This window comes from Macaca thibetana, chromosome 5 (assembly GCF_024542745.1).
Source record: "Macaca thibetana thibetana isolate TM-01 chromosome 5, ASM2454274v1, whole genome shotgun sequence".
NCBI classification, from domain to species: Eukaryota; Metazoa; Chordata; class Mammalia; order Primates; family Cercopithecidae; genus Macaca; species Macaca thibetana.
This window is the reverse complement of record NC_065582.1, coordinates 44,244,963-44,389,141: the sequence shown is the minus strand read 5'-3', so window position 1 is coordinate 44,389,141 and position 144,179 is coordinate 44,244,963. Positions and strand designations below refer to the sequence as shown.

The 144,179-nt window shown below is 38.5% G+C and overlaps 1 protein-coding gene and 1 pseudogene across 6 annotated transcripts; both read left to right on the top strand.

The window, feature by feature from the left end:
- The first annotated feature begins 35,966 nt into the window (after positions 1–35,966).
- On the top strand, positions 35,967–36,817 carry LOC126954386 (nicotinamide/nicotinic acid mononucleotide adenylyltransferase 1-like; annotated as a pseudogene).
- A 26,769-nt stretch (positions 36,818–63,586) lies between these two features.
- SMAD1 (SMAD family member 1) lies at positions 63,587–138,924 on the top strand. Of its 6 annotated transcripts, none has more exons than XM_050791777.1 (7): positions 63,587–63,681; positions 96,168–96,745; positions 120,765–121,022; positions 123,554–123,670; positions 127,712–127,933; positions 134,636–134,892; positions 138,634–138,924. In XM_050791777.1, the coding sequence occupies exons 2-7, from the start codon at positions 96,346–96,348 to the stop codon at positions 138,775–138,777; spliced, it is 1,398 nt and encodes a 465-aa protein (XP_050647734.1). In that variant the 5' UTR covers positions 63,587–63,681; positions 96,168–96,345; the 3' UTR covers positions 138,778–138,924. The 6 variants fall into 6 exon arrangements, with proteins under 6 accessions (XP_050647734.1, XP_050647730.1, XP_050647729.1 ...); XM_050791773.1 differs by having other exon boundaries at positions 63,678–63,991; XM_050791772.1 differs by lacking the exon at positions 63,587–63,681 and adding an exon at positions 64,494–65,132.
- The last annotated feature ends 5,255 nt before the right edge of the window (positions 138,925–144,179 follow it).

Below are 144,179 nucleotides of genomic sequence, written 5' to 3'. Positions count from 1 at the left end.
ATAACCACCAACTGCAACTTAACTCCCACCCATTTATTATCTCACAGTTCTGTGGGGCTGAAGTCCAGCTACAGTGTGGCTCAACCTGGACCTCTGCTTAGATTTCACAAGACCATAGTCATCAGGCAGCCCTGTGCTCTTTGGTAGAGGCCCTGGGGGAGAAGCTATCCCCAGGTTGCTTCAGGTTGTTGACAGAATTCCACACAGTTGTAGGACTGAGGTCCCCATTTCCTTGCTGGCTGATAGCTGGGGGCCATTCTTAGTTCCTAGAGACCTGTCTCCAGTCCTTGCACAAAGTGATCCTCAGGGATCATTTTGACTTCCCCTTCTGCTGCGTCCCCCTGACTCCAGCTAGAGAAACTGCTGTGCTGTTAAGGGTTCATGTGATTAGATTGGGCCCACCTGCATCACCCAGAATAATCTCCTTACATTAACGTATTTAGCTTTATTGACATCTGCAAAGCCACTTTTACCATTTAATGTAGTATATTCACAAATTCCAGGGGTTGGGGTGTAGACGTCTTTGGGAGGGTATTCTACCTACCACGGAGCTTTCATTTAATATAATTATTTTAAGATTCCTCCATGATGTTGTATGTATCAATAATGCACCTATTTTTACTGCTGAGTGGTATGTCATTATAAGGATATACCACAATTTGTTTCTTCATTACCAGTTAATGGACATTTGAGCTGTTTTCAGTTGTTGTCTAATAGTAATAAAGTTGTTATTATTGGAGGTCAGGAAATGATACCCTAAAGTATGACACTTTGACACCCTGAGTACTTTGAGCTAAGAAGCAGCCTCACAGCCAAGGTCTCTCTGATCTTTTCCAGGTCCCTCACCCAACTCTTGCCCCTTTGCTTCATCTGAAGTGCAGAGAAGTGTTTGCTGTGACATTCTTTTATCTAAGGTGAGTTTCTTGAGAAGATATGCAGTTGCCTTGAGCCCTCTCCTATATCCCAGGCAAATTTTGTCCCAGGCTGTGAATGGTTTTTTGGTTCATTTTTTGGTTTTTTTGCCCATTCATCTCCTCCCAAAATTATCTACTCTTCCCCTGAATGTGCCTACAGGCTTCACATTCCCCCTCTTCCATGAAGAAAGACACAGAAGCTTCTAAACCTCATGGGGTTAATAGGCTTCACTTTCTTGTGATGCACCTGTGCATGTGATAAATTTATATGCCTTGTCTTCTGTTAGTCTATTGTAAGTTCATTTCTCCCTCAAATATCGTATCTCAACACGAAAGAGAGAGGGTTATGTCCCCCCAATGCTATGAAACCTTTTTATACAAATCTTTATGTAAATACCTATTTTAACTTTTCTGTGTGTAAATACCTAAGAATAGAATGGTTGGGTCACATGGTAAGAGTACATTTAACTTCAGAAAAAAGTGCCAAATTATTTTCCAAAGTGACTGTACCATTTTCCTTATCCACCAGCAATATATGAGAATTCTGGTTGTTCTATATCTGCACAATAGTATTGTCAGTCCCAAAAAAAAAAAAAAATCAGCCCCTCTAATAGGTATGGAGTGGTAGTTCATTGTGGTTTCAATTTGCATTTCCCTAATGACTAATGATGTTAAATATCTTTTCATATGTTTATTTGCCACATATCTTTTTTGGTGAAGTCTGTTAAATTTTTTTTTGTCCACTTAAAAAAATGCGCTGTCTTATTGAATTATGTGAGTTCTTTATGTACTCTAGATACAAGTTCTTTCTCAAATATGTATTTAGCATACATTTTACTCAGAGTCTGTGACTTGCATTTTCATTTTCTTAACAGAGTGTTTTGAGGAGTATGTGTCAATAATTTTATTGTGTCAGTGTTTTAATTTTGATGAAGTTCAATTTATTGATTTTTACTTTTATGGTAGTTGCTGTTTTAAAAATCTTTGCCTATCCCAGGATCACCATGATTTTTTTTTTCTGTTTGCTTCTAGAAACGTTAGAGTTTTAGCTCTGATTCATAGATTTGCAATCTATTTTGACAATTTTTGAACATGCTGTGAGATAAGGATTGATTTCATTTTGTTGTTGTTGTTGTTGCCTGTGGATATCTGTAATATTATGAAACCCTTGAACAACACAGGGGTTAGGGGTGCTGACCCCCTCATATAGTTGAAATTTTACGTATAACTTTTGACTCCCAAAAACTTTACAAATACTGTTGACTGGAAGCTTTACTGATAACGTAACAGTTGATTACCACATATTTTGTATATTATGTGTTTTACATACTCCACTCTTACAATAAAGTAAGCCAGAGAAAAGAAAATGTTACTAAGAAAATTACAAGGAAGAGAAAATATATTTACCATTTATTAAGCGGAAGTGGACCATTATAAAGATGTCCATTCTCATTGTCTTCATTTTTAGTAAGCTGAGGAGGAGAAGAAAGGGGAGGGGTTGGTCTTGCTGTCTTAAGAGTGGCAGAGGCAGAAGAAAATCTGCATGTAAATGGACCTGTGACAACTCAAACCCATGTTGTTCAAGGGTCAAGTGTAATCCATCATTATCAATTACCGAGAAAAGAATGTTGAAATCTCCAACTATAATTGTGAAATTGCTCTTTATTTTTTCAGATCTATCAGATTTTGTTTCATGTACACTAAAACCCTGTTATTAGATACATATTGCTATGGTCTAATGTTGGATTCCCCTCAAAATTTGTATGTTGAAACCTAAATCCCAAGGTGATGGTAGTAAGAGGTGGAGCTTTTGGAGAGTGATTAAGTTATGAGGACAGATTCCTCATTAGTTGGATGGGTGCCTTTATAAAAGAGGCCCCAGAGCGTTGCCTTTGCCTTCCCACTATCTGAGGACACATAGAAAGTACCATCTATGAAGAACAAGTCCTCATGTGATACTGAATCTGCTAGTACCTTTATCTTAGACTTCCCAGCCTCCAAAACTGTGGGCAATTTCTTGTTTATAACTTACCCAGTAGATGGCATTTGTGTATAGCAGCTCCAATAGACTAAGACACATAGTGTGTATGTTTCAGATTTTTAAGTCTTTATGAATTTAGTTTTTGTTTTTTTGTGGTTTATTTTGTTTTTTGTTTTTTGTTTTTTTTGAGACAAGGTCTTGCCCTGTTGCCCAGGCTAGAGTATGGCAGTGTGATCACAGCCCACTGCTACCTTGACTATCAGGCTCAGTGATCCTCCCACCTCAGCCTCCTGGGTAGCTGGGACTACAGGTGGGTACCACCATGCCCAGCTAATATTTTGTATTTTTTGTAAGGAAGGGGGTTTGCCAAGTTGCCCAGGCTGGTCTCGAACTCCTGGGCTTTAGCAATCTGCCTGCCTTGGCCTCCCAAAGTGCTGAGATTACAGCCTACTTCTTTATTTCTATGAAATGACCTTTTTATACCTGGTAGGGTTCTTTGTTGTGAAATATATCTTGTCTGATATTAATAACTATTGCCAGCTTTTAAAATTCATTTTAGCATAGTATACTTTCCTATTCTTTATTTTAACTTACATAGCTTTCTATTTAAAGTGGGTTCCTCACAGACAGCATTTAGTTGAGCCTTGTTTTCAACCACGCTGATAATCTCTGCCTTTTAAGTTGGGTGTTTGGCCTGCTATACTTAATGTAATTATCAGCATGGTTGGTTTTAAATCTACCATTTTCTTATTTGTTTTCTGGTGCTTTTTTTCCTCATCTATACTTTATTACCTTTTCTTTCTTTTCCTGTCTTCTTTTGAATTGTGATTTTTTTTAAGATCTCATTTCATTGGCTTTTAATTGGTTCAAGTTTACAGTATGTCATCTTTCACTTGTTAGAGTTTACCTCCAAATAATAATATATCACTACATTTATAGTTTAAGAACCTTATTTGAGTATATGTTCATTCCACTCTCCAACCTTTGTGCTACTGCTTGCTATCTACATTTCACTTTTACATATTTGTAAACCCCACAATACATTATTACTTTTAACAATCAATTATCTTTTAAAGAGATTTAAAAATAAAAAATATATTTTATCTACATATTTACTGTATTTTGTGTTCTTCATTCATTTGTAATATCCACGTTTCCAACTGCATAATCCTTTTTTTCTGCTGTCTAAAGGACTTCTTTTTAAATTTCTCATAGTGCCAGTCTACTGGCAATACATTTTCTCAGTTTTTATGTACATATAAAGTCTTTTTCAGAGTGTCACCCTGCTGTGTTTTGGCTCACACTTTTTAATGAGAAGGCTACTATTATGTTTATCTTTTGGTATAGGCTAAATTTTGCATACACACACACTGTACCCCCAAATAAATATGTTGAAGCCCTAACCCCCAATGTGGCTGTATTTGGAGATAGGGCTTTTAGGAAGTAAATAAGATTAAATGAGGCCATAAGAGTATAGTTTGAATTTTATAGGATTGGTGGCCTTATAAGAAGAAAAACAGAGATACGTCTCTCTCTCTCTCTCTCTCTCTCTCTCTCTCTCTCTCTCTCTCTCTATCTCTGTGTGTGTATGTGTGTGTGTGTGTGTGTGTGTGTATTTGTCTTCAGGTATACACACTAAGGAAGGGCCATTGAGGTCACAGCAAGAAGGCAACCATCTACAAACCAGATAGACAGCTTTCATCAGAACCTGACCAAAATTCCTTTGTTATTATTATTTCTTAAATAAATTGCTGTTGTTTAAGCCACCTATTATGTGGTATTTTATTAGGCAGCCTGAGCTGACTAACACATCTTTACCTTTCCATATGTAATATTTCTGTTTCACTTTTAAGATTTACTCTTTATTACGAGGCTGCAGCATTTTGGTCGTGTTGTGCTTTTGTGTTGTTTCTTTCATGTTTTCTGCTTAGGGTTTGTTGAGCTTCTTGAATCTGTGGGTTTATAATTTTCATCAAATTTAGAAAGTTGTGACCATTAATTTTTTCAAGTAATTTTTCTTCCCTTCCCAACCTACCTTTTCTGGTACTCCAATTATAAATATATTAGGCCCGGCATGGTGGTTTATGCCTGTAAGCCCAGCACGTTGGGAGCTGGAGGCAGGTGGATAGATTGTGTACAAGAGTTTGAGACTAGCCTGGGCAATCCGGTGAAACCCTGTCTCTACAAAAACTGCAAAACTTAGCTGGGTGTAGTGGTTCATGCCTGTGGTCCCAGCTACTTGGGAGGTTAAGGTGGGAGGAGTGCTTGAGCCTGGGAGGTCGAGGCTGCAGTGAGCTATGATTAGACCACTGCACTCCAGCCTTGGCAACAGAGTGAGTCTCAAAAATAAGTAAATAAATTAATTACATAATTAACTTAGATTACTTGACTTTGTTCTACTGCTTTCTGATGTCCTATTTATTTTTTCCCTTTTTTCTCTGTGTATTCTATTTGAATAGTTTCTATTATCACGTCTTCAAGTTCTTTTTTTTTTTTTTTTTTTTTTTTTTTTGCCTTCTGCAGCAGCTAAATCTGCTGTTAATTTTACCCACTATAGTTTTGGCCTTATATATTGCATATTATATCTCTAGCATTTCCATTTGGGTCTTTTTTATATCTTCCATTTCTCCCCTCATCAGGCTCATACTTTCATCCACCATCCCGAATCTACATAGTATATTTGCAGATGGCTTAATGTCCTTTTCTACTAGTTCCACCACCTGTGTAATTATTTTATATTTTGTCCAGCTTTATATTTGTTTAAAGATGGGGAAGTAAATCTGATTCTTATTATTCCATCATGTTAAGGAGGTAGAGACTTTAATGTTGTTGGGACAACTGTTGAAGAGTTGCTTTATGTATCTGAGGTATGAGAAATAATTAACCAACTAGAAAAATATTAGAACTTATTATTAAGTTAATTCCAACTGGGTCAAAACTGTTGTTTGATATAATTAGGCAAAAGATATAATTTTATTATTAGAAAACAAAAATTGACTGTGTCTTAAAGGTTCTAAATTTTTGTCTTAAATACAATAAAATGTTTTTATATCAACCATATTTTTCCTGTTTCTATACCACCACAGTCACTAAATTCACATAAGGTGTTTTGCAATTTCTACGATTGTACTCCTGTGTGCGTCAAAAAGATGCCTGCACTACTGGAAGAAGTTTTGATGTTAGCTGCCAGATGTTTAGATCTTCACTTGCAAATATCTAGCATAGTCTCCCTGCTCAAATCCCACAGGCAGAATTTACTATCTCCAGGCTGGATGCAGTGGTTCATGACTGTAATCCCAACACTTTGGGAGGCTGAGGCAGGCAGATTTTTTGAGGCCAGGAGTTCGAGATCAGCCTGGTAAACGTGGTGAAACCCCATCACTACTTTAAAAAGAAAAAAATTAGCCCGATATAGTGGCACATGCCTGTAATTCCAGCCACTTGGGAGGCGGAGGCATGAGAATTATTTGAATCTGTGAGGTGGAGGTTGCAGTGAGCTGAGATCGTGCCATTGCACTCCAGCCTGGGTGACAGAGCGAGACTCTGTCTCAATTAAAAAAAAAAAAAAAGAATTCCCTATCTTCAGTTAGTATCTAGTAAATGCTCAACACTTCTAAGCATGTCTTCAAACTGATTAGTGAAAACAGAGCTGTAAAAATCTCCTTTTGCACAAAGCACTATTATTTAGTTATTTTAGATGAAAGCATTTGTGTGTTGTTATATGGCAACTTCTTTGGGGAAAGCAGCATGTCTTGTACATATAGCTATATCCACAGAGACTATGCTGAGCATATAGTGAGTGCTGCAAACATTTATAGAAATCAGTGAACAGATTGCTGTTTACACTCAAAAGATACTCAATGATCTTTGATAATAATTTACCAATAAGTCTCAGAGCCTGTTAATTCTTGCATTTTCAGCTGAGCATCCGGAAAATTGAAATAAAAATGATGAAGTACAGCCTGAGGTGTTAAGGATTATCATTCATATCTGTTGTTCAGAAGTCCTTATGCAGTGGTCTATTAAAGTCTGGATACAAAAACTTAAAAAGACTGGATTGCTGACGTCAGACTGAATTCCTAGAAGTGAATTCTTAACCTTAAAGATAAAACTTGATTCTGGCAGCATGTATTTTTATGGTACCATAAGCATTTAACCCATCTTAATTAAGATTATATTCCATAAGCAATAGTTTTTCTTGTACATTTTGTCACTCATTTTGCAATTTCATAGTTAAATATTACCAAAGAAAAGTTGTAAACATTTTGGCTGTCTTTAAATGTTTGCTGAACTTTGCTTGTCAGCAGCTGGTCATTGCTATGTACTGTCTGTCTTTTTAACCAAGCCCAAATTGGAAACAAAATAACAGATGTTCAGTTAATTATTTTTCTGTGTGTATGTGTGTTTGGCTATCTTTCAAAGACATCGACCATAAGCATTGCTTATTGATAGTCATCTTTTTTGGTTGCAAACTAATCAACTGGCAAAAATAAAATGGATCCTACACAAGGGATTTAGAAAATACTTTATAAAAAAGAATGCCAATAGCAATGCTTATAGGAACTAGACCACACATGTAGACCAAAGTATGTACTGTGTACTTTGGGAATAAAAAATGAAGTTGTTAGCTACATGAATCTTAAATGATTACATTAATATGCTGGATGACTTGGGAAGTTGGACAATTGATCTTTCACTTTTTGTGTGTGTGTCTCTCTCTCTTTAATACCTCTATCATTTTCAATGGTTTTTCACTTTTTAAAGCTTAGCTCTGTTATATACTCTAGGTCATAGGTATAAATGAATAGAATAATTTCTGCATTCAATTTATTATAAATTGTCTATAACATATATAGTAGTTTCATAAAGGAAACTTCACATTTTATAACGTTTTATGTTTTACTTAAGGCACACAAGCTTGTTTAACTCGACTTATTTTGTTTTTGCTCTGTTTTGTTTTAGGGTGTTAACAGCCTGAAGCCATAGTTTTCTGTTTCTGTCTCTAGTGATAAGCTTAAAAGAGGGATGAGAAAGGGGATTTACCGGCCCAACCAGAAACACAAACTAAGAATCCATGACTGTATTCTCTCCCTTAGACACCCAATAGCTTCTTTCTCCTAGCAGGATAAATATCTTTGTAAATGCTAAGGTTATCTATGCAAACGTTTCACATTCTTTTTGACCACACTCACTCGATTAATTCCAAGATAGCACCTGTATTTTTTTTTTCCTTATTTCAAATACAGGGTAAAGGAAAAGCCTTCACTATGAAAACATTGTATTATTTTCTCACAGCTCCAGCAATATCTGAGTTAAAAATTAGAAAAGCAGTTTCAGATAGTAGTTTATCAGAAAACAGTGAGGTTCTGCCACCAACAAGATATGTGATGCATAATGTAATTTTTAATGAGAGAAAGATAGAGCAGAGAGTATTACCATTCCTCCATAGTCACACAGCAGCTCTAATTGGAACTAAACCCAGACATCTTGACATTCAGTATCTTTCTTGTAAAATGGCAATAAATATATGAATAGCTTTGTATTTATAAACCCAGATTCTACAGTTATATTACTTGAAATAACTATTAACAAACATTTATTTATTCATTTTCAATGTTAGACAGTTGCATTAGTGAAATAATATCCAAACAAGCATAAATAGTGCCTACATAACAGATTTTTAAATTAGTTTTCAAATTAGCATTCAAAGCAACTAACTATATTGTAACTCAAAAATACACTCAGCTGTGATATTGATGTAGACAAAACTATCTGAGAAGCAGCCTTGATGATTTGCCCCTTGAATCACTACTTGAAAGACAGGTAGGATGAAGGCTAAATGAGCTATGCCTGTAATATAATGAATTTTATGTCTTTTCTAGTAAGCATCAGATCGTACTCCGTTAGTGCTTGTCTCTTTAAAGTGAGTAAAACAAAAGACTACATACTAATTTCAATGGATTCCGTGATCACTTGACAAAACTTTGGCACTCCTCCTTTGAAATTGTCTTTCAAAACTGCAACAAAAGTGGGATCAATATTCTCATCTTGCCTTTACCCCAAATGTAACTATCTAGATTAATCATTCACACATATATTTAATGTTTTTGGCTGTTTTTCTTAATCATATCCATGTTAAAAGTTTCACCACCATTGAGCACATTAAAAATAATGAACTGGAAATTCTGAAGAAATTCCTATTAAAAAATTTGAACCCAGGCAGAGTACTTGTCTTCTATAGAGAAGCTCCCCCCACACACATACACAAACACACGTTGAATATTTATGTTCTAGTATCTTTTAGAGTCATATCTTGAATACTAATTAATTAGCAAATACTTATTGACTATACCAGAAAAACAATATGGCATAGTAAAAAAGAATTTGGCCTTTTGAGTCAGATTAATCTATGTTGCCACCTATTCTATTATCTTGATAAATTATTTGCGATTTTGAGTTTCTGTATCTTAATTTGTAAAATGAGGATGATAATGCTTGTTTTGCAAAGTTATCATGAAGATTAATGAAGATAATTTATCCAAAAGCATTGAGAACTCAAAATGTAGTGTGAGACAGGTACTTTAAGAAGTCATCTCATTTTAGCCTCAAATCAACTCTTTTTAGGAATACTAGACAAATTAAGTAGCTTGTTCAAGTTTCCATAGTCATTAATCAAATAAATCAATTGTGTTTAATCACTACGCTTTACCCCACCATGCTAGCCATGGTAGGCATCACAGAAGTGAAACAAAACAAAACAAAACAAAACAAAAACAAAAACAAAAAGCACTAGTCTTCCTTATGAGGCTTAGAATCTGTAAAAACCATTCCTGAAAATATAGGAGACCCAGTTTACGGCACAAAAACAGGCTGAAAACCTGATTTTCCAAAACTACATTATCTAATTGCCCTTTAATTTTCTCTTTTCAGTTAGGCTGTTTTTTTTTTTCTTTTGTTTCTGATGCTTTTTAAAATCCCTACTGCTATAGTAGAGATGAAACTTGTACAAAGTACTGGGTGTCAGAGCAGAGTACCCAGGATGAAACGTCCTTAGCTTGTTATGCAAAAAAGAGATTGCTGTAATTTATGATGATCACACTGGAATAGTAACTAGCTATAACTTCATAGTAAAGCAGTCCCTCTTGAAGTCCATGTCACTGGACCACTCGACAGGATAGTGAAACTGACATGCAGCAAATTTCTCTTGCTACATTAGTGAGTAAGTATAGCCCATTAAATAGTATACAGGATAGGCCATTTTTATTGCCTGGATTTTTTTTATTTGTAAAAACAGTTTTATTGAAGTATAATTGACATATAATAAATTCATCATTTAAAGTATAAAATATGATCAGTTTCAACATATGTATAACCTGTGGAGCCACTAGCACAATCAAAATAATGATCATATGCATCAGCATCAAAAATTTCGTTTTACTCCCTTTATAGTCCCTTCTCCTTGTCCCTTCCTGCAATCCTCCTTCCCCCAGGCAACCACTAATCTGTTTTCTGTCACTATAGATTAGTGTGCATTTTCTGGAATTTTATATGTATGCAATAAGTATATGGTTGATACTCTTTTTGGTAGGATGGAGTTGAGTCATGTTGCAGCACGCATCGCTAGTTTGTTCCCTTTTTTTGCAGTAGTATTCCTTTGCATGACTACACCATAGTTTATCCTTCTGTTTTCCTTTTGATGGACATTGTGATCTTTTCAGTTTTGGGCTATTACAAATAAAGTGTCTATGAACATTTCTGTACAAGTAAATAGAATGCTTTCATTCCAGAATGTCTACTCATTTCAAAATAGACATATGCTTTCATTTCTCTTGAGTAAAAACCTACAAGTGGAAAAATTAAATTATGTGCTAGGTGTATGTTTTTTAAACTGCTTTCCAAAGTGATTATACAATTTTACATTCTCACCAGCAGCATATCAGAGTTCCAATTATTCCATATCCTAGCCAATAGTTATATGGCAAATATTTATATATCAAACTTCTTAATTTTAGCCATCCTCATAGCTGTAAGACTAATAATGATGAACATCTCTTTACATACTTATTTGCTATTTGTATATCTTTTTTGGTTAAGTGTCTGTTTCAAATATGTTTAAGTATTTTGCCCAGTTTTTAGTTTGGTTGTTTGTTTTATTGTTGAGTTTTGATAGCTCTTTTTATATTCTGGATACAATTCCTTTATCAGATGTGGTGCACTGAAAAACATCTCCACAAAGATGTTCATGACCTAATCCCCAGAACCCGTGAACATGTGTACCCTGTATGGCAAAAGGGACTCTGCAGAAGTGATTAAGTTAGCGATCTTCAGGTGGGGGATTATCCCTGATTATCTGGGGGACCCTATATGTAATCACAAGAGTCTTTATAAGAGAAAGTCAAGAGGGTCAACATGGGAGAAGGCAGGGATGTGACAAAGGAAGCAGACATCAGAGTGCTGTGGCCAGGAGAAAGAAATGCTGGCAGCCTCTAAAATCTGGACAAGGTTTCAACTAGTTCTTCCTTGCAGACTCTGGAAGAAACCAGCCCTGTTGACACTTTGGTTTCAGTCCCTAAAGACTCATTTTGGACTTTTAACCTCCAGAAACGTAGAAGAATATATTTGTATTGTTATAAATCACTAACTTGGTGGTAACTTGTTATAACAGCAATAGGAAACTAATCAATCAAATAACTACTTTGCAAATATTTTTCCCAATCTGTAATTTGTCTTTTCATTCTCTTAATAGTGCGCTTCAAAACTGAAGATGTGTTGAACATTGATGTAGTCCATTTTGTCAATTTTTCAAATAGTACTTTTGGTGTAATAGCTAAGAAATCTATACTTAACCGAAGGACACAGATAATTTTTCTGTATTTTTCTCTAGATACTTTATAGTTCTATATTTTATATTTAAGGGTATGATGTGTTTTGAGCTAATTATTGTGGAAGATGTGAGGAATGGATCGAAGTACATTTGTTTGTTTCAGAACCTTTTATTGAAAATACTGCTCTTTCTTCACTGTATTGCCTTTAAACCTTGTCAAAAATGAGTTATCGACACATACGGGGGTTAACCTCTAGAATCTGTGTTCTCTTGCATTGATCTATGAATCTATCTTTGCCGCAATATCACACTGCCTTAATTATTCTAGTGCTTTAGTAAGTCTTAAAGTTAGGTATTATTCGTCTTCCAACTTTGTTCTTTTTTCAAATTAGTTTTGGCTTTTCTAGGATCTTTTACATTTTCATAAAATTTTAAAGTCAGCCTGTCAATTTCTATAAAAATGTCTGCTGTGATTTTGACTGCGGTTACATTAAATCTACAGATACATTTCCGTGTAATTGATATCTTAACAATATTGAGTCGTTTGATCCCTGAACATGATATGTCTTCCCATTTGTTTAGGTCTTCTTTACTTTTTTCAGCAATCTTTCGTAGTTTTCATTGTATAGGACTTGCATATATTTTGTCAAATTTAACCCTAAGAATTTTGTATTTCTTGATGCTTGTAACTAGTATTTCTTAAATACTTGTATTTCTTAATATTTGTAACTAGTATTTTAAAAAATTTTAATACCTGATTGTTTATTGCTAGTACATAGAAATAAAATTAATTTATGTATACTGATCTTCTATCTTGCAACTTTGCTTAATCACTTATTAGTTCCACAGAAACAATGGTGGCTTCTCCAAATAGGGATAGGTTGACTTCTTCCTTTACAATTTAAATGTCATTTATCCCTTTTTATGGCCATTATTGCATTGGCTAGAACTTCCAATGTAATGTTGAATAGAGATGGTGAAAGCAAATATCTTTGAATTGTTTGTAATCCTAAGAAGAAAGCATTTAGTCTTACCATTTTGAATAATACTATCCATAGTTTTTTTTTATACATGGTCTTTATCAGACTGAGAGAGTTCACTTCCATTTCTAGTTTGCCAAGAGTTTTTATCAGACGCGGAAGTTGGACTTTGTCAAATGCTTTTCTATGTTTATTGAGATGATCATTTTTTGTTGTTGTTAATGTGGTGAATTACCTTAATTAACTTTCTAGTATTAAACCAACTTGCATTACTGGGACAAACCTTATTTTGCCATGATGTATTATCCTTTTTACATATTGTAGTATTCCATTTGCTAACATTTTGTTTAGAATTTTTGCATTAAGTTAATGAGTTATGTTGGTATGTAGTTTTAAAGTTTTTCACTGGTTTTAGTATTAGGGTAAAACTGGCCTCATAGGACTAGTTGGAAGTGTTCCTTCCCCTTTACTTTCCTGGAAGAGTTTGTGTTGATTTCATACTGATCACCCGTTTTCTTTAGAATAGGAGAGAGTTAAATGCAAATTCTATTTATTTCTTTATTAGATATACAATATTTGAGTTATCTATGTCTTTTTGAATGAGGATGAGAGCTCTTGTCTTTTAAGAAATTTTTCCATTTCCTCTAAGTTGGCAAATTTATTGGCATAAAATTGTTCATGTTCATCTCCTATTATCTTTTGAATATCTGTAGAATCTCATGTGATGCCACTCTTATTCCTGATATTGATAATTTATGCCTTCTCTTTGTTGGATGTGCTGGTATAGTTTTCTTCATTTTCCTTGTGCTTAGGGTTTGTTTAATTTATTCCATCTGTGAGTTTATAGTTTTCAACAAGCTTGAGAAGTTTACAATATTATTTTTTCAAATATTTTTTCTGCCTCCTTCCTTTTTAGGAGCTCTTAGTATGACTATATTAGGCCATTTGAAGTTGTTCCACAGGCACTGGTGCTATTTGTTTTCTTTTTGTTCTTTTTCTCTCTGTTTCATTTTGGGTAGTTTCTATGACTATATCCTCAAGTATACTAATCTTTCCTTCTTCAGTGTTCAGTCTACCATTAATCCTATTCAGTGCATTTTCATTTCAGACATTGTAGTTTCCATCTCTAGCAGTTTAATTTTGTTTTTAAATATCTTCCTTGTCTCTAGTTCACTTTTAAAACTACAGAATATGGTTGTAATTGTTGTTTTAATGTCTTTGTCTATTAATCCTAACATCTGTGTCAATTCTGCATTGGTTTTGACTGGTTAATTTTTCTTTTTATTGTGTTTCATATTTTCCAGCCTGTTGTTTATATGCTTGGTAATTTTTGGTTGGATGTCAGACAGTGTTAATTTTACTTTGTTGAGTGTTGGGATATGGATACTTTTTACATTTTCTATAAGTATACATAATCTTTTTCTGGAATGCAGTTCTATTACTTGGGAATAGTTTGGGTTTTGTCTTCCTTTTAAGATTTATCAGGCTGGTCCAGAGCAGTGTTTAGTTCAGGGATAATTTTTTCTCACTACTCAGGTAAGACCGTTCTTCACTATGAATTATGAGTTTTTCCAGTCTGGTTGGTGGGAAAAGGCACTTTCCTATCCCTCTGTGAACACTAGGCAGTGTCTTTCTAATCTTTTCAGGGGATTCCTTTCCTGATTTTCTCTCATGCATTCGTGCAGGTCTCTGAAGTCTTCACTCTATGCTCTTCTCTCTTCTCCAGTTCTCTGTCCTATGAACTCTAGCCATGTCAATCTACTTGGATTCTCAACCCCATCCCCTCAACTCAGGGAATCTGCGGGGATCCTCTTGGATTTGCCCTTTCTGCACTGCAGCCTGGAATTTCTCTCAAGTCAGTAAACTGAGGTAACTGTAAGACCCACTCCACTCTCTTGAAATATCAGTGTCTCATGTATTTTGTCTAGTTTTTTGGTTGTTTCATGTACGAGAGTAACTTTTGATCCTGTTTCTCTATTTTGACCAACAGTAGAAATCCAGTTTCATTGTGTTTTAAAGGTACAGTGTTATAGCAAGACTTCAGGATATTTCACCAAAGTGTGCAAATTTACTTTATTATTCCAAAGTAACAAAGAGGCACATTGGATGTATATGCAAACCCCAGCAATTATGTCTTATTCACCCTTGCATTCTTAACATCTATCACAGTCCCTGACCTCTAGCACATACTGGGTGCTTAATAAATATTTTAAAAATTAATCATGAGTGAAGTAAAGTAAAAAAGTATTGCAAGGACATTACATTCAGATGTTGCCTGTTTGACTTCTGGATTCTCTCTCTCTGTCTGTGTATGTTTTATTTTTATTTTTCCTTACACAGCCAGGCTTTCTCCAGGGAAAAATATATCAGGGATAACATTTCTAAGCAACTTCATTTTTTACATCCTTCTAGCTATGTGACTTCACAGACTCCTTTCTTCTCCCTTTTCCAGCTGCAAATGAAAAAGTCCTAGGGAAGGACTCTAATCAGCCCAGATTAGGTCATATGCCCACCCATATGGTGAGAGAGAACACAATACTGTTATTTTTTAAGAAAGTGTTTTTCCCATTAAAGTATATGTCATTTATAAAAATTGTGGAAAATTTAGACAAGTATAAAAAAGAAAATATAAGTATTACACCATCTATAGAAATCCAGTGTTAACCTTTTGAGACCTATCTTTCCTCTTTATGGAACATTGTCATGGAAAATGGGGGAGGGTCCACAGGGTCTGCATGTTTTGCATGTTATTTCAGTTCCTATTTGTAAACACTTGAATTAATTATTTCTGAGGAAAGTTAGACGGAGATGGAAACCAACTAGATCCTGTAATTTGCCTGTAAACACAACAAGTCTATATGTTTCAGGAAATAAGGAGGGAAAAGAATGATTCTACCTCTTTGATTGTATTGAGAAATTCTGTCTCTTTAAGAGACCCAGAAACTTTTTTTTCTCATTGCCAGTCTTGACTCACCTGTGTTAAGAAACACCTGTGTGCCTTCAGGGCAGTCTCTTTTGAACACTTGTATAAATTAAAATTTGCCTTTAGGGATTCCAAAGTTCTGTGTGAAAAATTACATGCAAGAGGAGTCTCAGCAAAGCAGCTCCAATAGTTCTCATATCGCACAGGTCTTATTACATAGATTTTTAAAACAAACCTCCTATTTTATTCAGATGAGCCATTAAAAATGTTTATTAAATGCCTACTTTGGGCATAACATTATACATGCTATGTTGGGGATCATAAAGATAATGGATGCATGACTCCCATCTTAAAGAGCAAACTAATCATCTAAGTAGGGAGGCAGGTAAAATGAATTTATCAGCTTTAGTGTGAGGGAGAGGACAGGATTTTAAAGCCACAAATCCCAGTTTGACAAACATTCAGTTGAACAAATTTGGATTTTATTGCCCATCCCCACAATTCACTGTGTCACCGAGGCTTAAAATATGAATGGCACAATGTTCCTCCCTGCAGGGCCGCTGATAGAACATGAAGTTCCTTTTAAAGGGAAACAGAAATCTCATTCATATCCCTCTGGATTGGGCTTTGCAAAAATGTGTACTCTTTTGACTGACCCATTAGAAAAAAGTGACCCCCCTCGGCAGGCTAATTAAAAAAATGTACCCCTTCCACAGACCTGGGCTGAGCAGAGATAACATTTGTACCCCAATAGCACAATCTACATGAGGAATCTGCAGTTTATTCTCATTCTTCTGTTCTCACATTTTCTAATAATAACCAATCCTAATTCTTTGAGCCAGGTAAATAAGGGATGTTCTTATAGATATGGAACTCTGCTGCCTCAAGTTGTTACTTTTTTCAAGTTGAGACTTTTTTTAACCTCTTGGCTTACCTACAGATTCCACAGTCTTGGTGCTGTGCTTATTATTTCAAGAGATATATATGTTTTTACACCACATTGTTAGATAGATGGCAGAAGATCTGAAGGGCTTGTCATAAGAAGCCCTGGGCAGCTGGGGTAGTTTTTGCCAATACGTGCATTTCAGTGCTATGACTTATGGGCAGAGACAAGAGGGTTAGAGTACCTTCGAGCAAATACACAATCCTCCAGTGACCCCTCTGGCACTACATCAGAGGTTCTGCAATATAGCTCCAGGCAACAACTTAAAGCCAGCCAGAATTTATGGGGGAGCCTCTGCTGTGCTCAGCTTTTAAAAATACCTGCACTACAGTGCATGACAACTGGCTTCTACTTAAGTGCATCTGATGACTCCAAACTGAGCCTGATTGATATTCAGGCCGGACTGTCCTTGGGAGTGCTTTTGGGAGATGGCTCTCAATTGCAAAACTTTCTTTTCAGTCAGGGTTGTCTCAAGGGTGTAGCTAGGGTGTTCCTATAAGTGGTTCCAAATAAATGGAAGCCTAATGCTAAGAACTTTCAGCCTTTTCACAAGCCTTGCTATAAATTGCCTGGTATTTGTTGGGACTACCATGTGTACTAAAGTTAGTATCATGAAAATAAATATTGTTTTGGATGGTTATCATCCTTGGTTAGAAAATAATTTGATTTCTAGCCATACTTCAGGGTTGGTAGCCAACAGCTGTTTGGAAAGCATGAGATTTGCCTCTCTTTCATCTCTACTTGTTTACTCCACTCAATCTTCACTAAATAAATAATAATCTCATCAAATAAGAAGGATAATCTAGGCTCCCAGAAAAAGAATTAAGTTGTTTGTTGTGTAGTATTTGTAGCACTGGGGAGTTGAAGGTAACCTCAGGATTTACTGGGTATTAAACGCACCCAAGGAGTATTATGCAGTGGTTAGAAACAATGACTTAAATGTACATGTAGCAACATGCATGGATCTAAAACTCATCGTACCTAGTGGAAGAAGTAAGAAACAGAGGTAAATATAGCACATTAACATTCCCACAAGTTAAAAAAACACGTGCATACAAGACAACACTACCCATATTGCAAAAATGCATACAAACAAAAAGATAACACATCACAAATGTTAAAATGGATGCTTGTGAGGGCAGGAGAAGAAAGGGAATGGGGTATTGAGAATGAAAGAGCAAATGGCATAAAAGTGAGACTTACACAAAGCAATGGTTAGCTCTACCCTCTGTTCCTCAGGATCAACAACAACAGCTAGAGATTTCTACTTTCCTCCCCGGAGAGCTTCAGAAGGTCTGTTGGGGTCCCAGGAATCTGTATTTAACAAGCATTCTTTTTAAGTATTCCCAGCAGAAAAGCTGGAGAAACATTGTTCTTAAGTCTAGATAAAAACAGCTTACACATCCACTTTCATTAAATTCACTTCAAAGCAATCGCTGGAGAACTTGATGAGAGCCTCTGATGAGAGGTGCAAAATGGGAGACACCAAAGAAGTGACATCTGTTCCCTGCCTTTAATAAGCTAACACCAACACACCTGGAAAAATAAAATAGAAAGAGTACAGGCATACCTTGGAGATATTGTATGTTCAGTTCCAGACTACTGCAATCACGTGAATATCCTTGTTTACACCAACTGTCAGGGCAATTTGGAGTAGAGATATTGAGTGCACTAGAACATCTAGGGAAAACCTCATCAGGTGCTGGAATGTCTAACTGTTCTTTGTAGGCAGGTAGTATGAAGAGTTAGAAAGGGAAAATGGTGTTGGCATTCTAGGAAAGAGAATGTTGAGCCAAGTTTCAGAATTGGGAATTGGCAGTGTGCACAATATCAGTGTGGCAGATATTCAACATGAAGGGCACATTTTGGACTGGCATGGGGAATGCAGTTGAACAAACAGGCTGAGAAAAGAGTAGGAAAGATTTTTAAACACGGGGAAGTTTTAGATTGATCCCGAAGAACAACACTACTCCCCCAATGAATCTCGTGTACATCTAGTCCCATCTTGACATCTGCTTCCCATTGGACCTGAACTAATGCAAGTGGTACTGACAATGATCCAAAAAAAGTTGAGACAGCAATTTGGGACTGGCTCACCCTGCCCTGCAGGCAAAGAAGACATCACCCTGAATAAAAAGTGGGACATCCTGATACAAGGTGACGATTCAATTGCTAAAGATTTTAGTGGTGATGACCTGAGAAAATGTCCCCAGTAGAGGGAAGCAAACTTGCTAGGCAATGATTCAGACAGGCATGGAATCTCATAGAACATAGCATGCAGCCACGAGACCTCTTCACAGTGAAGGGGGTGTGAGAGTGGGCCCAGGGCCATAGGATCCACTAGTCTTTGCATACTGTGGTCTAGAAGCAACCAGCTTCATGGGACACTGGAATAACCTTTAAAGGTATAGCTTCACTGTCAGTTCTGAAACAGTACTTTGGAAGGATTCGATACCATTTTCCAGAATAGCATATGCATTTAATCAGAGAACCATACTATGTCCCAAATAGGAGAAATACGTGGGCGTAGAAACCAAGGGATGGAAACATAGCGACTTATTCCCATCACTCACTTGGGTTTTGTCTTTCTCATCCCCATAGCTCTGGTCTCTGCAAGGTTAGAGGTCCCAAAGAGAGGCCCCATTCTTTCCAAGGGACACAGCAAGGGTACTATTGAACTACAAGCTTTGGCTGCCCCCAGCACACTCCCTAAGACTCGTTGTGACTAGGGATTGGCAAATGATCAGTCAATAGAATGATGGGGTAATTGACCCTGATTAGCAGGAAGAACTGTTATGAGATCCTGGCCAGCTTGCTCCAAGACTAAAAGTCCCATATTTTGTTTTGCTTATAAACTGTTTCCCAAAAAGTGGACAGTACTTAGATTTTCTGACTGAACATTATATTGACATTGCTGCTCAAAAGTCCTTTGGGTTCCACAGAGCAAAAGAAAGCAAGTTCACCTAGATTACACATAAATCAAATAAAAATGCTCTGGACATGCCAAAACCCCGTCTCTACGAAACACACACACACACACACACACACACACAAACACACACAAATTAGCCGGGAGTGGTGGTGGGCGCCTGCAATCCCAGTTCTCAGGAGGCTGGGGCACGAGAATCACTTGAACCGGGAGGAGGAGGTTTCAGTGAGTCAAGATCATGCCACTGCACTCCAGCCTGGGTGACAGAGTGAGACTCTGTCTCAAAAACAAAAACAAAAACAAAAACAACAACAACAAAAAAGCACTGGACAGATGAGCAGACAGCGAAGAACATCCAGTTTTGTTTTAAAGTAACAAGAGTCAGAGTGGTTATTAAATTTTAAGTGAAAGAAGTTTGCCTTTAAGAGGTCATAATAAAATGTGATATACTTTAAATAATGGAAATTTCATGGACTTCCTCAAACCAATTACTGAACTGGATCTTTTATTTTTTCATGGGCACATGGAAACATTTCAAAGTAAAACACTAAATGTGACTTGTTTATCCAAAACAGCTTATAAAGAATTAATAAAAACAGTGTGAAACTTGCACAAAATGAAACAGCAAATTAAATTAATCCAGAAAACAAATACTGTTCCCTTCCTACAGATTCTCCACACCAGATGTGATAAATACTAATCAGATGGCAATTGTATGACACAGTTATGATGAAAATTCCTAGGAGCTATTTTTAGCTTTTTTGCCAACTGAAAATCATCTTCCAATGACTTCATTCAACAAAGTGAAGGTCTGGACAATCCTAACCTGCTGTTGGACAACTGTCATTGTCAGTCTTAGGACAGCACGTGGTGAAAGTGAAACACAGGGGTGCAAACATGACTTTTAAACATTAACAAATTTGTGTATGTGCCACGTAAGGCTCATTCCTTTAATCTCATTAGTGTTGAGTAAAAGTTTTCTGTCTTTCCAGTTTATCCCATCAATGAACTGTTTTAAATATGCACGCTGTTTGGGACTGAATTGTGTCCCCCTACACACATTTTAATATGTTGAAGCCCTAATCCCAGTATCTCAGAATGTGGTTGTATTTGGAGATAAGGTCTTCATAGAGGTGACCAAGTTAAAATGAGGCTGTTAGCATGGGCCCTAAACTGATCTGACTCGTGTTCTTATAAAAAGAGGGTCATAAAAAGAGACACCAGGCATGTACAGGCATCCTGAGGGAGGGCCATTCCAGAGGAAAGACCAAGTGAGGACACAGAAAGGTGTCCATGCAGAAGGTGACCATCTGCAAGCTCACGGAGAGAGGCCTCAGAAGAAACCAAATTGCTGACATCTTAGTCTAGGACTTACAAACCTATGAGAAAATCAATTTCTATTGTTTAAGCCACCAGGTATGATAGTTTATTATGGCAGTCCTAGCAAACTAATACATAAGCAACTTGGATTTTTCTTTAAAGAAACTCAATGTATCCAGATAGCCTGTCCCCTGTAAGACTATTTAAGCCTTGCATTTTAAGGATTCTAGCCTATATTTTTAAAGATTTGGAAGATAAAACCAAACTCAAATGAGAAGTAAAATGTTTATTTAAAAAAATTGATACAGCCAATTATCCCATTTTAACTATAATCTGTACAGATGTTTTAGAACATTAAAAATACCTGATTTGAACATCTATGAAGGGTATTTTGTCATCTTTAAATTTATATGTTCAAAATTTACAAGAAAAAAACAAATAGCCCCATTAAAAAGTAGGTAAAGGACATGAACAGACACTTCTCCAAAGAAGACATACAATGCAGCAAACAATCATATGAAAAAAAGCTCAGTACCACTGATTATTAGAGAAATGCACATCAAAACCACAATGAGATACCATCTCACACCAGTCAGAATGGCAATCATAAAAAGTAAAAAAATAACAGATGCTTGGCTGGGTGCGGTGACTGATGCCTGTAATCTCAGCACTTTAGGAGGCCGAGACAGGCAGATCACCTGAGGTCAGGAGTTCGAGACAAGCCTGGCCAACATAATGAAACCCTGTCTCTACTAAAAATACAAAATAAATGAATAAATAAATAAATAAATAAAATAATTAGTCGGGCATGGTGGCATGCACTTGTAGTCCCAGCTATTCAGGAGGCTGAAGCAGGAGAATCACTCGAACCTGGGAGGCAGAGTTTGCAGTGAACTGAGATCACACCACTGCACTCCAGCCTGGGCAACAGAGCAAGACTTCATCTCAAATAAATAAATAATAACAGATGCTGGCGAGGTTGTGGAGAAAAAGAACGCTTTTACACTGTTGGTGGGAGTGTAAATTAGTTCAACAATTGTGTATGACAGTGTGGCAATTCCTCAAAGACCTGAAGACAAAAATTCCATTCAACCCAGCAATCCTATTACTGGGTATATACCTAAAGAAATACAAATCATTCTATTATAAAGACATATGGGCTGGTCGTGGTGGCCCATGCCTGTAATCCCAGCACTTTGGGAGGCCAAGGCGGGCAGATCACTGGAGGTCAGGAGTTCGAGACCAGCCTGGCCAACATGGTGAAGCCCTGTCTCTACTAAAAATAGAAAAATTAGTCTGGTGTGGTTATGGGTGCCTGTAATACCAGCTACTCAGGGGGCTGAGTCAGGAGAATCACTTGAACCCAGGAGGCGGAGGTTGCAGTGAGCCAGGATCACGCCATTGCACTCCAGCCTGGGCAACAAGAGCGAAACTCTATCTCAAACAAGCAAACCAAAAACACAGTAAAGACATGCATGCGTATGTTCATTGCAACACTCTTCACAATAGCAAAAACATGGAACCAACCTAAATGCCCACCAATTATAGACTGGATAAAGAAAATGTGATATATACACACCAGGGAATACTATGCAGCCATAAAAAGGAACAAGATCATGTCCTTTGCAGGGACATGGATGGAGCTGGAGGCCATTATCCTTAGCAAACTAATGCAGGAATAGAAAACCAAAAACTTCATGTTCTCACTTATAAGTGGGAGCTAAATGATGAGAACTCATGGACACATAGAGGAGAATAACACACACTGGGACCTACCGGAGGGTGGGGAGTGGGTGGAGGAAAAGGATTAGGAAAAATAATTAATGGATACTTGGCTTAATACCTGGGTGATGAAATAGTCTATACAACAAATCCGCATGACACATGTTTATCTATGTAGCAAACCTGCACATGTACCCTTAAACTTAAAAGTTAAAAAATACATTAAAAATAAATTTATATGTTCAACAACAGAAGAAATCTGTTAAGTTACTAAAATGTGAAAATGATAAAGATGAATTATAAAATCAATAGAAATTGTTTTGACATAAAGCAAATTACAACAAAAGTTTCAAATCATACCAGAAGCCATAATTCATTAAGAAAAATAGATCAATCTTTTCAAACTGAAATAATGAATAGGTTCTTGGACTGTTTGGAAACACAATTAATGAAAAGAATGATGCATAAAGGTACATTAAGAAAACAATAAACTCCAGATTTCACAATATTCTTCTAATATCACTCAAGATAACATACAATTCATAATATTCTTCTAAACAAGTATATCAGTCTGCTATGGCAAGCTAGTTACTGAGTGTTGTCAATTCAACGAGTATTTGAAATTAGTCATTCATTAGAAATCTTGAAATACTTTGAAATTTTATAGCATATGCATAAAAGAATCTGGATTGAGGTTTTCCTAAATTGAATGACAATTCTAAAAATTTATGAGATAGCATCAATAACAAAAAGATGAATAAAACCTGCATATGCTTAGAAATTAAAAATAGGCTACTAAATAATGGTTCAAAGAAAAATACAAATTAAATTTAAAAACATTTAGAAATTAATTAAATTGAATATCAAAACTGGGACATACAAAAACTTGTGGAATGAAGTGAAAATGCACTTTCAGAGGCTATTGTAGAAAATAATGATCGATTGAAAGGTAATGGGATAAGTGTCCAACTAATAGCTTAAAAACAGAACAATATAAGCCTGCAAGAAGAAGAGAATAAAGATGAGAGCAGAAATCAACAAATTGGACAAAATAGAACAGCAATGAAACCAAAGTTGGCTCTTCAAAAACATTTATTTAAAAAATCAGTCTCTGCTAAGATTGATTAAGGAGGAGAGAGAGACAGACAGAGAGAGAACATGCCCAAATGAACAATACTAGGATTGAAAAGGTATATAACTTCTGTTGTATCCATGGTTGTAATACTAAAGAGTGTTATAACCAAGCTTATGCCAATTTAAATTTGAAAATAAAGACAAAATACACAAAATCTTAGAAAAATATATCCCAAAACCAACACAAAAAGAAATGCATGCCTATTACATATGTGTGAATTTTATCAAACTTCATGAAATGAATAATTCCAATTAGAATTATTATCTTACAGAACTTATTATCTTATACAAGCTTATACAGAACTGTCAAAAGGAAAAACTTGGAAAGGAAAAATCTGGAAATGCATTTTATGAGGCAGTTTAACTTTGATCTTAAAACTAAAAATTTGTATAAGAAAAGAAAATTATAGGGCAATCTAATTTAGGAACATGATGAAAAATTCTAAACAAAATATTAGCAAACTGAATCTAGCATATACAGAAAAATGAACTACATCAGGACTAAGTTGGGCATTTATTTCAAAAATGCAAGAGCAGTTTAATATTAGCAAACTCGTGAATATCAGTTATCATATAAATATATTAAGGGAGAAAAACGTGGTAATTTTAACAGATATAGAATAAAAATTTTATGAATGTATAATTCATTTTTTATTTTTAAAACCCATCAAATTAGAAGCAGAAGATATTTTTTTACCCCGATACAGAATACCAAAAGTTTGTTTAATATACCATATTAGCCAGGCACTGTCACATGTGCTGTTGTCCCATCTACTAAGGAGGCTGAGGTAAGGGAATCTTCCTCCCAGGCTTGAGCCTGGTAGTGCGAGTCCAGCTTGTGCAACATAGCAAGATCCCCATCTCTAAAATATAAAATGAAATTATATAATCAGGAAAAGCAGGAAAACATTCACTTTTACTTAACATTGTATTAAACATCATAAGCCAGTACAAAAAGTCAAGAGAAAAGCTAATAGATACAAAGATTGGAAAGGAAGGAACAAAAACTATCATTTTTCATAGATGATATGTATACACAGAAAATCCAAAAGAATCTGTAGAAAAATATTGGAATTATGAGTTTGGCAAAGTGGTTGAGCAAAAGATAAATGCATAAAAATCAATTCATTTATATACACCAGCCACAAAGAGCAAACGGCCTCTAAATATCCATTTACAATTGCAACAACAAAAAAATGTGCTTCAAAGCAATCTCACAAAAATACGCAAGACCTTTATGGAAAAACTATAAAACATTACTGAAAGATGTAAAAGAAGAACTTGATACAGAAAGATTCCATGTTCATGAAAAGGAAGACTCAATGCTCTAAATATGTCAGTACTCCCCAAATTGATCCACAGTTTTAATACAGCACAATTCAAATCCCAACCGTGTTTTTAGTGGAAATTGACAAACAAATTTTAAAAGGTGTACAGAATAGCAATGTGCCAAGAATTATAACACTTCTGATGAAGAGGAATAAGGTAGATGTACTTGCCTACTAAATATTAAAATTTTTAAAACTCTAATAATTAAGGTGGTATTGTCTTGGTGCAGGAAGACAAATTGACAAGTGGAACAGAACAGAGCTCAGGAATCAGACATCTGATGTATGATAGAGATTGTATTGTAGTTCTGTGGGGAAAAGAAAAGATGAGATGGTCAATAAACATGTGAAGATAACTGGTTATCTCTAAAAGAAGTTGGATTCCCACATCATTAGTCCTCTAGGGCTGTCATAACAAAATACCATAGACTGAGCAGCTTAAACAACAGATGTTTATTTTCTCACAGTTCTGGAGGCTGGAAGTCCAATATCAAGGTGCTGGCAGGGTGGGGTTCTCGTAAAACCTTCCTCCTTGACTCACGGACGGCTGCTTTTTTCCTGTGTTTTCACCTGGCCTTTCCTCTATACTCACGCATCCCTGGTATGTGTGCATCTCTCTCTTCTTAAAAGGCCAAAGTCCTGTTGGATCAGGGCCCCACCCTAATAACCTTTAACATTAATTACCTCCTTAAAAGCCCGATCTCCAAATATAATCACATTGAGGGTTAAAGCTTCAATATATAAATTTTGGGGGGACATGATTCTGTCTATAAATCTACAATATACTAGTAGAAATAAAAATTTATTCCAGATTGATCAAAGATTACATATGAAAGACAAAACTGTAAAACTTACTGCAAGTGGATGTAAGACATGAAACAACAGTTTTTGTACATTGGACATCAGGCAGCTCAAGACAGCAATTCCTGAGAAAATAGAAATTTACAAAGTAAGCCCCAGAATTGCTCCCAAATTAATGCTTAAAGGCAGCTTCCAGGCTGCAGTGCAGGAATGAGGATCTCAAACAGCCTGCAGGCTCCCAGTGTTAAGGGGACAGAGCTAAGGATTCGGAGTAGCCAAGGCAGCTAGAATTTGTAGGACTGAGTAGCAGAAAAATTGTTGCACAGAGAAGAGATCTGCACAGACAGAGCTCCAGATATCTGCAGAGGGTTCCCCTTGAATCTTCAGTTAACTATTGATCAGTGAATGTATATGCTGAGAACCAGAGAAAGAATCACCAGAAAGGAACAGGTGTGATAATCCCCAGAGATCACACAAAGGGCTATTGAAGTCAGAATGGAAAAAACTGTATTAGACAGGGCCATAGAGTACTCAGAAAGGCATTGCTTCACTAATGGGGCCAAATTGGCTCTAGACTAAATGCTTCTCTGTTCCCACCTGAATGACCTTAAAAGCAAGCATTGAAAATATCAATTTGTTTTTAAGTAGCTTAACTGCTTCTCAGAACAAAGTTCAAGAATATGTAAAGGAATGAAGAAATGTCCTGCAAGGAACAATATGAAATTCACAATGTCTGACATCCAATCAAAATTGCCAGGCATGCAAAGAAGAAGAATATGATCTATAATGAGGAGAAAAATCAGTCAATAAAAACAGACCTAATTAAATGGACTACAGCATTAGTGGACAAGGATGTTAAGGCAGCTACAAAAAGTATACCTCATATGTTCTGGAAGATAGAGGGCAACATGAGCATTTTAAGAAGAGATATGAAAGAGATTTTTAAAAAATATTTTTAAATTTTAAAAATGTGGGTCTTTTTAGACCCAAATAAAATTACTAGAGATGAAAAATACAGTCATTAACAAGAGTGATGCTGCAGAAGAAAAGGTTAGTAAATTTGAAGACATAGCAGTGGAAACTATTCAAAATGAAACACAGAGAGGAAAAAAGACAAAACAAACCAAAAAGCACAGTGCATCACTGAATATGTGACAATGTGTAATTGGAGTTTCTGAAAGAGAAAAGAAGAAGGAAGGAGGGGCATAAAAAGAATTGAAGAAATAATGGCTGAAAATACTCTAAATTTCATAAAATTTATTGAAATTTTATTCCAAATTTAATTAACAAAGGTCTAGTGGATTCTTTCTTTCTTTTTCTTTTTTTGAGACAGTCTCATTCTGTCATCCAGGCTGGAGTGCAGTGGCACGATCTCAGCTTACTGCATCCTCTGCCTCCTGGGTTCAAAAGATTCTCGTGCCTCAGTCTACCAAGTAGCAGGGATTATAGGCATGTGTCACCACGCCCAGCTAATTTTTTTTATTTTTTAGTAGAGATGGGGTTTCACCATGCTGGCCAATCTGGTCTTGAACTCCTGACTTCAAGTGATCCTCCCACTTCAGCCTCCAAAAGTGCTGGGATTATAGGCATGAGCCACCGGCACCCAGCCAGATTATTTCCTGAAGCCATTCAAGACAGTCATTAGAAACTACAGAAACAAGGAATCTGATTTTTTTATGTACCCACGAAAGACAGTAGTTTGTGATTAACTCAGAAAAAGAAAACGAGAGAGAGAGAAGTATACAAAAGATGGGAAGTGGCAGGTATCTCCTATTTCTTCAGAACAGACTTCGGGTGATTTAATTCCAACTCATTGATGATTTTAGATCTGGAACATCTCTGAGAGATCATCTCATTTAATTTCCTTGGCTTATACATTCAAGAACTGAGAATCAAGATATTAAATGACTTGTCCAAGGTCACATAAAATGTTAGTTACAGAATTGTCACTAGCACTTAAGTTCCTTGATTTCTAGTACTCTAGACTCTAGTACTCTAGAAGCACTCTAGGCTTTCCAGTCAATCAGAGAACAACAACAACAACAAAAATCCCTCTCTCTCTCTCTTTTGTTTTTGTTTTTTTTAACCCTGGGCCAACCATAGGGTACCCCCAATGTACAAGTAAAATTCTCTGATCACATTACTCATTTCAGAGAATAGCTATAAAAATGTGAATTTGCTTAGAGGATGGATAGTCTGGTTTTAACTGGCTGTGAGGTTTGGTTGAGCATCAATGAGAGAAAAGTACCTAGCAGTGGCTCTGGGGACCTGGGACACTATCACAGGACTGAGGGCAAAACTATTTTCTCAATAATGCTAAGACGCTATTTGCCTTTTCATACTCCCTCTTTTGTAAATACACAATGGAATGTTCCAGAGTCTACATGACATGTGATATCATAGCAGATTGAATGTACAAGCAGCTATGACACTATAACCATCTTCTATTGTTAGGCATTAGAAAATTTGCAAAAATGAAAATGCCATTCTTCTCACTATTTTTTTTGGAAAAATAATTTTTTCATAAAATATGTTAACATGTAATCGGTTTGTTATTGCTATTTGAAAATATATAAGAAATAAATATTTTAAAAGTTCCCTCAGTCTTCTAATTTAATAAATACTGATAAGTATAGTCCATATAAATAAGTGTTTCTTGGAGTCCTTGATAATTTTTAAGAGTGAAAAGAGATCCTGGCCAGTCGCATGGCTCACGCTTGTAATCTCAGCTCTTCGGGAGGCCGGAGCTGGCAGATCACGAGGTCAGGAGTTCAAGACCAGCCTGACCAATATGGTGAAACCCCGTCCCTACTAAAAATACAAAAAACTAGTTGGGCGTGGTGGTGCGTACCTGTAGTCTCAGCTACTTGGGAGGCTGAGGCATGAGAATCACTTGAACCCGGGAGATGGAGGTTCCAGTGAGCTGAGATCATACCATTGCACTCCAGCCTGGGCAACAGAGCAAGATTCCATCTCAAAAAAAGTCCTAAAACAAAGAAGTTTGAGAATGGCTATTATACCAGGTTTCCAAAATCATGCCGAAGAATTTATCTTTCACTATCAGGCTCGTTACTGAAGAGTTTTGAGCAGGGAAGTGTCATAATCAGAGTCAGGCTTCAGTGAAGACTTGCCTGGCAATTTATGGATGGATAGATAATGAAGAAGGGAATGAAAAAACAATCAGAAGGCTATAAAAGTGCAGTTGAGAATTGGGGAGATAATGGACTAGATATGAGAAGGAGGCAAAACGATGTAGCAGTGGAACTTATGTGAGAATGAGTGATGAGATTCAAGGGTCACTGGAGAGAAAAATGACCAATATGTTACCTAGATGACCAAAAGAGTGGCAGTGCCATTAACAAAAATAAAAAATCAAGAGGATGAGTTTTAAGTTTTGAGCTGCTAATGTTGAAGTAAAATTGTGACTATCACCTGCAGAGAGTTGGAAGTGTGGGACTAGAATTTAAGAAAGGTTAGTTCATGTTGGACAGATGGAGTTAGATGGTGTTTGAGGTTTGGGAAGCTGAAAAATTCCCCAGGGAGATGAGGGGGTGTGGGCTGGAGAAAGAGAGAGGGAACAAGAGACCCCATAGGGTCAATAGGGGAGGTGCCAATCCTAAAGGTAGAATTAGCACTGTGATTTTGCAATGCCTCTGAAACCAGGAGGAGTGCTTCTAGAAGGAGAAAGACGAGTTAATGGTATCCAGAAGCCCATAGGGGTAGGAACTAAAATAATTTCTGTGATGTCTCAGGAATCTTCAAATATAATTTTATTGGAGTGGGGGATGTGAGTCAAATTTCAGAGGGCGAAGGAATGAGTGTGGGTTGGGAAACTCCAAAAAGAAGTTTGACCATAAGAAAATAGAGTGAGAGAAAATGGTAACCAACCCAGAGAATGGATAAACTCTGAGGATGAAAACATGCAGGGAAAGAAAAAAAAAAATCCTACAAAAACTTACTGTTTGGAGTCAGAAAGAGGAAGCCTGAAAAGGAGGAAGGATTGGTTAGTGCCCAGGAAAACGAGATGGGCTAGAATTGGGGGGCGGGGGGGTGGTGCGAACAGGTAACAATGTCCAAGGCAGCAGAAGTCTAGGAACACCTGGGGAATATCAGGATCAGATATGCCCGGACTCCATTCCTGACAAAAACAAAACATGAAAAGCTTATATGCATAGAAAACTCCTGCAGGTTTTATAACAGTCAACTTTCACAAGTAGTTTCCTCTGAAAAGTAGGACTCATGGAGATTTCCTTTTTGTGTCTATTCTTCTGTATAATTGGAGTTTGGAATTTTTAAGATCACGAATCCATATTTATTTACAATTTAAAATATTCAAATTTTTAGCAATCTGTGTCAAGTTCAAAAATTTAAATAATTTGACCTTGAATGAGAAGGAAAAATTGAAGAAGGTATCTCTTACTATATATGTATAGAATTTCTTCATGTGCATAAACTTCTTTTATAATTTAAAAAATTGTAAGAGAAAATATTGTCATAAGGAAGAAAAATAAATAGTTGGTATTGTGTTCTATAACATTCACCTTTTAGTTCTGGGCAGGAGGATATAATGTCCCTACCCTCAGAGAATAAAGAGACAGGACATGATGCAAAATAGCTTCTAAATCCCAGCCCAGTGTACAGAGTAGAAACATCGTGGGACAAATTAAAAGAATTAACTCTAAAGCTACATCTAAAGCCTTTAAGGTGCTGTCATATGGTAGCCACTCAATAAATACTAGTTATTATGACTTGTCAAGTTATATTTATATTTAGTATATTATAAAATGTAAATGTAGTAGCCTTAGGCCTCTAATAATTCCATTAATATTTACAGAACCCAATGCCTGCACATGTGCCAGAGATGAGAAAATGAATGAGATATTATCCTTTCCTTAGAAGCTAATTGGCAAACAAAATATAAAAAGATATATAATAATGCAGGTCAGGGTATGCTGTGTTCCAAATATGTGATCCAGACAAAAGTGGTTCTGCAATTTGAAGATTAGAAAAATCACAGAGGACAGGAGCAATTAGGAAAAGCACTGCAGAGATAAGACATGAATGGACCTTGGAGAATATTAAAGGAGAGAAAAGGGATTCCTAGGGGGGAAAATGTGATGAACAGAGACTAGAAACAAAAAAGATGTGTGGTCTAAATATAATTTGTTATCCTGGATGGGATTCTGAAACAGCAAAAGGACTGTTGTATGAAAACTGATGTTTAGTCAAAAGTAATATACTGATATTGTTTTCTTAACTTTCACAAATGTATCATGATAATGTAAGATGTTAACATTAGGGGAAACTGGATAAAGAGTACACATATAGGAACTCTCCATACCAACTTTATATTTTTTTCTGTACATCTAAAAATTATTCCAAATTAAAATTTATCTTTAAAACTGTGCATGGTAAGTTCATGAACTAGTGAGTAAATGCATACAGCCAAAGCTCAGAATTTAGTTAGAAAGATGACAAATTAAGACGAACAGGTGGGTAAGTCCTAGATTGCAGAAGACTTTGAATGCCTGGCTAAAGATTTCTGATTTAATTCTGCAGTTCATGCAGTGTCATTGAAAGTAGCAGAGCAATGAGGTGTTTGAAGGATAAAGGAGCCTTGGAATAGGTGGCCCAGAAAGTCTTATGTCACAAGCATCATTGACTTCCATTTGTGCAACATCACGCTTTCTAAAAACCACCACAAATGGCACACTAACATATTCTCATTCATATTTTCCTCAGTTATTAAATGCTAATGTTCAGCAAAACTACCAGGTGATGGGAGAGAAGCAAACAATGTAGCCCTCCCCTCATGAATAATGAAGCCCTAAGTAATGATGATTTGGTCTCACTCAATATCCATAGTGCTAGAAGCAGACCTTTCTCTATGAAAAGTTAGTGTTGTGATGAGCTTCCACTTCTTTTACTGTCAGCCAAAAACAGTTCCTTGAAGGATATTGCTTCACTGTAGGACAAATCATTTAAAAGACCCTCCAAGTTGTGCAGATGTAAGGCAAACAGACAATCTTTGCCTGTGAGGGTTTGTGTGTAGGTGTAGGTGTCCAAAATGAGCATGTGTTTGTTGCTTAACAACATCTGCCTTTCTCCTTTGCATGAAACAGGGAGATTCATTGTTGGGTGTGCCAAGGTAGTCCAGTGGCAGGAAGAGATGCTAAGACAGACCAAACAAGGATTTATGGAGAAGACTTATGTGTCCAGCATGACAAGAGGCTGGGATTGGGTTCTTTTCTAGCCTTGGCCCACCTGGCTTGGTGCTAAGCATTGAAGGGAAAAATAGATGAGTGTGTGAATGTGATCTAAAATAGATGTGATCTCAGAGCTCCAGAGGGACACTGCCGGGGTGATGGGAAGAAGAGAGCTGAATCAGTAGGAGCATCACAGCAGCCACAAACAAATGTCCTGATATCAGAATGTGTGGGACCCATCTTTAACCTCATGTAGCAGAGACCAAGCCAAGGCGTTAGTGGATTGTTCATACTTCCCAGATTTCTCTTTCTTCCTGGCTTTTTGTAGGACTGATCTCCTTTGAACCGAGTAAGTTCCTAGTGTTCTTACCCAAGCAGGCTGGCTGCAGGAGGCCTTAGGAAATAAGTGGACTTCCTGTCACTAAGGGCAGGTGGTGATCAAGCAAGAAATTGAATAAATGTGAGGCAATTGTGTGTGTATTCCAAGCTAGCGAAGTGGATCATTCCAGATACACTATTGATGTGAATTTCTACAAAGTGAGTCATTTCCCCTATGGTCTTTTTTAACATTTCTTAAAGGTATTCCCACAACACCTGCAGTTCAGTGCACTGTTTTTGAGAATGTAAGAAGCAGAGTGCACAACCTACCTATGAGAAAAATGGACTCAGAGGATAGGAATGAGAGAGCTTCACGAAGAGGAAACCTGCATGTACTAGTCTGATTCTTTTTTCTGCTTGTGTAGGACACACTACCGTGCTGCCTGTTTGAAGCCACCTCACAGTATAATTGCAAGAGCCACTGGGACATTGGTCCCATGAAAGGAAGAGTTCTGTGTTGCTTATTGACCTATACCAGGGCCTGGTAGATGCTCAGTAAATATTTACTGAATAAACCAATGAATCTAGTGAACTAAGGGACATCAGAGTATCTAAATACTACAAAGTAGGATTGAAGACTGTTGATAGTTAATGTCTGTCCACTGAAAACACTATTCGGGAGGGAGAAATTTTCTGGGAGAAGATTGTCAGGAGGAAAGAATACATTAATACAAATACACAGGGGAGAAAGCTTATGTAATGGAGGGCTCCAGTCTAAGTCCCTTTAGGCTAAATTGAGCCAAGAGCATTGTCTTACTGATGAATATTCCTTTGTAGAGGAAATAGAGATCTTTGAGAAGTGGAAGTAAACCTCAATTTTCTGGGCCTGATGCCAGATATTCTAGCACATTAAAGATGACAGACAAAGGAGATGACACCTTAAGATTTATTCCAGATTGTATATTTTCCTCCATTTGTGGGTTAGATTGTATATTTTTCTCCTTTTGTGGGTCGAGAAAGTAATAGAAAATGTGGGGAAAGAAAGTTTCTGCTGTTCTCTCTATAATTTTAGGAGCTACACTATCTGGGAAGCTTGGGGTCTAACTAATCCTGTGATATCTAGACTAAGTAAGAAGAAATGGGTGGATGTCCAGGTAAAGGAAGATGGTAAGATGTATCTTGTCCAAGGGTTCTTGTAGCTGAGTATACACTAATAGTTGATTACCTCAAAGAGTAACTGAAAGGGCCAGGGTAGCTCTACTTACTGGGAAAGAGGGACATTTTATATTTGATTTGAAATGTTTGTTATACTGTCAGAAAATGCTATTGTTACAGATTTTCTGGGACTCTATACTACATTTTCCCCATTCTAATGGTGAGAATGACCTAGTAAGTCAACTGTATCTTGCCATTTATAATTTGGGAAGAGTTTTGAAAAGGCACAGGGTAGCTCTGGTCTACAAAGGTTATACCTCATTCAGAAAAAAATTGGAGGCACCCAGGTGCAGTGACTCACACCTGTAATCCCAGCACTTTGGGAGGTCAAGGAGGTGAGGAGTTTGAGCCCAGCCTGGCCAACATGGTGAAACCTCGTCTCTACTAAAAATACAAAAAATTAGCCAGGTGTGTAATCCCAGCTACTTGGGAGGCTGAGGCAGGAGAATTCCTTGAACCCAGGTTCAAGAGGTTACAGTGAGCCGAGATTGCACCCCTGTACTCCAGCCTGGGCAACACAGCAAGACTCCATCTCAAAAAAAGGAAAAGAAAAAGAAAAAATTTGAGGCTTTTCTGCAACAGCAGGCATTTCTTTTCTCTCTCTTTATTTTTTATTTATTTATTTATTTTTGAGACATGGTCTTGCCCTGTCACCCAAGCTAGAGTACAGTGACATGATTATAGCTCACTATAGTCTCAAACTCCTGGACTCAAGTAATCTTCTTGCCTCAGCTTCCCAAAGTGGTTGGGATTATAAGTGTCAGCCACCACTCCTGGTTAACTATAGGAATTTCAAAGCATAGGAGTTTGAAAGACTGAAATAGCTATGGGCTTCAAAAATCATGTGTGGGAAAACAAACACAGTTAGAAAATTTACTTATGCAGGGCTGGGTTCTCACTACTGTAAAAAAGTAGAGGTAAAATTTAACAGATAATAATGTTCTACAGTTTCTGTGCATTTCCTTTTTAATGAAAATACTATTTAGGTGTCTGCAAAGCAATTTTGATAATAGAATAACAGGTAGTGAGATCATTTTATACAATTAGCATAACTGACATTAAGGAAATGTAGATGGCACCAAGTGCAGGGGCTCACACCTGTTATCCTAGCACTTCAAGATTGTCTGAGGCCGGGAGTTCAACACAGTGAGACTCCGCAAAAATAAAGTAAAAAATTAGCTGGGCATGGTGGCACACACCTGTAGCCCTAGCTATTCAGGAGGCTGAGGCAGGAGGATCACTTAAGCCCAGGAGTTGAAGGTTACAGTGAGCTATGATCATGCCAATGCACTCTAGCCTGGGTGACAGAGTGAGATCTTAAAGAAAGGAACACAGAGAAAGACAGAGAGAAAGACAGAAGGAAAGAGGGAAGGGAAGGGAAGGGAAGGGAAGGGGGGAAGGGGGAAGGGGGAAGGGAAGGGGGAAGGGGGAAGGGGGAAGGGGGAAGGGGGAAGGGAAGGGAAAGGGAGGGGAGGGAAGTGAAGGGAGGAAGGGAGGAAGGAGGGAGGGAGGAAAGGAGGGAGGAAGGGAGGAAGAAAAAAGGGAAGGAGGGAGGGAGGGGGGAGGAGGGGAGGGAGGGAGGGAGGGAGGGGAAGGAAGAATGACCCATAGTTATCTTATGCATGTCTTTCTCCAGATGTAGAATCAGTCATTTCTCCAAAATGTTTTAGTTTCTTTAAATGGGGAATGTTATTTAGAGGTCACAATCTGGGTGTGAAAGACGTTCACTGCTATTGCATTGGTAATTGTTTGTAAAACTTTTTCTTCAAAAGAGCCAGGGAATATGTATTTTTAGACAAAGCACATCATGAGTTCATACTGATATTCTCAGTTCAAAATTAAGGTTAAAGTAGTTTTAATTAAACTGTTTAAATTTATATTTCTATTGCTTTTCTTTTATGTGGAAAAGCTTGGTTGATGACAATGTTAAAGTAATTACTTTTTATTACCCCGTCATATGTTGCTAATGATATGGATACATTCTGAGAAATGCATTGTTAGGTGATTTCATTGTTGTGTGAACATCATAGACTGTACTTACACAAACCCAGATGGTATAGCCTACTACACACTTAGGCTATATGCTGTAGCCTATTGTTCCTAGGCTATAAATCTATACAGCATGTTACTGTACTGAATACTGGAAAAGGTCCAGTAAAAATACAATAGGAAAAATATTTCCCTCACTGGCATCCTGGACATGGGTTGTCTCCAGGAGCACTCAGGACAGTGGACAGTGAGGGTGCAAGTTACAATTTGGATACAAAACCATTTTTCTAGCTCACCTTAGAGAAGACTGTTGACACACTAATTGGAATGGTTCCAATAGTCTACCTAGCAAGACACTTCAGATTCAAAGAATTTCCTTTGTAAAAGAAAGGGAGGCATCACAGTTTTCCATTTACATCAACAACTTCAAGTTCTAACCATGGAAAATTCAGAGAAGACTGAAGTGGTTCTCCTAGCTGTAGCTCCATCAGTCCTATCACCAACAGGCACCTCAGGTTGTTTGAGCTGGCCAAGGACTATATGAATGGAACACAAAGATATAGAATTGTCAAAGGCATGATCTTTCCTGTTGGTGATGCTTATAAGAAGAAGGGACTCATTCCTGCCCATCACCGGGTCATCATAGCCGAACTTGCCACCAAGAATTCCAAATGAGTGGAAGTTGATACATGGGAAAGTCTTCAGAAAAAGTGAAAAGAGACTGTTATGGTGCTAAAACACCATTAGGAGAAACTGGAGGCTAGTAACTGTGATCACCAGCAGAACTCACCTATGCCAGAAAGGCTGGATGGAAGAGGAGATGAACTGAACAAAGACAAGGTTCTAGTCAAAAAAAAAAAAAAAAAAATCCCTAGAGCCAAAATCAAAAGGTGCACCAAAGGTCAAGTTGCTGTGTGGGGCAGATTTACTGGAGTGCTTTGGTGTTCCTAATTTGTGGAAAAGTGAAGACATCACCCAAATTGTGGTCGACTATGGGCTCATATGTATTACTCGGGCTGGAAATGATGCTCAGAAATTCATCCATGACTCTAATGTGCTATGGAAACACCAGAGCAACATTAATGTGGTGAATGAATGGATCACTAATGATAGCTCATCCACAAAAATCCGGAGAGCCCTTAGAAGGGGCAGAGGGTTCGCTACTTGCTACCAGATCTTGTTCAAGAATGCATTGAAAAGCATAATTTGTACAGCTCTGAGAGTGAAGACAGGAATGCTATGGTCATCCTGGCCCCTTTGTAGAGAAATACTGCAGAAGCTAAGGCATAGAAATCCTCCAGCATGATGCTTTGCACTTCCCTTTTGAGTATTTGCAACAATCTGGGTGTTAGTGACAGGAAAAAGAAATTGTGATCCTGTTGCTTAAACTAAAGCTTGTAAGTTTAGTAAAAATCAGTGGTAAGGTAAAATCAGCATCTTTTCTTTTTTTAATTTTTACCAGAAGGTGCTAAGATGAATGTTTTCTGTATTTTTTTTTTTTCAGACAGAGTTTCACTCCGTCACCCAGGCTGGAGTACAGTGGCACGATCTTGGCTCACTGCAACCTCCGCCTCCCAGGTTCAAGCAATTCTCGTGCCTCAGCCCCCTGAGTAGCTGGGGCTACAGGCATGCGCCACCATGCCTGGCTAATTTTTTGTATTTTTAGTAGAGATGGGTTTTCACCATGTTGGCCAGGCTGGTCTTGAACTCCTGACCTCAGGTGATCCGCCCACCTCAACCTCCCAAAGTGCTGGGATTATAGGCATGAGCCACCACACCCAGGCTGTTTGGTCTTTTAAAAAATATATATGTATATATAAATCTCTTTATTTTTCAAACAAGAGATTGGCAGCACACTAAAACCAGAAGAATTTTCTGTGAAACTAACTACAAATAAGCAGTCAAAAAGTACATCCTAGCTCTACCACATAAAAGAAGCAAAGTGTGAAAAGCAAAAGTTCATTTAAAATTCTAACTAAGAGATTTTTGGGTTTCTTGATGGCTGAATAGGAACAGCTCCAGTCTACAGCTCCCAGCATGAGCAATGCAGAAGATGGATGATTTCTGCATTTCCAACTGAGGTACCGGGTTCATCTCACTGGGGCTTGTTGGACAGTGGGTGCAGCCCACAAAGTGTGAGCCGAAGGAGGGTGGGGCATCGCCTCACCCGGGAAGCACAAGGGGTCAGGGAATTCCCTTTTCTAGCCAAGAGAAGCTATGACAGATGGTACCTGGAAAATTGGAACACTCCCACACTAATACTGCGCTTTTCCAATGGTCTTAGCAAACGGCGCACCAGGAGATTATGTCCTGCGCCTGGCTCAGAGGGTCCCACACCCACGGAGCCTTGCTCACTGCTAGCACAGCAGTCTGAGATCAAACTGCAAGGTGGCAGTGAGGTCGGGGGAGGAGTGTCCACCATTGCTGAGGTTTGAGTAGGTAAACAAAGCAGCCAGGAAGCTCAAACTGGATGGAGACCACCACAGCCCAAGGAGGCCTGCCTGCCTCTGCAGACTCCACCTCTAGGGGCAGGGCGTAGCTGAACAACAGGCAGCAGAAACTTCTGCAGACTTAAATGTCCCTGTCTGACAGCTTTGAAGAGAGTAGTGGTTCTCTCAGTATGGAGTTTGAGATCTGAGAACAGACAGTCTGCCTCCTCAAGTGGGTCCCTTACCCACGAGTAGCCTAACTGGGAGACACCTCCCAGTAGGGGCCAACTGACACCTCATACATACAGCCAGATGCCCCTCTGAGACGAAGCTTCCAGAGGAAAGATCAGGCAGCAACATTTGCTGTTCTGCAATATTTGCTGTTCTGCAGCCCCCGCTGGTGATACCCAGGCAAAAAGGGTGTGGAGTGGACCTCCAGCAAACTCCAACAGACCTGCAGCAGAGGGTCCTGACTGTTAGAAGGAAAACTAACAAACAGAAAGGACATCCACACCAAAACCCCATCTGTACGTCACCATCATCAAAGACCAAAGGTAGATGAAACCACAAAAATGGGGAGAACCAGAGCAGAAAAGCTGAAAATTCAAAAATCAGAGTGCCTCTTCTCCTTCAAAGGAATGCAGCTCCTCATGAGCAATGGAACAAAGCTGGATGGGGAATGACTTTGATGAGCTGACAGAAGTAGGCTTCAGATGATCGGTAGTAACAAACTTCTCTGAGCTAAAGGAGGATGTTCGAACCCATCACAAAGAAGCTAAAAACCTTGAAAAAAGATTAGAGAAATGGCTAACTAGAATAGCATAAAGAAGACATTAAATGACCTGATGGAGCTGAAAACCATAGCACGAGAACTACGTGACAAATGCACAAGCTTCAGTAGCCGATTTGATCAAGTGGAAGAAAGGGTATCAGTGATTGAAGACCAAATGAATGAAATGAAGTGAGAAGAGAAGTTGAGAGAAAAAAAGAGTAAGAAGAAATGAACAAAGCCTCCAAGAAATATGGGACTATGTGAAAAGACCAAATCTACGTCTGATTGGTGTACCTGAAAGAGACAGGGAGAATGGAACCAACTTGGAACCACTCTTCAGGATATTACTGGAGAACTTCCCCAACCTAGCAAGGCAGGCCAACATTCAAATTCAGGAAATACCAAGAATGCCACAAAGATAGTCCTTGAGAAGAGCAACTCCAAGACACATAATTGTCAGATTCACCAAAGATGAAATGAAGGAAAAAATGTTAAGGGCAGCCAGAGAGAAAGGTCGGGTTATCCACAAAGGGAAGCCCATCAGACTAACAGTGGATCTCTCAGCAGAAACTCTACCAGCCAGAAGAGAGTTGGGGCCAATATTCAACATTCTTAAAGAAAAGAATTTTCAACCCAGAATTTCATATCCAGCCAAACTAAGCTTCATAAGTGAAGGAGAAATAAAATCCTTTACAGATAAGCAAATGCTGAGAGATTTTGTCACCACCGGGTCTGCCTTACAAGAGCTCCTGAAGGAAGCACTAAACATGGAAAGGAAAAACTGGTACCAGTCACTGCAAAAACACGCCAAATTATAAAGACCATCGATGCTAGGAAGAAACTGCATCAACTAATGAGCAAAATAACCAGCTAACATCATAATGACAGGATCAAATTCACATATAACAATATTACCCTTAAATATAAATGGGCAAATGCTCCAATTAAAAGACACAGACTGGCAAATTGGATCAAGAGTCAAGACCCATCCGTGTGTTGTATTCAGTAGACGCATCTCATGTGCCAAGAAACACATATGCTCAAAATAAAGGGATGCAGGTAGATCTACCAAGCAAATGGAAAAAAAAAAAAAAAAAAGAGGGGTCACAATCCTAGTCTCTGATGAAACAGACTTTAAACCAACAAAGATTAAAAGAGACAAAGAAGGCCATTACATAACGGTAAAGGGATCAATTCAACAAGAAGAGCTAACTAGCCTAAATATATATGCACCCAATACAGGAGCACCCAGATTCACAAAGCAAGTCCTTAGAGACCTACAAAGAGACTTAGAATCCCACACAATAATAATGGGAGACTTTAACACCCCACTGTCAACATTAGACAGATCAATGAGACAGAAACTTAACAAGGATATCCAAGACTTCAACTCAACTCTGCACCAAGCGGACCTAATAGACATCTACAGAACTCTCCACCCCAAATCAATAGAAAATACATTCTTCTCAGTATCACATCGCACTTATTCCAAAATTAATCACATAATTGGAAGTAAAGCACTGCTCAGCAAATGTAAAAGAACAGAAATCACAACAAACTGTCTCTCAGACCACAGTGCAATCAAATTAGAACTCCAGATAAAGAAACTCATGCAAAACCACACAACTACATGGAAACTGAACATACTGCTCCTGAGTAACTACTAGGTGCATAACGAAATGAAGGCAGAAATAAAGAAGTTCTTTGAAACCAATGAGAACAAAGACACAATGTACCAGAATCTCTGGGACACATTTAAAGCAGTGTGTAGAGGGAACTTTATAGCACTAAATGCCCACAAGAGAAAGCAGGAAAGATCTAAAATTGACACCCTAACATCACAATTAAAAGAACTAGAGAAGCAAGAGCAAACACATTCAAAAGCTAGTAAAAGGCAAGAAATAACTAAGATCAGAGCAGAACTGAAGGAAATAGAGACACAAAAAACCCTTGAAAACATCAATGAATCCAGGAGCTGTTTTTTTGGAAAAATCAACAAAATTGATAGACCGCTAGCAAGACTAATAAAGAAGAAAAGAGAGAAGAATCAAATAGATGCAATAAAAATGATAAAGGGGATATCACCACCGATCTCCCAGAAATACAAACTACCATCAGAGAATACTATAAACACCTCTATGCAAATAAACTAGAAAATCTAGAAGACATGGATAAATTCCTGGACATATATACCCTCCCAAGACTAAACCAGGAAGACGTTGAATCCCTGAATAGACCAATAACAGGCTCTGAAATTGAGGCAACAATTAATAGCCTACTAACCAAAAAAAGTCCAGGACCAGACGGATTCACAGCCGAATTCTACCAGAGGTACAAGGAGGAGCTGGTACCATTCCTTCTGAAACTATTCCAATCAATAGAAAAAGAGGGAATCCTCCCTAACTCACTTGATGAGGCCAGCATCATCCTGATACCAAAGCCTGGCAGAGACACACACAAAAAAGAGAATTTTACACCAATATCCCTGATGAACATCGATGCAAAAATCCTCAATAAAATAGTGGCAAACCGAATCCAGCAGCACTTCAAAAAGCTAATCCACCACTATCAAGTTGGCTTCATCCCTGGGATGCAAGGCTGCTTCAACATATGCAAATCAATAAATGTAATCCATCATATAAACAGAATCAAATCTGCACAACTACATGGAAACTGAACAACTTGCTCCTGAATGACTACTGGGTAAATAACAAAATGAAGGCAGAAATAAAGAAGTTCTTTGAAACTAATGAGAACAAAGACACAATGTACCAGAATCTCTGGGACACATTTAAAGCAGTGTGTAGAGGGATATTTACAGCACTAAATGCCCACAAGAGAAAGCAGGAAACACCTAAAATTGACACCCTAACATCACAATTAAAAGAACTAGAGAAGCAAGAGCAAACTAATTCAAAAGCTAGCAGAAGGCAAAAAATAACTAAGATCAGAGCAGAACTGAAGGAGACAGAGACACAATAACCCTTCAAAAAAATCAATGAATGCAGAAGCTGGCTTTTTGAAATGATCAACAAAATTAATAGATTGCTAGTAAGACTAATAAAGAAGAAAAGAGAGAAGAATCAAATAGATGCAATAAAAATGATAAAGGGGATATCACCACCAATCCCACAGAAATACAAACTACCACCAGAGAATACTATAAACACTTTTACGCAAATAAACTAGAAAATATGGAAGAAATGGATACATTCCTGGATACATACACCCTCCCAAGACTAAACTGGGAACAAGTTGAATCTCTGAATAGATCAATAAGAGGCTCTGAAATTGAGGCAATAATTAATAGCCTACCAACCAAAAAAAATCCAGGACCAGACGAATTCACAGCGAATTCTACCAGAGGTACAAAGAGGAGCTGGTACCAATCCTTCTGAAACTATTCCAATCAATAGAAAAAGAGGGAATCCTCCCTAACTCATTTGATGAGGCCAGCATCATCCTGATACCAAAACCTGGCAGAGGCACAACAAAAAAAGAGAATTTTAGACCAATATCCCTGATGAACATTAATGTGAAAATCCTCAATAAAATACTGGCAGACTGAATCCAGCAGCACAACAAAAAGCTTATCCACCATGATCAAGTTGGCTTCATCCCTGGGATGCAAGGCTGCTTCAACATATGCAAATCAATAAACATAATCCATCAAATAAACAGAAATAATGACAAAAACCATGATTATCTCAATAGATGCAAAAAAGGCCTTCGACAAAATTCAACAGCCCTTCATGCTAAAAACTCTCAATAAGCTACGTATTGATGGGACGTATCTCAAAATAATAAGAGTTATTTATGACAAACCCACAGCCAATATCATACTGAATGGGAAGAAACTGGAAGCATTCCCTTTGAAAACTGGCACAAGACAGGGATGCCCTCTTGCACCACTCCTATTCAACATAGTGTTGGAAGTTCTGGCTAGGACATCAGGCAGGAGAAAGAAATAAAGGGTATTCATTTAGGAAAAGAGGAAGTCAAATTGTCCCTGTTTGCAGATGACATGATTGTATATTTAGAAAACCCGATCGTCTCAGCCTAAAATCTCCTTAAGCTGATAAGCAACTTCAGCAAAGTCTCAGGATACAAAATCAATGTGCAAAAATCACAAGCATTCCTATACACCAATAAAAGACAAACAGAGAGCCAAATCATGAGTGAACTCCCATTCACAATTGCTTCAAAGAGCATAAAATACCTAGGAATCCAACTTACAAGGGATGTGAAAGACCTCTTCAAGGAGAACTACAAACCACTGCCCAAAGAAATAAAAGGACACAAACAAATGGAAGAACATTCCATGCTCATGGATAGGAAGAATCAATATTGTGAAAATGGTCATACTGCCTAAAGTAATTTATAGATTCAATGCCATCCCCGTCAAGCTACCAATGACTTTCTTCACAGAATTGGAAAAAACTACTTTAAAGTTCATATGGAACCAAAAAAGAGCCCGCATTGCCAAGACAATCCTAAGCCAAAAGAACAAAGCTGGAGGCATTATGCTACTTGACTTCAAACTATACTATAAGGTGACAGTAACCAAAACAGCATGGTACTGGGTACCAAAACAGAGATATAGACCAATGGAACAGAACAGAGCCCTCAGAAATAATACCACACATCTACAACCATCTGACCTTTGACAAACCTGACAAAAACAAGAACTGGGGAAAGGATTCTCTATTTAATAAATGGTACTGGGAAAACTGGCTAGGCATATATAGAAAGCTGAAACTGGATCCCTTCCTTACACCTAATACAAAAATTCATTCAAGATGGATTAAAGACTCAAATGTTAGACATAAAACCATAAAAACCCTAGAAGAAAACCTAGGCAATACCATTCAGGACACAGGCATGGCCAAGTACTTCATGACTAAAACACCAAAAGCAATGGCAACAAAAGCCAAAGTAGACAAATTGGATCTAATTGAACTAAAGAGTTTCTGCACAGCAAAAGAAACCGCCATCAGAATGAACAGGCAACAGACAGAACCACAGAAAACTTTTACCATCTACACATCTGACAAAGGGCTAATATCCAGAATCTACAAAGAACTCAAACAAATTTACAAGAAAAAAATCTAACAACCCCATCAAAAAGTCGGAAAAGGATATGAACAGACACTTCTCAAAAGAAGACAGTTATGCAGCCAACAGACACATGAAAAAACAGTCATCACTGGCCATCAGAGAAATGCAAATCAAAACCACAATGAGATACCATCTCACATCAGTTAGAATGGCAATCATTAAAAAGTCAGGAAACAACAGGTGCTGGAGAGGATGTGGAGAAATAGGAATGCTTTTACACTGTTGGTTGGACTATAAACTAGTTCAACTATTGTGAAAGACAGTGTGGTGATTCCTCAAGGATCTAGAACTAGAAATACCATTTGACACAGCCATCCCATTACAGGGTATATACCCAAAGGATTATAAATCATGCTGCTATAAAGACATGCACATGTATGTTTACTGCAGTACTATTCACAATAGCAAAAACTTGGAACCAACCCAAATGTCCATCAATGATAGACTGGATTAAGAAAATGTGGCACATATACACCATGGAATACTATGTAGCCATAAAAAAGGATGAGTTCATATCCTTTGCAGGGACATGGATGAAGCTGGAAACCATCACTGTGAGCAAACTGTCGCAAGGACGGAAAACCATACACTGCATGTTCTCACTCATAGGTGGGAATTGAACAATGAGAACACTTGGACACAGGGTGGGGAACATCACACACTGGGGTGTGTCGTGGGGTAGGGTTAGCGGGAGGGATAGCATTAGGAGATATACCTAATGTAAATGACGAGTTAATGGGTGCAGCACACCAACATGGCACATATATACCTATGTAACAAACCTGCACGTTGTGCACATGTACCCTAGAACTTAAAGTATAATAATAAATAAAATAAAATAAAATTCTAACTTTGGTTATTAAGTGAATTGACATTTTATGCACGCCTGTTGGTGGGTAATCTGCAGCCAGGTTAGTCAAACGAAGGAATTCTTAACGTGGTGATCTTGTAAAATGCACCATTGATAAATCACCTCTAGTTACACAAAAATAAAGATTGTTCAATCTTGGCAGAAATCAAGGCCTGGCAGAAACATTGTACCAATAGTTAGTTCTCTGTGGCACACATCAGAATTGCCAACTCAACTTTGGCAAGACCTATCTCCCTTGAGCTCCACCTTTGGAGGTTAAGGAGTGAGGTCCAAGCCCTCATATGTTTAGAAACATACACAGGTATTTCTGATGCCCATGAGAGGTAGAGAGCTGCTGCCTTACACTTTATACACATTCACTTAGCCTTGTTGTGGATCATGATCTCACTCTGTCACTCAGGCTGGAGTGCAGTGGCATGATCTTGGCTTACTGCAACCTCTGCCTTCCAGGTTCAAGCAATTCTCATGTCTCAGCCTCCCAAGTAGTTGGGATTACAGGGGCAAGCCACCACACCAGGCTAATTTTTATACTTTTAGTAGAGATGGGATTTCGCCATGTTGGCCAGGCTGGTCTCGAACTCCTGACCTCAAGTGATCCACCCACCTCGGCCTCCCAAAGTGCTGGGATTACAGGCGTGAGCCACCATGCCTGGCCATCATCTGCCCTCTATTTTCAGGAGCAACTTCAGAGATAACATATTGCTACCTCGAATTGAGAGAACCACAGAGAATGAGGGGTCGTATTCAAGGAATTTATAAGTCTGAATGTTCTTAGCCTTTATTGATAGCTGAATCAGCAGACCTGAGTGGACTTCTCTCACACTGTTATGCTTTCCTACTTAGAAGTACCCGTGGCCTGCTCACCTGTGACTCTACTGACCTCAGGACCTCACTGGTCAAGGCATGTAGGGACCCTGGTAGGAGCCTTGGTAATGGTGAAATGATCCTATCGTTACACTATTTATGGAGCAACAACTTTATACAGAGAATGAGCTGCTTGGCTTTTTCTCCCAGTGCCCAGGATGCTGCTGATGCGGCCGTGTAATAGCATAATTTTGGCAGTCCTCAAGGACAGAACTTCCCTTTGGAATAATGGAAATTAGAACAATGAACTTCACAGGGGAATAAATATTAATGACTGCTATGACTTTCCTTAAGGAAGAAGAAAATATGCCATTGTTGGTTCCCTCTCGCATCATTTCCATAATTTGCTTTTGTACTGTGAATTTAGAGGAAATGAGTGATGCTGGTGTTTTGTTTCGCTTGTTTGTTTGATGCTGGGGTTTTATGTGTTGTACACTTTTTACCCCTTACATTGTGTCATTTAAATGCAACAAACCTGCAGTAAAAGTCCTTTATTGGCATCTTCATTCAGATGAAAAATAAAATAAAATAGGAAAGATTTTTAAATGGTACACTTGTATAGGGGCATTTACCATGAATGGAGCTTGTAGGACTGGAAATTGCTCTGTGTGAGTCAGAGAGTAAGTGGTGGGTGAATGTGAAGGCCTAGGACATTACTATACACTACTGTAGACTTATAAACACTGCACACTTAGGCTACACTGAATTTATATAATAAAGGCTATCTTCAATAATAAATTAACCTTAACTTACTATAACTTTTCGATTTTATAAACTTTTAAATGTTTTAACTTTTGAGTTATTTCATAATCACTTAGCTTAAAATACAAGCACATTGTACAATTGTACAAAAATATTTTTTCTTTCTATTATTAGTATTCCACAAAGTTTTTCTATTTTTAAATTTTTTAATATTTTTCTTTTTGCTTTTTAATTGTTTTGTTGTTAAAAACTAAGACACAGACACACACATCAACCTAGGCCTGCACAGGATAAGGATCAATATCACTGCTTCCCACTGTCACATCTTGCCCCACTGGAAAATCTTCTGCGATGACATGCATGGAGCTGTCACCTCCTATGATAACAATACCTTCTTCTGGAATACCTCCTGAAGGACCTGCCTGAGATTGCTTTACAGTTAACTTTTCTTTAATAAGTAGAAGAACTACACTCTAAAATAATGATACAAAATATAATTAGCAAACACATAAACCAGTGACATAGTCATTTATTATCATGTATTATGTACTGTACATAATTGTATGTGCTATACTTTTATGTAACTGGCAGTACAGCCAGTTTGTTAACACCAGCATCACCACAAACAGGAGTAATGAATCATGCTATGACATTATGATGGCAATGTCACTAGGTGACAGGAATTCCTCAGCTCCATTCTAATCTTATGTGGAACCACCATCATACAAGCAGTCCATCAATGACCAAAACATCACTATGTGTTGCATCACTGTATATCTTTATGATAATTTCAAATTTGAAATGCCAAATATTATTAATAATGATACGACTATGAAAGTTTTCTTTTCTTTTTTAGTTATTTTTGCCCTTCAATTATATTCCACCAAGGATTTACAGATTGTGGCTTTTCTTTTTTTTGAGATGTAGTCTCGCTCTGTCGCCCAGTCTGGAGTACAGTGGCACAATCTAGGCTCACTGCAACCTCCGCCCCTCCAGGTTTAAGCAATTCTCTGTCTCAGCCTCCGACGTGGCTGGAATTACAGGCACGTGCCACCACACCCGGCAAATTTTTTGCATTTTTAGTAGAGACAGGGTTTCACCATTTTGACCAGGCTGGTCTTGAACTCCTGACCTCGTGATCCACCTGCCTCAGCCTCCCAAAGTGCTGGGATTACAGGCGTGAGCCATCGTGCCCAGTCTTTTTTTTTTTTTTTTTTTTTTTTTTTTTTGAGATAGAGTCTCACTCTTGCCAGGCTGGAGGGCAGTGGTGCAATCTCAGCTCACTGTAACCTCTGCCTCCTGGGTTCAAGCGATTCTCCTGCTTCAGCCTCCTGAATAGCTGGGACGACAGGTGCGCGCCACCACACCCAACTAATTTTTTTGTGTTTTTGGTAGAAACAGGGTTTCACTGTGTTAACCAGGATGGTCTCGATCTCCTGACCTCGTGATCTGCCTGCATTTTTTAAGTCATTTGAAATAATTCGTTTCTGTATCACAAGCTTGATTAACAGGTTGATTTGTTTTTTTATTTTAGTTTCTATTTATTTTAGTTTTATTCCTATTTTAGTTTCTATTTAGATTCTTTTACAAAATGACTTTCACTTTATAAGTAGGTAAAATATTTCTAGGGTTCAAAGTCAAATCCACAAAACATGGTATATTCAGAGAAATCTAGCTTCCATCCTGTTTTCTCTACCTTTTTTCCCCTCTGCCCTCTATGTAACTGTAAAATATTTTTTTGTTTATCCTTCCATTATTTCTTTTATGATCAAACATGTATATGTTCATATCCCTCACCTTTTAAAAATAAATGATAACTTACAATACATATTTTTCTCTACTCAACTTTTTTCACTTAACAATATATCCTGGCAATTACTCTGTGTAGCATATAGAAAACAGTCCTAACACTTTGTTATAGCTCCAAAGTAACTCCATTGTGTTAATTCAGCTAGACCTGTAGGAACGGACAGTTGTGTTGTTTCCAGCCTTTGACAAAGCCAAGGTTTTTGAGAATGGAAGAATGACTAGCAGTGTTTAATGAATCTGAGCCATGCAATAGAATAAAGACAGAAAAGTATTTATTAGATTTGGCAATACAAAGGTCAATGAAATTTTAACCAGGGAAAGACTGTATATATACAACCTACCCAGCAGTATGCGATGGCCCTGTCTTAGCAAGAATAGTTTCAGTGGCATGGAGCAGACAGAAGTTGGATTTTAGTGGGTTATGGGATGAATGTGACTCACGAAAATGAAGACAGTGGGGGCATAAACTACTCTTTCTGGAAGTGTGAATGAGAAGAGAAAAAGAAAATGGATAAAACTAGATAAATATTTAGGAACAAGAAGGGTTTTATTTTTGTGGCTCTGTTTTGTGTATTTATAAGTTGTGTGCATATGTGTATATTTTTAGGATGTTTACTGTTTGTGGGAAGGAGTCAATGGAGAGAAAGAGTTGAGACTACAGGCAAAGAAAGGTTGTTGCTGGTGAAGAAATTGTGCAATTCTTCATTTTTTGAAGAGAAGACTCCTGAGGTTATTGAGAGTATGGTTGAAAAATATAAAGGTGTCCACCCCCTAACATCATTCTCTGTTACATTACTCTGTTTTATTGTACTCATAGCTTAGATCTTGTGTTCCAGTGTTCATTGTTGCTCTCCTCAATTAAAATATCATTGCCAACTTAAAGTGGAAGCTTCTTGCTCATTGCAGTCATCCAGTGCTTAGAACTGTGCCCAGCACACAGTAGGTACTCATTAAACATTAGCCAACTAAGTTAATATTGTTCTTTAACTGTCATCAGGACTTTCTATAGTAACGTTCCCATGTTTTTACTTACTATTTTGTCTCCTGTGATTTTACACAAAGCATTCCAACTTAGCCGTGGCTTTTGGGGACAATACAACCCATTTGAAATGGATACAATTTGAGCTTAAGCACCTTAAGAAGAAAACACAAACTTGGTTGGATGTGGTGGCCCACCTACATCTGAATCCCTCTGGGTTCTATCCAGCATTCTGGGAAGCCAAGGCTGAAGGATTGTTTGAGGCCAGGAGTTCAAGACCAGGAATATCCTATCTCCATTAAAAAAAAAAAAAAAAAAAGAGCTGATTGTGATGGCATGCACCTGCAGATCTAGAACTACTAGGGAGGCTGAAATGAGAGGATGGGCTCAAACTCAGGAGTTCGAGCCTGTAGTGAGATGTGATTGCACCACTTTACTCCAGCTTGGGAGACAGAGTAAGACCTCAAAATAAACAAACAAGAACAACTTCAGGAAGTCTTATTTAGGCAAAATGGAGCCTCCCTTGGTTAGCTGGGGAAAAAAGTGATCACCTTGTCTCAAATGGAAAAGCACAACATTAGCCTGTCTTTTGAAAGATTAGGTAACTAAGGGTATAAACTGATACAGAGTGGAATAATCTTTCGGGAAACCAGAAGAAGGGCATTTTCTCATGAGAGACAGACCTTTTGTGATCCACAGTTATTGCCAATAAATTGCAGCCTGTGGCTGTTCCACTATGGTAGTATCCGAGACTTTTTAATTTAGAGGTAAAATATTAGCAAGCAAATTTGGCCACAGATCTAAGGCCAAATCTTCCAATCCACGTTTTAGATAATAAAGATCATATTTAGACTTTTATCTCTCTGACTTCTGATTTTTGTTTGTTTGTTTTGTTTTTTTGGGACAGGGTCTGCCACCTTGGCTAGAGTGCCCTGGTGCAATGATAGATCACTGTGGCCCTTAACTCCTGGGCTGAAGCAATCTTCTCGCCTTAGCCTCCCAAAGCGCTGGAATTACAGGCATAAGCCACTGTGCTGGGCCTGATTTTGGTCTTTATTTGGCTTCATACTTAGGAGAGCAAGCAGGTGTCATTTGTTGACCATCCTCTAAAAGCCCTCAATAGACAGTGTTCAAATATGTATAATTCAGCTGCATAGCCAAGCCTTTCAGACTGATCAATATGGATCATTTTTTTATTAAAGAGATTCTTCATCATAGCTACTACAGTTGGATAACACTAAAGGAAGTCATACAAAGCGAGATTTTTCAAAGAAACATCTAAGGTACATGTTGCAACTCTAACTGATACATACCTTTGTTTCCTGTGCTGCTTTTTGTACATCCTAAACACTATCTTGGAGGCAAGACCCCTTCAGTAGGTTCATGCTCACAAACCCTTGAGGCTTTCTTCTTAATTTCCAGCTCAGCTCCTAAAATCTTTCTTCTTATTGCCTTCTTTCAAGCCAAAAGGAAAGCATTATTTGTCGTTGTCAATGCTGTGCTTTTAAGTACCTGTTTATATTCTAAAGAAAAGGGGAAAAGACCTATTTAGGAAGTCTCGTCCTTGAGAGTGAAGAACCATTGACTCTTCCTTATAACCAGGAGGGGACAATATTCCACTTTACTCTTTTCTCAGGATTAAATTTGGGAAGAAAAATTATTGTAAGGTATTTTTTTTCTACCTCAGTAAAATTATACCTTAGAAAAGCTAATGGTCTTAGCAACAGCTTGATATGAAAATTGCTTCAAATATAAAATTAAGAAGCTATTTCTGAATATATCTGAATCTTTCTAGATCAGAATATTTTAAAATAAAACTTTTTAAATGTCTAGAACAGAAATTCACAATATTTTATGACTCTCCTAACTTACTACCAAGAAGCAACTTGTACATTCTCTGCAGAAAGAATAAAACTCAATAGAATAAAGAGAGGAGGATTAATAAAACACCAAGTATTTCAAAAGATTACTTACCTATGTGTTAATAAGTCTCAACCAGTAAAGTCAGAAATAAGTGGAAAATGTAGTAAGACCAAAAAAAAAAAAGCCTTCAGTAGCAGGGACTCCCAGTTACCTATCCGATATTCAGTGGTGTGCTGGTAAAAGTTTAGCAACTGCCTCTCCACAAAAGGGAGCAGGGCCTTAATTTTCAGTGTTTGACAATTTTTGCAATGTAAATACTCCCACTATGGCCAATTTCAGGCTAGCACTGTGTTTAATGATAAGCTTGCAAAAAATCTGAAAATGTCACCATCAGCTCTCACAGCCAGTACAAGACATTTGGAGCACAACACTGCATTCATCCTTTACCTTCTTTCTCACTTTGTCATTTAGTTGTCTGGATTAAAAACAGTTTGCTTAGATTAAAAACCAAAAATGATATTTCCTAGCCATCTTTATAAATAGGAAAAGCCACATGAGAGTTCTCACCAAGGATGCGTTGGCAGATGTTCTGGTAGTGATGACAGCCTATCTCCCACGGTGGTAGGTGGTGTCTTCCTTAAAGGGGCTTCAGGCTTGGTCCATCCCTCTTTTCCTTGCCTGTTTATTTTTCCTGTCCAGAATAAAGAGGTGACTGGAGCTGCAGTGGCCATTTTATAATCAACAATGAGGGAGAGGCAAAGGGAATCACAGAGACCTTGGCCTAACACCTCTGAGTCGATTACTTGGGGTTTTTAAAATTTACCTGACACATGTTCAAACCCTGGTTTGTGCCAGATATGGTCCTGAGCTGCCCTACTGAACTGTCCCTGAAATTCCTTTTTCTGGTCTCTTTCTACAAGTGATAAAGTAAATCCTATCTTGCTTAAGCTGCTGTTATTCAAGTTTTGTGTTAAATGTAGCCAGAGCCAATCTTTCAGCATGGAAAACCTTGCCAATGGATGAAGGCCTAGTGAAGGGAAATAACTTTTGAAAGCAAAATTGTTAAATAATTTTTTTCTGGAAATCATGTGATCATTAAAACTTTTAAAAAGGGACTAATCCACTAATTGAGTCTACCTAAAATACTTCACTTAAGTACAACACTATGAATGTCCAGTGAAAAGAATATTGGCTACATTTGCTGAACACATATATATGCCAGATACTTCATTAAGTACTTTAGACACATTAGCATACTTGCTGTGTGACCTTGGCAAGTCACTTAACATGTTGGTGTTTCAGTTTCCTCATCTATAAAATGGAAATAGCATAGTATCTATCTCATAGGATTGATCTGAAGAAAAAAGGAGTTTATAACATATATGTAAGGTGCTCGAAACAATGTCTGGCAAATAGTAAACATAAGTGTTAGCTATTATTATCACTATTATTATTGTTTCTCACAAACCCTATTCAATAAACACTGATACTATCCACAGATAAGAAAGATGGCATCTACCTTGTATAGAGATTTGAGACTGAAAGAGATGATGCCTCTCAGGTGTTTAGTGTTGTGACAGGTAAGTGCTCTGTCAACTCTAGCCATTATAAGTTTGATATGTAACAACACTTGAAAAAGGCTCTCATTTCAATTTTATTTCAGTACTTTCTGGGGAACAGGTGGTTTTCATTACATGGATAAGTTCTTTAGTGGTGACTTCTGAGATTTTGGGACACCCATCACCTGAGCAGTGTACACTGTACCCAACGTGTAGTCTTTTATCCCTCACCCCCACCTCCACCTTTCCCCAACAAGTCCCCAAAGTCCACTGTATCGTTCTTACGTATTTGCATCCTCATAGGTTAGCTCCCACTTACAAGTGAGAGCACGCAACAATTGGTTTTGCATTCCTAAGTTATTTCACTTAGAATAATGGTCTCCACCTCCATCCAGGTTGCTGTGAATGGTGTTATTTTGTTCCTTTTTATGGCTGAGTAGTATACCATGGTATACTACTATATATATATATGTGTGTGTGTGTGTGTGTGTGTGTGTGTGTGTGTATATATCCCTTTTTTTTTTTTTGAGATGGAGTCTTGCTCTGTCACCCCGGCTGGAGTGCAGTGGTGTGATCTCGGCTCACTGGGCAACCTCTGCCTCCTGGGTTCAAGCAATTCTTCCACCTCAGCCTCCCAAGTAGCTGGGATTACAGGTGGCCGCCACCATGCTTGGCTAATCTTTGTATTTTTAGTAGACACGGGGTTTCTCCATGTTGGGCAGGCTGATCTCAAACTCCTGACCTCAGGTGATCCACCCACCTCAGCCTCCCAAAGTGCTGGGATTACAGGGGTGAGCCACTACACCCAGCCCACATTATCTTTATCCACTTGCTGGTTGATGGACATTTAGGCTGGTTCCATATTTTTGCAATCGCAAATTGTGCTGCTATAAACATGTATATGCAAGTATCTTGTTCACATAATGACTTCTTTTCCTCTGGGAAGATACCCAATAGTGGGGTTGCTGGATCAAATGGTAGTTCTACTTTTAGTTCTTTAAGGAATCTCCATACTGTTTTCCATAGTAGTTGTACTAGTTTACATTCCCACTAGCAGTGTAAAAGTGTTCCCTTTCACCACATCCATACCAACATCTATTATTTTTTATTTTTAAATTATGGCCATTCTTGCAGGAGTAAGGTGGTATCTCATTATGGTTTTAATTCGCATTTCCCTGATAATTAACGATGTTGAGCATTTTTTTCATGTTTGTTGGTCATTTGTATATCTTCTTTTGAGAATTGTCTATTTATATTTACTTAACCCACTTTTTGATGGGATTATAATTATTATTATTTTTTGCTGATTTCTTTGAGTTCCTTGTAGATTCTGGATATTTGTCCTTTGTAGGAGGCATAGTTTGCAAATATTTTCTCCCACTGTGTGGGTTGTCTGTTTACTCTGCTTTTGTTAGGTGAATTTAGGAGCAACATTTGAACAATGGATATAAAATGATTGAATTAATAGAGATTAGGTAAGTGAAGAGAATGCTGTCAGTCTGTATCAGGAGTCCAGTAGCAGTAATATTCTCTGTGATGTTTTGGGGAATAAGGACATTGAAGTATTGAAGTTTCACGTGGCAGGAAAGTGAGTGAGCGAATAAATTATCCTCAAAGGTCTGTGTCTAAATGCTACAAATACTTCCTGACTTCACTGACAATGTAGCACAAGACAATAATTCCATTAAGCAAAGAGTATAGAATGCCCCATGTATTAGTCTTTTCTCACACCGCTGTAAAGAACTACTTGAGACTGGGTAATTTATGAAGAAAAGAGGTTTAATTGACTCACAGTTCTGCAGGCTTAACAGGAAGCATGGCTAAGAGGTATCAGGAAACTTATAATCATGGTAGAAGGTGAAAGAAAAGCAAGCCACATCTTACCATGGTAGAGCAGGAGAGAGAGAGCCTACATATGCTACACTTTTAAACCATCACATCTCGTGTGAACTCACTCACTATTATGAGAACAACATGGGGGAAATCTGCCCCCATGATTCAATCACCTCCCACCAGGTCTCTCCCCTGACATGTGGGGATTACAATTCAACAAGAGATTTGGGTGGGGACACAGAGCCAAACCATATCATTCTGCCCCGGCCCCTCCCAAATCTCGTGTCCTTCTCACATTGCAAAATACAATTATCCCTTTTCAATAGTCTCCCAAAGTTTTAACTCATTCCAGCATTAACTCAAAAGCCCAAGTCTAAAGTCTCATCTGAGACAAGGCAAATCCCTTCTGCCTATAAGCCTGTAAAATAAAAAAACAAGTTAGTTACTTCCAAGATACAACGGGGATAGAGAAATTGTGTAAATACTCCCATTCCAAATGGGAAACATGGGCCAAAACAAAGGGGCTATAGGTCCCCATGCAAGTTCAAAACCCAGCAGGGCAGTCATTAAATCTTAAAGCTCCAAAATAATTTTCTTTGACTCCATGTCTCACATCCAGGTCACATTGATGCAAGGGGTGGGCTTCCAAGGCCTGTGGCAACTCCAATGCCCCTGTGGCTCGGCAGTGTACAGCCCCCTTTGGCTGCATTCACAGGCTGGCATTGAGTGCCTGCAGCTTTTCCAGGTGCACAGTGCAAGCAGTTGGTGGATCTACCATTCTGGGGTCTGGAAGATGACAGCCCTCTTCTCACAGCTCTGCTAGGCAGCGCCCCAGTGGGGACTCCATGTGAGGGCTCCAATCCCACATTTCCCCTCTGTACTGCCCTAGTAGAGGCTCTCCATGAGAACTCCACCTCGGCAGCACACTTCTGCCTGGACATCCAGGCATTTCTGTACATTATCTGAAATCTAGGCAGAGGCTCCCAAAGCTCAGCTCTTGTCATCTATGCACCTGCAGGCCCAACATCACGTGGAAGCTGTCAAAGCTTGGGGCTTGCACCCTCTGAAGCAACAGCCCAAGTGGTACCTTGGCCCCTTTTAGACATGGCTGGAGCTGGAGGGGCTGGGTTGCAGGGCATCATGTCCCAAAGCTGCATGGAGCAGCAGGGCCCTGGGCATGGCCCGCAAAACCTTTTTTCCCTCATAGGCCTCCAGACCTGTCATGGGAGGGGCTGCTGCAAAGGTCTCTTACATGCCCTGGAGATGTTTTCCCCATTGTCTTGGCTGTTAATATTTGGCTTTTTACTTATGCAAATTTCTGCAGCCAGCTTGAATTTGTCCCCAGAAAATGGCTCTTCTTTTCTTTTTCAACCACATGGTCAGGCTGCAAATTTTCTAAACTTTTATGCTCTGTTTCCCTTTTAAATATAAATTCCAATTTCAGACCATCTCTTTGTGAACACATATGACTGTATGCTGTGAGGAGCAGCCAGACCACATCTCTAGTGCTTTGCTGCTTAGAAATTTCTTCTGCCAGATACCTTAAATCATCTCTCTCAAGTTCAAAGTTCCACAGATCTCTACAGCAAGGGCACAATGCTATCAGTTTCTTGGCTAAAGAATAGCAAGAGTGACCTTTACTCTAGTTCCCAATAAGTTTCTCCTTTCTATCTGAGATCAACTCAGCCTGGACTTCACTATCCATATCACTATTAGCATTTTGGTCAAAATCATTCAATAAGTCTCCATGAAGTTCCAAACTTTCCTACATCTTCCTGTCTTCTGTGTGCCAAATTGTTCCAACCTCTGCCCAGTAGCCAGTTCCAAAGTCGCTTCCACATTTTCAGGTATCTTTATAGTAATTTCCCACTTTCCTGGTACCAATTTTCTGTATTAGACCATTCTCACACTGCTATAAAGAACTACCTGAGACTGGATAATTTATGAAGAAAAGAGGTTTAACTGACTCACAGTTCTGCAGACTAAACAGGAAGCAAGCCTAGGAGGCCTCAGGAAACTTACAATTATGGTGGAAGTTGAAGAGGAAACCAAGCATGTCTCATTATTGTGCAGCAGGAGAGAGAGAGTGAGGGGGTGAAATGCTATACTTTTAAACTATCACATCTCATGAGAACTCACTCACTATCACAAGAACAGCATGCGGGAAATCTGCCCCCCATGATCCAATCACCTCCCACCAGGTCACTCCCCTGACACATGGGGATTACAATTCAACATGAGATTTGGGTGGGGACACAGAGCCAAACCATATCACCCCACAAATTTAAGAAACTGGAAATACAAAGTTTTACTGTCATCATAATGTTTACCATAGAATTTTCACATGGAACTTTGTAATGTATAGGCTGTTATAAAACTCTTAGGAAAAGGGATGACAACTTTTTATTAATTCCTACAATTTATAATTAGATCTGAATTTCAGACTTGGGGGCAATAATGAGAACAATTACTATGAAGTATGCTGTAATTAAGAAAAAATACCAATTTGTATTTGACCACAACAGTTGTATTAGAGATTTATTCTTTCAGCAAATAATTTGAGGGTCTGCCATGACAGGTCTGTGCAAACTTTGGGCTTGGAGATGGGAACACAAACTAGATACAGCTCCCACCCACATAGTACTTAGAAGAGCAGTGGGGTTTTCTCACTGGATACTCAACAATTTGACTAAATACATTTATAATTACAGAGAGCTATGACTTCTTTGGAGCAAAGGGTGTGATGGGAGAATAAAGGATTCCAACAACAACATTTTTTTCAGAGACAGAGTCTTGCTCTTTGGCCCAGGCTGGAATACAGTGGCATCCTCACAACTCACTGCAGACTTGACCTTCCAGACTCAATCCATCCTCCCACCTTAGCCTCTTGAGTAACTGGGACTATAGGCGTGTACCACCACACCTGGCTAATTTTTTGTATATTTTGTAGAGATGGGGTTTCACCATGTTGCCCAGGCTGGTCTCAAACTCCTGACCCCCACCCTGGCCTCCCAAAGTGCTGGAATCACAGACATGAGCCACCATGCTAGGCCAGCATTCCTTTTAATATGAAAAATAACACACCAATGATCCTTGGCAGGCTCATTCCAGGAAAACTGAGTCACTTAAATTCCCTGAGGGAGCTGAACTATAAATCATTACATTTATTTTTCTATTGAGTAGAATCATCTCTTAAAACAGGTTTTTGGATTACGTTTTGCCTATATAAAATTTGCAGCCAATTTTAAGAGCTTCTCTTATCTTAAGTGATTTGTAGCTGATTTTTTCCTGATAAACTGATTACAAAACATAATTAATTTGCCTTCAGTTCCTCAATATCTCCTTTTCTGGAAGGATCTTGTCCTCCTCTCTACCTCAGCCATACACTATCTCTGGTCACACCCCTACATCTTGGCATTGCTCGAAACTGCCCCAGCATCATGATTTCAATTTCAAGTATCTCATTCCCAGACTGCTCCCCAGCTTTTGGGAAAGGCTCCCAACTCCAGTAACTCATGGACCCCACTGGGACCTTCACTCGGTGGATCCTATCATCTTTCCAACATTTCACATTACTATACTTTTTCACCTTTCTCCTATCACAGACCCCCACAGTCACTCCATTGCCTACACCTTCTGCTGTCTGATGCCCTTTCCTTCCATGACATACACCTGCAAAACCCCAGCCCTAGTTAAACTCAGCTCTGTCCCCTTAGGTTAACCGAGGCTGGAGAAAAACCCACAGCCATGCTGACTGGTCTTACTTTAAATTCATGGCCACTAGACTGGGCGTAGTGGCTCATGCCTGTAATCCCAGCACTTTGAGAGGCTGAGGCAGGTGGATCACCTGAGGTCAGGAGTTTGAGACCAGACTGGCCAACATGGTGAAACCCCGTCTCTACTGAAAATACAAAAATTAACTGGGCATGCTGGTGCATGCCTGTAATCCCACTTACTAGGGAGGCTGAGGCAGGAGAATCACTTGAACCCGGGAGGCAGAGGTTGCAGTGAGCTGAGATCGTGACAGTGAGGCAAGATCATGACACTGCACTCCAGCCTAGGTGACTGAGCAAGACTCCGTCTCAGATAAATAAATAAAGTAATTAATTAATGGCCACTAACCTCAAATGGACACTTAATAGTAGCAATCCTACCACATTTCCAGAGTTCATTCGCTCTCAAACCTTCCTAGATGACTGTTAGATATCACTCCTTTCTTTTCCAACCTCCAGCATCTCTTCAATCCCACCATTCTCAGGAAGCAGGTTCCCTGGCAATTTCACCAAGATGAGAGTGTTGAGAAGAGACCATCCCCGTGTTCTCACCTCTGCAAGCAAGCACCAGCTTGTGTGCATCTGGGTCCACATACTCTGCCTTCCCTCCAGTCACTAGCTTTTCCTACATCATTGCACTGCCCCCAACCCCGCCCCCCAGCTTTTCAGTGCATGCGTAAAGTAGACTCAGCTTCTAGGTCTTTACACTTGCTCTTCCTTCTGCTTGGGAGGTTGGGAATTCATCCCTCAAGACTGTGTACTGTGCTTCCTTCCCTTCCTTCAGGACCTCTTGCAGTGAGGTTTCCTCTGTCCCTTTAGAAATAGTCATCTCTCCCGTTCTCAATCCCTCTTCCCCTGTTTTTTCCCATCACTGGTACCACTGTCTAGCATATTTGTGTATTTATTTAATTAATTATTTTTTTTTGAGATAGAGTCTCGCTCTATCACCCAGGCTGTAGTGCAGTGGCACGATCTCAGCTCACTACAACCTCTGCTTCCTGGGTTCAAGTAATTCTCCTGCCTCAGTCTCCCAAGTAGCTGGGACTACAGGCATACGCCACCATGACCAGCTTTTTTTTTTTTTTTTTTTAGTAGAGCCGGGGTTTCACCATGCTGGCCAGGCTGGTTTTGAACTCCTGACCTCATAATCCACCGCCTTGGCCTCCCAAAGTGCTGGGATTACAGGCGTGAGCCACCATGTCCAGCCACGTATTTATTTATTTATTATCTGTCTTCCTTGATGAGGGCAGGGATTTTTTTCTGCTTGCCACCATATCCCCTGCTAGAACAGTGCTTCATTTACTCATTCATTCATTCAACATATATTTAATATGCTCCTATTAAATACCAGGCACTGCTTAGGCACTGAAATTATAGCAATGAACACAGTAGACCAAAAATCCTGCTCTTTTGGCTAAATAACATGGAGACATTTAAGTGAAGACTTGAGGGAGATGAAGGAGTGAGCCATGTGGACATCTGTGGGAAGAGCTGTCTAGGGAGTGCTATGGTTTGAATGCATCCCCCAAAGTTTATATATTGTAAACTTAATCCCCAATGCAGCAGTGTTGAGAGGTAAGAACTTTAAGAAGTGATGATGTCATGAGGGCTGTTAAATTAAGTTTAGACTAAAGTTGCCTCCATATATATATATATATATTTGTGGTAGAGTTTTGCTCTTGTTGCCCAGGCTGGAGTAAAATGGCGCAATCTCAGCTCATTGCAGACTCCACTTCCCGGGTTCAACTGATTCTCCTGCCTCAGCCACCTGAGAATCTGGGATTACAGGCATGCGCCACCACGTCCAACTAATTTTGTATTTTTAGTAGAGACGGGGTTTCTCCATGTTGGTCAGGCTGGTCTCAAACTCTTGACCGCAGGTGATCTGCCCACCTTGGCCTCCCAAAGTGCTGGGATTACAGGCGTGAGCTACCACGCCCGGCCCATACATATTTTAAGTTAAGCCTAAAGGTTTCTCTGGACACAGCAAACTGTAACCTAATTGGATATGCAAACAGATTATAACCACCTCTTGTACCAACCACAGAGTTTTGGTCAATCACAGGCAGCCAACTGTTCAACCTGTGTTAAAATAAGGCAAAAATTTAGCTCTAACCAATCCAGTTTTTTTCTGTACCTCACTCCATTTTCTGTCTCTTTTCCTTCTCTGCCCATAAATATCATCTGACCCTGTGGCAGCCCCAAAGTTGCTCTGAAACGATTCTGGTTCTGGGGGCTGCTCAGTTCTCAAATTGCTCTTTGCTCAATTAAACTCTGTTAAATTTAATTTGCGTAAAAGTTTTTCTTTTAACAGGGATGTGCCCTCATGAATAGATTAATGGCACTACGGGAGTGCGGTTTGGTATCTTAGGAGTGGATTACTGATACAAGCATGAGTTTGGCCCTTTTCTACCCTCCCTCTCATGTTCTCTCTCTTGCTATGTGATGCCTTTTGCTATGTTGTGATGAAGGAAGAAGGCCCTCACTAGATGCAGCCTCTTGATTTTGGATTTCCCAGCCCCCAGAGCCATGAGCTAAATTAACTTCTATTGTGTATAAACTACACAATAGTTTGTATTAGTGGTGGTTGTATTAGTCCATTTTCATACTGCTATGAAGAAATACACGAGACTGGGTAATTTATAAAGAAAACGTGGTTTAGGGCTGGGTACGGTGGCTCACGCCTGTAATCCCAGCACTTTGGGAGGCCAAGGCAGGTGGATTACCTGAGCTCAGGAGTTTGAGACCAGCCTGGCTAATATGGCAAAACCCTGTCTCTACTAAAAAATACAAAAAAAGATTAGCCAGGTGTGGTGGTGCATGCCTATACTCCTAGCTACTCAGGAGGCCAAGGCAGGAGAATTGCTTGAACCTTGGAGGTGGAGGTTGCAGTGAGCCAAGGTTGCATCACTGCACTCCAGCCTAGGTGACAGAGTGAGATTCTGTCTCCAAAAAAAAAAAAAAAAGGTTTAATGGACTCACAGTTTCACTTGGTTGAGGAAGCCTCACAATCATGGCAAAAGGTGAGAGAGCAGCAAAGGCACATCTTACATGGTGGCAGGCAAGAAGGCGTGTGCAGGGAAACTGCCCTTTGTAATACCATCAGATTCTCGCAAGACTTATTCACTATCATGAGAACAGCATGAGAAGAACCCACCCCCATGATTCCGTTACCTCCCACCAGGTCCCTTCTATGACACATGGAGATTATGGAAGCTACAATTCAAGATGAGATTTGGGTGGGGACACATAGCCAAACTCTATCAGTGGTATTCTATTATAGCAATACAAAATGAGCTTAGAAAGGGAGGGAATAGCTAGCACATAAATACTGAGGTGAGAATGTGCCCAGATTATTCCAGAAGACTGAGAATGTCAATGTGACTTGGGGAAGTGAGCAAAGGGAAGAGTAGAAGTGCAGGTCAGAGTGGTAAAGGAGGGGGAAGGAAAGATTATGTAGAGTCTTGTGCTTATTAGAGGAACTTTTATTCTGAGTGAAACGAGGACCCAAGGGAGGATTTTTAAAAAATTTAATACAATGCTATTAATATACTGGCCATATTTAGGCTTTTACAATGGTCTCATCAATGTCCTTTTAAAAAGAATATCCAAATTTTTATTATCATTTAAAGAAGTAACTTGCATAATGGGCAAAATCAAATTTTATTGCATACATAATAATATTAATAGTTATTTAAGACTAGTAGGACTGCACTAAGAAAGGCCATCTAGGCTGGGCGCAGTGAGTCACGCCTGAAATCCCAGAACTTTGGGAGGCTGAGATGGGCAGATCACTTGAGGCCAGGAGTTCGAGACCAGCCTGGCCAAAATGGTGAAACACCGTCTCTACTAAAAATACAAAATTTAGATGGGCATGGTGGTTGGTATCTGTAGTCCTAGTTACTCGAGAGACTGAGGCAGGAGAATTGCTTGAACCCCAGAGGCAGAGGTTGCAGTGAGCCGAGATTGCACCACAGCACTCCAGCCTGGGCGACTGAGCGAGACTCCGTCTCAAAATTAAATAAATAAATGCCATATATAGATTTTTAAAAAAATTAACAGCTTTAAAATGACAGTTTATAGCTCCCCCTCCCCATTCAGGATCCAATCAAGGTCATATACTGCATTTCATTGTCATACTTTTTTTTAATAGCTTGAGGTGAAATTCACATACCAAATGATTGACCCATTTAAAGTGTACAATTTAAAGGTTTTTGATATATCCACAGAGTTGCGCAACCATCACCAGAAACTAGTTTTAGAACAATTTTGTCACCCCATAACCTTTAGCAGTCACTCCTCAGGTTCCTCATTTCCCCAACCCTATGCAAACCACCAAACTACTTTCTGTCTCCATAGCCTTGCCTACTCTGAGCATTTCACATATGTGGAAGAATACAATGTGTGGTCTGTCTTCTTCCACTTCACATGTTTTGAAAGGTTATCCATGTAGCATGCATCAGTATCAGTACTTCATTTCTTTTTATGGCTGAATAATGTTCTCTTGTATGGGATACTTTATACTATTTATCAAGGGAGGGTTTTCAATAGGGGAGTGGCCTGATCTGAGTGGCATTTAACAAGGTTCACTTTCCTGTTGTTCTAAGGAGCAAAGGATGATCAACTGCGTCAAACGCTGCTTTTAGGGAAAATAAGATGAGGCCCACGAATTGACCAGTAAGTGCTCAAATAGGTTAAGGGAAAAAGGAATTTAATTAGAAGGCATATTCTGACTGCTGGGAGTGATTTTTTTATTTTTTATTTTTTATTTTTATTTTTTTGCTTCATGTGAAATTTATTCCTCAAAAAAATCATTCTTGTCTAACTGTAACTCAACATTATAGTAATTATCCAAGATTTTATGCAGTTTCAAGAGTTAGCCAAGAGAAAAGTTGACTCTTAGAAGATATTTTCAGTGTCTATGCAGATCAGGTTGGTAAGAGTTAAGTGCGAAGGAGTTGGCATCATCTAAAAGACTGTAAAAATTGGACCAAAAATGTGGAGTGTTAAAGCAGTATCTCCTTGTGGCATGTCATTTAGAGCAACAAGGTTACCTCCTCGAATCACTGGATCCTGAGTTGACATAAAACGCATCTGTTGACTCAGGGTTTGTATAAGCACGTGCAGTAGTTACTAGGCTATCCAATTCTGGGTACGTACAACTTCTGGGGCGTGCAAATTATTGGAGAGTGCGTGAGGGGCAACGAAAACTAGACATAAAAGGGCGCGTCTCCAAGGATAACTGTCAACATGCACTCCACGTTTATAGAACGATTCGGTGGGCGCGGTGGAAGCATTAATGAACCTTTCAGAAAATAAAAACATGGAGTATCGAAATTCACTTGCAGATAATGGACCAAGTCCGCTTCACCGGGACTAAAAAGGCAGGGTTAGGAAAGCCTGAACGCCGCGACACTGTTTTTTCTCCAGGAATAAACGGGACGTGGGGCTGCGGGTAGAAGGGGGTGGCTCCGGCCGCTCCCCCGCGCCGTCCTCCGGCCCCGGCCGTGCTGCGCTCACGCCGGTCGGGCCGGGAATTTGGAGAGGATCCCTGGTCGCGCGGCAGCGGCGGCGGCGCGCGGGTGAGCGGGTGAGCGTGTGAGCGAGCGGGCGGGCGGGCAGGCGAGTGCGCCGGGTATTGGCAGCCGAGGAGTGGAGGCTGGGCGGCTCCGACTCCCTGACGCCAGCGCGACCAGATCAATCCAGGCTCCAGGAGAGAGCAGGCGGGCGGGCGGAGAAAGGAGAGGCCGAGCGGCTCAACCCGGGCCGAGGCTCGGGGAGGGACCCTGGGAGCGGAGCGCGGCGCAGCGCCCGGCCGGCCAGACCCGGGCCGCGGGACCCCGCTCGCCCGGCCACTCGTGCGCCCGCGCGGACTGGCGCGCCGCTAACCCGGTAAAACGAAACAGACCCAAACCCAACTTTCCCTTCATGCTGCGTCGCCGCCCTCCCCTCGGCGCCCCAGGCTTTCCAGCGCCGCCGCCGTCGCCTCTGCACGCGTGGGGCCACCGCGGTCGTGCTGGGCTGGGGGCGCGGGCGGCGGCGGGGAGGGGGCTCTTTCTGCGCCGGGCGGGCCGCGAACCCCCCATCCCCCATGATGGCGCCTCCCTGCCGCTCTGAGGAGCGAACCTGCCACCGCGTCTTCTTCTCGTGCCCAGCCCGCCGGGCACCCCTGGTGTCTTTGTTGGGTCGTCTGCCGTGGGAAGCCCAGTTCCCGGGCCCCCAAGCCTCGGCCCTCGGGCCCGACCGCGCTGGGACCTCCCCGGCCGCGCTCCCCCTCCGCGCGCTCCTCACATCTCTCCCGTGCGGCAGCCGGGCCGAGGCCCGTTCGCGCGGCCCGCGGACCCATTGTGTCCCCCGCGCCGGCGGGGCGACTCCTGAGGGAGCTGGAGGACGACCGCCGGCGCTGCCCTCCAAGGCGCCTGGTGGAGCGGGTCTCGCGGGCAGGGGACCCCGGCGGCCCGGGCCCCTCCACATCTCGCACGGGTTTCCTTCTCGGCCCCAGCGAGCCTCTTTGGGGTCGAGGTCAAGGAAAGTTCGCACCGAAATCCCCTCTAATTTATTCAAAGGTTTGGCGGCGGCGCGTAATTTTTTCCCCCTCTTCCGCCTACACCCGCTGCGTCTCCTGGTGTCTCATTCCTTTCCCTTTACCGGAGTCGATTGCCTCACTGCATGTGTATTCGTGAGTTCGCGGTTGAACAACTGTTCCTTTACTCTGCTCTCTGTCTTTGTTAGTGTTTCTCGGGGTTGTTTCTGTAGGAAGGTGGGGGTGGTGGGCGTGAGAGACAGACGTGGGCTTGTTTTTCTAGTTGCTGAAGCTGTATGAAGGCTTTAAAGGGAGAACGTTTCCTTGATGTGCTTTAGGAGGGGAGGAGGAACAAATGCCTGCCAGATCTCACAACTACAGTAGCTGAGCTTTTGTTTATTTTGAAGCGCATGCAATTTTTAAATACACGGTGCAAGATAACCAGTAAAGGCTCGTTCCTTCTGAAAATTGAGGCCGGTCTCAACCATCTCCTGAGAAAGCATCGTTTTCGTGAGTGCTGAGACAACTGTCCTTTTTCTCTGCCCTCCCCCCTCTTTTCTTTCCATTGTATCTGAAGTTTCAAAGTACGTGGAATGATAAAGAAGTTGCATGATTTCTGTTATGTCTTCCTGTTGCTGCAACTCTCAGCGGCTAAATCTCAGAATGCCTTTATTTCAGAACATCTCTGGGTCTAATTGTCTGTTGTGGATAACTTGCCCACACCTCGGTAACACAATGAGAAAACTGTTCCCTGCCCATGTTGATTTTTCATCTTGTTTGTAATTACTTTAAATTGTACTGAAGGTGGGTGAGCTGTATTAAAGAAGAATCGGGGCAGAAGTGTTCACTGCCCCAGCATTTTCAATTGGTGTAAATATTGTTGCATCAGTGTTATTCTGATGTAGGTGCCAGATCTAAATATGCTGTACTGATTAAAGTGTTTGTTCTGCCCTCTCCCACTCTCTTTCCTATTTGCAGTTATTTGATATTTCTGTGCAGGTGGTGTATCATTGGTGTAATACTGCAGTTCTTAGGAAAGTGTAACTAGGGTCGTGAGAGATGATTTTTCTGGAGATGGGTGATGCCAGAGCCTCTAGAGGATCCAGGCAGGATCAGGTTTCTTCTGAGGGTAGGGATTTGTCCTTGATTTAGTTTTGACCCCTACAACCATAGGTATGTAACCAAATACATTTTACCCCTTGCAGTACCCTTTGATTTCATATCCTTGAAGAGCTGATGACCTTTGTGTTTTAGAGAAATGACAATTTTTAGGCAATTAGAGACATTGATGTCTTACACTTCTTGGAATTTAATTTTATTTCTACTAAGTTCATTAAGGCATTAAGAGGAAGTAAGTCACATTTTCTCAACTACGTTGATTACATTTATTAGTTAAAAACTAAATTTCACTTTGTAATTTTGATTTCTAGCAATTCTGGGTTAAAGATAAAATCTAATAACTTAGTGGATTGGAAAAAGAAGTAACTTGGGTGTAATTAGACAAGCATGTTTAAGCTGCAGTGGCCTACATAATCAAGGCCAAGTGTGTGTGTGTATGAAAGATCTCATTTGTGTAGTCTTACAAGGCTAATGGAGGCATCACTGAGGCTTTATAAATAATGTAAGTTGGGTATAATGTAGAGTCTCCAGAGACAGCAGAGAAAGCATCATTACCAGCCTTTTCAACCTGCTTGAGATCTTAAATTGATTTACAGCACTGAACTGGTGCAAAATGATACATCAGGATGACATGGGGTCAGCCTGTAAAAGTCTATGATGTCAGCCTGTTAGTTCAGTCATCATAATTAAACCATATTACAGGGGTAGCTAAGCAGGAGTCTGGCGTTATACTTCAGATATGGGTGGTACATGGGTTTTGTTTATAGTGGAAGGGCTGAGATGACCAGGAACACCAGTATGCCTGAAAGAAGGAAAAGGCTTACAGAACTATGAATTTCTAGAGAGAAATTTAAGATAAATGCAGAGATATTCAGTCTGAATTGTATAAGTAGCTTTTCATTTGGTAGAGGCAGAACAGATGCTTTAGGGATGCTGATAAGGACATTTGCAGCTCTGATATGTGTACTGAATGCTTCATGTGGGTTTGAATTTAACTTGGCCTTAGGGACCTTCTAAAATATCAGAGGACCGCATACTTAACTATGATCCTTTTATTACCACTGAATTTGCACTGTATTGATGTATCAACTGACATGTTTCTTTAACTAGTCTAACTTACCAGGCCTATACCAGAAACAAAGATATTTGAATTGAACATATAAAAATTCAGGAAAAGAAGATCCTTGTTTTGCTTAAATTTCTGACAATCCTTATTTAGCTTATGGATTTTCTAGGGCTCTGCTATCCACTAAGGTAGCCATAGTCACATGTAGCTTTTTTGAAATTTAATTTTATTCTGTTTTTTTGAGACAGGGTCTCGCTCTGTCACCCAGGCTGGAGTGCAGTGGCACGATCATGGCTCACTGCAGCCTCAACCTCCCAGGCCCAGGCAATCCTCCCACTTCAGCCTCCCAAGTTGCTGGGACTGCAGACACTGCCACCATGTCTAATTTGTTTTTGTATTTCTTGTAGAGACAGGGTTTCGTCATGCTGCCCAGGCTGGTCTCGAACTCCTGGGCTCAAGCTGTTCTCCCGCCTCGGCCTCCCAAAGTGTTGGAGTTACAGGCGTGAGCCACTGCACTCTGCTACGTATAGCTATTTAAGTTTAAATTAAAATTAAATAAAAATTCACTTTCTCAGCACCAGCTACATTTCAAGCGCTTAGTAGCTGCTTGTGGCTAGTGGCTGCCATACTGGACAGTGTGTGTATAGAATAGTTCCATCATCACAGAAGGTTCTGCTAGCCAGTGCCGCCCCAGGACCTTTACTCTTGTCACTTGTTACCTCTACTAATGAGTTTGTGGAGTCAAAGATGGAAAGACATATAAACTAATCTTATCACTAACTAGCTGGTTTTTTAAAAATAAAACACAGTTTGGGAGGGACAGTTGAAGCTACTGGATAAAAGGAGTTTGACTTTTCTGTAGATATTATTATTATTAGTGTCATCGATTCTAATTTGGTTTAGAGCCTTAGAGAGGAGAAATAATTGTAGCTAACCTTTTTTTTCTGAATGTTTACGTATGTATGCCAGGCATTGTTTATAATACCCATATCTCATTTAAGCCTCAAAACTTCCATAAGTACTGTTGTTGTCACATATTACAGGTAAAGAAACTGAGGCCAGAATGATTCAAAATCTTGCTTCAGGCTGTGTAGTGAACGATTATGATTTCTAATCTTACCTGAGATATGATCGAGGCAGTCAAACTCTAGAAACTCCATCTTAACTATGTTTTTGGTCTTTCGTTCAGAAGACCCAAATCGTCATCGTTCTGCTGTGCTTTGCTATGCCAGTATAGACATGACTTGGCTTGTGTTTTTTTAGGTCTTTAAATAAATTTACCTTCTGTTGTGCCTTTCTGGGCTATCTTCTGTCGTCCTTTTGTAAGTGTTTAAGAAAGGAAAAATAATGCTTATCTAAGCAGCACATAATTTGAAGAGTAAATCTGACTTGAAAGTAACGGATTTCAAAGCCAAATTAGTTTTATCTCTGCTTTTCTGCATAATTCTTGTCACTTTCCTCTTGCATTTTCTTACATAATCACAAACTGGTATTAAGTTAGGAGGAAAGTTGTAGTAATTCAGTTTGTCTGTCTTATCAAAATTAGTCTGTCTTTCCTGAGCTGTTAAACACTGTAAGAATAGTAATTGCTAATTCTTTGGGGATTTTTAAAAAAACATTTAGCATCTATTTTTATAAATGTTTTACAAGGTCAGGGCTGTTTAAGAATCTGATGAAACTGTGGATCTTGTATCTTCTTATTCCCACCTTCCTATCCCAAAATGCTTATATGCCATGGTGAGTTAATGTATACACTTAACTCTCTAAATCTCATGGTCTTTTGGGTGAGGTAGGTCCATGGGACTGCCCTGCCAAGTGCTTTCATAAACATTAAGGTTTGTAATTTCTTTTACAGAGAATAGAGATATTTAGTATTAAAAGTTGCTTTAAAGATTTTCTAATCTGGTTGGTTCATATCAAGGTGAACAATCTGAAGTCCAGAGAAGGTAACTGACATCCAAAGTTACCTGTATAGTGACTGGAAAAAGGGAAAGCCAGGATCTGGATTCCTCTTAGCATTAAGTGCCCTTTTCTCCCCCCCCCAAACACGGTCACTATATTTCTGAGGCTTTGGTGTGAGCATATCCAACGTAATTTAGGGAAGGGAGGAGAGAATTTTTTGGCATTGTAGCAACTTTTTATACCTAACATTGTTTGAGCTTAGTAGGAATCAAATCTGACAAACAGTGAGAAATGCTTATTTTCTACATATTAAAATTGATTCTTTTTCATTCTGGAGATGGAAAAGAAAAGCCCTATATCTAATTTAATCAACGGGACCTTATTAGAAAATGGGAAATCCAAGATTGTACAAAGTTCGAATGAAAGCAGGCAACTCTGATATCTAGCAAAATATACGAGTCTCCTCTTGACTCTCAAAAACAAATCACATTCCTAACCAAAAGCTAAAGTTTGGGGTATTTAGGGGATACTAGGGAGCAAGGGAGTCCTAGGGAGAGAGTTGGACAGGTCTGAGGAGAAAAAGGATAATTTAAATATAAAAAAGTGGAGAAAATCGGTTTTAAGTCATAGCATGTCTTTGAGGTTGATGAAATGTTCTGCTACTTCTATATGTGGTTTTACTCTTTGGTACCAAGATTTTAGAATGTACTTTTATTACAAATAGGGGCGTCTCCTCTTTGCCCCAACCTGAAACCTCTTGACCCTTTATTTTCCTTTCCTGCTATTATCTGGTAATACAGATATTCAGTCTAATCTGTTGATCTGTCATCTGATTTGCAGCAAAAATACCTGACGCATTTTCATCACTCCGGTGTAGCCACCTTTAAAAAGAAAAAGGCAGAGCCAAATAGTATTAATGTAATTGCTTAAAATCTAAATTAAAATACTCATCTTGGTGTGCGTTATTAAGACAGTGTCAGTTCTAGAGGTGCAGGGCTAGTCCTATATGCAAAACAGTAATGTCTATAGCTATTGTGGGCTGACTTGCAGAAATGAGCGACTTCTCTAGAACATTCATTTGCATAAAGGAAACTGTCTTTCAGAAAAGAAAAGCCAAAAGTTTCATAAGCATTTTCACTCCAGTGACATCAGAGTTTTAGTAAATACTGGGAACTACAGTATTTGAACAGTTTAGCATCTTTATAATTTTTGTTATAAGCTAAAATCTAACTTTAGAGAAGATTCTTGAAAATAAAGCATTAAATCCTCTAAGATGTGAGGAAGTCCTTACCTTGTGATTCTCCCAAATCTCTTCTCTGTTTTTAGTGTTTGAAAAAGGAGCATATATATACACCCCTAGGTTTGCAGTATAGATTGGTTTCTTAACAATTTTTTTTTTTTTGAGGCAATAAGCCTGGATCTGAAGAAAGAACGTAGAATTGTTAATTATGCATGTATATGCTTTTGAGTTCAGGATGTAAATGAATATTCACTAGGTCCTGTTTGGGAAGAGGAGGAGAGAGGGGTCTCTCTGTTTATTCAGAATATATTTTTATACATAAGTTTTAATGCTTTATTTGTAGTTTCCCCTTAATTGTAGGGCTGCTGTACTGTGGATATTTTGCTCTACAATCTGAGATTGTTAGGGTATAGTTACTCAAACTATTCATTTATTATCCTCCCCTGTCTTTTTTTTCTTTTTTTGTGGTTTCTTTGTGGTGTGCTTATGCAAAGTAGATGTATTCCAGACCTTTATAGCTTTTCTTCTTTTAGGTTCAAACACTGTAAGAAAAGTGGGGGGAGACTGTCTGTCAGCTGTTATAATTAGGCATTAAATTGAATCATTATTCAGTTAACTAAATGCACGATCTTTTGCTTGTTTAGATTGAAAAGAAGCGTATCTTTTTAATGAAGGAGGGATAGTAAATGGGCCCTTATTTGATAATTTTGCTGCAGTATTATAATAAGTATGTGCTTCATTTATTCCTTGAATATTTATTAGTTCTGAGGCTCAATAATTAGAGGATACATAAAAATGAAAAATTAAATGCAGCAACATTATAAGAACTCTTACAAGGTAGTATAGGAGTAAATTGTACAGACAGCTCACATCAGGACCACTGTGGCCTGAGTTTGCATAGGTAGAAGGAAGAGGGACATTATAGGCAGAGTAATGGCATGGAAAACCTGGGAGATAAGCATGAGTGTTGAGTATCTGTAGAGCAGCACTGTCCAATAGAATTTCTGCAGTGATGGAAATATTCCACATCTGTGCTAATACAGTAGCTGTAGCCACACATGGAACAGCATTTTTTAATAAATTAATTTATGTTTCAGTAGCCACATGTGGTTATCATATCAAATAGCATGGATCCAGAGGTAGTGAGCAGCCCTGCCTGACCTCAGTGGGTATTCTTCATGGAGCCTAGTATGATGGTGTGGAGGGGATTTTCAGAAAAGTTGAGTTCCAGTGAGAATTTTAGGGCCTTAAACTGCAAGAATAAGGAAACATTGGGAAGTCACTGAAAGTGTTTGAACATGCAGTTTGCACTGGAGGAATAGAGCCCAGTGCCAGGAGATCAGTAAGAAAGCTATTGAGTTATGTATGAGATGATAAATCTCTGATAAAGGTAAACATGGAAAGAGAAGGATTAAAAAAAAAAAGAAAATGAAGGCTTGGTGACTACGTGGCTATAAAGTAATGAGAAAGAGATGTCGCAGATATATCCTTAAGTTTCTAACCTTGGTGGCTGGAAAACTAATAAAGGCGTTACTTCAGAATAGGGAAGAGCTGGTTGTAGAAGGAATAAAAATTGTGCAAATGATAAATTGGACTTGATGTGTTAAATTTAAGGTGCGATATCTAAGTCAGAGTATGCTACAGGTAAGTCAGAGATAAGGTTTGGGAGGACTTGAAAGCTTTACGTTGGACTCTCTGCAGTCATCTACTGGGTATTCTGAGAGAACCACAGAGAGAGAAAGAACTGGTGGACTGAATCTTTATTGGAGCCCACGGTTAGGAATTAATAGAAGGAAGAGACTAATTTGAAGTAGACTGTCTGAGAGGCTGTTTGACCTAGACCAAAGAAGAAACTGAAAGAAAGGCATGGGGTCGGAGGAGTGGGGAAACCAGGAAGCCACTGGAAGAGAGATTCTAGAAGTAGGTTTGGAGGGGAAAATGTACAGTTAAGGGTGAAGGAGAAGTCAGATAATCACGTGAATGCAGTTTCAGAGAAGACTGAATACATTAAGAAGCGAGAAATAGAGTCTTATACTGCCTTAAGTGACTTGCATTTTAAGATAGATGAGATCTCTTCATATTTGAAGGTTGAGGGGAAGAAGTCAGTGGACAGAGAGCAATTGGAGGTGATGGGAGTTAGCCATCTGGAGCACAAATGACAAAATATTGACCATGGTAAGGAGAGAGAGTTGTCTGAGAAAGAAACAGAATGGGGTCCAAGTGAGAGGGAAGCATGTGGCAGAGCTCCTGCCCACTTTTGTTGATTTTCCTGTATTGTTGGAGGTAAGTCCTTTTACTGGGATGGTGAGGAGGAAGATCAGCACATGGTAAGGGAAGAAGAACCACCGGAGGTAGTGTGCCGGGCAATCTATAGAGAAGTCAAATTCTAAACAACTGGGGGGAAGCCTAGGGTGATGTGTGGTGAGGCTGTTATATAGGAGACTAGGTTAATTGTTACTTTTTGGTATCACTTTGTGGCCTGGTAGGCTTAGGGATAGCAAATGGGTTCAGAGATAAGGCTCTGGAGTCAGATTGCCTGGGTGTAAGACCAAGCCCCAACACTTAACTTGTTTTATAAGGAGCCTGATGAGCTAAATGAATTGAGAAGAGGTAAGCAATGAGAATCCTGGTAATGAGGTAGTGAAATATCAAGTTTGGGAATTTGTAGATAGAGCATTTCCCTAACAATTCTAGACAAAGGTTTCTAAGAAAAGTATAGAAATTGAACTAACAGAAGAGTCCCTTTAATGATTTTAAAGGTTATTTAAGTTGATTAGAACTTTAAAAAATAAGTATTCTGAATTTTTCTATGGCTTTTCTTACAGCATTCATTACGGTTAAAAACATTTCTTTTTCATTAAACCAGTACATGCTTAATGCAGAAAGATTCTGCAGTGGATTCTTGTCACAGCTTTAGAAGGAAAGGGGAGATTGATTTATGCCATTGGGGGGAGGGTTATTAATAGCCAGCCACGGAGCCCTTCTAAATGTGACTCCAAAGGCAGAAACAATAAAGGAAACGTTTTATAGATTTGATAGCATTTATTATGTGACCAAACATACTCAAAAACAAAACCTGAAAGACGGATAAAGAGATTTGCAACAAATACCGTTCTTTGTAAGAAAGACTTGTGTCAATAGGAAGCACCACCCCAATAGAAAAATTGGTAATGGACCTGAACAAGCATTTCACAAACAAATGAGATGCCAACTGCTGACAGGAAGGTTCTGCGCCTATAATCCCAGCTACTCTGGAGGCTGAGGCAAAAGGATCACTTAAACCCAGCAGTTCAAGGCTACAGTGAGTTATGATTGTGTCACTGCACTCCAGTCTGGGCAACAGAGCGAGACTATCTCAAGAAAAAGGAAAAAAGAAATACAAACGACTAATGAGCATAAAATGTTTTGGTTATGTCCTCGATCAGACTCTTGATTGAAATGGGGATGATGTCTTCCTTTTTCCTGTATTTTGTCATTCTTTGTATACTAGGAAGTATCAGTCTGAGAAAACTAGGCTTTTCTCATTTAAGGAAAGGAAGTCCGAATTTCCCAGCCTTCTAAGAGAATCTGGAGTTTCAGGGAGGTACAAGATATATATAAAGTGGAGTTGTAAGAGGCAAGCACCCTGCTTCCCTCCATGACATGGTTTTCGTCCAGGAGTTTCCTTATTACACTGTGAGGGGCTATCAGTTATACACAGTTTCTCAGTCACCTGGCATAGATGATGAACCTTGAAGACACCAGTGCTTCCTAGATCATATTGAAATAGGCCCCTTTCTCTACCTGAATTGCAGTATTAGATTTTATAGTGGCATTTACTCATTGATGTGAGACGCAGTGATTATCTTGGAGTGTGGTTTTGATTATTGAGATGGACGAGTTGATGAGGTATTAAATAAAGTGAGAAAAGTTCCCCTTGTAGTAAAACCTTATAATGTTTTTTAAAAAACTTAGGCGTCAGTGTTTAATTTTCCAAATTTTTTTTAAAGGATAATAGTGGTCATGGGTTTTCTGTCAGTAGAAAACTCAAACTGTTTTTCCCTCTGCTCTCACATTACAACAGTCAACACAAAATACTTTTGTGACTAAATGTGTGTGGGTTTTTCCCTACACACCAAACACTGGCTGGATGTCTTCCAATTCAATTTTGACACTACCTGGAGATAGCCTCAGATCCCACAGATTGAGGGTTCAGTCCCACCCACTTCAGACATAAGTCCAGGACTCTGGAACTTCTGGCTGACCAGCTTCAAGTTGGGGCTTCTATGACCCCGCTATTTAGATTCAATTAATTTGCTAGAATGGCTCACAGAGTTTGGGGGAACTTACATTTACTGATTTATTATAAAGGATATTAAAAAGGATACAGATGAAGAGATGCATAGGGCAAGGTATGGAGGAAGGGGCATGGAGCTTCCATGCCTAACCTGGGCGTGCCACGCTTCAGGAACCTCTGCATGTTCAACTTTCCAGAAACTCTCTGAACCTTGTCCTCCTGGTATTTTATGGGGCTTCATTTTATAGGCATGATTGATTATACCATTGGCCACTGGTGATCAACTTAACCTTCAGCCCCTTGCCCACTCCCTTGAGGTTGGAGGGTGGGGCTGAAAGTCCCAATCCTCTAATCCTGCCACCATCCTAAAGCTAGTTAGGGGCTGCCAGCCAGCAGTCAATCATTAGCATACAAAAAGACATCACTTTGGAGTCTCCAAGGATTTTAGGAGCTGTATGCCAGAAACAAGGTTGAAGCCCAAATATGTATTTTACAGTACCGCAGGTTTAAAAGGCTATTCATATGCTGCCCATAAGGGAATGAGTCTGCTGGTTATTGGTAGGATCCTTACCTAACTGAATTACATTCCGTCTTAAGTGGGTTCTTACCTTGCCCTAGACAGAATCAGAATTTGTCTGTGTCTTCTCTTATCATCTCCTTTCTTTTAAATGACCTGCAAACATTTTAAAGTTGGATAAAAAAGGCTTTTAAATCTCACCTTAAGGCTCACAGCTTGGCCCACCAGCATCCCCTGCCCATCCGTAAGTCGTTTCTGAGTGAGGTGTGACTGGGAATACGGGCCCTGAAGTGATACGCATTGGTGAGACTTGTCACTTAAACTCTTTGAGCTAAGTGGTAGAGGGAGGAGAAATGCCAGGAAAATCGGTCTTAATTTTATCAGAGACAGTAGTTTTTAATGAAAGAGAATAATGATGCAGTGAATATTGCTGTAGAAATTATACAGCTGGTTGTGTATAGCTTGCCATCTCATCTATTACAGCTTCCTGTTTTGCTTTTTGCCCATTGCTGGCTTTGCAGTCCAACATAGTTAATAACAACGTCTTTATTTTTCATGTGTTTATGTTTGTGTGCTCAGGACTTCTATTTAGTTTATTCGAGCTTGAGGGAATGATTAGTTTTAAATGTTTTTCTGTTAACTGTGAACAAAATTAACTAGATTATCATTTAAATGTTGGCACAAAAACTGTATTTATAGCATTTATTTGCATTTATTTGTAGCATATTTGCTGAAGAGTTTTGTCAATTTGTGTGGGCTGAGATGGTCTGTATTCTAGAAAAGGCTCCTTTAAAAGGGGTGTATCCTCATTGTGGAGTTCTGCTTTTTTGTTAAGCTGATATTAATTAATTCAGCAAGTATTTTATGCATTCCTGCTGTGCATCCAGCACTGGACTATGTTTTGGGTGGGATAGAGAAAAGTGTAAGTCATTTTCTGCCCTGAAGAAGTAATCTAATTGGTAAGAGGAGATTATACATTTGAAGCTGTTTCACTTCAAAATCAAGGGATTAGGGGGAAAAGTCTGATGCGTTTGGTAGAGCTTTTGTCTCTGGCTCACTTCTACCTTAGTTTATTCTTTTTTCTTTTTTTGAGACGGAGCCTCGCCCTGTCGCCCAGGCTGGAGTGCAGTGGCGCGATCTCGGCTCACTGCAACCTCCGCCTCCCAGACTATAGCGATTCTCCTGCCTCGGCCTCCTGAGTAGCTGGGATTACAGGTGCCCACCACCAAATCCAGCTGGTTTTTGTGTTTTTAGTAGAGATGGGGTTTCACCATGTTGGCCAGGCTGGTCTCAAACTCCTGACCTCGTGATCCACCTGCCTCACCCTCCCAAAGTGCTGGGATTGCAGGCGTGAGCCACCGTGCCCAGCCCCAGTTAATTCTTTCAGCAAGGTTTTGAGTGTCCGTATTTCTATTTATGCTTACGTTCATAGTGTATCTCTTAGACAGCTTGATAAAGTTGGGATAAGGGATTGTAAGTATAGGACCTGCACTGAGGATCTTCTAACTTTGAGGAACAATACAAACCTGCTTGTCTAGTCTAGCATCTGTTGTCATACCTTTTATTACAGTTACCTTATTAACTCTTTAGACTGGAGTTCCTTGAGGGTATGGCCAGTGTCTTTATGATCTTTGTGTTAGCACAGTGCCTAGCGCAGTGGTTCTCCCTTGTCTACTCATCAAAATCATATGAACAACTACTGCCGCAAAAATGCCTGGGCCCATCCTATCGAAGGGTTATGGTAAGGAAGCTCTTAAAAATATTAATATTGTTAATATCCAGCAATATTAAGAATGGTTGGGCTGACACACACTAGGTACTTGATGAATGAATTTTTTCATTTTGTTGTTTTTAGAAATACGTCAGGAAATATGGTATGTTGTGAGTTCATTGTGGTTATGAGCCATATCTTTTATACTTTGTAGCACTCAGTACTGTGTGATGCTGGTTGTGGGTGCTCAGACGTACCAGTTAAGTTCTGAGGATTGATTGCTTTGCTTCCCCTTTTTTTCATTGAGGAGAACAGAGATAGAAAGGGTATGTGTGTTTGACATTGCTCCCTTTTCCCTTTGTGGAAGAATCAGCAGTTCTGTGAATCCTGAAGTCTAGAATTGAGTTATAGGAAGCTATTGAGGCCTGAGGTGCTTAGATTGCAAAGAGAAAAGGAGAGGAAAAGTGGCAATAGAGCTGTGGCTCACCTGGCTATGTCAGAAAAATTTTTGGTTGTCACAAATTAGAGGGAGAGGCTGGAGGGTTGCAAATAGCTTCTAGTGGGTAGAGGCCAGGGATGCAACCAAACATCCTGTAATGCTAAAGTTGAGAAACCCTGAAATAGAGGATAAAAAAGGGGATCGGGAGACAGATGGGATGACTGAAGTGGTAGTGTCATGACCATTTCTGCCACACCAGCACACAGTTTGTGTGATTTGTCTTCCCACTTTCTTTACCCCCCCTTCAGAGTGCAGAGCACTATTTTTGCCATTATCTATAAGTAACATTGTGACTTACAACTGTGTATTAGGTGTTGAAATTAATATCTTAGTATCTTATCTATGTTAAAATATACCTGAAAGATTCCTTTAAATTTTCTTTACATCTACTTGATTGGAAAACTATTAACCTCAAGATAAAGAGAGCTAGCAATTTTTGTTTTTGTTTTTTGTTTTCAATAGAGGATCTTAAAATAATCAGTGGGAGTGTAAAGAAAATTAATTTCCCTTTTTTTTTTTTTTTAAATTTACTAGACAGGGTCTTGCTTTGTTACCCAGGCTGGAGGCTGGAGTCTAGTGGTGTGATCACAGCTTACTGTAACTTCGAACTCTTGGGCCCAAGTGATCCTCCTACCTCTGCCTCCCAAGCAGCTTGGACTATAGGCATGCACCACAGTGCCTGACTTTTTTTTTTTTTTTTTTTTTTTTTAAATAAAGGCTATGTTGCCCAGGCTGATCTCAAACTCCCAGCCTCAAGCAGTCTTTCCACCTTGGCCTTCCAAAGTGCTGGGATTACAGGTGTGAGCCACTGCACCTGGGTCAAGAAAATGAATTTCTTAAAAGGAGTTTAATTTTAATGTTCCACAAATTCATCATGAGAAAAGGATTATTAAGATTTGAACATATACAAGAGCTAATGGTGCCAATTTTCTGATGTCTTGTTGAATGATAGCTTATAATGTCTTATTCTAAGCTCTTTAGATTAAAGTGAATTGAATTTTGTCACTGCTGCCCTGATAAAACTCTTGTTTTTTTTTCATGTTTTGGGTAAGTGAGAAGATATAGAGAAGGAAAGCAATAGCAAAAACAAGAATAAATTAGAAAGGGATAGGAGATGGAGGGAATTTTTTTTAACTATAAGCAAATCCTTGCCTGTTATTCTGCCTTATGCATCAGACCAAGGAGGGGGCTACTGAGGAGAAGCAGTAGAGAGGTTACCTTGGCAGGTTCCTTAACTTTTTTCGTGCCTCAGTTTTGTCATCTATAAAATAGTACTTATTTTGTAGGACTCGTGTAAGGATTAAGAGAGCTATTTAATTAAATTTAAAGTGCTCAAAACAGTGCGTGTTGATTCATTATGGTGGTGGTTGTGGTGATGAGGATGATATGAGGATGATATAAGTATGATTTTGGGTTGTTTTTGAATATAGTTGACCCTTGACCAACAGGGGCTTGAACCACATGAGTCCACTTGTACTCATTTTTTTCTCAACCAATAGTGGATAGGAAATACAGTATTTGCAGAATGTGAAACCTGAATATGCAGAGGGCCAGCTTTTTGTTTATGCACGAGTTCCACAGGGCCCACTGAGACCTGTATGCAAGGATTTTGGCATTGGGTGGTGGGGTCTGGGAACCAGTGCCCCAGGTATACTGAGGGATGACTATACTTCTGTTGAAATTTGATGGAGACCATGGATGCACTTTTTTACAGTGTTTCCCATAAAACCACCTACCACTTTCTCCCTTTGAAGTTGGTGGTGATAGTGATAAAAGTTTCTTGAGTTTTCAAACTAATATGTTTCAGGTGTTCTGTAAAAGTCTGTTTTTTTTTGCCTGTACTCTGAATTCCAAGAGAGTGATTTATATGACATAAAATGTTTGTCTTTATGTTTTTGTAATATACTGAAACACTAGAGTTAACTGTCATCCATTTACAGATTTTCCACAGCAATTTTTGAATCTTAAAGAGGCATTTCTCTAGAATTTACTGTGTTCTCAGGGCATATTGTAGCTTTATTAATAGTGTAAGCAAAATATAAATGCTTAAAATCTTTCTTTGTTGAATCATAATAGATTGTCAAAGCAATAGTTAATTACTAGTAAGGCTGCTTTGGATTATCCGTTCCATTTTTCACACCCACTGAAACAGCTGGTTGATATTTGGACCGTTTGGATTTCCATTGTAGGATAAGTAACACAGAGCTCAGCATGCGTGGAAGATGTCATTGTAGCACAGACTGTAGGCCGCTCTGTCTGCATGTATGTTTCTCCTTGGATGAAGAGCCTGAACAGGCAGTCCTGTGACTGTTATCACTGTCTACCATATGATATAGTTCTCCCATCTCTCCCATACACACTTCATTACCATAAGCTTGATGGTGATGGGAACTGTGTTATAACTCGTTTTCTTTCTACTGCACGTTTATGTTGGTGATAAGGGCTTAACAATTTGTTCAGTTAAATGCTGGATTGATGGAAATGAAAGCCTTCTTAGTAGCTGAGCGTGTAAAGGAGGAGAACTTGGGTTCTGAAGTCTTCTGAGAATACTGTCTTAGGTTTTTCCATTGTAATTGGTAAATAAGTTACTTTGGGGAAGTTAACAGATAAAACTACTGAACAAGTGATCAGAGGTAGAAAGGACTAGATTCATGGGTACAGGTCTCACCTAATTCTATAGGTGATGCTTGCATATATCTGAAGCATTATTTCTCTAAAACCAGTGAAAAACTTTGCATATGCTGCTTTTAGCTCTTAGGTGGAGGGAGCTCTCACATTCTGGAAGAGAGGGTTGCTGCTGTTTGTTCAGTTTCTCCTCTGAGGTGGCCAAGTGAATGTTTGCAATTCCAGTCCAGTTTGGCAGATTGAAAAAGTCTGTCATTAATTGTCATATGAAGGAGAGTGAAATCTGGCCGATGTCAATGTTTGTTTCAGTGGTTAGATAAACTTTTATTTTTAGAAGTTATTCTTTCAAATAACAGATTTCTGTAATGCAAAAAGTACAGGACCAAATTGCTTGTGAAGATATTTGAATAACATCGAACATTTTTATTTAGTAAGAAATTCATGCATTGAAAAATTTGATGTGAATAATTAATAGAAAGGGCAGTAAGGGTCTAAAATGGGAGGGAAACTTACTTTTTTGCTATAATATGCCATTTTGTGAAATGGAATTTTTTGATTATGTGCCTGAATCCTTAATAAAAGAGAACATTCCATTCCTATCTATATCATGTTAACCCAGAATAGGGTGATATATTTTACCAGAATACATTTCTCTGAAAATCCTGTGCAGATACACTTTCAATTATTTTTTTCCTCTATAAGAGGATATATCTTGCCACCTGTTGGTCATAATGCTGTCTTCTAGAGCCATGTAGAAATAACTGTCTTACCTACTGTCAGTTTTTATTTATTTTTATTATTGGGGTTTTAAATTTGAAAGCAGCAATTGGTTAAAAGTAAAAGAAGTTGGCTTTCCTGCACTCCCTTGTACCCAGCTTTCTCCTAAAGGTAACTACTTGTTCAGTTTCGTTTATTTTTTTCCAGGCCTTTAAAAATGCTCATGTATATACATAGACAGTTTTTGTTTCTATTTGTGTTTTTAGAAAGAGACCATACTATAGGTCTTTTTTACCACTTCTTACTGAACAGCTGTAGTATGGTTTTCTTTTCATGGTAGTATTGTACATGAAAGTCTATCTGTTTTTTCTTATTTTGTTAACAGTTACATCATAGTCGAATGTACCATAATTTATTTAATATTTCCATTATTGTTAGGCACCTGGGTTATTTAGAACACAAATATACTTGAACATAGATCTTTGTGTGTGCTTATCTGAGGGAGCTATTTCCCCTGTGGCTCTCTCAAGCCGTGGCTAGTTTCTCCCATAAACGTCTTACCTCTTATTGCCGCCTTCAGACCATTCTTCTACCACCCTCTATAAAAAACACCCAGCTTCGACTATCACATAAAATTATACCACTCATTACCCTTCCTTGTTAGTCATTTTCTGCCCCACTGCCCATATCGTTCACCCTAATTCCTACAAGATTTAACTCCTAGTTGTTATTCCCTTTATACTATAGGTTGACCAACCCTAATCCGAAAATTCAGAATGCTCCAAGATCCAAAACTTTTTGAGGACTGATATGGCATTACAAGTGGAAAATTCTGCGCCTGACTTCATGTGACAGGTCATAGTCAAAACTTTTTTTGTGCACAAAATTATTAAAATTATTATATAAAATTGGCCAGACCTGGTGGCTCATGCCAGTAATCGCAACCCTTTGGGAGGCTGAAGCAGTGGATCATTTAGCCCAGAAGTTTGAGACCAGCTTGGGCAATGTGGCAAAACCCTGTCACTAATAAAAATCCAAAAATTAGCCAGGCGAGATGGCACTTGCCCGTAGTCTCAACTATTTAGGAGGCTGAGGTGGGAGGATCTCTTGAACCTGGGAGGTCTAGGCTGCAGTGAGCCATGCCACTGCACTCCAGCCTGGGTGACAGAGCAAGACCATGTCTCAAGAAAAAAAGAAAAATTACTCTTCAGCCTATGTGCATAAGGTATAGATGAAACATACATGAATTTTATGTTTAGACTTGGGTCCCATCCCCAAGATGTCCATTATGTATATTCACAATATTCCAACCTTCAGAAATGTCTGGAATCTGAAACACCATCTGGTCCCAAGCATTTCAGATAAGGGAGATACTCAACCTGTATTCCTGTACAGGAATTATGGACATTTAGTCCATAATTCTTGAACTATTTTTCCTCCAGTGGCCTTGTCTTTGGTCCTATCTCAGATGCTCAATCTCTGGGTAGAAAGATTCCATAAAAAAAGAAAAAAAAAATCTCACTCAGTCTTATAGTCCTCGTAATATGGGATTTTGTACTTCTAAAAATTAAACAATTCTCCAACCTTACAGTTAATTTTTTCTTTATTTATATAAGCAGTAAAGTATTATTTGTTCACATCTGTGCTTTGAGAATATATCCAGAATCTGATGACTTCTGCCACGCTGGTTGAAGTCTGTATCATCTTGTACCTTAACAATTGGCATAGCTTTCTACATGGTCTCCCTACCCACCACTACCTACTTCCATCCCTGCATCTTTCAATATGTTCTCAACCCAGCAAAGCCATAGTAATTCTATTAAACTGTAAGTTGGATGATGGCTCTCCTCTGCTCAGATCTCCCAGTGTTTCCATCTCAATTTGGATCAAAAGCTCTTAAGTCTCTGCGGGTCCCGCACATACCTTCCCCTGTGACCTCTCTGGCCTCATCTCTCATTTCTGTCCCCTCACTTACTCCATTCCAGCCTCGGTGAGGACTCCTTGCCATTCCTTGAAGATCTCAGGATCATCCTTGCCAAATGGCTTAAATGGCTTTTGCAATTGCCCTTCTCTCTGCTTGGAATGCACTTCCCCAGATAATTCCTTTTCAGGGGGCTATTCAGATATCACATTCGCAATGAGGCTTTCCTTGACCACCAGAATGTAGGCCCCACCAAGGCACAGGCACAGACTTTGAAAAACTTTTTGTGTCTCTTTCAGTGCTGTGTTTCTAGTGCTTAGAATAGTGCCTGGCTTGTGATAGCTGTTTATTGAGTGAATTGTATGACTGTAGTGGTTATCAGTTTTTCTCTTTTTGTGTGAAGTTAGAGCTTCATTAAACAGACAAAAACTAGACTGTAAACTTCATTTTTTTGGATATGCAAAATATTAAAATTAGCTTTATTCATGAACTTGCTTTGTTAATAAATCACTTTGTTTTTCAGCATGTTATAATTTTGAAGTAAGCCTTTCATATTTATGTTTAATCTGCATAACCTGGTGGATTGGGTGATGGTATCACAATTTTGTGGAAAAGCAAATTGAGGCTCAGAGTTGTTTTCTTCAAAGTACAGCTACTAAGTGGAAAGCTGCAGTTCAAACCTATTCAAGTTAAAGACACTTGTTTTCTAATTTAGAAACCATCTTAAAATGACAAAAAAATAGGTAGAGGTTTTATTTGAAAGCATGGAGAATGTGCCCCAATTTCTCATTCTGGGTTTTGTCTGCCTTTTGTTTCCATTTTGAAAATATGTAAAATAAATGGTTAACTTTAAAATTCCTGACAATGACAGATCAACAAGTTTTATTTCTCTCACCTGTGGAGGAAGTGGCCTCCACCCAGTTTTACTGAATTAGGAGGGAAGTGATTTTTTCAAGTGATAAAAAGAAATAAAATTCCATGTTCTTCCCAGAGGAGGAGTTCAACAATTGGGAAAGTGGCGTGAGACCATATGTTGGTTTGTAAAAGGATATAACTTGTAAAGATGTTTCCTTTGATGCCTGTGATGAATATAGATGTGTTTCCCTTCTAGAGGGTCCTGATTAAATTATGCAATTAAGAGCTGAGCTGAAGGATCTAAATATAGGAAGAGAGTTCAGGCCGTCCTGCTTTGTGTCTGTCGGTTCACCCCTACAGATGTGCATGTTTGTTGTCATAAACAGCACCTGTGAGATCAGTGGAGAGAGAGAAATATGTTCCAAAACATGAAATACAACAGGTTTTTTGTTTCTCTTTTTTTTTTTTTTTAAAGGATAGTTTTTTCCTCCTGTAGTTGATTCTATTTTCATGTGTGAATTTGATATTTGGATTACTTTTTTAAAAAAAACTTGACTGAGGGACTTTAGTATTAGTCAGTACTGGTTTAAAATGTAGACCTACTACTTACCAGAATATGGTCTGGAGAAAGTTACTTTAACCTCTGAGCCTCAAGTTTATTAGTAAAATTGAGATAATGATTTCTACCTTGAAGGATTGGTGTGAGGGGTCAATGTAATGTTTGTAAAAAACAACCAGTATAATGCTTGTATAAGGTGGTAACTCAAATAATTTCGTTTATTAGCTACTGATGAATCATTCATAACTAGCCACTTCCGGAAATCTACCACATTTAGCATTCTTTGTAGTCTAAAATTGCTATTTTAGGATAACTGACTCAAAGAGAATAGTTTTTTTCTAAGAGACAACTACCGTAGACTTTTTTCTGGGGTAGTCAATAAAATTAAATCTTAAAATGTCTGTGGTCTTCAATCTTTCCTGTGTTTCAGGAGTGAGCATTTTAGGCCAGGAGTCTTTACAGTGTTTGAGTTGACATGAATGTGAATGGACTTTATCAGGGTAAGCTTATGGGGAGCTGGGTATCTTGAAAGGCTACCATGTCCTGAAGGACAGTATGCCATTACAAGCATGAATTTGGGAATGGGGATTCAATAGGATTAAGGAATGTTGTACAGCTTTTAGAGGAAATGGCAAGAAGATATTCAAAAGCCAACTTTATTTGTTGAAGTTGGGGACAATGAGAAAACTTTTAATTGCCTTAACTCTTCAAGTAATCATCTAATGAGAAAACAGATGTGACAGCTGCTATTTTATAGGGAATTCTGTGATTAAGAAAAATTAACCAGGTACTCTATTAGCAGCCTAGATTTGTCAGGATAGAAGGATTTGTGTATGCAGAACAGAACCAGAAAGAACTCTTAAATAATTTTCTGATACAATGAAGATATGTTAATAGCATACTTGGCACACCTAAAATACATAAACTACAGTTATATCCTTAGAGACTCTTGTCATTGTGACATCCATAAGTTCCTTGATTCCTTTTCGTCAAGGAGATGCTACTTTTGAAATTGTTTGGCTGAAATTTCACAACTTCAGTGAACTTACAAGTGGTAAGTAGTAAGCTGGAATTCAGTCTACATGTTACTCCTTTTGTTTTTGATTCCTAAGATTTCTGCTTAACTCTGTTGAGGGACCACATTGCATCTCTTGCTAGCATGTCACTTAAGTCTTACTGGAGAGACTGGAAGACTTGCTGTCAGTGTCTGTGCTTTAAAGGCAACAGTACCTGCATTATTGCATGACTATAAATAGGTTTTCATGAGCCAAACCTCTCTCCTATTTCCAACCCCCAATTTCTCCAGATTTAGAAAATCAATCTCTGACAAAAATAAATTTTCAATGGGAAAAATGTCAAACTAGCTATTCTGCATTGTCAGTCCCATGTATGGAAGGTTGGGAGGTGTTTGGAAGTAACCAGATCAAGGCTGAATAGTAAGAGGCTCAGTAAGATGGAACTTTACTTATGGGTGTTTGTGACAGTAGGACTCTCCTGCTGCTGTGAACTGAGACCAGCAGAGTTCTGTGTTCTCTGTGGGTCTCCATATGGCTTTCTTGTGTAGGAATTTTGTTTAAATAAATTTTTTCCCCTACGGACTAAATCGAAATAGAGTTCATTTTAGCCTTTTTAGCTATGAAGTTAAGCACTGTACTTTATGAAGTACATTAGAATCAGTAAAGAGCAAGGTTTTATCCATTTTCATTTTTCTGTTCTAGGGTTTTTTTTTTTTTTTATTTCCCTTATTTTGCTTAGTGGTGAGTTTTATTTAGCTAAATTTGACTCATTTGAGATTGAGACAAATGTTGAAAGGTGAGGGCTAACTGCTGTTTTAAAACAGGAAAAAGGAATGCAAGCACTTCACCTGTTTCCTCCTCCAATACAAATACAGACAAATACAGCAGGTCCTCAAACAACCTCATTTCGTTCAATGCCATTTCCTTATAACATTGATGAGAAAAAACATTGCCAGCTTAGGCCACTGCCAGTGTGGAGTTTGCATATTCTCCCCATGTCTGCTTGGGTTTTCTCTGGCTACTCTAGTTTCCTCCCATATCCCAAAGGTGTGCACGTTAGGTGAATTAGTATGTCTACATTGTCCCCACTGTAGTGAATGTAGGTGTGTGTGTGAATGCGCCCTGCCATTAAATAGTGTCCTGTTCATGGATGATTCCCACCTTGTACCCTCAGCTGCTGGATCGGCTCGGGCCACTGCAACCCTGAATTGGAATAATTGGGTAAATAATTATCTTGTTTCTGTTAATCTTTCTTAAATGTATATATGGCTCACATTTATTTCAGTGTTAATTTTAGAAGTGTTTTGGGTCTTAGAAGTTTGGTGATGTTTTTGTGACCAGAAATGTCCTGTAGGAACTTAACTCTTGTTTATGTAAATTAGCCAATGCTAAAATCAATTTTGTTTTACATTGTTTCACTTAAAGCCACGGTTTCCAAGAACCAGTAAGGACTTAACTGTGTCTGAAAACCTGGTTAGCTCCTAATTGGAGTAACTGGGTTAAAGAAGCGTTTGAAGATATTATTTGTTGAACCAGATCAAAGAACATTAGTACTTTAGGGTATTTTCTGGAACTGAAATGACTAGATCCATTTCTGTTTTTATATTCACTGTAATGTCATTGGAATTGTATAGCAAATTTTAACTTGTCTTTTGCCTGTCTGCCTTAAGGGTGGATAGAGATTTATCATTTTTCTTAAGGAGTTGTACAGTAATCTTTCATTCTTTTTGTTAGGAACCATTTACAATTCCTACTGTCCACTACTCATCATTGTGTTCTACTTATTCCAGAGTTCTGTCTCCACCTGTCTTCATTTTTAGGGGTACTGTTTTTTAGGGGTACTATTTCTCTGTTTGGAAATGTGAGCAGGTGGGCCATTGTCTCGTAGGTTGTCTGCTGTTCCACATTTAACTAATAGTTATTTCAGCTTTATCAAAGTTTGTAAGTTCCCAATTCTTCTGGACTTCTGATTAATTCAGCCTGATTTTATTTAGGGCGATTGAGTATGATTATGATCCCCCTCCCGTTTTGTGAATTTTTCCATCTTTTACCAATAAATGTCATTGTAATTCTTTGCTTACAAGATGGCTTGAAAGATGCAAGCAATGATGGATTGCTCTTTACGTTTTAAAATATTTATTGGCATTAAATTTCTGAAATAATATAGTTTTTGCAACCTTTGTGTTTTTATGCATTTTTAACCCTGCATCTTTAGTGTATAATCTTCTGTGAGTCTGTGGTGTCTATAAGTGTCAGGAATTTTTCAATAAATTGAAAATAAATTTTTCAATTTATTATCCTTTGGAATCATGATCTATTTGGACAATTCCATCTTTGTTCGGACTATACAGTTGACTTGAGTACCTAAGTGAAATGGAGCAGGTTAGAAAAAAGTAGTTTATTTTAGAGTAATGAGAATTACATTACAGGTCCCCTGCCATGTTCCCCTTTGACCTTTTTTGATGTTTTAATTTAAGCACCTCAAACAAGGCAGGAGTTAATCTCACCAGGCCTTGAATCCTATCCAAAATTGGATGTTAGGATAGATGACACATACATTTCTGTAACACTAATTAATATTGCCAGTTAATTTTGATCACTTCTACAACATGTCTCTGAGAGATCTTACATGTCCATGGCATCTAATGAAGTGTATTGTGAAATGGTTTCATATATTAAAAATACTGAAAATTTGTGCAGTTTGCTCATGATCACCCTGAAGCCCACCATAGGTCTACTTTGGGAGCTCAAGTCCTACTTTTTCTGTGTATTTACAAGACCAGTCTATCTGATTAAGAAGATATCTGGTGATGTAAGTCTGGAAACACACATACGTAGTTTTGTTACTTGGAAATATTTGTTTCCAAAAGAAAAAAAAAATGGATCAAACAGAATTTTTTTTTTTTTTTTGAGGCGAGTCTCAATCTGTCACCCAGGCTGTAGTGCAGTGGCACAATCTTGGTTCACAGCAACCTCCACCTCCCTGTTCAAGTGATTCTCTTGCCTCAGCCTCCCAAGTAGCTGGATGTACAGGCGTACACCACCATGCCCAGCTTATTTTTGTATTTTTAGTAGATACAGTGTTTCGCCATGTTGGCCAGGCTGATCTTGAACTCCTGACCCATGATCTGCCCTCCTCGGCCTCCCAAAGTGCTGGGATTACAGGCGTGAGCCACCACGCCCGGCCGATCAAACAGAATTTTTATAAAGGTGTCTTTAAAAAAAAAGAAGTATCCAGCTGTTAAACATTTTCAAAGTGAAGTTAATCAATACCCTGTACTTTTAGTTCCTTAATTCTTTTAATCTTTGTGCCATGATTTTTTACTATTAGTTAAGAAAGAGTAATGAACCAAAGAACAAGAGGTAGGAGGAGAAAATAGTTGCCTGCTTCATTTGACAATAGACCATTTATCTTCTGTCGTTTGCCTTTCTTAAAGTACTGACAGTTTTTGGATATTTTTCCCCTAGTCACTTTTTGTAGCCTGTATTTTTTTGTTTATTTTATTGAATAATATAATTATTCCCTCAATATTTAATGGGAGCATTTGTTTAGTCTGTTGAATTCCATGCTGGTGCAAGAATTATAAAACAGCCTCTAGTCTGAAGCTGATACAGAGAGTGGTTGGACATTTTTTGTTTCTTCATCTTTTTATTAAAGGTACTTGGGTTATAACATTTGGTGGTTACTCCTTCCTTTAATAAACAAATTATATCTTCATGTACAAATTAGAGTAATTTAAAAAAACTTTCTATGGGAGTTTGTGATCCATAACATATTAAATGGAAGAGAGTGTATTTTGTTGATATTCACAAGAGTTGGATCATTTACTTGTTGCTTTACTAGATGAGGCCAAGATGAAGAAAATGCTCATTTGTTCTGCAATTGGCTGATTAGGTTTACTTTAAATATAAAGCAAGTTACACAGCAGTTAAGAGTACTTTAACATTTTTTTCTTTTAATATTAAGGAATAACACATAAGTTGGAAAATTAAATAGCCATGTCGAGTAGTGTAAGAGTATCTTTCTAATTTCACTTCCGGCAATTCTGATAGAAATCCTTCCCATGGGTGAGACTCCTTAGGAAAACGTTCTGAATTTGGAACACTGCTTTAAACTACATTATATATTTTTTACTTCTCCAACCAGATCACACTATAAATCCAACCTGATTTCTAAGTAGAGTATAGATGTGGCTTGAGCTAATGAATTGATTTTTGTGGGTTTTTTTTTTTTTTTTTTTTGTAATTAACAAGTATTTGCATAGAAAGGCTTTTTTAAAAAAATCAAAAGTTACATTTTTTCGTTAAAGAGTGTTTGAAAAGTTTAGAAAAGGAGGAGAGAGACACATTACTAATCTTCCAAACCCAGTCATGGTTAATATTTTCATATATTTACATAGTTGTTCATGGTACATATAACCAGCCATTTTATGTTCTGATTACAGTTTTCCCCAAATTATTATGTAGTCTTTATGAACATAATTTTTAAGGGCTATATAATATTCCATTGAGTGGATGTATGCAGTTTACTTAGCTATTTTTCAATTATTAGATGTTTCTCCTTTTTTCCCTGTTATAGATAATGCTCTGATGAAAATCTTTGTGTGAAAACTATTTTCCCTTTCCGGTTCAGAATATTTCCTTAGAGTAAATTTCTGAAGGTAAAGTTGCTGGAATAAAGATCTCAATATTTTTAAGGCTGCTGGGTTTTTTTTTTTTTTTTTTTTTTTTACTAGATGAATACTTTTTTGTCAGTGTGAAATGTTTATATTTGGACAAGAGGGAAGGAAATCTCTGTTTGCTGACTCATGTTTTTATTTTGCACTTTAAACTGATAAGGCCACTTAGCTTTTGACATAAACTAAGGCAGGAAGTACAAAAAGGGGCAGAAAAAAAGTAGTTGTCTTGCCAAGGCCATAATATCATGGACTCATTTGAGTTCCTTATAGGAGGTAGGTCACCTGTTTGACTTGTATATTAAAAAATGCTTAACTCAGGTAAAAATTAGTCATCAGCCTGCATTTTGTTTTGTCTGTGCATGTTTATATGCAAAGTACTGTGATCCTTTCACTTTAATTTTTGTGAGTGGCCTCATGACATTTACCACCAAACTGGCTTCTATAATGTTTGGATACCCTTGGTTTAGAATTTTTTTTTTTGCTCCCAGTATGAAGAAATTTTTCTGTATTGAAGATATTACCCTAGTTGTCTTTCTAAAATGTAGATCTAATCATGCTAATTCTCAGATGTAAAACCTTCCACTTGTCCACATGATGAGATTCTTCAGTCTTGCCCCTGCCTTCGTATCAGCCTGTGTCATCTCCAGCTGGATTAAACCCTAGCATTTCTATCATGTGTCTGTTAAAACAAGCCATTTGGAAAAGTGGTTTAAAAATTCTGGCTTTAGAGCCAGGCAAAATAGGTTCAGATCCAGGTTCTGCCACTTGTAGCTGTCTACATAGCTTTGGACAAGATGCTTAACTTTTCTATATTTTATTTTCCTTACATGTAAAATAAAGAAAATGATAGTATTTACTTCACAGTAAATACTAAAGCATTGTTGCTGAGATTAAACTGGTTAATATATAAACAGCAGTGAACAGTGTTTGTCAAGTAATGAACACACAAAATGTCTGCTCTATTGTTTTGCAAAATTCTGCTTATCCTTTAAGTCTGATGTTTTCTCTTGGAAAAAGAAGTTCTGAAATCTCTGGAATTGTTCTTTCCCTTTCCGTTTTTATATATTATTGTTTGTAGGCTGCTATAACAAAATACCATATAGACTGAGTGGCTTATAAACAACAGAAATTTATTTCTCAAAGTTATAGTAATTGGGAAATCCAAGATCAGGGTACCTGGATGGCCTCTTCTCACTGTAACCTCACATGGTGGAAGGGAGGAGAGATCTCTCTGGGATCTCTTTTATAAGGGCACTAATTCCATTCACAAGGGCACCATCCTCATGACCTAATCACCTCCCAGAGGGCTCACCTCCTAATTCTATCACCTTTGGGGTTAGGATTTCAGCATGTGAATTTAGGGAGGGGATACAAATATTCAGACCAGAGTGGTGTTGATACTTGTTTTATAGCCTTTATCACATGGTATTAGAGTTAGTTAATAGTAGGTAAATGCACAGCACGTGGGCCTCCTCTTCTATTATTATTGTGCCCGTGGGCAACGGTATAATCATAGCATTTCTTCTGACTGAGTCCCTGGAAGGTCACCTAATAAAACATCTCAGTAAAGTCCTTTAGAATTAGCATGCAGGTTAGCAATTTGCTTTATGGGAGTTAGTTGTTTACACACTGGCTTTCCCAATGGATTGTGAGCTCCTCCAGGATGTTAGACATGTTTGCCTCTGTGTCTCCTGTGTCTAGCACCGTGCTAGGCACTTAGGAGACACTTAATACAGCTTTGTTGAATGAATGCCGATTTGAATAGTTAAAACGAAAATCTGAAATGGTGGTTCTTACATACTACATTGCCTAACACTCTTGCTTTATATAACAAGTGATTTGGGGGGTATTTAAATGTATTTGTTATATATTTTTAAATAGCCCCAAGTTATTTTGATACAAACAGCCATTCTGTTTAAAAAGTATTGGTTAAAATGTTAAAAAGCTGTTTTTGAAGTAGAAGAAATGGACATATAGAATATGAAGAAATACACTCTCTGTATAAATTGTTCCTAGAAGCCTAGAAAAAAGTTCTTGTTCTTTTGCAAAACTAACCTTTTAGTAAAAAGGAAATTATCATATCAATAGGTACACTCTGACCAGGTGTGACTCTTGATAATAGCATAGTTTTGTTTTCTTTCCTTTAATGTTAAATGAAAATTAAAAAAACTAGTAAATTTGGGTGAACTCTTTAAGAAGGAAAACGGCAGACTCCCTATAGCCTCCCAGATAAAGTTGACATTCCACATTTGGCTTTCTAAATTCTTCAGGGAGCTAAATTATTCATCAGGCATTTAGTGAGAATCAGCTATGTGCCAGGTACTATGCCAAGTTCCAAAGGTAAGAAAATAATAAGTTGGAGTCCCACATCATTTTCATTTCCTGTAGTGAAGATGACAGATGTGTAGATTATCACAGTGTAGCTATCGACATGCACAATTTGCCATGACAGCTATTTATAATAATTATATATTTTTTAATTTCTGAGGCTCACTAATGGTTTCCCCCATTCTAATCCATTTATTGGTAATTTGTGCCTTCTCTTTTTTATGTATCAGTTTTGCTAGGGATTTATCCAGTTTTATTAGTATTTTCAAAGAATCAACTTTGATTTTATAGGTTTTCTTTAGTATGCTTTAAATTTCTGCTTTCATTTTCTTCTACTTTCTTTGGGTTTATTTTTCCTTTTAAAAAAATCTTTGGTGGGTATTACAGTGTTAGTTTTCAGCTTTTTTATTTTCTAATATATGCATTTAAGACTATAAATTTCTCTCTGTGCCTTGAGCCACATCCTACATTTTGGCTGTGTTATTTTTACAATCATTTAGTTAAAAATATTTTCTATTTCTGCTGTAATTTCTTCTTTGACCCTTGGGTTATTTTAAAGTTTGGTTCTCTTCAATAACAATGTTTTTATTGATTTCTTATTTATACTGAGATCAAAGAATATATTCTGTATGATTTTAGTCTTTTGATACAGATTGAGATTTGGTTTGTTCATTATATGGTCAATTTCAGTAAGTATTCCATGTGTATTTGAAAGTGTTATGAATTGTACAGTTGTTGAGTGCTGTGATAATATGTATATAAATTGGATCAAGTTTTTAAACACTTTTTTTCCTGTATCAATTGATTTTTGTTTGCTTGTTTTATCATTTACTATGTTAATCTCCAACTGGGATTGTGGGTTTGCCTGTCGTTGTAATTGTTAGTCTTTTGCTCTATGAATTTTGAGGCTGTTACTATTTACATAAAATTTGGAATTTAAAAATCTACATGGTGGCTCAACTCATCAGTATAAAATGTCCTTTTTTTCTTTTTTCTCCTTAAAAATCTCTGATGATACCTCTTACTTTAAAGTCTATTTTATCTGAATGGATAGCTATGCCAGCTTTTTGGGTAGAATATGCATAGTGTATATTTTTCCACTCTTTTGCTTTCAATCTTGTGTTCTTATATTTAATGTGTGTCTCTTTTAAGTACAATATAGTTATATAGTGTTCCCCCTAACTCTACCTCTTAGTTGTCATATTTTAGTCTATTTATATTTAAGTAATTGCCTATACTTTGGGATTATATCTAAATCTTACTATTTTCTATTTGTCTGATCTGTTGTCTCCTTTTCATATGTTTTGCATTAATCATTTTTAAAATTTGTATTTGATTTTTAGAGACAGCTCTCACTCTGTCACTCACGTTGGAGTGCAGTGGCATGATCATAGTGCCTATCATAACTCCTAAGCTCAAGCAGTCCTCCTGCCTCTGCCCCCTGGGTGGCTGAGACTACAGGCACATGCCACCTTGCCAAACTACTTTTTTACTTTTTGTAGAGATAGGGTTTTCCTGTGCTGCCCAGGCTACTCTGGAACTCCTGAAGCTATCCCCCTACTTTGGCTTCCCAGAGTGCTGGGATTACAGGCATGATCCACCACACTGGGCCAATCATATGTATTTTTTTAGTTCCATATTTTTAACCCATCTATTAGCTTGTTATAATTTTTAATGTATTCTCTCAGTTGTTGCTTTATTATGACGTGAATTTATAACTTATTGTACTAATAATAAATTATACTTTACACGGACTGGATAACACAAGGACTTTAGAATGCTAACTTCATTTATCTCTTTTTGCTGTTGCCATGCATTTTAATTCTACATATATTTTAAACATCATGACACATTCCTATTGTTGTTTTGTGAAGTCAGTATTCATTTAAACTTACCCTTATTTCCTCTTCAGGAGCTCTTCCTCATTTCCTTCAGTTCTTTGCTTATTTCTAGAATCTTTTTCCTTCTGTCTGAAGAATTCCTGTTAGTATTTCTTTTAGTGACAATCTACTGTAAACCAGTTCTCTCAGATTTTGATTGTTGGAAAGCATCTTTATTTCACAATCATTTTTTGAATGTGTTTTTCCTCTAAATGTAGAGTTTTAAGTTACCAGCTATTTACATTTGGCACTAACGTTGTCATTTCATTGTCTTCTGGTTTCCATTGTTTATACTGAAATGTCAGCTGTCAACCTGATTGTACTTACTTGAAGGTAATGTACCTTTTTAAAGAGTTTTGTCTTAGGTTTTCAGGAATTCTACTGTAATATGACACATTGAAATTTGTGGATTTCTCTGTGTGTATCCTTGGAAGCTGTAGGGCTTCATGAATGTATGGTTAGATGTCTATTGACAGTTTTGGAAAAATCCCTGGCTAGTATCTAAAAATATTGCTCTGTTACAGTCTTTCTTCTTTTCCTTTAAGACTCTACTTATGTGGTGCTAGACCTTTCACTAGATCCATTATGTCTCCTCAGTTCTTTATTTTTCATTTTTTTCCCTCTCTTTGCATTAGTATGAGCATTTTTTACCAATCTTCCTGCTCACTAATCTTTTATTCTACTGTATCTAGCCTGTTGTTAAGTTCTTCCTATTTAAAGTCTCATTAGTTACTATATTTTTCAGTTCTAGAATTTTTATTTCATTCTTCTTTATGGATTCTAGTTCTCTGTTAAAATCTTCAACCTTGTCTTCTCTTTCCTTGACATACAAAGTAGTAATCATTAATACTTTAAAGTCTGTTTCTGGTAACTCCATTACCTGGGTCACCCCTTAGGTCTGTTTCTATTCTGTTTTGTTTTGGTCATTTGGTCCTGTTTTTGGTATGCTTGATAACTTTTGGTTCATTGCCATACACTGTGAATTTAAAATTGTAGTGACTAAGGTTGATGTCTTCCTCTATAGCGAAATTGTTTTTCTTCTGGCAAGCTGTTAGAGAGCAGTACACATCACCTAGACCAAGGCTAGGATTAAGATGACTCTAGGTTGGTTGTAAAGACTGCTCCATTTCATTTTTGCCCTTAGACTGGGGCATATTCCTCCAGGAGACTCCATTGAAAGCCTAGACTATTTACCAGGGTTTCTCCTCAGCAGGCCCTCAACTCCATTTGTTGTTGTGTTGTTATTTTGGGGTTCTTCAGCACTATGAGGCTACTAGAAGCTCTGCTTAGTTTGTAAGCCTCTTAGTTACCTCTTTCTGCTTGGCTCCTAGACCTTTTGCTACTCATAGCATAGCTATTGGCAAATCCCTGGAAAGGAAGAGTGGTGACAAATATTCAGCTCATTTCATTGCATTTCCCCTCTCTCCAGGATCTTGGCCCCCTCAAGTCCTGCGTGCCTTGGTTCCTCTTTGATGCCTTTAAAAAGCTGGGCTTTTGTTTGTTTTCTGGCTTGTTTGTTTGGAAGGAGGTTGGTCTGATATGTGCTACTCCAGTTTAGCCAGGGTTTGTACAAAGTTAGCCTCCTTAACCTTTTTCACATTTTATGTTTTCATGTGCTGAAGGGTAAATAGAAAGTTTAAATGAAGCAACTTGGCTGAAGAATTTGGTACAGTATGTGTCCATGTGCTTTATTCCTTTTATGTCAATAAATAGCAAAATTTTTAAAGCAGGAGATGTATTTCCTGTCCTATTTGCCCTGTAACCCATAGACACAGGTTTGTTCACTGAAGAAATACCCTAAAATATTACTACATTTATATAATAGGAATTTTCTTTTAGCATAAGAATTATTTGTAGAACAAACCAAAAAACAGAGATACTAGACTAATTTTTTTTTTTTACTCCATGTTGCTTTCAGTTTTTGTTGATTGAGGTGTTTTGAAATATATTTTTAGAGGTTATAAATGAATCTAAATCTAAAATATTACAATGTCTTTGGAGAACTTGGACTTTTTAACTTTGTTGCTTTTATCCCAGAGCTTTTGTTAGCAGTGGCTTACTTTTTAAACTGCTTCTCAGTTTACTCATCTGAAAAGTGGCAGCAACTGTATTACCTAGCTCAAAGGATTGTGAAAAGCATTAAATGCTATATATCAGTCTGCTTTGGTTGCCATAATAAAATATCATAGACTGGGTGGCTTAAATAACAGAAATAGATTTTATCTTCATTCTGGAGTCTGGAAAGTCCAAGATCAAGGTTCTGGACAATCCAGGCTCTTGTGAGGGCTCTCTTCCTGGCTTGCAGATGATCGCCTTCTTGCAGTGCCCTCAGTGTGTGGGCATAGAGGCTGGAGGAGGGAGATAGCAATCTTAAGACCACCAGTCCTATCAGATTAGGGCCCCACCCTGATGACCTTATTTAACTTTAATTACTTTCTTAGAGGCTCCATCTCTAAATATAGTCATACTGAGAGTTAGGGCTTCCGCATATGAATTTAAGGGGTCACAATTCGGTGCACAGCATACCGTATTACATAAAAGCATTTAAAATAGTACCTAGCACATGGTGATTACTTAATAAATTTGGTTGTATGGTAGAGATGATTCTAACCTTTTTTTTTTTTTTCTTTTGTAGGTGCTGACTGGGTTACTTTTTTAAACACTAGGAATGGTAATTTCTACTTTTCTGGACTTCAAACTAAGAAATTAAAGAGACTTCTCTGTAAATAAACAGATCTCTTCTGCTGTCCTTTTGCGTTTGAAGACGCCTTTATTTCACCGTATCCAAGGACTATATAACTAGTGCTGTCATTATGAATGTGACAAGTTTATTTTCCTTTACAAGTCCAGCTGTGAAAAGACTTCTTGGGTGGAAACAGGGCGATGAAGAAGAAAAATGGGCAGAGAAAGCTGTTGATGCTTTGGTGAAAAAACTGAAGAAAAAGAAAGGTGCCATGGAGGAACTGGAGAAGGCTTTGAGCTGCCCAGGGCAACCAAGTAACTGTGTCACCATTCCCCGCTCTTTGGATGGCAGGCTGCAAGTCTCCCACCGGAAGGGACTGCCTCATGTCATTTACTGCCGTGTATGGCGCTGGCCCGATCTTCAGAGCCACCATGAACTAAAACCACTGGAATGCTGTGAGTTTCCTTTTGGTTCCAAGCAGAAGGAGGTCTGCATCAATCCCTACCACTATAAGCGAGTAGAAAGCCCTGGTAAGTGAGTTATTTTATGTTGATACGGTTTGTGTGCCCGGTACTGGATTTGTGTTGTTTAGAACATCAAAAGAATCCGTTTCCTTGTTTTTAGTTGTAATTTAAAAATATTCAGGGAAACTGTATGTGTGTGTCTGTGTGTATGTAAGAGAGAAGGCCCTTGAGTGTTTCATACATTTTAACAGCTTAATCATCTCTAGTTAACATTATGTCTTGGGAGCAGGCTATGACAATTGTCATTGCAGTACTAATACCTCTAATTTTTAATAAATTTTCTTTCTAAATTTATTTTTTATGTCTCACATGGTTCTCTGCATTTCTCTAGATAAAATTATCTATGAATTGTATTCTAAGGGAAGAAAATTAGGAAAGAAATACAGTATTGCTGTGTATATGCTTGAAGGAAGTATATCATGAGGATAGTTGCCAGTGACTTAAACCATTTTGAACTTAAGAACAGCACTTTTTATCGTCTCTGTGACTTTTGCTGTGGCATGTTTCCTGTGGTGAATATGAAAGAATTATGTTCTTCTATGGAATTATTTGATACTATTACTTTATAAATATACCTAGTTTTTAACATGTATAGTCTTTTGGAAAGGTACAGTAAAGGATATATTTTAAAATTTGTATGGTTTTGCCCTCAAGTTAGAATCTACATTCTAGACAGTTGGATCATTGGAAAGTGATTAGATAGTCAAGCACTTACATGTCTCATCGTCAGATTGGGACCAATTTCGTTAATGGATTGGCTGTTAATAGTTATTGGGGTACTAAGGCTGTAAATTAGAATCACATGGCTCTCCTCCCAGAAATCCTGATCCTGGGATAGCCTGGTAATCTGTGTTTTTAACAAGTGCTTCAGGTGTTACTGATGTAGCTATTGGATTGGTGTTTGGGGATTACTAAACTAGATCGTGTAATAACATGGTTTTCAAATAAAAGGCATTCTGTATTTTTGTGGAATATTTAAGACATATTTTTTAAAAAGATTTTAAAGACGAATAGTATAACAAACATCTTTGTATCCACTACTCATTTTAAGCAATAAAAGATTACGTGTAAACTGGAATCCCTGCTTTTGCTCTTCTGATCCTGCTCCCTTTGGTAACCACTGTTCTGAATCTGATGCTTATCATTCGCATGCATGTTTTTATACTATTATTACATACGTATGAGTCCATGACAATATGTAATATTTTATGTATTTAAAAATGTTATATAATATTGGAGTTTCTTTGTACAACTTGTTTATGTTCATCCAACATTACGTTTTTGTGATTTCTAGATTATATACTTTAGGATTACCTTGTTAAGTCCTGTGAAAAACACTTTGGGAATTTATTGGAATTTCATTGATTTCATTTGGGGAAGACTGGCATAGTATGCTCTTAAGCATAATATTATTTAGTGCACTTTTAAGTTTCTCCATACAGCCCTTGCACATATTAGATTTATTTCTAGATAACTGGTGTTTACTGTATCCTTCTAAAAGTTACATTTTGTTACAGTTGCTCTTGGCTAAGAGAGCATTGCCTTTTTTCTAACAACTGTGCTGAATTCTCCTTACCAGTTCCAATATAGACATTCTTTACTGCTTGTTATATCAGCTGTGATGCAGTGTTCTTTTTTCTAAACTCAACACAGAGGTACATGTCCCTCTTCTAGCCGGAAATGGAAATGGAGCTGAGAGTTTTGGAGAGTGAAATGTAGTGGATAAGTAATAGGTACCAGCATTATTATTTAGGCACATGATTTTTCCGATCCTCGTAGTAACCTTAAAAAGTATTAATACATAGGGAAGATTTTAATTCTACTGCATATGCAACAGAGAGGGATCTTTTAAGATGCAGACATGATCCTCTTGTTGTCCTGCTTTTCACTGCTCTTGGGAAGTCCTCTAGAGAGGTCTGCACATTCTAGTCCTTGCCTCCCTTTCCAACTTCCTTTGTACTCTTGCATGCTTTGTGTGCTTGAGTTCTGTGGAAACATTCCATGCACATTTCCTCTATCTGTACCTGTTTCTCCTCCCTTTTTGTCTAGTCCACTCTTATTTATCATTTGTGTCTAGCACATGGTCATTACTTAATAAACTAAGTAGTTGTGTGATGGAGGTCAGTTTCATTGGGAAACCTTTCTTGATACCTCCTTCTCCATACATATCTCCCTATTCCACTTGGGGAGGTTAGGTCTCATTTCCCTTAGCAACCTGAATTTCTTTAGAATGTTCTTCACACTTGTAATGATTGTTCTGTTGGTCTTCTCTGCAAGATAGTAAATAAAGCTCGATGAGGGCAGGCACTGTGCATATTATTAACATCTCTATTTTTAGCAACAAGCATAATTTGGTAAATGTTTGCTGTTAAATGATAAGGCTGACTTTTAATTTAATATCGTCATTTGGCCATTTTTTTAGAGCTGAATTTTCAGTTTGTCTATACCTTTTGACCATCTTCTTCCCTTCTTTGGTCATTTTATGGCTATTACACCTCTGATACAAGGTGAAAAGTTAAAACCAATACTGAGATGAATTTGTTACTCTTAATAACATATGTGCTAATAAAATAATGGGGAAGAGGTGGAAAACTGGCTTACATAAGCATTTTGAGATTCCACAAATGCCATTTCAGCCTCCCCTTTACCCAGGAATCTTGTGAGTCATAGATAGAATAGAACAATTCTGGAAAACATGGAGGCTGAGGCTAAGATTTACTTAATTTGAACATATCAAGATTTTATGTATGTTTTTCATATTGTGAAGTGACTGATGTGGGAATTGGAACAAAGGACTTTTTCCAGAGACCACTATGAAGCAGTCCCTGTACCTTCTGAAGAGAAACTCTACTAAATCAAAGTGCAAGAAGCAGCCAGATGTAGTGGTACGTGCCTGTAGTCTCAGCTCCTCAGGAGGCTGAGGTGGGAAGATCACTTGAGCCCCAGAGTTGAAGGCTGCAGCACACTATGATTGTGCCTGTAAATAGCCATTACGTTCTAGCCTGGGCAGTGTAGTGAGACCCTGTCTTAGAAAAATAAGGTTAAAAAAAAATGCAACATAGTGAAAGCCCATCTCTACTAAAAATATAAAAATAAGCCTGGCGAGGTGGGGGCGCCTGTAATCCCAGCTACTCAGGAGGCTGAGGAAGAAAAATCACTTGAACCCAAGAGGCGCAGGTTGTGGTGAGCTGAGATCATGCCAGTGCACTCCAGCCTGGGGGACAAGAGTGAAACTCCATCTCAAAAAAAAAAAAAGTGCAAGGGGCTCTAGCCCCTCATACTGCCAGAATTGAAAAGTCATTTCCCCCTGTAAACCCCTATAGAGTACACCTGGGTATTATTTCTGTGAAATCAGGAAAAGGGGGTCTGGAATTCTAAGCTGCACGTATACACAGCTCAACACTGAATGATTTTGAACTTTGTCACTATTTTACCTCTGATGAAGTATCTCAAAGAACAGTTTAGCCCTTTAACATATTTAAGTCTCCCAAACTTGGTATTTTCTGCTGAGGTCCCAATGACTCTTGAAAAAAACTCAAAAATTCAGAATATTTAGGTTTAGAGTAGTGGTTTTCAAAGTGTCATCCACAGACTAGTAGCATCAGCACCACCTTGAACTTGTTTTAGAAAAGCTAATTATTATTTTAAAATTGACAAATAATTGTATATATTTGTGAAGTACAGTGTTATGTTTTGGTATGAGTATACATTGTGGAATGATCAAATGAGGCTAATTAACACACCTGTCGCTTCCCATGTGTATTTGCTTATTTCTTGTTTTTGTTTGTTGTTGTTTTTAATTTCTTTTTTACTGCCTATTCTCTGAACCTTTTTTTTATTGAGGTGGAGTCTTGCTCTGTTGCCCAGGCTGGAATGCAGTGGCACAATCTCGGCTCACTGCAACCTCCGCCTCCTGGGATCAAGAGACTCTCCTGCCTCAGCCTCCCGAGTAGCTGGGATTACAGATGTGCTTCACCACGCCCAGCTAATTTATGTATTTTTAGTAAAGACGGAATGTCAGCCACGCTGGTCTCAAACTCCTGACCTCAGGTGATCCACCTGCCTCGGCTTCCCAAAGTGCTGGGATTACAGGCGTGAGCCATTGAGCCCAGCTGAACCTTTTTTTTTTTTCCCCACCATACTAATTTCTTTTTGGTGAGTACATTTAAAATCCACCCCTAGCCTAGGCAACATAGCAAGACCCTGTCTTAATTTTTTTTTTTTTTAATTAGCTAGGCATGGTGGCATGTACCTATAGTCCTACCTATTCAGAAGCTAAGTCAGGAGGATCACTTGAGTCTAGGAGGTCAAGCCTGTAGTGAGCTATCACCATGTCGCTGTACTCCAGCCTGGGTAAGAGAGAGACCCTGTCTCAAAAAAAAAAAAAGAACCCACTCTTAGCAATTTTGAAATACACAATGTTTTATTAGCTATAGTCACCATGCTGTGCAATAGATCACCAAAACTTACTACTCCTAGCTTAAGGTTTGTACGCTTTGACCAACATTTCCTCTTTCCATGTTCACCCCTCCCTGCAGCCTCTGGTAACCACCATTCTAATTCTACACTCTACTTTTATGAGTCTGACTATTTTAGATTCCACATGTAAGTGAGATTGTGCAGTATTCATCTTTCTGTGCCTGGCATATTTCACTTAACAGTAATGTCCGCCAGGTGTCACAAGTGACAATTTCCTTTTTTAAGGCTGAATAGTATTTAATTTGAAAAAAAAATGTTCAACATCAGTAATCATCAGGAAATGCAAAAACTGCAGTAAGATATACCTTTCACCTAATAGCTGTTATCAAAAAGATGAAAGATATCAAGTGTTGGCAAGGATGTAGAGAAAGGGGACAGCCATTGTGGAAGACAGTATGGAGGTTCCTCAAAAAATTAAAAATAGGACTACCATATGATCCAGCAGTCTCACAACTGGGTATATGTCCAAAGGAGGTCAAATCAGTGTGTCAAAGAGATGTCTGCACTACTATGTTCACTGTAGCATTATTTACAATAGCCAAGGTATGAAATTAACCTAAGTGCTCTTCAATGGATGAATGTGTAGAAATACAAATTCTTAAACCCTTCCACAGACCTACAGTACTGAATCAGACTCTGGAGATGGGACCAGCCATCTTTGTTGTAACAAGTTCTCCAAGTGAAACTGATACTGCAAAAGTTTGAGAACCACTGGTTTAAGGTATCCAGGCAAGTCATCAAGTCCAATTGTCTAGATGAAGTTGTCTTGAATTCAGAAGAGATGCTAATGAGCTAGTCCTTTAAATCTTCCAGCATTTTTAATTTTACATGTTTGGATACAGATAGAAAATTGCTATTTCCAAAATTTTCCTTCTGGTATTCGTTAAGATTAGCCCTCTGACAGAATGGGATAAGGTGTCTTTAAGTGGGTGGGAAAGTTGGAAAGAAGTCCATGCTTTTTGTTATTCGGCTCAGTGCAAGTTTTGGAATTGTTCTTTAGAGTGTACTGTCTCTATTTCTTTGACAAAAATAATATTACGGACTGGAGTAATTGTTGTTTTTCCTTAACCTATGTCATTTATTTTCTTATAAATAAAACAGTGTAAAACAGTGTAAAAAAATGGTAGTGAGGAAAACCAAACTTATGGAAACATTTGCTACAACTGGTGTTTATTATAGTTAACAGTGACAAATGTGCAAGGAGAAAAACCTTCCTTTTGTTGAAATTTGCTACTTTGACCATTGCTGAAAAATAGATCTTTGGGAAAGTAGAAAATGTTAGGAATTTCTTTTTCTGCAAATGTGTGAATACTTACAGGAAAGAGAAAGTTCCTGGAGCTTCTGAAGACTATGACCCTGCTGATGATTTAACAGGTGGACTATTTACTTGGACTTTTACTAGTCTTCAGAATCAAGGCTACTTATTAGTGGTTGAATTAAATTATAGGGTTTATTTTTTTCTTACCAGGGTAAATGCTGACAGTGGTTAAGCAAGTCATCTAACTGTGATATTGAGAAGACCATTCAGTTGCTATCTTCTGCTATTAAAAATGCCTTAATGGAGATTACCTGCCATTGGCCTTTTTTTTTTTTTTTAGTGTTTTTCACATGGTTCTTGAAAATTATCTTTTGCACTTTGAACTTCATCAGCTTAAAAGGGCATATTAAATCTGAGCTTGAAATTCTGATATTTCAGTTTTGATCTTTAAGGTAACACCCTAGCATTAGCTTCCAGGTGCTTTCATTTTCAACATGATGGCTGCCAGCTGTTTAAAATTCACGTAAAATCCTCTTCACCTGTTGACTGAATGCATGTTTTCATGCTTTGGCTGCCTCAGTCACTGTGTAATTCATGTCTTGGTAAATTTTACCTTGAAGAGAAAGTCTTAAAATTATAGAAATGAATGACATATTAGTTCCCACCAGGAGCCAAGAAGAGGAAAGAGGGGAAGGGGAGTGGGTGTAGCCATAAAAGAGCAAAATGAGGGATCCTTGAGGTAATGAAAATTTTCTGTATCTTGAGTGTATCAATGTCAATGTTCTGATTGTGATAATTTTGTAATATTCTGTGATAGTCTGTAATATTCTGATTCTGTTAAGTAGGATTTCTCTGTTATCCTTAAAACCGCATGTGAATCTACAATTATCTTGATTTAACAAATAGTTTTGCGTTAAAAAAAAAAGCAGCTAGTTCAGCTCACAGCTCACACTGGTGCTTTTTGTGCGCTTTTCATTTTGTCACACAGAATATTAAAAAGACAAGAGTGGAGATGTAATAAGATTAATATTTTTAAAAAACAGAAATGGGCCAGGCGCAGTGGCTCACGCCTGTAATCCCAGCACTTCGGGAGGCCGAGGCGGGTGGATCACCTTAGGTTGGGAGTTCGAGACCAGCCTGATGAACATGGAGAAACCCCATCTCTACTAAAAATACAAAATTAGGTGGGCGTGGTGGTACATGCCTGTAATCCCAGCTACTCGGGAGGTTGAGGCAGGAGAATCACTTGAACCTGGGAGGTAGAGGTTGTGGTGAGCCAAGATCACGTCATTGTACTCCAGCCTGGGCAACAAGAGCGAAACTCCGTCTCCAAAAAAAAAGTGGAAAGCTTTAAAAAATGTCTTGCTTCACCACATTGTGAATGTATTTTTGTTTTTGTTTTTTGAGATGGAGTCTCGCCCTGTCGCCCAGGCTGGAGTGCAATGGCACAATCTCAGCTCACTGCAACCTCTGCCTTCCAGGTTCAAACGGTTCTCCTGCCTCAGCCTTCTGAGTAGCTGTGATTACAGATGCCTGCCACCATGCCCAGCTAATTTTTGTATTTTTAGTAGAGACGGGGGTTTCACCTTGTTGGCCAGGCTGGCCTTGAACTCCTGACCTCGTGATCCGCCTGCCTCAGCCCCCCAAAATGCTGGGATTACAGGCATCAGCCACCGTGCCCGACTGTGAATGTGTTTTTATGACATGTCTGTGTTAACAAAAACTTTCAGTCTAATTGAAGTTTTTTTTTAAGTTTTTAAATATATGGGATTAATTAGCAATAATATTTACCATAAAAATAAGGCATTATGCCTTGTGTTCCTGTGTGTCTAAATTTGTTTTCATTCAGACATTTAAAGCACATGATAAACTCTTCAGGAACTGTGCCTGCCCCAGAAGGTTAGCCTGTAATTACAGCACTGTATACTAAATTGAATAGAGGTGTGGACAGAGACTGCCACTAACTCTTACACACTGGATAGAGGCTACAGCTAACTCTTACACACCCAGGAATAACCACAGAAAAGCTTGCTCACTCAACTCTGACACATACAACACATGGTGTTTCAACCTGTGTGGTGATGGAATGTATGTGTATATTTCAGTGTAGAAAGGACTTAAATCAGTTTACAGGTAGACATACAATAAAATAGAAAAGAATTACTGATAAAATAGACCAGGGAAAACACAATAAAAGATCAAGACTAAGAAAAACTAGCACAAAGGTGTTCCATAGGAGTTACTATAATACATATATACTACTATGTATAGTTATATGTTTGTAATCCTAGTCTGCATGTTTTTTGTAATAGTTTTGGTGTGGGAGAGAGGTGTAGCTATTAATAGCTTGGAGATGAAGGAAGAAAGTTTTAAGAGTTAGGAGATACAAATCAGCTTTAAACTTGAAGGTTGGGTTCTGGGCAGAGCCACTGAGGCCGTTGCAGAGGCTTCCAGCAGGAGGGGTGCCTTAGGGTGGAGTGGGTGCCCCCTGGCTTTTGCAGTTTCTCTTCCACAGTCCTCTCAGGGCTCCAGTCTTCAGTTTACATGGAAGTTAGTTTTTGGCTTTTTGTTTTGGTTTGGTTTTTTGAGACAAGATCTGGCCCTGTTGCCCAGGCTGGAGTGCAGTCGTGCAGTCATAGCTCACTGCAGCCTTGGACTCCTGACTTCAAGGGATCCTCCCACTTCAGCTTCTCAAAGTTCTGGGATTACAGGCATGAACTACCATGCTCAGCCTGGAAGTTCTTTTCTGAAAAAGGACAAGGTCACTACTTAGGTTTCTATCCCCACAGCCAAGTAGACATGGAGATAAGACAGTGAACCCTCTCCAGGATTTTATCATTGGCATTGGCTTATGGTTAATTGTATCATTTTCATCTATAATATTACTAGAAACAGATGAAATAATATAGTCATGAGTAGGATTTTATACCCAGATCTTTTAGTGGATTCGTGTTAAATCCTAGGCAAAATGTGAAGCTTGTTATTTTTTTTCTTTTCTGAGCAACTGCTCTTAAATGCATTATTTGTGGCATTTGTTTTCGGTTATTAATAGATGAATAGATACTGTTTCAGCCATTACTTTATGTTACTTTTACATAAATTGTAAAAGTACATAAATTATTATACATGGATAGAAGCAGACATCTAGACAACTACAATGTTATTTGTTTCTGGGCAGAATTTTTCAAATCTGCTTTAATTTGAAATTTTAAGACGGTAGTCTATAGATCATACAAAGTACCTTTCTCATACTTTTTCTTTCCTGATGTTTATCTTCTGCTTTATTTTTCTTCTTATTTTATTTCTTCAATATTAGGTGGGCAGGAGAAGATATTTTCAGATCTTTCAGATTCATTTAAAGTGCAGCTGTCTTCCACCCTCCATTGCTAGTTCATAGAGCAGAAAGAACACCGGCCAGCCAGCAACTGTTAAAAAGAAAACGGAAAAAAAAAGTGACTGAAAAAAAACAGCAATTTTGAAAACCATACAAAAACATTTGTCATAATATTTTAAATTAAAAGAAAAAAACCAGAATAATATTTCCAGGACTAGCTTTGGGTGAAATAATAATTGAGACCTTCTGAATTGTGCTTTTTGGCTTATTATTCCCACATGTGGATCATCCTGAAACAATGACTTCTTGTAGGTTTGAGGACGTTTTATATGTGGTTGGGGTTGGGAGGAGTCACAGGTGATTTGCCCCATGTGGGAGTGCCCTATGGCCTTGCTGGACACTTGGAAAAGGGAGAGAAATAGAACGGGATGGTCAGCTTATGTAATGATCTCAGGCTGATTAATTTGGTTTTACTTTCAGCTTCTTTGGTGCCAGATATCAAAAGGCCAGAGAACAGACCAGAGATTGCTTTCTCTCAAATATATGTTCCATCCCCTTGCCATTTTCCCCTTAAAATGAAAATATTCTCTGGAAAGACTAAGCATCATGACTAATAAGCATGAATTAGCCAGATCATCAAACCTCTGCCCTGCTATTTGAAAAAATGAGATTTGTTTGGGGAGGAGATGGGGAAGCAACAAGGGTTTATTTGTTCTGAAGAAGCAGAGCTGGAGGATTTGGAGCAGCTGTAGGGTGGATACCATGAGCACTGTGGTAAAAATCTGAGGGCTTGCAGAGTAGTAGAGCTAAAACCCCCACATTTTGTTAATTTGCCAGTTTGGCTGGGGATTGGTGTAGTTGTTTGATACTGGTGCTGAATCTAGTTTGAATGTCTGCATGCAGACTCGTTTCCCCTGGGTTTGGGCTGGGCTGGGCTGAGCTGAGCTGGGCTGGGCTGGGCTGGGCTGGGCTGAGCTGGGCTGAGCTGGGCTGAGCTGAGCTGAGCTGAGCTGGGCTGGGCTGGGCTGGGCTGAGCTGGGCTGAGCTGGGCTGAGCTGGGCTGAGCTGGGCTGAGCTGGGCTGAGCTGGGCTGGGCTAGGCCTCCTGGTGTAGATATCTCCCCGGAAGATAGAGAGATAATCACTTGCTGCTTACCCACTCCACTTTCCTAATTATCATTGCCCTCAGTCCTCAGCAGGATTTCTCTAGCACTGAAGCCTGACCATAATACTCAATTGCAGGTCTGCTCCACATAAAACTATGTAACTAGAGGTAAATGTAATTTCCTTGATAAAAGATCTAGGGTCTTGGAAACACGTTCTGTGGCTTAAATCAAGATTTAGGTCAGCAAAGGAGTGTTTGGCAATTTTCCTCCAGTTCTCTAAATTGTAATGTTCATGCTCTGGAATCTTAGCAGGTTTTAAAAATGGAAAACCGGATTTATATTCTGCTATATCACTACCCTGGTTCTAAAACAGCTCTCCAAGAGATGCTGCTGTTCTTAGTTCTTTACTCTTTCACATGAAAAAAGCCATTTCTCATCTAAATAGTGGCCTGGCGTGGTCTGGCTTATGTGGTCGCACATCACCTTCACTTGACTAATTGCCCAGTTGCCTGACTGGGATGTTCACTGAGAATAAAGTAAAAGAAGAGTGATTGTATAAGGAGTATTTGGACAGCTTATTATAAACTAAAAATAAACATATAAATGATAACAGAGTGAAATTGCCTTGTATGTTTTTGCCTTTGTTTCCCTGTAGTTCCCCTATCAGTTCTAGCTCGCTAGCTTTGTGGCAGATTTTGCAGTATTTTTCATGTGTGACAATATCTTCCTTTGAGCACATGAGAAGTTTACCCAGGATATGGTGGTGTGCCTGACAGGTATTTAAGTAAGATGATCAAGTTGGGAGAAAAGTCGTGGATAAATGTCTATTCACATATAATTTACAGCTTTTAAATAGGAAAAATAATAGCTAATCTTAAAATGTTATTTAAGAGAAAACTGATGGGAGCATGTCACAAAGACCCAGAGGCCAGCTTGTGACAAATCTGAGACAATTTGATCAACAGAGTAATTAAGGACAGAAGTGAATTATAAACTACTGGGAGAAAAACAGGAATCCATGCCAATGATGAATGGGGGAGAAGGAAAAGGCTCTTGCTCACAGTAGAATGCCGTTGCCGACCAGTAAATGTGGAGTTCTTTAGGATATTCTGGACAATAAGGCCATTTAAAGGAGATACTTATTTCTCTTTAGTAGTTAAAATATGGTGGGGAAGAATCTAGGGTTAGAAAGCCTGGACTGAATTTTGGCACTTGATAACTTTGACCTTGTGTTAGTCATTTGCCCTCTTTGAGCTTGTGTTTGCTAACTCATAAAATGGGGGAGTGGTTATATCCACTTTTCAGGTTGAGGATAAAATTAATGCATGTGAAAAGGCTTTATGTACTAATACATTCTTGAAACAATATGACTGAAATAGTGATACAAGGAACATCACTTCTGTGTATCTTTCTTAGAATAGAAACAAAATTAGTAATGTAAGCAACTTTTCATTAAACAAATATTCAGAAAACGAATGATATTATTAGAATAAAAATAGTAACAAAGTTAATGACTTTTTATGCTTCCTGTGTACTGGACACTGCTTAATCACTTACCATCTATTCTCATTTAATCCTAACCACGACTGCAGGAAGATGGTACCAGCGTGACTACTGAGATGTAGAATTTGAGTAGATTTTTCACATAACTTTTATCTGGAGAGACAGGATTCAAATTAAAGCCTAACTGCAAAATGCATGCTGCTAACCACTGTACTGTACTGCTTCCCAAAAGAAGTCTTTTCTTTAATCAGTTTTCTCTCAACAAAAAGGAGGGGCATCCAGAGATTTTGGTAGTAGAGAATGATCATATGTGCACCAGCTGCATGAGTTTTGGGCTGCAAGTCCACATCTGCCCTTGAAGTGTTTATGGAGGCTTGTGTTTATTTCCCGTTGATCAGTAATTTTTTTGTTTTTGAGACAGAATCCCACCCTGTCACCCTGACTGGAGTGCAGTGGTGCAATCTCGGCTCACTGCAACTTCCACCCCCCCACACCCCTGCCCCTGCCCTGGGTTCAAGTGATTCTCCTGCCTCAGCCTCCCAAGTATCTGGGACTACAGGCGTGCACCACCACACCTGGCTAATGTGTGTGTGTGTGTGTCTGTCCACACACACACACACACACATATATTTTTTAAATGGAGTCTCACTCTGTCACCAGGGCTGGAGTGCAGTGGCAGAATCTTGGCCCACTGCAACCTCTACCTCCTGGGTTTAAGCGATTCTCCTGCCTCAGCCTCCTGAGTAGCTGGGATTAAAGGCACCCGCCACTACGCATAGCTAATTTTTTGTATTTTTAGTAGAGACGGGGATTCACCATGTTGGCCAGGGTGGTCTTGAACTCCTAATCTCGTGATTTGCCCGCCTCAGCCTCCCAAAGTGCTGGGATTACAGGCGTAAGCCACTGCGCCCAGCCTAACTTTTGTATTTTTTAGTAGAGATGGGGGTTTCGCTATGTTGCCCAGGCTGGTCTTGAACTCCTGACCTCAAGTGATCCACCCACCTCGGCCTCCCAGAGTGCTAGGATTACAGGCGTGAGCTACTGCGCCTGACCATAATGTTCTTTATTAGATACCAAGTATCTCATTTTCATGGAATGTATTTAATTGCATCAAATACAAACTCAGAATGAGCTGAATATAATTAATTCAGCTGCAGTTACAAATTAAACAAAGATGCCTGGGTGACACCTGGGTTAGTCATTTACATATTGATAGTGCAATAGATGATTACACACCATAAGCTAACTGCTTTATATGTAGTGATGACTGTCACTGAGTGCTTATGGAACTTTGTTAAAACTAACGTGTGCAACATTGAGAGACACCATAGCATAGTGGCTAAGAACTTGGATTGCAGTGCCAGGCTGCCTAGGTTTGAATCCTGTCTCCCCTGGTTATTGGTGATATATTCTCTATCTCATTCTCTGTATCTCATTTTCCACTTTTATAAAGTAGGGGTAATGTAGTGCCTAGGATCAGAGTTGTTACGAGGATTAAATGGGTTAATATCTGGTACAACTTGGTATATGGCACTTGGTACACACATGTATAAGCACCATATTAAAAGAAAATCTGAGAAGTACTATTATTCCTATTTTACGATTAAAAGTGAGGTTTAAATAGTAAATTGCCCTAGTTAATCGACTAGTAAATAAGCAGAATTTCCAATTTTGGAACTGAAAAACTAAAACCTGCTTTTGACTGTTATTATACTTCGTGTGTAGCTTTTGAAGGTATTTTTTTTCTCCTGATGTTTTTAGGTTATACCCTGAAGTTTTTTCCTACCTCTAACAACTTTTGAAGTCTCTAATAACATAGCACCTTCCTTCTGTGGAAGTAAAGCAAATAAGTACTTGGCAAAGGAAAGGAAGCTACTGGGGTGAAAGTAGGAAGAGAAAAGAGAGGGAACTAGGTTTGACAAACTGCTGTGTGCCACCATTCTTAATTCTCAGAGTGCTATTAAGGGCTTGCTATCCCTTTGGGGAAACTGAGGTAAGAATTTATGTCACCTAAATTCATACAGCTAAGACCCTGGGCTATCTTGATCCCAACCCAGTGCTTTTTCCATGACACTATGCCTCTTGACCAAACAAACTGGACCCTATAAATTTTCTGTAAGCTTACTATAAGGCCATGCCAGCCTTTTCCATGTCATTTGGATTTATGTCTGTATACTATCAAAGAACCAGGACCAACACTGTGTAGAGTTTTTTATAAGTGAAAGGGATGATCTCTAGAAATTTGACTTAAGATGAGAAAAATTGAAGTTCAAGTCCCACAGCTACTTAGAGACATAGATAGGGCCAGACACCTAGCTCTCTTGCCAGTGCATGTAGTAACCGTTTGTCTTCCTGTACCTAGGCTCTATTCACCCAAAATTGCTGAAGGTTTTGACTTGTTATATCTGGGATAAGGTATAAGAATCTGCCTTTTTATGTAAACCCGGGAGGCGGAGCTTGCAGTGAGCTGAGATCTGGCCACTGCACTCCAGCCTGGGCAACAGAGAGAGACTCCGTCTCAAAAAAAAAAAAAAAAAAAAAAAAACACAATCTGCCTTTTTAAATAGGTATCTAATTCAGGTGCAAGGAGTCTGAGGGCCGAACTTTGAGAAAGACAGGTTTATATGAACACTTATACTAGACAGGTCAGGAATAGCAATACAATTTACAAACATCAATAACTGAAAAAACATTCACTCAGGACTTATTAGGTGCCAGACACTGGCACCTATTTTCTTTCAAAAGAAAGTCAGTTCTACCCACAAAGGCATTACAGTCCAGGTGAAGTAAAGTCAAATTAGCAATAAAATGTTTCAGATGCTACAATGACAGTCTGTGTGGGGCACCCTGAGGCACAGGGAGGAATTCTTTTCTACCAGGGCTAGGTAGAAAGACCAGGAAAGGCACCACGGGAGTGCTGGTAGAACTGAGACTTGGAAATACGGCCAAGTGAGCAAAGGTGCAGAAGTATGAAACTAGCAGAGGAAAACTGCAAAAAGCCCCAAAGATAGGTTGGAGCAGGAATCTGAACTAGGTCATGGAGTCATAGCAGATGTTCTGTGGGTGCCCAGAAAAGGTATTTTTCAAGAAAATTATCTGTGGTATACAAAAAGAATCATTGGCCTGGCATTAGCTAGGAAGTTGGATTCTCAGAAGTTGCGTTAGATTTAGGTGATTTTTAGGTAAATTTAGTGGCTTTTAATGCTTGATGATATTATTGAATGAAATTCATGTCTCTATGCCAAATTATGTTCATATGTTTGTCCTTTAATATATTTGTACTTGAGTAATTATACTCCCAGAAAGTAAATACTACAGTGTTGCTACCTTTAGGCAAAACTGTCATACCTTTTAAAAAGATCTTGGCCCCCAGAAAACAGAAAGATGGAAAGAGAATTTAAAAAACAACTTCCACAATCTCTTTCCAGTTTTATAGTACTGAATGATTGTCTAGTGGTTGTGAGCAGACCTTGATTCACAACCTGACCGTCAATTAGCAGCTGTGTGACCTTGGATGGGTTACTTAGCTAGGCTGAGCCTGATCCTTCACCTGTAAAACGGAGATAGCTACTGTGAGGATTTAGTGATAGACACTTTTCCCAATGGGCAAGGACAGTGTCTGTCCTGTTGACTCATACCTGCAGTGCCCTGCATGATGGAGGCATATATGGTACCCAGCGAACCTTATAGACCCTCCGTACTAACACCTCATCACCAATAAGCAGACCAAAAAAGTGCCACCACTGAGGGATTTAGGCTGTTATATATTTTCATTAAAATTTAACCTCTATTGAGGTTCCCAGAATCATTTCTTCAGCGTAGAGTTTCCCTGACATATCCTGAGGTAAGGAATTCTATTTCATAAATGTGTCTACTATTAATTTTAAGTGTTCTTACTCTTACCCTTTCCAGCACTTCCTACTTGAAGTGTCTCTGTTTAGAAGGTCACTGAACACACTCTATTGGGGACATCTGTCTCGTGTAGGCATCATATTGGGCACAGCTGCTCTGGCAGCTTGCCCTCCCTTTCTCACGAGAATTGCTGCAACTGACTGGCTCTGGGGCCATTCTTGCGCTAACCCTGGGCCTTCTTTCTGCTTGTAGGTGGCCTCACTGAAATGTCCTGAGATTCAACTTAGATGCCATCTGGTGCTGAGCTTTGAACATTACGAAGCTCCAGGTGTACATGAGCAGCATTCTTATCAATCAGAAGACTTGCAGAATTTAGGGCAGGAAGACCCTGTGGAGAGCAAGTTTCTTGCTCTTTTGTGTGAGAAAACTGAGTCCCTGAGACATTAAATGATTGGCTCAAAGGCACAAAGGTAGTTATGAGAGTCAGGACTAGAACTCAGGTGTCTTGACTCTAACCTTATAAATGCCTTCTCCACCTTGTCAAAACTGGAAAGCATTTCCGTACTGCCAGGTAACAGGTAGCTTGTGTCCATTACTTCTGTTTGGGCAAACATATATCAGAACTCTCTTGTGTGTTTAAAAAAGAAGAAAGCTGCTTTCTCACAAACATTTGGTGGGTGGGGATTTGTCAGACTTAGTCTCATTACTAGACTACCACTGACAACTTGGTGATAGAATTTCAAGCAGTACTTCAAAATCTTAAAAAAGCTCTCACATCTAGAGTTTACAGGAATCCTTTCCAGAGCTCAGCTCCTCTCTACAATTTTAACTGTTCTTTTTCATTCTTTTCCTTGTACCTTAGCAACGCAGAAAAGCTGAGTGTAATAGCAGAATCACAAATATCTCTGAAACTTTTGCTTCCTGAAACATTCTTAGTTGGGTTTCCCTGTTGACTGGAAAAGGGATTTTATTTTTAACAGAGATGCACAGTTTGAAAAGCAGAATTATGTCACTGAGAAAAGGCAGAAATCTGAAGGTTTTTTTCTCCTGAGATAAAAGGAAAATAGATCAGGAAAAGAAGATAGCTTCAGCCTTTTAAAGATATAACACAATTAGAGATTTTCAAATGGGTGGAGAGGATTAGTGAAATCACCTAGGGGCCTTTTTTCAGAATACATTTGAGGGGTTGGGGTGGGAAACACGATCTGGGTTTTTACTAGGGTTAGAGCTCCTAGGATACAAGAAGGCCATACATGGTCTGATTTTTAAATAACTCAGAAGAAATTCATGTGTACAAAGAACGATGTTTTAACGTTGGGCTCCTCTTTGAAAGCAGATTCTTATTCAAATTAACCAATAGGAGCAGCCCTTAAAGAGGGAAGTCCCACACTTTAGCCATATTTTGAAGTTACCAAGCAGGGTCACCTTAGTGCACTAAGAAAATGGTTCCCCAGAAAAGTCTATGTTCCCATATTTGTTTTCCATAAAATAGGAACAGTCCGAGACATAGAACAAGTCAGAGGGAAACATTGCTCACCCTCTCTCCCTTCCTATTGGTGACCTGAGTTGGGCCTACAGTTTGCAAATCCTTATTCTTTAGGCTGGTAAATCTCTCACCCAAGAAATGAGAATTGCACAAAGAAAGTGTGCTTAAGCATGAATAATTGAGTGTTTCTTCTTTCCTTTTCTCCTAATAGAAAACATATTTTAATTATTCTTTACTGAAATCTTGCTGAAATGAAAGGAGCATGAAGTGGGGGTAGAGTGAGACATCTGGGAAAGAACCACAGCATTGTCCTTCAGGATTCCACACAGGGAGAGAGGCCTGGGCCTTGTTATTTTAGAGCAGCACGTGTGTGTAGGCTTAACCCAGCCTGACTAACTTCCATGTGTCTCCTCTCTGCTACATTAATACTTCTTTCTAGGGCTGGCAGCTGTTCCAGACCTATCTCTTTACTTTCCTGAATTTAATTAGTCATTGCTTATAGTTAGTGTGAACATTTATTGTCCAAGCCAGGAGGCTTGAAATTGACAAGAGTCACCTATTACTAATTACTAATTGGACAACAGGTACAAATTGGGACTGTCCCAGGCAAGCCAGAACTTACAGACACCCTACTTATACAGTCTCCGGTGTGGGTGTGGTGGCTCATGCCTGTAATCCCAGTGCTTTGAGGGGCTGAGGCAGGAGGATAGCTTGAGACTAGGAGTTTGAGGCCAGCCTGGGTAACATAGCAAGACCTTGTCTCTACAAAAAATAAAAATTAACTGTGCATGGTGGTGGGCATCTGTAGTCCTAGCTGCTCAGGAGGCTGAGTCAGGAGGATCGCTTGAACCCAGGAGTTAGAGGCTGAATTGCTCTATGATCATGCCTGTGAATAGCCACAGCACTCCGGCCTGGGCAACATAGCAAGACCCCAGCTCTAAAAATAATAATAAAGTTGTTTTAAAAAAAACAAAAGAAAGAAGTTTTTGTAAGTGCTGCTGTGGACCATGTGGTAGTAATTACCAGCTAGAAGATACATTGGAGAAGAAGCCTCATTTAATCTCATTGAAAGTAGCAACAACTTGATAAATTTAACAAGAAATGTACAAATCCTGTATGTAGTGTTAGGAACTGAGTTGCGTGCCCCAAAATTGATATATTGAAGCCCTAACCCCAAACACCATAGAATATGACTGTTTTTGGAGATAGGGCCTTTAAAAGAGGTAATTAAATTAAAATGAGACTGTGGGCATGGGCCCTAATGCAGTCTGACTGGGGTCTTTATAAGAGGGATGAAACATGCAGAGACATCAGGAGAAAAGACCGTGTGAGTACACCCTGAGAAGGCAGCTGTCTGCAAGCCAAGAAGAGAAGCCTCAGGGAAACCAACCTGCCAACACTTTGATTTTGGATTTCCAGCCTTCACAGCAACAGTGAGAAAATAAATTTCTGTTGTTTAAGCCACCAGTCTGTGGTATTGTGTACAGCAGTGCTAGCAACTAATACAGACAGTACTTGTAGAACACAAAAGTAGGCTTGAACAGACCTTCCTACATCTTCAGAAGGGCATTTCAGTATCATCAAGATATTAATCTTAATTTATGAATATAATGTGACCTCAATAAAAGTGTTAATAACTTTTTTTTTCTGGAAGTAAACAAGGTCATAACTGAAGTCATATGGAAAGCTTAAGCATGCAAACAAAACACTGAAAAGGAAGAACTGTGAGAGGGGCTGGCCCTATCAGCTATTAAAATCTCTATAAAGCCTTTATAATTAAAACAGAGTGGTACTGGGGCACAGACTAGAACCGGATGAAATGTAGTGGAATTAAATGTCTGAAAGTAGACTCAAACATTTATGGAACTTTTTTTTTTTTTTAAGTGGCAACTCCAATCACTGGGTGAAAGATGGGCTTTTAATGAATGGTGTTGGGGTTAACTGGCTAACCATTTGGGGAAAGATAAAATTAGATCCATTCCTCATACCACAAATAAAACTAAACTCCAAAGGGATCACACACAGATCTGAATAAATTATGAAACTTTATATGCACTAGAAGTATGCATGGATGAATTCCTCCTTATAACCTGGGTATAGGAGAAGACTTTCTAGGACTCAGAAATCCATATACAATAAAATAAAATGTTGATAAATGTGACTACCAAAAAATATACATAAGCAAAGTGAAAAGACAAATGATAATCGTAAAATATCCACAACGTATATCACAGGCTAGTATCTCTAGTATGTTGTTTTTAATGAAGGGTGAAAATACCAAAAATGGGCAAAAGGCATAAGTCAGCAGTTCACAGAAAAAAATGGAAAAGCACTCTCTGAAATACATGAAAAGATGATCAACTTTCTTTATAAGAGAAATGTAAATTAAAATTACACCAAAATGCCATTTCTCACCTATCAGGTTGTCAGGATTCAAAAGCTTGACAGGCTCTATTCTGGAAGATGTGGGAAAAAGGCACTCCTGTGTGACAGTGCAAAATGGTGCAACCATTGGGAAGGGGTGCTTGACAATAACAAAGTTATATATGCATTTACCCATTCACCCAGCATTTCCACATCTAGGAATGTGCCCTGAAGATACACCTTTGACAATGCTACCATATATATGCACAGTCATTGCAGTATTACATTTTATGGCAAAATACTGTGAAATACCTAAATGGCCAGATATGGGAGATTGTTAAATGAACTTTGGTGTTATTATCTGTCAAACCACATGAGGAAGACCTCTGTGCACTAATATAAAGTTATTTCTCTTATATAGGTGAAAAAAGCAAAGTGCAAAAGAGCATGTATAGCAGCCTACCTTTCTTTTTAGCAGTAAAGACGAAATAAGAAAGCATCCATTTATCTGCTTGCTTTTTTCAAGAAGAAACACAGGATAAACCAGAAAAGGAAATTGGTGACCCTCTGAGGACGTTAAAATTGGAGGACTAAGTTAGAAGGGACAGGGTAGGGAGTATATTGTTTTGACTTTAAAATCATGTTAATATTGTCTGTATTTACAAAGTAAAATTAAGTCAACAAGAATGAGAGAGGGAAATTCCTAAAACTAAGTGCAAACAGCAACAGATGTATTCAGATAAACTAACTGTGAAAGGGAGAAATTGAATAAAATTTCAAAGTAATAAAATAACACTGAAGAGGGGGATGAATCCAAGTAGATTTTAAATGAATTTGAATGAATCCAAGTACTTTGTATACCAAAAAAAAAAAAAAAAAAAAATTAAAGAAAATAAACCCAAAACTTAGTAGGTTTATTTTATAATTTCTGAAACTTTTTCAGTGTATTGTAGAATTAAGCACATTCATAAATACTTTGATGTTGGTAGCCAAGGTTCTCACTGTTGAAGTAAGGAGATACAGATAGGAAATAGAGAAAGGCAAATGAAAACCCTGTGGAGTTGGCTTACACTTGAATGTAACAGCATAACCCAATTTCTAACACACACGCACACACACAGGGCTTAGAATCAGTGTGGCTCCAGTAGACATGCAGAACACAGCCACATCCCAGATTTTGGTTTCTAAATACTATTCCTCACTAAAGGGAACCAGAGATTGCTAGACTGGTGGAAAGGGAAGGTAAGAGATAAGCCTGGAATGTCTTGTTCCAGAAATTAAGAAATATTCAAATAATTGGAACATGTTACAAAGGCACAAGGACTAGCTTGAACAGGCACCCAATGGCCAAATCTAAGACAATATCACCATCGAAATAAAGACGGTTATAGATTATAGCTCATTGATTAAGAATCCATGAAGCCATACTGATGACTATTATATATAGGTATATAGACACGAGATAGAAAAGCACGTCCTCGTATTACAATTCTGACTAATAATTAAGGAATAATGGATTTAAAATTCACCAGTTCACAACCATTATAGCAAAAATTTATTCAAGCAAAATGGATGCTAAATATATGGAATAAAGCTTGATGAGGAACAGGATATTTACACAGTCTAGTGTCTCACTACTTATTAATTACAAAAGGAGAGACAGTAACTGTCTGCAGTGGAAGAAATGCACAATACCTTAACCAAGGGATCAGGATTAAACCTCAAACAGGCAGACACATCGTGTGCTTTTGTGTGTATGAACTGAGAAGGGAATAATACCACTTACCTAGTAGTCTAACCAAAAATCTGAGAGTTTAATCACGGTGAAGCATTGGAGGGACCCAAATTGAGAAACAGTCTGTAAAATAACTGCCTGTATTCAAAAATGTCAGTAGCATGAAAGCAGGAAGGAAAAAAGATGCTGAAGAACTATTCCAGATTACAGGAGACTAAAGAAATAATGACAACAAAGTACAATATGTGATTCTACCTTAGGTCCTGTATCAGGAAGTTGCTACATAGGACATGGTTGAGACCGTTGACAGAGTTGGAATATGATTTTATATTAGATTAAATCAGCAATGTTAAATTTCCCAAGTTTGATAACAAATGTGTATATGTAAGTTAATGTTCCTTTTGGGAGTTACTCTGAAATGCTTTAGGAAAAAGGGATATGTATGTTACCTGCTCTCAGATAATTCAGAAGTGTATTTGTGTTCTGGGGCCGGGGAAGGGAGGAGAGAGAATGAGTTAGTTAATGTGGCAAGATGTTAAAAATTGGTGAATCTGGGTAAAGGATATTTGAGTGTTCTTTGTACTCTTGCAGTTTTCTGTAAGTTTGAAATTATTTCAAAATAAGTTATTTTTTAAAGTTCATAGAAGTTTTTATAACTTCCTCAAGCTGGAAACAACCCAAGCATTGTGTTGTTTTTCTTTTCCCCAACCCAAGTATTTATCAGCAGAAGACAAAATTGTATCATCAAATAAATTGTAGTTTATACACATAACAAGATGCTACACACACAACACTGGATGAATCTCACATTGTGAGGAACACGTATGCAGATTATCAACTTGGGGAGCAGAAATACATTGCCCTTTGCTGTGGCCATTGCAAAGGCTAGTTCTTCCTCCCTGACTACCCCCATCTGCAAGTAGTAGGAACAAGTAAGTCTCCAGTTCTAAAACTGTTAGGAAACAGGAACTGCTAAAACAGATGCTCCACTAAGTGTTAGGGTGGTGCAAAGTTACTGCAGTCTTTGCCATTAAATGCAAAAAGCACAATTATTTTTGCACCAACCTTAATGGACTCTGTGAGTGTGTTTTGGGAGGGAGGGGTCCTCTAAAGGATAGAGGACATGACAGATTGATTCTAGTTGCTGTATGGTGCTGCATTTGTGGGGAGGGGTTTAGGGGCCAATGTTTCCCCCTTTTACGGGTAAAAATCGTAATTGAGACCATAGCTAGATGCCTATAAAAGGCAAGCTGGGAAATGGCAACTCAAGTCACAGCAGCTAAAAGAAAAGGGAGCGTTTATCGTTGCAAAGGTAATTGAAAGGAATTGGACTGTTTGGGAATATAAATTTTTATTGGCATTGGGGATCCCTTATCAGGAATGTTTCTTCAACAAAACAAAAGCATTTTATAGTTCAGATGACTATTGAAAGGTAGAAGAAGAAATTATGCTTTTAATGGTTTGGTTTGGGAAGATTCCATCACTGTACTAAAAAGAAAATACATTTATTATATACTCAAAAGATTTGTTCCTAAAGGATCAAATAGGGAAATAACAAATCTGATGCTATGGGATTATGTAGGAGTATAAAATGTAGCACATGAGAAATTTTAATACTTTTTAAAATACCTATTTTTATCTAAAAAGCAATGTTCAGTTCATAAAAAAGTGATAATACAAGTGTTAAGAGCACTTTTTACTGTAGAAATGATATAAATTTTGCATAGATTCCCTGGAAAGCCCTCAAAAGTCTGCTAAATTCCTATTGCCACCAAATATTGTTTCTTTGGGGAGATTCCTAACAACCAACAATAATCATAAGTTTTAAATCTCTCCTCTCATGCAGTTTATAAAATGGGTTGCTTTTCTCTTTGCAGCTGAGGCCACGGGAGCTGGAGGGATTGCAAAGGCCTTTGTTAGAGCATCCATCTGGTGACCCTGGTAGGGAAACTTAGGATCTAACCCTAGGATCTGGCTGGGCTCTGTAACTGACTGTTAGCCAGCCCTGCCTTTCTAGGATAATTATATTTATAGTGGCTTTGCTTCAGGAGGTTTCTGGAGGTTGATGACCATGCCAATTATTAACTCCTTAGGTTCCTGATATAGAGCATTTAGGAGTGACAGGAGTTGTTTTCTTTGCTTCTCAACAGGTGCCAGCCTGTTGGGCCACCTTTGTACCTTGAGTTTTCAGTTGGCAAAATGTGAATTGTATGACCTATTTCTTTCTTGACCTCACAGGTGGTGGTAAGGATTCTTGAAAAGTGGGTAAGATCCTTAGAAAAAAGATGTTCATAAAGTGTGACTCCTAGGACAGGATTCAAGATAAATTCTGTCCCACAAAACGCCTCGTATTTTGTATAATTATCTTCATGGCATTTGAGTTTTCTACAGTTCACTGATTTTACCTCTTCAGCTCTATTTACTATGCTGCTTTTTTTGTGTTAAAGTGAACTAGTGTGTCAGCTTAAAACACTTGTGGTGAATAATTCATATCATTCAATAAGCATTAACTCAAATGTGAAGTCTTACCAGCTGGGGCTGTGAAGTGTAAGTGTCAATGGTGATAAACAATTATGCTTTGGTTTTTAGTGAATGAAAAAATTAAGAATGAGAGAACCTTAACATTTGTAACCTAAAAGATTGTATTTTGCCAACTTTCCTTGGGCAATTTGTGAATACTGCAAATCTCAGGCGTAGGTCATCAGTGATTCTAAAGGGATTATATTTGTTCCTGCATTTGTTCTTGAGGGTAAAATAGCTTTTCATTTGAATGATGCTTTTGAGTTGGCAGCAGGGCATGGAACAGATAATTTGTTGTTGCTTACAGATTATGTTTTACTTTATTGTGATGTAATTATAGATCATCATTCTCATTTTTGTCCTTCTCTTTTTTCCCTTCCTTTTTCTAGTACTTCCTCCTGTGCTGGTTCCAAGACACAGCGAATATAATCCTCAGCACAGCCTCTTAGCTCAGTTCCGTAACTTAGGACAAAATGAGCCTCACATGCCACTCAACGCCACTTTTCCAGATTCTTTCCAGCAACCCAACAGCCACCCGTTTCCTCACTCTCCCAATAGCAGTTACCCAAACTCTCCTGGGAGCAGCAGCAGCACCTACCCTCACTCTCCCACCAGCTCAGACCCAGGAAGTCCTTTCCAGATGCCAGGTAGGTTGGAATGTTCAGTGATGTTCTGTGGTCACATCAGTGTTATCACAGTGTCATGGAAAAACTGGGTCAGCCTGCAGTGGAGGGAGGTTTTCAGTCCCGGTCTATGACATAGTGCTCTCGCACTTTTAGGATACAACTTTTGGAGAAAGGAGACGACATAGCCAAGTAAGCAAATGTCTTATTTTATATTTGTCAGGCACAGATGCTTGAATAAGCTATATTTTTCCCTTGTTTTTTAAAAGGTTTTGAAACAGCTGCATCCTTCTGGGAGTGGCATAATTGTTACAGTCTTTACTCTTGATAAAAAGAAAAATAGTGTGTTACACACATTTGCTGTTATGAGAGCACAAGTTCAATTAGCATCGTTTTCATACATGGAAAAAATTCCTGTTGTAAGTGCAACCTCAGAAAAAGTGTTTCCTGAGGGATGATCCCACCCCCTACTTAATTAAATTCATTTAAATGATGATGTAATCCCAAGAAATGTATACTTTAACAACAAAGGAATTACAACAGAAGTACTGGAAACCATCTGCTTGTTCAACTTAGCAAAGACAAAAAACAATTATCCTCTTTTTTTAGACATAACTGATGGTGTAATAGTTATCAAAATACATGATTAATAAGGACATTATATATTTTGAAGTTGCAGGTTAATGAGCAAGCATCTCCAAAAAAAAAAAAAAGAGTGGCAGATTTCTTGCCAGTAGACCTTAAGAAGGATACCCTAAACAAAAATATACTTAATATCTATTAATGTTTTTGGAAGAGAAAAGGACTGGGCAAGTGTATTTATTGGGCTCCTTGAAATGTTTTTAAGTAAATTTGAATTCAGCATCAGTGCTAGGCCTTCAAAAATTGAAAAGTGGTCCACATTTATATTGCTTCCTTTTATTTATGTATTTATTACTTTCTTTTATTTAAATCTTGTTTATTTCACATTGCTTTGTCTGGTTTTCACTCCAAAGCTGTTTGGGCTGAGAGTTGGGAAATAGACTAGTTTAAAAATTAAAGTAACTGGTGACTTCCCGTCTACCTCACTCCCTTCCTCCTCACCACTAACCTGTATGATGGGCAGGTTAGTGGCGAAGAGATACATTTCAGAAGACTTTTGAGCAGTGACGGCAGCCCAGAGTGGCCACAAGATTGAATTAAAGGTTATTGCTTGAATTTACACTTTGTCCCTAGATGTCAGAGATTAAGGCACAGGCCAAGTAACAGAAATATGGAAAACAGTTGCAAGGGATGGGAGGAGGTGTTTGTAGGAATAGTAGAATAGTATCAAGAATTATCGGGTCCCTCTTGGTTGTGCTGATGCCACAGGTTGCCAATGAAATTTTCACCAGCTTCTTGGCAGAAATTCATTGACTTGGGCTCAGAGGAGGCTCTTTGTCTTTGTTCCTGGCTTGAGATAAAGCCGAGTCAGGCTTACAGCTGCAGGGAAGAGGCTGAATTAAAAGAAGCTGGAGAAAGGGCAAAAGAGGCATCCAGAGAAGATCCCAGTGGTCCTGTCTCAGTACTATGAGTCGTTGCTTGTTAGCAGCTGGATGTGAAGTTACTGGGTTATGATTCAGCTGGAGAGTGAGTCTTGGAAATCACTGGGGCCTTCTGAAGGAACAGCATGAGTTATGTGTATTTGACAGTTGCTCTGAGTGGTTTCAATTACTTATCCAAGCATTCGCGATTCCCTCAGGTAAAATTTTGTCTCCAAGACTGTCACGTATGCTAGACGGGCTCATGATAGCTAGTGAGGAACTTGCTTTTGGATGGAAGAGGATTATTTGTGAGAAGCCTATACCCTTTGTTTTATATTAAGAAAATGCAAGACTTGTGTTAGTGTTCTTTGTTTAAATTAAAAAATCATGTTTGCCTCTTATTTACCAGAAGAAACATATATGTAAATTCTGAAATAGAAGATAGCTGTGACAAACTGATTCATTTTCTATTACTCTGTTGCTAGAGGTTTTAAAGCTAGTGATCATTTAAATGGGTAGGGAGAATGTGGTCCTAACAGATTCCCTAAAGTCCTGGAAAATTAACAGTTCAAATCAGTAGGCTGTAATGAAACTCAGTTGGTAAATTTTCTAAAAGTCTAGAGATTTAATGCAAAAGACCCTGAAGCTCCTTTTCTTAAGAAGTCCATTGAAGCTTTCAGAGGTTTTCCATCTACCAGTGAAACTGAAATGCAGAGGTTCTCTCAAAGCAGATTATATTAAAGTATGCTTAAAATGCTCTTCTGATTGCTTTTAAACAGCATGATCCTGGATAGGCAAACAGCTTCTAGAACTGGTATATAGTATAATACTTTTCCTCCCACTGAATTTTGACAAAAATGTGTATGATTGTGGCATGGTTAATACTTTTCAGAAATTGTACATCAAGGCCAGTGCCTGTAGCCGTTAGTCTTTTAATGGGGAGATTGAAATGGCAACTTGATCTCTTAAGAATTTCAGTACAGAAGAGGATATGTGTTTTGAGCGTGTATGTTTACTAAGGGTTAAGAAATAACTTCTTTAAAAACTTCGTAGCTGATACGCCCCCACCTGCTTACCTGCCTCCTGAAGACCCCATGACCCAGGATGGCTCCCAGCCGATGGACACAAACATGATGGCGCCTCCCCTGCCCTCAGAAATCAACAGAGGAGGTAAAATTAATTGCTACCTGTTCCCTTTCTTAGAGTCTAAAGTTTGTCCAGATGTTACTTTCTCTCACAAATTGTTGTTAGTCTTTAAAAAGAGAGCTATTTGAGAAAAATAGAGCCCAATGATAAGAGAAGCTCAGTAGAATTCCTGGATAACAAGTAAGTCTTTCATTTAAAGAACAAAAATATACTGACTTAACTAATGAAGACCTGAGAATAATTTTGCAGTTATCTGTTTAGATCTTTAATACTTAATCATTTTTAACTGATGATGAATTTTTTTTTTTTTTTTTTTTTTTTTGAGATGGAGTTTTGTTCAGGTCGCTCAGGCTGGAGTGTAATGGCGCAATCTTGGCTCACTGCAACCTCCACCTCTGGGTTCAGGTGATTCTCCTGCCTCAGCCTCCTGAGTTGCTGGGATTACAGGTGCACACCACCACACCCAGCTAATTTTTGTATTTTTAGTAGAGATGGGGTTTCACCATGTTGGCCAGGCTGGTCATGAACTCCTGACCTCAGGTGATCCGCCCACCTTGGCCTCCCAAAGTGATGTGATTATAGGCGTGAGCCACCACACCTAGCCAAAAAGAGTATTTTTAAATGAACAAAATGGTATTTAGAAACCATAAGTATAACAGAACTAAAGTAGAGTTTTCACTGGTGATTTCCAAAGTTGGAAGTTGGTATAACTGGGCTGTCCAAAGGCCGCCTTCTGTAATTAGGATAGATACTCATAAACCCCATCTATTTTTCAGCCCTTTTATGTCTGTAACTACAACTGGAACAAACTAATAGAATTTCTTTCTTGCTGTTTGTTTCTAACTTTGTTACTGAAAGAAATTGAGGCACAAGTTTTTCCCCTTCTCAGCCTGAAGAACTTGCAGGCAGAAATGAAAATTTCTTCCCCATCTAGTAACAGGCGGGTCTTTGATTCCAGCACTGTATTGTCCTTAGCAGTGACAGGGTGGAGGACACCGTCACTCTTCCAGCCCTGCATAGGCAAGTGGCATAGACTTAAGTGAGCAGAGAACTCAGGTAAATGAGTTTGGTAGACTCTCTGAGAATCTGTTAGAATCCACAGCCACACTAGCAAATAAAACTGTTCCTAAGTAACGTCTCATGAAGGAAAGTGCTTCGCTGCTGCACTCAACACATGGCATGGGTCACGCAGTTTATATAATGTTTATGCAAATTGAAGTTAAAGTGCAGTTTGGTTACTAGGTATGTCTTACTTCATTCTTAGTGCTTTTTTATTAAAATAGGAGATACTTATTAAAATAGGAGTTGCTTATATTTTTAAGTACTTAAAATTGATTTTGTCTCTATGATACATTATACAGTGGTAACTGCCTGTCATTATACATTTATCCAAACCCATAGGATGTACACCACTGTGAGTGAACCCTGATGTAAACTGTAGACTTCGGGTGTAGGTCTGTAGCATGAATGTTGGTTCATCAGTTACAACAAATGTGCCACTCTGGTGGGGGATATTAATAATGGGGGAGGCTAGGAAAGTGTGGGGGTGGGGGACATATGGAAAATCACTCTATCATATACTCAATTTTGCTGTGAATGTAAAACTGCTGTAAACATCGATTTAAAAATTGGTGATGAAGGCTGGGTGTGGTGGCTCACGCCTGTAATCCCTAGCACTTTGGGAGGCTGAGGCAGGTGGATCACCTGAGGTCAGGAGTTTGAGACCAGCCTGGCCAACATGGTGAAACCCTATCTCTACTACAGATACAAAAATTAGCTGGGTGTGGTGGCAGGTGCCTGTTGTCCTAGCTACTTGGGAGGCTGAGGCAGGAGAATCACTTGAACCCAGGAGGCAGAGGTTGCAGTGAGCCGAGATCACACCGTTACACTCCAGCCTGGGCAACAAGAGTAAAACTCAGTCCCCCCCACCCAAAAAAAAAAAAAAAAAAATTGGTGATGAACTCAAAGGACCTTTCTTGGATATACAGTGTCATCAATTGGAATGTACACCGTTTTAATCAATATGATTTTTAAATCTTTTTTATTACCTCTGTGTTTTATGGTTCCTGATTATCTCTTAAACATCTTATCAAACATAATTCTTTGTCAATGAACACTCTGGTTGGGAGAAATAACCCTTATTTCACACATCTGTGGAATTTATATTTGGAGACCAGGATACCAGGGGAGAATAGGCACAGTACCACACTATTAGGAGCATGTGGACCCAGTAACTATTATTGCTAAACCCAAAATGTCTGATTTCAGGAAACAGATCTTTAAATTGCTTTAAGATTTTTTTCTTTTAAATAGCTTTAAATATTTTTTTTCTTTATAGTTTATAGTCAGTATTTTCACGAGGAAGGAATGTTGGCCATTTTTTTTCTTCCCTGCCTTTTTTTTTTTTTTTTTTTTTACTCCTTTTTAACCTTTGGTGATTTCCCTAGAGCAGGGATCAACAAACTACAGCCCACAGGTCAGTTCGGCCTGCTATCTGTTTTTGTGAATAAAGCGTTATTGGGCCACAGCTGTATTCATTCATTACATATTGTCTATGACTGCTTCTGTGTTACAAGGGGAGAACTGGATAGTTGTGATAAAGATTATACAGCCCACAAAATCTTTCTGGCCTTTCACAGAAAAAATGTATCAACCTCTGACCTAGATGAATAGTATTTTGAAGTATCCTGATAGCTGATAAAAGCCTTCTGTTAATAATGTTGCAGTCTGCTTTAAGATTTGGCACTTTTAAATCACTGAAGTTTTGCTCTTTGGATTATGGCAAATTGACGTGGTAGAGTTGCTTAGCAAGCAGGGAAGATAGTGTATGTTTTTAGCTAACTACTTACATATATAAAGCAGCTAACTTATGTGTGGGTTTTTTAGTGAGTATTTTCCTTGGTTTTTTTTTTTTTTTCTTGTGTGTGTGTGGTGTGTGTTGTTGTTTTTGTTTTGTTTTGTTTTTTACCAATTTCTAAAAGTCCATTTTAGTATTTGTGGAATTTGATGTTAAGAACACAGAGGTGTTTCTCCCGTAGCAGTTATAGTCTGGGCTTCTGATGTGGACTGACTTTCTTTTCTTTCTCTTATTATTGTACACCCAAGACTTCAAAACCTCAGATCATTATATTATTGGTATGCTGGAAATATATGGTTTGTATTCCTGGAATCTCTAAAGCAGTGGTACTAGAGGTTTTACTACAGAAGGAATTCATCTTTAAAGCCTTTTAGTTGCAAATGTTTAAAACCATGTTCTGTTTGGAGATTTGTTAGTCTTAAGAGATTTGACTTAACAAGCTGCATCCTGTCAGTAAAGTTGGGTAATTTCCATTGTTGGCCCATTCTGGGAATGGAGAGACAAAACACACCTGCTCTGCATGACTTAAAGCAAATATAAGGAAGTTAGCATGAAATCTGGATGAGAAAGATATGATTCATTCTGTAAGAATGGCCAGCTGGCAAGATTTCTTCCTGAGTTTGAGAACTGGAGCAACACTGTAGCTGTGATAGTTATTGGCAACTTAATATGAGGTAAAGTAACTTTTTATCAATAATTAGAAACTGATTTTCATTGCTTTGAATAAGCATAGGCATACTTAGCCTTGCCAAAAGTAATTCATTTTTATGCCAATACCTTTGGCATATTTCCTATCTTCTATTGTTCTCTTCCCACTTATTTTTTCACTTGTCACTTGTTGTGTTTCTTTAGATGGTGAGCCAAAGTCTGTGGTAGGGGTGATTTCCATTTCTGCATATTACAAAGCAATTAGCATATTGTTAATATTCAACAAAAGCTTTTGCTGTGCTTCCTTAGCTGGTGTTTTGGTTATCTGATAGTAACTGGAGAAAATGGTTTTCCAATTTTCTCCAATTAGAGTAAGGAGAATGTCATATTTAGTTAAGAAGTACCTGCTTTAAACATCATAGAAAAACTGTATACATTATAATAGCAATTGCTTTTCCAATGTCTTCATTCCATGATCCTGAGCCAATTCAACCACACCGTTTCAGTTTTTGAGAGCCTGAGGCACTAACCTTGGTTGATATAATGTTTTCTTTCTATAGATGTTCAGGCAGTTGCTTATGAGGAACCAAAACACTGGTGCTCTATTGTCTACTATGAGCTCAACAATCGTGTGGGTGAAGCTTTCCATGCCTCCTCCACAAGTGTGTTGGTGGATGGTTTCACTGATCCTTCCAACAATAAGAACCGTTTCTGCCTTGGGCTGCTCTCCAATGTTAACCGGAATTCCACTATTGAAAACACCAGGCGGCATATTGGAAAAGGTGAGTTTTTGCTTTAACCTCTTTCGGATGTTTATCTGTCGTGTCCCTGTTCCTCCAGAGCTGACTTAAAATCATTCCTGTAACAAACTAGTGTAGCAAAGACCAGGTAATGTTCACTTGCTGCAGTTTGTAAATATTTTTCCAGTTTCTGCTATCTAGAAGCTCTTGCAGTCAGTGATTTTTGTGGTCGATCAACTCTCATAATATTGAAATTAATTACTTGAAATTATGATTTGCTATTTTAAGACACTATTCTGTATGATATTTTGCTACAGAATAAATTGGCTGTTAAAAAATGAATTACAACCTAAAATTAAAAGCAAATTAAATTAATTGCTTAATTGTATTTCAGATGAATACCATAACTCAGTAAATAGAAAAAGAAAGAACTAGATTCTACCACAAACATCGTGCAGGGTGGCACAATAGAACCCTGCAGTGAATGTACCTTCACAGGGACACCAAATTGAACAACTGTCCATATAAGAACAACTGTCCATATCCTCAGCCTAGGCTGAGTGGAATAGACAGAGTAGGGGTAGGATTTCAAATAAATCCCAAATTCTTTTTAGTAAACTTGATTATTTCATAGCAGTATGAGTGAAACCATTCTGAAACTTTCATATGTAAAGATGAAGCAAATGACTAAATGTGTGGATATTGTTGGGAGCCTGGGTTTCCACTGTGGAAGACAGACATATAAATGCAGAGGGGAGCAAAAACTAAACCCTATGAAGGAGAATAGAGGTATCAATGCAAAATTCTGATTTTAATAATACTTATATGTGTGTGTGTATGTATATGTTCTCATGTATTACATATGTGCGTGTGTATGCGTATGTATATGCGTTTTTACATGCGTATGGTTTCTGATCTGCCTGCTGAAAGGGCCCAGAAGCTTCCATACCCAGTAGCAATAAGCATGTCTAGTGTTCAGATCATCATCACTAATACTATGTCCCACTAAAAGGAGCTAGGGCTCCTTGAAGAAATGGCTGACCCCTAGGCTGGGATAGGTAGGCACAGGAGGACCCTAGAGCATCTGTTATGGCAGAAAGTAAAGAAATGCTGATGGAAATCATGGGGCATGCCTCAGGAGCCAACTCTCAGACAATTTGAGCCCCCAAATAATTACAGTGATGAATTTTACTTCATTTTATTTATTTATATTTTTTTGAAATGGAGTCTCCCCCTGTCACCCAGGCTGGTGTCCAGTGGTGTGATCTTGGCTCACTGCAACCTCCACCTCCCAGGTTCGAGTGATTCTTGTGTCTCAGCCTCCTCAGTAACTGGGAGATTACAGGTGTGCACCACCATGCTCGGCTAATTTTTGTATATTTAGTAGAGTCGTTGAGTTTTACCTTATTGGCTAGGCTGGTCTCGAACTCCTAACCTCAAATGATCAGCCTGCCTTGGCCTCCCAAAGTTCTGGAATGACAGGTTGTGAGCCACTGTGCCTGGCCTCAGTATGGCATTGAATTTTACACCATTGAAAAACAATATGAATTCGTAAGTCCATACTCATAATAAATAGATAAATAAGTGAATGGGGAAGGCTGGTTGATAAATACAGAGTGAGTGCTAAAGTTCGAATATCATCATTTTGCAACCATCATAGTAATGATCAGGCAAGAATCATCAATGGATGCTAAATATAAAGAAAATGTGTATGAGAATCAGTATATTTGCATGGTCTTAAGAGTGTTTACCCTCAAACTGCCTTTTAGTATGAGGGAGAATAAAAAGCATTAACTAAGCAGTGGAGAAACTGTATCGTTTGTATTTTAATTGTAATTGTATAATTGATGGATGCCCAGTTTTGACTGGGAGATCAAAATTATCATCACCAATGAGAGACAGATGGGTATCATATACCTCCAGATGTCATACCCTGAGAAGGCCATAATCACCTACGCAGGATTCCAGCTGAGAATGCAAATCCTAATCTAATCCTGAGGAAATATCAGACAGACTCAAAACATTCTATTAAAAAGGGTGAAGAAGGGGGACTAATTTTTCCAAGATATCAGTGTCAAAAGACAAAGGTATGGAAATGTTCCAGATTAAAAGTAGTTAAAGAGATATGACACCTGCATGCAGTATCTAGCCCTGGATATGATCCTGTACTGAACCGGAGAAAAATATTAATGTTGTAAAGGACATTGTTGAGGTCAGCAGGCAAAACCGAAATATGAATGGTGGATTAGACCAATGTTAAATGTATTAGCATTGCCAACTATACTATGGCTATATAAGAGACTATCCCTATTCTTAGGAAATACTTAAGTAAGGAAGTGGTTCAGGAATAAATTAGTATATAAAGATACCTGTCTACTCACCATCTATCTACCTAAAACCTGTGTTACAATACATACAGACAGACAGACACACACACACATGCATGGTGCGTGTGCAGCAGCAGTGGGGAGAGAGGGCCCAAGCGATCAAGCAAATGGAGTAAATTGTCACAATAGATGCATCTGGATAATGGTTATACGGGTATTCTTTGTTCTGTTTTTCTGTGTTCCCTTTCAAACTTTTCTACAAATCTGAAATTATTTCCGGGGTAAAAGTATGAAACAGTGACCTGTGAAATTTGGAACAGTGGACCAGATTAAAAGGTTATTTATTAGATGCTTTAAAAGCACTCAAGATAAAGTGTAACATTTAATCCTGCGGGAAGAAAACTCCAACTCTTAAATCAGGAATTGGTAGATACTTTCTTATATAACTAAAGGAAAAAACTCTGACTATAAATTTAATAATGAAATGCTAGAACCTAGGTTCATAACATACATAGGTATCTCTCTCTGGTCTGTAAACCTCTGAAATTGTATATAAACAACATTTTGCATACATTTGGGAGGAAAGGACATACTTTTCATTAAATTCTAAAGATGACTCTTATCCCAAAGTAGCAAAAAAAAAAAAAAAAAAAAATTGTACTATGGGACATTTCCTCCTAAAACATTATTAAGAAAATAAGGATTCTTGGAATGCTGTTATTTAAAATTGTTCCAGATGCCCTGAATAGTGTACTCAAATATACAATTATAGATAATGGAAATAAGGCCAGATTATTATGTGTAGATGATATGTGTGATTGACAATATTCTCAGGATAGATTCTTGAAGTGAAATTAGTAGATCAAAATCTATTGATATATTTCACCCAATTACTTTCCAAAAAGAAATTCCAGCACTTTGGGAGGCTAAGGCAGGTGGATCAGTTGAGGTCAGGAGTTCGAGACCAGCCTGGGCAACATGGTGAAACCGGGTCTCTACTAAAAATACAGAAATTAGCCAGATGTGGTGGCACATGCCTCTAATCCCAGCTACTCGGGAGGCAGAGGAAAAGTTATCACTTGAATTTGGGAGGCGGAGGTTGCCGTGAGCTGAGATCAAGTCACTGCTCTCTAGCCTGGGTGACAGAGGGAGACTGTCTCAAAATAAATTAATTAATTAAAATAAAATAAATAAATACATACATACATAAAAGGAATTTACATTCCTACCAGAAATATATGAGTGCCTTTCTCCCTTCATCCATGCCAGTATTATGGTTGGGCATTGTGCCTATTCAAATGATACGATTATTTATCTAGAAACCTCCAAAGAATCTATCTTTTAAAAATTATGTAAGTCAGTTTCCTTTAATCTGGTAATAACCAGTTAGAAAATATAATGAAAGGGGAAATCCCCTTCCCAATAGCCACAGAAAACATCAGTTTCTTCGAAATAATCTGAACCTGCAATATGTGAGAATTACATGAAGAAACCAAATTTAACTGAGAGAAGGAAAATTTGAATAAATAGGCAGTCCGTGTTCCTTAAAGGGAAGGCTTAATATTGTGAGAACATTTTAAGCGTATTAATTCCATCTAATTTAACTTATAGGTTAAAGCAACTCTTTTCAGAATCACAGTGTGATTTTTTTGAAAATTGGAAAATGTATTCTGAATATTACCTGGAAGAATAAGCAAGTAAGGCTAGCTAACTTTGTAAATGGAAAAATAAAGAAAAAAATTATTGGCATTAGGGTTAATAAAACATGGTAAAACTATAAGTAAACCAGTGTGTAGACAAAACAGTAGAATGAGTTAAACTCAGACTATTCTGTACATAAAAATATAATGTATGTTAAGTGAAGCATAGCAAATCAGTAGAGTCTTCTAATGGTTCTACAAAACCAAGTTAACTTTTGGGTGAGGCTGGAAAAGAGAAACCCTGACCTCATACTATATATGCAAACAGATTAATGAGTTGAATGTTTTTCAAAAGGCAAACAATTAAAAAGCTAGAAGAAAATATGCTTGATCAGAGAAGTAGAAATTTTCTAAGCATAAAAAGCAACAAAGGATTGTAAAAGGTTTGACTAAGAGATTGCATACTTCTGTAGGCTAAAAATATGTCACAAATAAAAGACAAAGGACTAACAGGGAAACAAATAAGAAAGTACTTATATCCTTCTTACATGAACAGTTCATAAAAAAAAAAAAAGTAAAAATAGGACCCCAGTGAGATAAATAGGTAAGAAATATGAACAGTGAATTCACAAGAGAAACACAGATGGCTGATAAACTTTGAGAACATATCCAGCCTCACAGGCAAATTAAACAATTATTTGTCAACTATAAATTAGGGAAATTTTATTTTTGCTCTACACGCAGATTCAGTACTGGCACGGGTGAAATGAGAAAAGCATTCCTACCCTGCTGGTGACAGTGTAAATTGATGCATTCTGGAAAGTCATTTGGCAGAGTTAATCAGCAGCCTTCGATCCAATAATTTAACTTCCAGGAATCTCTCCTAAGGATATTATCAAAAATTGTCCAGAGACATTTATCATGGCATTACTATAAAAGCAGAAAATTGCTATCAGCCCAGTGGTCCACTAATGGGAAAATCATTTTAAAAACACTCATACAATCATACAGATATTTTAAATGTTTGCAAAGACATTTTAATGATAGCCAAAACCAAATACAGTGTATCAAACTATTAATAATTATTGCCTCTGAGTTACTAAAAGAGTGATAATATGTTCTACCTCTTTATATTTTGATTTACTTTCTGATTTTTCAGGATGAAAATTTGTCATTTTTATCAGGAAAAATTAGTAGCACACACACTCTTAAATTGTTTTATCTACATCAGGCCAAACAAATGGGCTTCTGCTCCAGCAGCTATTTAATTGTTACAGAAATCCTAACTGTTGTGTATACATATAAACACAACATGTAACATTTTCTATGAGACACAGTATAGCCTTGACTAAGCCATACCAGAGTTACCTACAAAGTGGATCATTTAAACCCACATAGGATCTAACGCTGCTGGGGGACCTATATAAAGTCATCTCCCACAGTGGTGTGGGGCTTTGTGAGAATGAGTTTTTTACCCCTACTTTCCTTTTTTTAAAGGCAGGGTAAGACCAATTTGCTACACTTTAAGCAGTCTGGGTCTCAAAGGAAGAAGTTCGGAGCAGGTGATAGTTTAGTGAGATCTAATTTTACATACACCGTACGACTTTTCTAGTTTCATTTTCATGGTTTTTTTACTGGATCTTATATCTTACAGCTCTTGGCAATACTTCTTCCACCTGTGACTTTACAGTTCCTCTCTTCTCTTTCTCCTCTCTTCCCTTTCTAAAATTTTCCAAACATCTTAGCTGTACAATAAATGCAAAAGTGCTTTATAGTAAATACATAGCATCCAGGTTTTATTATGTTGTATTTTTAGAGTGAAAATATACTTTCCATGTCTGGCCAAGTAGGACATTAATTACTTACCAAAATGAAATCGCTTCATTTTGTTGTTGTTGTTGTTGTTATTTGAGACAGGGTCTCACTCTGTCACCCAATCTGGAGTGCAGTGGCTTGATCACAGCTCACTGCAGCCTTGACCTCCTTGCCTCAGGCAATCCTGCCACCTCAGCCTCTGTGTAATTGGGACTACAGGCGTGCACCACTGTGCCTAGCTGATGTTTTTTCTTTTTTTTCTTTCTTTTTTTTTTTTTTTTTTTTTTGGTGGAGATGGGGTTTCGCCATGCTGCCCAGGCTAGTCTTGAACTCCTGAACTCAAGCAATCTGTCCACCTTGGCTTCCCAAAGTGCCGAGATTACAGGTCTGAACCACTGTGCCTGGCCTATTAGTATTTTTTTAAACATTTTGTTATTTTTCTAGAAACCTCCTAGATACTGTGTTAACTAATACATTTAACTAAGATTTTATCAATCATACATCAGCTATCCCCAATCTTTTGGCACCAGGGACCGATTTCATGGAAGACAATTTTTCCACAGGGGATGGGGAAGGGATAGTTTCAGGATGAAACTGTTCCACTCAGATCATCAGGCATTAGATTCTCATAAGGAGCACGCAACCTAGATCCCTCACATGCACAGTTCACAATAGGGTTCATGCTTCTATGAGCATCTAATGCTGCCACTGATCTGACAGGAGGTGGAGCTCGGACTGTAATGCTTGCTCACTCACCTCCTGCTGTGTAACAGGCCACGGACTGATACAGGTCCATGGCCTCGGGGGTTGGGGACCCCTGTTGTACAGGACTTAGAGAATAGCTATCTAACTAGCCGAAGTTTAAATCCATGTAAATTTAAGTTTCTGTGTTGAAGCTGCACAGGTGCCTTTGAGCTATAAAAATTAATAATAACTAAATTATATGCTTTGTCTTCCAATAGGAGTTCATCTTTATTATGTTGGAGGGGAGGTATATGCCGAATGCCTTAGTGACAGTAGCATCTTTGTGCAAAGTCGGAACTGCAACTACCATCATGGATTTCATCCTACTACTGTTTGCAAGATCCCTAGTGGGTGTAGTCTGAAAATTTTTAACAACCAAGAATTTGCTCAGTTATTGGCACAGTCTGTGAACCATGGATTTGAGACAGTCTATGAGCTTACAAAAATGTGTACTATACGTATGAGCTTTGTGAAGGTAAGTGAACTCTGACTCCTCCATTTAGGGTCTAACATACTTTTGCTGTGCTTTTTTTTTTTTTTTGGCAATATGTGAATCTATATCTTCTTGATAATATGTTCATATTAGCTGACTTATTATCTAGGCATTTTTAAACTGTAACAAGAGTGTCAATTATTAGGAAAATATCATAGGAACATAGGAGTACTTGTATTAAATATCAATAGCTGTGGGTTTTAATAGCCTTTTCCTTATTCAGATAGCACCGCTTTAGCTATTGTATTACCAGTAGAATATGTTATGTTACATATTTAAAATATAATTTAAATACATGGTTGTTTTACAAGATCAGTTGAGTAAACATATCTTCCTTACTTTTCGTTCTTTGTTTTTAGTACTTTTATGATGGTAATGCTTGTTTTTGTTTCAAGAGTAAGGAAGTGATCTTTTTGTAAAAATTAAAGTTCATCACATTGGAAATTGTGTTTGGTCAGGTTTTTTTAGTGGTTTCAGTAAGCCTCATGATTTTCTTAACAATTCAAAAGTTAATAAGGCCCTTGCCCAAGATAAATAGATGCCTTAGCTCAAAGATTGCATTGTAAGGTTTGATGAGGGAGAAGGTTAAACACATTGCTCATAATAATTGATTTTTTTGCTGTCTCATCTTCTGCCTCTGAGAAATAAAAATTTTTAGGATGCCATTGAAATCTAAAAAACCTTAAATGTCTGATTAGATTTCATGAGTCAGTGACTTATTCTAGTAACTGACCTGTCTCTGAATTCTCAAAAATAAGTTTCATCCTCTTGTACTTTGAGAAACAGAACTAATTATATATTTGAGTGAGGCAATTACCTTTTATGTCTTCTGTTCAGAAGCTCACCAAACTTGTTGTTAAACCTGTTTTGTAATGTATTTATTACTGAGGATAATTTTGGAGCCTTACTTGTTAATCATCCCTTAGATCAAAGATACCTTTTCCTGAATATAATTACTTTTCCTACTTATTTAAAGCATCTTAGATTTTCAGTGTGTTCCCTTAGTGTTTGTTTTTGTTTGTTTGCTTGCTTGCTTCCTTTTTGCAGTGTACTTCAACAGTTATTTGTAGCTGAGTCTGGTACCTTGTTAGTATTAAGAAAATTTTTTTACCCTTTGAAGAGGTTGACCTATATGCTATGTACATATGGGGCTACAAAGACCTATCTTATTCATTATTAACATGTGCTGTTTAATTTTTGACTTAGCATTTGGCTTAAATGGTTTTTAAAATTAGAACAGTGACCTGCCAGAAGTGTTTTCGTTTATTGTTTTTATTGGTATGGAGGAAAGAACAACTCTTGAGAGTCGAGGTGCAGTTTCCAGTTTTTTTCTGCCATTTTAACTGTGTGATTAAGGCAGATTTCTTCTCTGGTTCTCATCTTTATTATCTTTGAAATGGGGGTGGATGGAGTTGAGAACTGTGGTAATTATTATTAAGGTCCCTTAGTGAGTCTATTATTGAAGGACCACTCTAGGAGAATTTATGACTTTAATGTTCCAATTAGCTTCCTGCTCAAACTCATTTCTTATTGTTTATCCAATCAATGTTCATTATTTTACTTTTGTACAGTTTTAATAATTTACTTTTACACAAGTAAAAACAACTTTTACACTAATAAAAGTATTTATAATGCAAAGTTATGCATTCAAAATTTATTAGATTTTATTCGTTCAGCAGATATTTTAGCACTATTTCAGAGAAGTAATACAAAGATGAAAAAGCACCTAAAGTCTCTATTATCAAGATCCTTATGCTCTAGTATATCTTTAATTATAATCTGATAAGCACTAGAATGGAGAATTATACAAGATATAATGAACTTAGCCTGGAAGTTGGATTTAGAGAGCCGAAGGTAAATAATATTTAAAAATCCTGCTGAATGTTAAAGAGAAACTGTTTATCATATATTAGCAACAAAAAATGTGCACACTGTTTTTACAGAACTGTTCTTTTTTATAGGGACTGCACACTTTATCCTCTCCCACTCAACATTTTAAAGAAATTGTAACAGAACATTTTACTAACAGTAGCCAATCTTGAGCTGTTTTCAAAATGATCATTTTTGGATGTTAACATAAAACATATTTTATAAATTATTTGTACTTTAAACTCTATGTCTGAAAAGTCCAAGTCAGCTCAGCTGAACACATATTTATAGAGCTTCTGCCTTCTGTCGTTATGCTATATATCGGAGGTAAAGATAAATTCCTGCCTTCAAAGATGTTGATATCTGATGGAGGAAACCTGCACATAAGCCTGTAAATTAAATTTAGGAGTTTGTTTATATTTACAAACGCATGAGTGTACGTACATCTATGTAGATACATATATCTATATAGATGTAGTTTATACAAGTTTTGATGTTCGGATACATTTCCTTTTCTTTCTTTCTTTCTTTTTTTTTTTTTTAAGATAGAGTCTTGCTCTGTCGCCCAGGCTGGAGTGCAATGGTGTGATCTCGGCTCACTACAACCTCCGCCTCCCAGGTTCAAGCAATTCTCCTGCCTCAGGCTCCCGAGTAACTGGGATTACAGGCGTGTGCCACAGCACCCGGCTAATTTCTGTATTTTTAGTAGAGTCAGAGTTTCGCCATGTTGGCCAGGCTGGTCTCAAACTCCTGACCTCAAGTGATCCACCTGCCTGAGACAGAGTCTTGCTCTGTCACCCAGGCCGGAGTGCAGTGGTGTGATCTTGACTCATGGTAACCTCCGCCTCCTGGATTCAAGTGATTCTCATGCCTAAGCTTCCCAAGTAGCGGGGATTACAGGGATACACCACCACACCTGGCTACTTTTTATATTTTTAGTAGAGATGGGGTTTCACCATGTTGGCCAGGCTGGTCTGGAGCTCCCGACCTCAGGTGATCTGCCCGTCTCGGACTCCCAAAGTGCTGGGATTACAGGTGTGAGCCACCGCACCTGGCCCCAGATCTATTTCTTAAAACTACTGGAGTAGATAGGTAGCAGAAATAAATAGAACCCAACCTTCTCTGATACTCCTCATGAAACAGTGACTAAAGGATTAATCATTGTCCATCCCCACCAGTGAGTTTTTGATCTTTGCAGTAGTTACTTTTCTCTTTTTCATAGTGACTTTATTCTGTGGAACTCTACTGTCTTAATGCAGTAGTTCTGACAAGCTACCTTCTTGTACAAATGAATGATAGAATGTATTGATTCATGGCAATGGCTAGGTGTCAATAATAGCTTTTTGGATACTTAAATGTACTCCTGCCCGTTTTGCTTAGAGATTGAAAGATCAAGAGCTGTGTATTGATAGGAGGCTGATTCAGTGGCCGAATAAGGAAGAAATTGAATGTCAGTCTGTCTAGCATAGCTTTTTTGTTTTATTTTCTTGATAAAATGAGAATTTAATAATAGCTATTACATTACTATCAGAAATGGGCAATTAAAATAAAAGTTTTACAGTGCCTTTATTAAGACAACTTTATAATGTATTTTAAAATCTTCATTCCTCAAGACTGGTAATTCTTATTGGAATCCTTGGATGGACCCTGGGGAGCTAACATCCATCCTTTGAAATTGCCTGCCAAATTATATGTGTGTTTGTATATGTGTGTTTTTTTCTCCCCGGCGGCGGGGGGCAGGGAGGAAAGATGCATAGCTTTAATCAGAGTCTTGGTTATGTGAACCCTTCTTACTTAATAAGTTTAACCACTGAGTTAAAACAAGTTAAATGACCTCCAGTATGTTTTTCCTAGGGCTGGGGAGCAGAATACCACCGCCAGGATGTTACTAGCACCCCCTGCTGGATTGAGATACATCTGCACGGCCCCCTCCAGTGGCTGGATAAAGTTCTTACTCAAATGGGTTCACCTCATAATCCTATTTCATCTGTGTCTTAAATGGCCCCAGGCATCTGCCTCTTGAAAACTATTGAGCCTTGCATGTACTTGAAGGATGGATGAGTCAGACACGATTGAGAACTGACAAAGGAGCCTTGATAATACTTGACCTCTGTGACCAACTGTTGGATTCAGAAATTTAAACAACAAAACAAAACAAAAAAACCCACCTTGGTAACATACTGTTGATATCAAGAACCTGTTTAGTTTACATCGTAACATTCTATTGTAAAATCAAACTAAAATGCAGACTTTTAGCAGGACTTTGTGTATAGTTAAAGGAGAAATGGCCAAGCCAGGGACAAATTGTCTATTAGAAAATGGTCCTAAGAGATTCTTTGGTGTTTGGCACTTTAAGGTCATCGTTGGGCAGAAGTTTAGCATTAATAGTTGTTCTGAAACGTGTTTTATCAGGTTTAGAGCCCATGTTGAATCTTCTTTTCATGGGTTTTCATAATATTTTAAAACTATTTGTTTAGCGATGGTTTTGTTTGTTTGTTTTAAGTAAAGGTTAGTCTTGATGATATACATAATAATCTTTATAAAATTGTATACTGACCATACTTGCTGTCAGAATAATGCTAGGCATATGCTCTTTCCTAAATATGTATGTACAGAGTATTTGGAAGTTAAGAATTGATTAGACTAGTGAATTTAGGAGTATTTGAGGTGGGTGGGGGGAAGAGGGAAATGACAACTGCAAATGTAGACTATACTGTAAAAATTCAGTTTGTTGCTTTAAAGAAACAAACTGATATCTGAATTTTGCTGTGTTTCCATTTTTCAGAGATTTTTATCATTTTTTTCTCTCTCTTTTGGCATTCTTTTATCTCATGCTCTTCAAAAGGCAGTTCTGCAGCTGGTTAATTCATGTAACTGTGAGAACAAATGAATAATTCCTGCTATTCTGAAATTGCTTACATGTTTCAATACCAGTTATATGGAGTGCTTGAATTTAATAAGCAGTTTTTACGGAGTTTACAGTACAGAAATAGGCTTTAATTTTCAAGTGAATTTTTTGCCAAACTTAGTAACTCTGTTAAATATTTGGAGGATTTAAAGAACATCCCAGTTTGAATTCATTTCAAACTTTTTAAATTTTTTTGTACTATGTTTGGTTTTATCTTTCTTCTGTTAATCTTTTGTATTCACTTATGCTCTCGTACATTGAGTACTTTTATTCCAAAACTAGTGGGTTTTCTCTACTGGAAATTTTCAATAAACCTGTCATTATTGCTTACTTTGATTAAAAATTTGTCATTTCCTTTGTTCACCTACTAGATTTTAGGATCAGTAAAGTTTGCTACCCTTCTGAGGGTTTTTTCTTAAATATCCTCCACCAAACATGAGTGAAATTTACTATTTCAGAGGCTGGACACAGCAGCATGAAGAGACTGGAGCCAATTTCAGTCACAAAACACAGGAGATGTACACCTTCAAAAATTAAGAAAAACTACAAAAATCTTACGTGTATGAACTTTTTAATTTTAGAAATTATAGCAACAGCACTTGTTGGTTAGTACCAGGCAGTCAACCAAAGCAACAATTTCTAAACTTCAGATGAAGATACAAGCGTGACTGTGGGAGGAGGTAATAAAGGGGGAGGGATGAGAACTCACAGTGCAGCAGATGACGACTACCTTTGCAGTCAGTCTACTTAAGGCTGGGATGATCCCAACACTACCCATTCCCCCACAAAAAAGTTTCCCAATGAGGGACACAGATTGAAGGACACTTAGATTATTTCCTGCCCCAATAGATGCCATTCTTTCTCCTTTACATTTTTGTGTATCTTTCCTGGAGTGTGTTTATGAGACCTGAAATTTAAGGACCCTCCCTTTTTAAACCTGGTTTCAAAGAAAAGAATGCCTTTTTCACCCCCAAAATACAACATTTATTCCCTAAACTATGACCAAGCAAAAATTTCTACAGCTGCTTTTTGTGTCCAAAAAACAATGATATAAGTAGAGAAATCCCCGGACAGAAGTCCTACATTGTAACACAAATTCACGCACATCTTTGCTGGGTCACTTAACTTCTGTGAATCTCTGTTTCTTCATTTGTCAAGTGGAAATAATGTAGTTGTGACTTGTCACAAAATTGAGGTGCAGATGCCTTAAAAACGCATCTGCCATGCAAGTGTGGGAATCAGTTGAACTCTCCCATACGCTCTATTTTCCACTTACCTAAGTCATTTCAAGCACAGGCGATCTAGATAATAGTGATTGGTGAGATAAAATCAAAGTTGATATTTAAACTATTAGCCTTAACAATGAAGTAAAGAGATAAAGAGCTCAGGCTAGGATTCCTCATCCTTTTCCTAGTGAAAAGCCATTTTTGAGTTCCCATGGTTGCCTGGTGGGACAGTTATGCAAGTTGTTAGTTGGGTGTAGCAATGCTGGTAGCCAGCTTGAAGTTCTATCAGATAAAACATCAGGATCATCCAGTAGATTGAAATCTCCTGGTTGGGACCTGTGGCGTTTGCAACATGGTGCATAAGTAGGTCCTTCATGGTTAAGTGCAACTCTTAAGTATTTTTGGTGAAATCTTAGGAAGACCATTGTCATCAGCCATAGGAGGCTATAAGTCTCTTGGAAAGGTTTAATTAAAGGAATGAAAAAAATCAGCTATTAGAAGTGGAGGGCCCTAGAGCTCTTGCGTCATTCTTCATTTAATAGTATTTGACTTCCATCAAGTTTTTTAGTTTTTCTTCACCTGTTTCCTTATCTGTAAAATGGAGACAAGCCTACCTCCTGGGGTTATCATGAAGATTAAGCTGATACATGCAAAGCAGTTAGAACCTCTCAATAAGTGTTAATACAGCCAGCTAAATCTGGCTGGGAAGACACCTGAAAGGAATTTTATTCAAGAGAGTTTGATGAAGACCTACTTACCTTTGAAGTATTTAATAAACAGTGGAAGATTTATCTTTGAGGAACTCAGAGTCTAGAGAGAGAAACCTGGAGAAAACTAGCAATGCTTGAGTGCCTAACCTGTTGTTTTCCAGGACTCTGCAAGGGGTTCCCAAACATTGTCTGTCATCCTCCCAAGGACATATGAGATACTACTCTGTCCCCAACTCCTTATGGCATTTTTCTTTCTTTCTTTCGAGATGGAGTTTCACTCTTGCTGCTCTGGCTGGGTTGCAATGGCGTGATCTCAGCTCACCGCAACCTCCACCTCCCAGATTCAAGTGATTCTCCTGCCTCAGCCTCCCAAGTGGCTGGGATTACAGGCATGTGCCACTATGCCCAGTTAATTTTGTATTTTTAGTAGAGATGGGATTTTCCCATGTTGGTCAGGCTGGTCTTGAATTCCTGACCTCAGGTGATCAGGCCGCCTCAGCCTCCCAAAGTGCTGAGATTACAGGTGTGAGCCACTGCACCCGGCCACCATTTTTCTTACAAATGAGGAAATTTAACTCAGAAGCTAAGGAAGTTGCCCAAAGTCACCTAGCTAGTTGGTGTGGAAATCAGAGCTTCAATTCAGATCTGACTTTAAAATCTAGAGTTAATTCTATTAAATACTATATTCTTTCTCTTGTGAGTTTACAGTCATATGTACTTACTATAAAATAAAGTAGAATGAAGAGCACAGAGGGAAGAAGTAGTTAAGACTTGGTTGGCTGGAGATCAGTGGAGTTTTTACAGCGGAAGTGTCATTTAAGATTGAGCTTTAATCATGGGAAGCATTTTGATAATTGGAGGAACTCGTGGGCAGGAGAAGACTCCAAGATAGATACCTGTTGTTTGCCATGCCCCAGCATCTACCCCCCAGTTTTTAAAGATGTGCCTTCCAGCCTCAGGGTGACTGGGATTTATCATACTGCATGACATATCACCTCTGGCCAGTGTTGGATGGAACCTGCTCTTTGGGAATTCTGGAGCTGGAAATAAAGTCTCTGTGTGGCTGAAGATACAGTAAACCTTGTGAATTGTCCCCTGTCCTCTCACCTGCTATATGGGCTGGAGACGAGAAAGAAGAGAGAATTCTCAGGGCATCCAGCGTCCTGGGTCTAGGATTTACCAAGACCTGCCACATTTCTGTTCTTTGCTATCCTACCCCACCTCCCTTTTGCTTAATGTGGTTTCATTTGGATTTTTGTTCCTTAGAAGCAAATGAGGATTAAGTAATACTGTATGTAACTATTTGACTGTTTAAAAAAAAAAAGATCCTTTTTTAAATAGATCATTTTCTTTTAACCAAAATAATACTTGTTCACGAAAGATTTTTAAAGTATGGGATAAAAAAGCGGAGTCACGCAGCGGAAGCATGCTGGACCCATAAAGTAAGGGATGAACAAAAAGAAGAAACCTAAAATCACCTGTATTAACCCATGATAATTAAATTAGTTTATCCTTGAACTAGGTCATGATAACCTGGCATAGAGGTAGCACGCTATAGGAAATGCAAATCTAGAGGTTAGTTGGATCACCTGCTTAGTAAAGAGATGATGATTGACTCCATTTTTTAAGCAGTTATTGAGTACCAATCCTGTGTCAGCCACTGTGGTGGGTGATAAAAGTGAACAAATCTCAGCCCTGCCCTCAAGGGGCCTGAACTCTAATGGGAAAGACAGACAAATAAATAGACTGATGGCACAGTGCCATGATAGCAAGGAGCACAGAACGGTACATAACCCAGACAGGAGTAAGGGGGAAATTCTCAGAGGAGACAGTGCCTCAGAGCTGAGTCTTGCTGTGCTAATAGGTATTACACGGCAAGGGATGGGAAGAGGGAAATGTGTACCAGGCAGAAAATAAGGCAAGACTGTTGGGAACCACCGGTAATTCTGGGTAGCTGGAATGTAGGACAATTCTATGCAATGGTAAGTAAGAGAATGGAGAGGTAGGAAGGGGCCAAGCCATTAACAATCTTGTGTATGTTCTGCTAAGAAATGGGATGTTCCCCAAAGATTTTAGCTCCTCGGGATCTCAACCCAAGGATCAAATAGAACAGGGGCCAGGAGAAAACCAACAGCCAACCATACACGTAAGGAGGAGAAAGGAGCTAACAAAGAGTGGGAAATAATCATGGAAGCCAAGGGAGGCATTTCAACAAGCAGGGCTTGATTTACAATATAGAGAAGGATGGAACTTAGAAGAAGTTTACACTTAGTAACTAGGAAGTCTTTGATAACCTTAAAGTTTTGTAGGAGTGGGGCATAAAGCCAAATTACAAGGGACTAAAAGGAAGGGGAGCATCACACACCGGGTCCTATTGTGGGGAGGGGGTAGGGGGGAAGGGATAGCATTAGGAGATATACCTAATGTAAATGATGAGTTAATGGGTGCAGCACACCAACATGGTACATGTATATATATGTAACAAACCTACACGTTGTGCACATGTACCCTAGAACTTAAAGTATAATAATTAAAAAAAAAAAAACCAAGGAAAGA

Excerpts from the sequence above, each read along its gene's own strand:
- SMAD1 (XM_050791777.1), top strand. The coding sequence starts at position 96,346 with ATGAATGTGACAAGTTTATTTTCCTTTACAAGTCCAGCTGTGAAAAGA. Across the intron at positions 121,023-123,553 it reads AAGTCCTTTCCAGATGCCAG|CTGATACGCCCCCACCTGCT; the intron begins GTAGGTTGGAAT and ends AAAACTTCGTAG. Across the intron at positions 134,893-138,633 it reads TACGTATGAGCTTTGTGAAG|GGCTGGGGAGCAGAATACCA; the intron begins GTAAGTGAACTC and ends TGTTTTTCCTAG.